This window comes from Erinaceus europaeus, chromosome 9 (genome assembly GCF_950295315.1).
Source record: "Erinaceus europaeus chromosome 9, mEriEur2.1, whole genome shotgun sequence".
Taxonomy (NCBI): Eukaryota; Metazoa; Chordata; class Mammalia; order Eulipotyphla; family Erinaceidae; genus Erinaceus; species Erinaceus europaeus.
In genome coordinates, this window is record NC_080170.1 from 19,590,849 (window position 1) to 19,735,027 (window position 144,179).

The window sequence follows — 144,179 nt, forward strand, 5'->3', positions numbered from 1 at the left end:
CTAGCAAAATGTAGACATATAAATCAGGAGCTAATTAATATGAGGGGGAAATCAATTGTATGTCTTAAAGTTTCTCAAAAGACAAACTGAATCTTTTTAATATATAGGCTATGTATTTGATATGCGGACTCTCTCAAAAGCCTAGACCCAGTAGATTAGAAGCTTCCAATAGTACAGCTATATACAAGATACTGGGTACTATCCAGCAAACCATAACAAAGGGACTTTTCAAAGTTAACCCAATTAACAAATAATGTGATGATAATATTAACTATTGATTGTCTTTTTGAACCCTAAGACAGCAGGAACCTCACATCTTCACTATAGTGCCCCTACTTCCCCCAGTCCTGGAACCCTTGGATAGGGCCCACTTTCCCATATGCATCTCCCAATCCAAACCAAATAATATTGCATCCGCCGATCACAACCTAACCAAAGCAACGATTGCCACCTCAACATGCTTCACCTCAGACTGTATCCAGAGACTTCACGTGTGGAATGACAACCCTTCAGCTTCATTACTCGGGTGAGACCTTTCCTTTTATAGTACACTCTAATTTCATCTCAGGTAGTTCACTTTCCAACAAAGTCCCATAACCTAGATATACACCAGTTTCTGTGAGAGAGAGCTTATGTGCACACGTATCCATAAACTACTGCAAAATATATACCTGAAAGCAGGACTAAACTAGGGTTTGCAGTGAGTACCTCCCTAACACTTCCTCTCCACTATTCCAAGCTTGGGATCCATGATTGCTCAACAAATTGTTTGGCTTCATATGTTAACTCTCTTTTCAATCACCAGGTTCCAGATGCCACCAGGATGCTGGCTAGGCTTCCGTGGATTGAAGACCCCACCAATGTGTCCTGGAGCTCAGCTTCCCCAGAGTCACACCCTACTAGGGAAAGAGAGAGGCAGACTGGGGGTATGGACCGACCAGTCAACACCCATGTTCAGCGGGGAAGCAATTACAGAAGCCAGACCCTCTACCTTCTGCAACCTTCAACGACCCTGGCTGGGTCCATGCTCCCAGAGGGATAGAGAATGGGAAAGCTACCATGGGAGGGGGTGGGTTATGGGGATTGGGTGTTGGGAATTGTGTGGAGTTGTACCCCTCCTACCTTATGCTTTTGTTCACTAATCCTTTCTTAAATAAAAAATTAAAAAAAAAAAGATCCCAATTGGGATCTATATAACAGAGCAGAGTCATTTCAGAACCCCTCCCACATCAGAAGGGGGATGTCTGGGAACCTGTGTCTGTCTTGCAGAATCAAGAGAGCATCTCTAGTGAGATGAACAGCAGCTCAATCTGACCCTGAGTTCTTAATAATAAATTTATCTTTTTCTCTAGTTTCAGGTTCACTACAAATAGAACATGGTGAGTTGCATTAGGCCTGAGAATCATGCCAATTCTTGGTTACTGACCCACGTTCTATTTATGCTAAATGAACATGAATCTATTAGGAAAGATTTCAGAGGAGCAGGGTGCTGGTGTACTTGGCTCAGCAGGTATAGTTCTGTGCATAAGCACCTGCATAAGGACTGGAATTTGAGCCCCTTCTCCCTACCTGGTGGAGTATTTTCACAGGTAATAAGCAGGCCCTCCTCTCTCTCTCTCTCTCCCTCTCTCTCTCTCTTCTCTTCTCCTCTCATCTCGTCTTCTCTCCCCTCTCCTCTCCTCTCCTCTGATCTCTGTTTCTATGTCCCTCTCTTTCTCCTCTCTTATCTCCCTGTATCTTTCCTTTCCCCTCTCAATTTCTCTCTGTCCTGTCATATAAAATAGAACACAAGAAAAAGCAGAAAAATAGTGTCTAGGGCAGTGTGTTGGTAATGCCAGAACCATGGAGCTTAATAGTATTCCATTGTGTATATAGCACACACATTATTCAGCCAATACTTGATGTTGGATACCTTAGATGCTTCTAGGTTTAGATTGTTATAAATTGTGCTGCTATAAACTAAGATATACACAGATCTTTTGTAGGGTGTGTTTGATTCCCAGAAGAGGAATTGTGGGGTCATAGGGTAGGTCCATTTCCAGCCTTTGAGTGTTCTCCAGACTGCTTTCCACAGGAGCTGGACCAATTTTCACTCGTACCAGCAGTGCAGGAAGGTTCTTCTGTCCCCATATCCTCTCCACCATTTAGTGTTGCTGTGGTTTCTGATGTAGACCATTCTCACAGGAGTGAAGTGCTAACTCATAGTTGTCTCTATTTGCATTTTTCTGATATATATGACTGGGAGCACTTTTTCAAGTTTCGTTACCTTTAGAATATTTTTTTAAATGTTTTGTTCAGATCCTCTCCCCATTTTTGGATGGGGTCAATTGTTTTCTTTATTTAATTTTTTTGTATTTATTTATTTTCTCTTTTGTTCTCCTTATTGTATTATTGTACATATTGTTTTTACGATGTATTCAGACAGAGAGAAATGGAGAGAGGAGAAAACAGAGGGGGACAGAAAGACAGATATCTGCAGACCCATCTCCCAGTCATTTATTTTCTTGTTGCTGAGTTTGGTGAATTCTTTATAAGTTTTGGTTATTATCCTGTTGTCTAATGAATGGCATACAAATATCTTCTACCACTGTGTAAGTGGTCTCTATGTTTGTGAGGTGGTTATTTTTGCTATAGTAAATCTTTTTAACTTGTTGTAGTCCCATTGGTTTATTTTTTATTTAGTCTTCTTAGTTAAATTTCTATCATTAAAGATGTCTTTCAAGAGTTCTGCCAATATTTTACTCTAAATTTTTGATAGTTTATGGCCTAACATTCAAGTCTTTAATCCAATTAAAATTTACTTTTGTGTTTGGTGAAATCTAGTGGTTCAGTTTCATTCTTCTGCATGTTTCAATCCAATGTTTCAACACTACTTGTTGAAAAGACCCTCTTTTCCCCATTCCATAGTCTGGGCAGCTTTGTCAAAGATGAGATGTCCATGGTATAGTGTCAGTGATGAACTCATTTAGAGTAGGAGTTTTTTTGTTTCTTTTAGTGTAGGACACCATTCAAGAATTCTTGTAAGGCTGGACTGGTGGTGGTGAATTCCTCAGGATTCTGTATGTTTGAGAAGGTTTTAACTTATCATACATACATGAAAGATGGTTTAGCAGTAGAGAGAATTTGTGGCTGATATTCTGTTCCTTTAGTATAGTGAATATTTCATTCCATTCTCTACTGGTTTTCAGTGTCTGTGATGAGAACTCTTCAGATAGTCTGATGGTTCTTGCTTCATATTTCAAATTCTCTTTCCCCTGTGTCATGCCTATCCAAGGACACAAAAATTGAAATAATAGTAATAATAATAATTTAAAAACCAGCCACAGCGTCACTTTTGGCTGACAAGCAGATAGCATATTATGAAAGCTAAAAGCAGAAAATGGCTAACATCAGGTAATTGATTAGAAATATCACTCTTAGTTTTACCCTTTAGCCATAACATCGCTGCTGGGCTGAGTGGTCTCTAGATTGGGATCTATATTACAGAGCAGAGTCATTTCAGAACCCCTCCCATATCAGAAGAGGGATGTCTGGGAACCTGTGTCTGTCTTGCAACATCAAGAGAGCATCTCTGGTGAGATGAACAGCAGTTTAAACTTACCCTGAATTCCTAATAATTAATTTATCTTTTTCTCTATTTTCAGGTTCTCTACAAATAGAATATGGTGAGTTCATTAGACCTGAGAATCATGCCAATTCTTGGTTACTGACCCACATTGTAGTTATGCTAAATAAACATGAATCTAGTAGGAAAGACTTCAGGGGACCCGGGTGGTGGTGCACTTGGTTCAGCACATGTAGTTCTGTGCATAAGCACCTGCATAAGGACTGGAATTTGAGCTTTTTCTCCCTACCTGGTGGAGTGTTTTCAAAGGTAGTTTGCAATCTCTCTCTCTCTCTCTCCCTCCCTATCTCTCTCTCCCTATCTCTATCTCTATCTCTTCCTGCTTTCTCTCTCTCTCTTTCCCTTCCCCTCCCAATTTCTCTCTGTCCTGTCATATAAAATAGAACAGAAGAAAAAGGAGAAAAATAGTGTCTGGAGTAGTGTGTTGGTAATTCCTGCACCACGGAGCTTAATAGTATTCCATTGTGTAGTCTTAGTAGTATTCCATACCTTGCTCAGCTACTTGTTAATTTTGGACACCTCAGTTGCTTCCAGGTTTAGACTATTACAAATTGAGCTGCTATAATCTAATATATACACAGATCTTTTGGGATGGGTGTGTTTGATTCCTTACCATATATCCCCAGAAGGGAAATTGTGGGGTCATAGGGTAGGTCTACTTCTAGCCTTTGAGAGTTCTCCAGACTGCTCTCCACAGGGGCTGCACCAATTTCTACTCCCACCAGCAGAGGAGGAAGGTTCTTCTGTCCCAACAACCTCTCCAGGATTTAGTGATGCTTTGGTTTCTGATGTAGACGATTTTCACAGGTGTTGTTAAAATTTGGAGGCTCCAGCTGGCCGGCTAGCTTCACGGGAGGGTAACAGAGATGACCAGATACATACGGCTTGGCAGGGAAGCTGTATTTCTTTATTTAGGAACAACGATTCATAAACTAACCCAAACTAATCACCAAACAGAACTCTGTTGCCTCTTTCCTCCGCAGCGGCTCCAAACACTCTTGAACTCTGGAACTCTGGAACTCTGGAACTCTCCCAGGGTTCCTTGGGGCGGGGACAAGCGGGCCTGGGAAACTAGCAGGACTGAACCAATTTTCTTGGCAGGGGGAGAGCTAGAACAACCCAATGTAAAGCATACAACACACAGGAGTGAAGTGCTATCTCGTAGTTACCTCTATTTGCATTTTTCTGATAATCAATGACTTGGAGCATTTTTTCATATGTTTCTTGACGTTTAGAATATTTTTGTTTAATATTTTGTTCATATCCTCTCCCCATTTTTTGATGGGGTCATTTCTTTTCTTTCTTTAAAGTTTTTTATATTCATTTATTTTCCCTTTTGTTGTCCTTGTTGTTTCATTGTTGTAGTTATTGTTTTTATTGAATTATTCATTGTTGGATATGGCAGAGAGAAATGGAGAGAGGAGAAGACAGAGAGGGGAACAGAATGATATACACCTGCAGACAGACCTGTTTCACTGCCTATGAAGCTACTCCCATGCAGGTGTGGAGCCGGGGGCTCCCATCGGGATCCTTATGGTCCTTGCACTTGGTACCATGTGAGCTTAACCCACTATGTTACATCATTTACTCTCTTGTTGCTGAGTTTGTCCCAATCATTTATTCTCTTGTTGCTGAGTTTGGTAAATTCTTATATGTTTTGGTTTTCATCTGTTGTCTAATGAATGGCATACAAATATCTTCTTCCACTGTGTAAGCGGTCTCTATGTTTGTGAGGTGGTTATTTTTGCTATAGTAAATCTTTTTAATTTGTTGTAGTCCCATTGGTTTATTTTTTATTTAGTCTTCTTAGTTAAATTTCTATCATTAAAGATGTCTTTAAGGAGTTCTGCCAATATTTTACTCTAAGTGTTTCATAGTCTATGGCCTAACATCGAAGTGTTTGATACAATTAAAATTTACTTTTCTGTTTGGTGAAATTTAGTGGTTCAGTTTCATTCTTCTGCATGTTTCAACCCAATGTTTCAACACCACTTGTTGAAAAGATTCTCCTTTCCCCATTCCATAGTCTGGGCAGCTTTGTCAATGATTGATGTCCATGGTATGGTGTCACTGATGAACTCATTTAAAGTAGGAGTTTGTTTGTTTCTTTTAGTATATGACTCCTGACAAGAATTCTTGCAAGGCTGGACTGTTGGTGGTGAATTCTGTTGGATTCTGTATGTTTGAAAAACTTTTAAGTTATCCTACATCATGAACGATGGTGTAGCTTAGAGAGAATTTGTGGCTGGTATTCTATTCCTTTATTATACTGAATGTCTCATTCCATTCTCTTCTGGTTTCCAGTGTCTGTGATGAGATCTCAGCAGATACACTGATGGTTCTTGCTTTGTATTTCAAATTCTTTTTCCCCTGTGTCATGCATAACCAAGGATACAAAAATTGAAATAATAATAATAATAATTTTAAAATCAGACTCAGAGTCTCTTTTGGCTGACAAGCAGATACCATATTATGAAAGCTAAAAGCAGAAATGGCTAGCATCAGTCAATTGATTAGAAATATAACTCTTACTTTTACCCTTCAACCATAACATCCCTGCCTAGTTGAGTTGTCTCTAGATTGGGGTCTATATTACAGAGCAGAGTCATTTCAGAAGCCCTCCCACATCAGAAGGGGGATGTCTGGGAACCTGTGTCTGTCTTGCAGAATCAAGAGAGCATCTCTGGTGAGATGAACAGCAGCTCAATCTGACCCTGAGTTCTTAATAATAAATTTATCTTTTTGTCTAATTTCAGGTTCACTACAAATAGAACATGGTGAGTTGCATTAGATCTGAGAATCATGCCAATTCTTGGTTACTGACCCACATTCTAGTTATGCTAAATAAACACGAATCTATTAGGAAAAACTTCAGAGGAACAGGGTGGTGGTGCACTTGGCTCAGCACATGTAGTTCTGTGCATAAGCACCTGCATAAGGACTGGAATTTGAGCCCCTTATCCCTACCTGGTGGAGTGTTTTCACAGGTAGTAAGCAGACCCTCTTCTCTCTCTCTCTCTCTCTCTCTCCTCTCCTCTCCTCTCCTCTCCTCTCCTCTCCTCTCCTCTCCTCTCCTCTCCTCTCCTCTCTGTCTCTATCTCTTTCTCTTTCCCTTCTCTTATCTCCCTGTATCTTTCCTTTCCCCTCTCAATTTCTCTCTGTCCTGTCATATAAAATAGAACACAAGAAAAAGGAGAAAAATAGTGTCTGGAGTAGTGTGTTGGTAATGCCAGGACACGGAGATTAATACTATTCCATTGTGTATATAGCCCACACATTACTCCCCTAATACTTAATGTTGGATACCTCAGTTGCTTCCAGGTTTAGACTGTTATAAATTGTGCTGCTATAAACTAAGATATACACAGATCTTTTATATGGGTGTGTTTGATTCCCAGAAGAGGAATTGTGGGGTCATAGGGTAAGTCCATTTCCAGCCTTTGAGTGTTCTCCAGACTGCTTTCCACAGGAGATGGACCAATTTTCACTCGTACCAGCAATACAGGAAGGTTCTTCTGTCCCCATAACCTCTCCACCATTTAGTGTTGCTGTGGTTTCTGATGTAGACCATTCTCACAGGAGTGAAGTGCTAACTCATAGTTGTCTCTATTTGCATTTTTCTGATATATATGACTGGGAGCACTTTTTCAAGTTTCGTTACCTTTAGAATATTTTTTTAAATGTTTTGTTCAGATCCTCTCCCCATTTTTGGATGGGGTCAATTGTTTTCTTTATTTAATTTTTTTGTATTTATTTATTTTCTCTTTTGTTCTCCTTGTTGTACTGTTGTACTTATTGTTTTTATGATGTATTCAGACAGAGAGAAATGAGAGAGGAGAAAACAGAGAGGGGGACAGAAAGATAGATACCTGCAGACTTGCTTCACGGCCTGTGAAGCAACTCCCCTACAGGTGAGGAGCTGGGGGGACCAATCGGGATGCCTATGGTCCTTGCGCTTGGTGCCGCGTGCGCTTTACCAGCTGTATTACCAACCATCTCCCAATCATTATTTTCTTTTTGCTGAGTTTGGTGAATTCTTTATATGTTTTGGTTAATATCCTGTTGTCTAATGAATGGCATACAAATATCTTCTACCACTGTGTAAGCCGTCTCTATGTTTGTGTGGTGCTTATTTTTGCTATACTAAAGCTTTTTAATTTGTTGTAGTCCCATTGGTTTATTTTTTATTTAGTCTTCGTAGTTAAATTTCTATCACTAAAGATGTCTTTCAAGAGTTCTGCCAATATTTTACTCTAAATGTTTGATAGTTTATGGCCTAACATCCAAGTGTTTGATACAATTAAAATTTACTTTTGTGTTTGGTGAAATCTAGTGGTTCAGTTTCATTCTTCTGCATGTTTCAATCCAATGTTTCAACAACACTTGTTGAAAAGACCCACCTTTCCCCATTCTATAGTCTGGGCAGCGTTGTCAAAGTGTATAGTGGTATAGTGTCAGCGATGAACTCATTTAAAGCAGGAGTTTGTTTGTTTCTTTTAGTGTAGGAAACCATTCAAGAATTCTTGCAAGGCTGGACTGGTGGTGGTGAATTCCTCAGGATTCTGTATGTTTGAGAAGGTTTTAAGTTATCATACATACATGAAAGATGGTGTAGCTTAGAGAGAATTTGTTGCTGGTAATCTATTCCTTTATTATAGTGGATGTCTCATTCATTCCATTCTCTTCTGGTTTCCAGTCTCTATGATGAGAACTCAGCAGATACACTGATGGTTCTTGCTTTGTATTTCATATTCTTTTTCCCCTGTGTCATGCATAACCAAGGATACAAAAATGAAATAATAATAATAATAATTTTAAAATCAGACTCAGAGTCTCTTTTGGCTGACAAGCAGATACCATATTATGAAAGCTAAAAGCAGAAATGGCTAGCATCAGTCAATTCATTAGAAATATAACTCTTAGTTTTATCCTTCAACCATAACATCCCTGCCTGGTCGAGTTGTCTCTATATATGATTTATATTACAGAACAGAGTCATTTCAGAACCCCTCCCACATCAGAAGGGGGATGTTTGGGAACCTGTGTCTGTCTTGCAGTATCAAGAGAGCATCTCTGGTGAGATGAACAGCAGTTCAAACTGACCCTGGATTCCTAATAATTAATTTATCTTTTTTATCTATTGTCAGGTTCACTACAAAGAGAATATGGTGAGTTGCATTAAACCTGAGAATCATGCCAATTCTTGGTTACTGACCGACACTCTAGTTATGCTAAATAAACATGAATTTAGTAGGAAAGACTTCAGAGGAGCAGGGTGGTGGTGCACTTGGTTCAGCAGGTGTAGTTCTGTGCATAAGCACCTACATAACGACTGGAATTTGAGCTCCTTCTCCCTACCTGGTGGAATGTTTTCACAAGTAGTATGCAGTCTCTCTCTCTCTCTCTCTCTCTCTCTCTCTCTCTCTCTCTCTCTCTCTCTCTCTCTCCTCTGCCTGCTCTCTCTCCCTCTCTCTTTCCTTTCCCCTCCTAATTTCTCTCTGTCCTGTCATATAAAATAGAACAGAAGAAAAAGGAGAAAAATAGTGTCGTAAGCAGTGTGTTGGTAATGCTTGCACCACGGAGCTTAATACTATTCCATTGTGTGTATAGCCCCCACCTTACTCAGCTACTTGTTGATGTTGAACACGTCAGTTGCTTCCAGGTTTAGACTATTATAAATTATGATGCTATAAACTACGATATACACAGATCTTTATGGATGGGTGTGTTTGTTTCATTACCATATATCCCCAGAAGGGGAATTGTGGGGTCATAGGGTTGGTCCACTTCTCGCTTTTGAGAGTTCTCAGTCTACTCTCCACAGGAGCTGGAACAATTTCTACTCCCACCAGCAGTATAGGAAGGTTCTTCTGTCCCTACAACCTATCCAACATCTAGTGTTGTTGTGATTTCTGATGTAGAACATTCCACAGGATTTATTTGATATCTCATAGTTGTCTCTATTTGCATTTCTCTAATAATCAATGACTTGGAGTATTTTTTCAAGTTTCTTGATCTTTAGAATATTTTTTTAATTAATATATGTTCATATTCTCTCCCCATCTTTGGATGGGGTCTCTTTTTCATTTTTTATATTTATTTATTTTCCCTTTTGTTGTCCTTGTTGTTTTATTGTTATAGTTATTATTGTATTTGTTTTTGGATTGGAAAAGAGAAATGGAGAGAGGGGAAGACAGAGAGGGGGACAGAAAGATAGACACCAGCAGACCTACTTCATTGCCTGTGAAGCAACTCCCCTGCAGATGGGGAGGCGGTTCATTAGACCTGAAAATCATGCCAATTCTTGGTTACTGACCCACATTGTAGTTATGCTAAATAAACATGAATCTAGTAGGAAAGACTTCAGGGGACCCGGGTGGTGGTGCACTTGGTTCAGCACATGTAGTTCTGTGCATAAGCACCTGCATAAGGACTGGAATTTGAGCTTTTTCTCCCTACCTGGTGGAGTGTTTTCAAAGGTAGTTTGCAATCTCTCTCTCTCTCTCTCTCTCTCTCTCTCTCTCCCTATCTCTATCTCTTCCTGCTTTCTCTCTCTCTCTTTCCCTTCCCCTCCCAATTTCTCTCTGTCCTGTCATATAAAATAGAATAGAAGAAAAAGGAGAAAAATAGTGTCGGGAGCAGTGTGTTGGTAATGCCAGCACCACGGAGCTTAATAGTATTCCATTGTGTATATAGCCCACACCTTACTCTGCTACTTGTTGATGTTGTACACCTTGGTTGCTTCCGGGTTTAGATTACTATAAATTGTAATTCTATAAACTAAGATATACACAGATCTTTATGGATGGGTGTGTTTGATTCCTTACCATATATCCCCAGAAGAGGAATTGTTGGGTCATAGGGTAGTTCCACTTCTAGCCTTTGAGAGTTCTCCAGACAGCTCTCCACAGGGGCTGCACCAATTTCTACTCCCACCAGCATAGCAGAGGTAGTCCCCACTACCTCTCCAGCATTTAGTATTGCTGAGTTTTCTGATGTAGAACATTCTCACAGGAATGAATTGCTATCTCATAGTTGCCTCTGTTTGCATTTTTCTGTTAATCAATGACTTGGAGCGTTTTTTCGTATGCTTCTTGACATTCAGAATATTTTTTGTTTAATGTTTTGTTCATATCCTCTCTCCATTTTTGATGGGGTTATCTGTTTACTTTTTTAAGTTTTTTATATTTACTTATTTTCCTTTATTTTGCCCTTTTTGTTTTATTGTTGTAATTATTGCTGTTATTGAAGTATTCATTATTGGATAGGACAGACAGAAATGGAGAGAGGGGGTGACAGAGAGGGGGACAGAAAGAAAGACATCTGCTGATATATTTCACCACCTGTGAAGTGACTCTCCTGCCTGTGGGGAGCCAGTGGCTGGAATGGTGTCTTTATTGACCTTCTTCTTGTCACCATGTGAGCTTTACCCGCTGTGTTACCACCCGTCTCCCAGTCATTTATTTTCTTGTTGCTGAGTTTGGTGTACTCTTTATATGTTCAAAAGACACTCCTTTCCCCATTCCATAGTCTGGGAAGCTTTGTAAAAGATGAGATGTCCATGGTATGGTGTCACTGATGAACTCATTTAAAGTAGGAGCTTGTTTGTTTCTTTTAGTGTGGGACTCCTTTCAGGAATTCTTGCCAGGATGGACTGGTTGTGGTTAATTCCTTTTTTTTCTGTATGTTTGGTTATGTTATCCTGCATACATGAAACATGGTTTAGCAGTAGAGAAAATTTGTGCCTGTAATCTATTCCTTTAGTATAGTGAATAATTCATTCCATTTTCTTCTACAATCTAGTGTCTGTGATGAGAACTCTGCAGATAGTCTGATTGTTCTTGCTTTGTATTTCAAATTATTTGCCCCCTGTTTCATGCATTAGCCAAGGATACAAAAATTAATATAATAATAATAATTTTAAAACCAGACACAGTGCCACATTTGGCTGACAAGCAGATACCATATTACAAATGCTGTAAAATAATAAGATAAATTTTTAGACTTCAACTTCAGAATACTTCTTAGAAAGGTAATTCAAGGCTCCAGATCCATAACTTTCAAACACAAATTTACAATCCTAAATATTATTTCTCCAAAGAACTACAAAATTCACAAAAAAAAAACTTCAGATGCAATTTCAGGAAATTAAGGATGCTGGGGAGAGAATTAGAGCTAGTATTAGATGCCTTGTAAATGGAATATTTCAGCTCTAGGACTGCCTAGCAGGGCAAGGAGAGAACACCACCACTTTCTCTTAGTCTGAAGCTGCTGAACAGCAAGGATTTCTGAACAATGGAGTAATTCTGGGTGAAATAGCAGGTGCCATGAGAGTAACTGGAATTCCAAAAGTTGAGGAAATGGAGAGGGAGCAGAGTTGATATTTGAATATGTCATAGAGGAAACCTGTCACACACCTGGGAATTATGAAAGTATAAGCATTAAGAAAGCCAAAAGAACAACCAGAATTTATAAGTCAAAATGGCCCACACCACAACACATCACTGTATAACTTTGGAAAAAGAAAGACAAAAAAATCTATTTTAGGTCAATAGAGGATATGTGTTTTAATTTTAAATGCTATTTAGATTAATATTACATGTTTTCTAAATATATTAATAATTCACATTAATAAGATGCCCAGGACAAGAGAGACAACTCCCCAGGTAGGTTTCTTGCATTGGTTTAGGAATAGAGTCTGAAGCCTGTTAACAGTGGGAAGTGCCAATGCGACTAAGGATGTTCTGTGCTCTGGGTTCCCCCTTTGTCACTTGCGGAGTCAGCGGCACACATAAAAAAGGAGGTTTGAAGCAGAAAGGGAACACAATCCTTTATTTGCGCTGGCACCTCAGAGTTGGGTGAGAGAGCAGCAGTTTGGGCCACGTGGAGGTAGCAAAATGGCCGCCTCTCACAGCAACCTTCCCTGTGGCTAATCACTGAAGTGAAAGGCAGGCAAGAGAGCAAGGGGCATAAGAAGAAGGGCTATTATGGGAATAGCTCTCATGAGAATGAGAAAAGGGAGGAGTAACCATAGCACTCCAGGGTAGGATAATAACTCTCACAGTAATGGGAAGGGGAAGGAGTAACCAAAGCACTCCAACTATCGCTGGTAATTGACAATGCCCTGAGGGCATAACATGGCAGAACAGGCGCTCTGAGAATATCCCAACTCTCCTGGGAACTAGAAATGACCTGAGAGGACAACATGGCAGATGTGACTGCATCTGCACAATTTCTCAGCACTCCTTGGTCTAGCTCACTCTTTCTCTCTGACCTTGTTTCTGAGTGAAAAATAGACTAGACTATGAATTTTCACATTTGAAAATACTGTCTCTCCTCCTCATGCTCAATTGAGAACACAGCCAGTGTCCCTTCAGCATGCTGATCTCTCTCTTTCTCTGTTTGCTTGCAGCCCAAAGCAAAGCCCTGAGAGCAGAGGGTGAGTGAAGTTTGAATTCTCTACTTTGACATCCACATGGCATTATTCATACCAATCCCTACCTTGCTGTCTTTTCAACTAACTTCACATTTTCCTTTTTGTTTGTAGGCCTAAGGGTCATGAGAAGATTTTCAGGTAAGTACAAATGTGATGAGTACTAAGTGTTATTTATGACTGCCATTAACTATTATGCAAATAGATAGACTCATGCCTGAGGCTCAAAGTCCCAGACCCAATGCTGCAGATCACCATAAGCCAGAGCTTAGCAGTGCTTTGGTAAAATATAAATACATAAAAATAGAGAATCACTTTAAAATCCTCTATTTGGGCTGGAAATAGCTCATGATTATGGTGCACTGCTTCTGCCTTGTTTGCAACCCAGGTTCAAGCCCGGCCCCCATTGCATTAAGGAAAACTTTGGTGCCATGATCTCTTTTTTTCCCTCTCTCTGTCTTTCTGGAACTCTTTTTTAGAATAGAGACTTTGTCCAAGTAAACTATATAATATTCTGTACTGCCAGGCTAGCTTCACAGGCAGGAGAGAGGATCCAGAAAACAAGCTTGGGGTGATAGAAATACAAATCTTTATTCGTGCAGGTACCCCAGAGTCAGGTTAGAATGCTGTGGGTTAAGCCACTTCGTAGCAAACTGCAATGGTCACCTCCCACTCTGCACATCAGCCCTTATCCAGGTCTGGACATGGGAGAGAAAAGAGAGGAAGAGAAGAAGAGAAGAGAGCAAAATCAGAAAAATAAGTAGGCTTTATAGGGCAAAATCAGTATTGGAAAGTTGGGAAATTAGATGGCTGAAAAGGGGGTGGAGAAATGAATGAGTGGGAAGGTAGAAAGCTTCCGTAGCAACGGTTTTAGGGTTGTTTTTTTTTTTTTAACTGGTGGAGTTAATGTACCCTGCAGGTAGGGCCGTCAAGAGGTAGAAAGAAGATACATCAGGGAAAACAATGATTATGTAAATAGGCCATAGTATCTCCCACTTTCTTTTTATCTAATGGCCATAGTATCAGGAATGTGGGGTGCTTTGTGAGTCAGGGAGTCTGAAAATACAAGGCACACATTTGTGGTTACTACTGTCACTCCTTGCTCAACCTCTTGGTAGAGAGACTGACAGGATAGACACACCCCTGAGGTTCAAGCCCTGCCAAGCTCTACCACGTCTTCATAGTTTCCCAACATCTCCCTCCTTCTCAATGGCCATAGTAGAGAATCCAATGCCAATGACCAGGGGAAGAAATGCTGCATGTCTATCTAGATGAGGGAGTACAGCCACTGGAAATTTGCTTCTCTGTAGAGAGTGAGCTTAAACCACCAAAATGTGACAGGTGAAGCAGAAGCAAGAAGGGCAGTGAATGCTGTTGTTAATTTACATCAGTTGTATATGGAGAAACTTCTTATATAGTTTAATATTTTACCATATGAGCAGATGATTTTTCATGTGAAGACTTGACATCTGTAATTCACTTATTTGTGAAAACTAAAACTTGTAACAAGTTAGAAGTTTACTATAATAACTCAATGATTATAATTGGTTTAAGTATCTTTATAATTTTGGGAGGCCTTTCTAGTATGATTTTAATGCTGTTTAAACAATTTAAGCACAATAAAATGTGGTCAGTTAAAGAGAAATAACTTTGTTAGAAGCCTCAAGCATGAGGATCATTAGCATAACTATTGTGTGACCTATCATTCACCTGGGCTGGTGCTACCAGTTTAATTGAGAAGGTATATGAGAGCTTTACATATCAATAGCATCTCTTTTATACCTTTTGTTACACCCATTTAAGATAGAGACACACCCCAGATGTGCACAGGATCTTCAGACCAGATTTAGTTAAAATATATTCATTTTTAACTAATTTTTACCTTAGACTTTAAACAAACTCAGATTACTTAGAGAGTTAACAAATGTTTGTGACAATGTTTTTTCTTTGTGTGTTTGTTTTAGAACACTTACAATGTCAGATTAATGCCAGATTTGTTGTGGATTAATTTCCACAAGATAGCTCACAGGGCACTTTTGGGGGCCCTCCAAAAGTGTCCTTTATACAGAATTTGTATTTTAATTTGGAGATGATGAATTGTATGATAAATATTATACTTTTACCTTAAACACTCAATTACTTTAGCAAATTAATTTTACCTTTATAAGAATCATGTTGAAAAGTCCTTCATTTAACTTTGCCTGGTAAGAATGTAGCCAAAGTTAGACTTTTAATCTAAAAGTTAATGTTTACCAAACTTCAAACACACACATAAACATGTAGTCTTTAACACACAGGAGGAGAAAAACTTTTGTTACAAAGACATATCATGTCCAACAAAATTTAGATCTGTACTGTCTTAGTTGAACCTTTTTGCTTACACAGTTTAAGACTAAATGTTTCACATTTATACCAAGACTTAAAAAAAATCAAAAGAGAAAAAAATATTTTTTTAGGATTGTTTCTGGACATCTCCAGAAATCATGAGTGCACCCAGCATTTTTATGTAAAGTAAATTATGTTTCAGAGTACTCTGAGCAAAATGGGTGGTACAAAACTGTCAGTCGTTCAAATCACTCTCTCACAAAACACAGCTGGCCAGTCATAGCATAAGATATTCAGAGAGGTGGGGGGAGAGAGTGCTCTATGAATCAGATTTTTCAGATTCTGCCATGTGGATTTATGGGTCCTGGGGTGCATCCTGCAACCAGTCCTCTTGCAGTGTTTCTTGTTCCTCAGGGATAGCAGCTCCATCATGTGGGTATTGATGGATATGGTGGGCAGAAAGCCAGACAGGTTTTGAGTAATCCTGTGGAAACACTCATACAAACAAACCTATCCTATGGTCAATAGGGGGTTAGGCCATTTCCAAATTTTATCTCTAAAATCTGTTAATTCTGCATACATGTACCTGAAGTCAAAAAGAACCAAGTCATGAAATACAAAATGTTGTTTCAGAAAAAAACAAGTTTTAAATGAATGTTAAAGCCTTGTATAACAGTGATAAAATTGAGTCATTTGCGTGAAATGTAATTGTAAATCATTGGGGAAGAAAGAAAGCTATCACTTAAATCCATTTTGTAAGATTACTTTATTGGGATATGTGTTAATTTAGAAAACTGACTTTTGTGGGGCTGGGTGGTGACATACTCAGTTGAGTGTACAGGTTGTTGTAGGCAGTGTCCCAGGTTCGAGTCCCCAGTCTCCACCTGCATGAGAGACTGCTTCCTCTGTGCTAAAGCAGTGCTGCAGGTTGTCGGGCTGAGCTTCACTGATGGGAGACAGACGACCAGGGACTCATGGTTGAGCTGTACGCAGTATCTCTTTCTTCATGCAGGATGCAGCACAATCTATACCAAGCTAGACTAAACTAACAACCAACTAAAACGAACAATGTTGTCTTTATGTATACTTCCCAAGTAGGGTGTGAACAGGATGTGACGCAGAGAGGGTGGAGAGAAAAGTGACTGGTGAAAATCAGAGTGTGACAAGGAGAGGATCAGGGTGTGACAAGGAGAGGGGGTGGAGCAGGTGAGAATTCTACCACTAAACCACCAACTTCCCTGGAGGGAAGGTGGTGCTTTATGTAAATGTAAAAGTGATTTATGTAAATAGACAGCAGTGGTTATTTAAATAGAATGCAGTGTTAAGCAGGGGGGATTTAAACCAAATGAAACGGAAGGGGTTTTTAAAAGCAGAATTAGAAGATACCAACAGCAGGTGTCTCTCTTTCTCTCCCTCTACCCTCCTTTCACTCTCAATTTCTGTCTCTATATAAAAAAAAACATACTGCCAGGAGTGGTGAATTTAAGATGCAGATACTAAACTCAGCAATTTTCCTGGTGGCAATAAAAAAGGAAAAAATTATTTTTTTAAGTAGACAGTCACGAAGGCAGTATTGCCCATCCCTGAGAGAAGTGCCAGTACATCTCACCCTCCACCAAACTATTCTTCATCCACGAGAGGAAACTGAGTCCCACTCTAAGCCCCATTCCACTCCTGGACTCCTGGTACGGCTGCAAAGGAACAAAGTTTATTGGAAGTCTCACCCTATCGATATCCTGCTTCTTTTCCTTAATTCCCACTTGTGACCTCAGTCTACACTAATCCCACATTCACAGTAACAGTACTTCAGAGACTAAACAGACTGGTAAAATATGAGATTTGTTATCAATTCTCTTGCCCTCATAATCAATTTGCTCACATCTTTCTGTTGTTACCATCATCTGCACATATGCTGTCAAATCTCCCTCCTGGAAAAAAAAAAAAGATCTCTATAGCAGCCACACTTAATCTGTGATTATAATATTATTTTCTTTTATACTCAGAATTCTGTGAACTACTTTATAATAGTCTTTCCCTACTGCCCTGTCTGTCCATCTGCCCAGAGAAAGGGAAGAATCCCCAGTGGTCTCAGAGGCTCAGTGACCCCGCCTTCTTCCCCTGGGCTTCCTTGTCCCTGCCCCATCCCCTCCTCCTCTCCTCAGGCTACACTAACACTGTCCTCTCCTGGAGCACCTGGGGTGCTTCAGCCTCTGTGTCTACAGATGGGGGTCACCTGGCAGCGCTGCATTCTGCTCTGCTTCATGGCAGACACAGTGCTGTAAGCTCCTGCTGAAGTATTTGCAATGTTAAAGGAGGCAGAAAGGCAGAGAGAGACAAAAGAGCAGAGAGAGAGAGAATGGCCCAAGATTTGGATGGTTGCTGAGGAGGAGGTGGAGGACATGTCATTCTCAGGAGGAGGTGGTGACATGTCATTCTCCCCTTATCAGTGTTCCCTCTAGACCCTCTGATGTGATGTGTCCATTACACAGATGAGATGGTTTAATGAATTCTACAAATACATTCTTCAGATTTGCAAATGTAATTGCTGTGTGGGAAGGGGTGTGGAATGATAATTGCTTTGATCTCTCTCAGTTTTTGAAAAGTATGGAGGAGTATTCAGTTTTTTTTCTTTCTCTCTAAATATTTCTCATATGAAATATTTCACAGCTCTGGGCCATCTATATTTTCATTGTAATTCAAAGACTCACAGAGAGATGATGAACAGGGAAGCCCTGCCTCCAGCTCTTGCTTTTTCTAGTGACACAGCACCTCCCCAGTGGGGCTGGGGCTGTAGCCTGGGCCAAGTGCTTGTCCAGGCATCACCCACCCAGTGAGCTCTCTTTTTCTCTGGCCCCTCATTTGTTTCTCACTCTTGTTTCTATCCTTCACTTACAGACCCTGATAGATAGGCATCGAAGACCTAATGTAAAGCCTCTGAGCACTAAAGTAGGACTTACTTTCAGTCCTACAGTTAATGGATGTACTTCTTCTTCTGCAGCCAACATAACCATGGATCAGGACACTGCTCACCCTTACCTGAAGGTGTCAGAGGACAGAAAACATGTGAGACCTGTTTTGGAAAAGCAAGTTGTTCCTGACAGTCCTGAGTGGTTTGACACTCTCATGGCTGTTCTGGGGGAGAACAGCTTCTCTGCTGGTGACCATTACTGGGAGTTGGATGTGGCTTGGAACACCAAGTGGGCAATAGGACTGTGTGTGGAGTCAGTCAAGCAGAAAGGAGACATCACTGTTTGTCCTGAAAATGGGTTCTGGGTACTTTTTCTAATGTATTATGAGTTCATGGCACTTACCACTCCCCCTTCCATTCTTAAGGTTTTAAAAGACATTCAAATTGTGGGTATTTTTCTGCAGTATGAGAAAGGTCTAGTTTCTTTCTACAATGTGACAGAGTGCAGCCTCCTTTATATTTTCAAAAGCACCTTTAAAGAACCCCTGAAGCCATATTTCTACCCTGGATATACTATGTGGGGAAAAAACTCGGGCCTCCAACTCCCCAGCTGTCAGTGAGCGATCCTTTCATCACTGTGGGGACACAGCTGAGACACCACAGGCGTCCGCATAGGCCATGAGAGCATCAGACACCCCACCTATGAAACTGCAGTCAGCGGAGCCAGGATCTGCCTCAGGTCCAGACTCCTCCAGTTTTTGGGAAAACTCAGAGTGACCCTTGTAGTGTCCACTATGTGCATCCCATATCTACTCACTATTCTCCTAGAATCTAATATCTTGTTACTCTTTAGTTTAGGGGGAAAAAGCAAAATTATGTAAAAACAAAATAATAATTATTATCATTATTATTATTATTATTGTTATTATTATACATTCCCAGATGTCAGTTGATAGTTGAAACAACTTACCTACTTTCTTTTTTTTTATTTAAGAAAAGATTAATTAACAAAACCATAGGGTAGGAGGGGTACAAATCCACACAATTCCCACCACCCAATTTCCATATCCCACCCCCTCCCAATAGCTTTCCCATTCTCTATCCCTCTGGGAGCATGGACCCAGGGTCATTGTGGGTTGCAGAAGGTAGAAGGTCAGGCTTCTGTAATTGCTTCCCCGCTGAACATGGGCGTTGACTGGTCGGTCCGTACTCCCAGTCTGCCTCTCTCTTTCCCTAGTAGGGTGGGTCTCAGGGGAAGCTGAGCTCCAGGACACATTGGTGGGGTCTTCAATCCAGGGAAGCCTGGCCAGCATCCTGATGGCATCTGGAACCTGGTGACTGATAAGAGAGTTAGCATACGAAGCCAAACAAATTGTTGAGCAATCATGGACCCTAAGCTTAGAGTAGTGGAGAGGAAGTGTTAGGGAGGTACTCACTGCAAACTCTAGCGTACTTCTGCTCAGGTATATATTTTGCAGTAGTTTATGGATACGTGTGAACATATGCTCTCTCTCACAGAAACTGGTGTATATCTAGGTTTGGGGACTTTGTTAGAAAGTGAACCACCTGAGATGAAATTAGAGTATACTATGAAAGGAAAGGTCTCACCCGAGTAATGAAGCTGAAGGGTTGTCATTCCACACATGAAGTCTCTGGACACAGTCTGAAGTGAAGCATGTCAAGGTGACAATCGTTGCATTGATTAGGTTGTGATCTGTGGATGCAATATTATTTGATATGGATTGGGAGAGGCATGCAGGAAAGTGGGCCCTATCCAAGGGTTCCAGAACTGGGGGAAGTAGGGGCTCTGTAGTGGAGATGTGAGGTTCCTGCTGTCTTAGGGTTCAAAAAGACAATTGATAGTTAATGTTATCATCACATTATTTGTTAATTGGGTTAACTTTGAAAAGTCCTTTTGTTAGGGTTTGCTGTAGAAACCCAATATCTTGTATATAGCTGTGCTATTGTATGCTTCTAATCTACTTGGTCTAGGCTTTTGAGAGAGTCTGCATATCAAATACACAGCCTATATATTAAAAAGATTCAGTTTGTGTTTTGAACAACTTTGAGACATACAATTGATTTTCCCCCTCTCATATTAATTAACTACTGATTTATATGTCTACATTTTGCTAGGAGTGTACATAAACACCATTCCCACCACGAAAAGACTGTGACCCATCCCTCCCACCCACTCCCATCCCCCACTGGCCCAGGAAGCTGCATGTCTACCCCTCACCACAGGGTTTTTACTTTGGTGCCCTACTTACAATTTGGTCAGGTCCTGCTTTTAGTTTCCCTTTCAGATCTTCTTACTCAACTTCTGTTGATGAGTGGGATCATCCCATACTCATCTTTATCTTTCTAACTTAGATGACTTAACATAATTCCTTCTAGCTCTGTCCAAGATGGGTCAGAGAAGGTGGGTTCATTGTTCTTGATAGCTGCATAGTATTCCATTGTGTATATATACCACAGCTTTCTCAGCCACTCATCTGTTGTTGGGCACCTGGGTTGCTTCCTGGTTTTAGCTATTATGAATTGTGCTGCTATGACCATAGAAGTACACACCTATTTTTGGTTGGGTATTATGGAGTCCTTGGGGTATATCCCAAAATTATGTAAAAATTATATAAAAGCAAAATTATGTAAAAACAAAATAATTATTATAATTATTGTTATTGTTATTATTATACATTCCCAGATGTCAGTTAATAGTCTGAAACATCTTATCTACTTTCTTCAAAATACAGTTTGGGGGCTGGGCTCTGACAAACCGCTTGGGTGCCCATGTTACCAAGCACAAATACAGGGTTTAAGACACTAGTCTCCACCTACAGAAGGGAGCTTCACAAGTGCTGATGCAGTACTGCTGGTGTCTTCTTCCTCTCTATCCCACCTTCTTCTCAGATTTTTCTATCTGCATTCAACTCTCTATTTCTGCTTCACAAAAAGCTGGGGTTCCTCAAGGGTAGAGGCTATATGCTGTTCATTTCACTGACCATTTGTGTCGAGATCAATGCCTTGTATTCAATATAATATTGACTGACACAAACTCAGTGAAATTGAATCCAGTCACTAACTAGACTGACTCACACCTTGAAGGACTCATGCTTTCAATGCAGCTTCTATCACTGTCCATGGTCTTATTGTCAGGTCCTGTGAGTCTCCTGGCTAAATCAGATGGCTCTATACTGGATTATAATCCTACAGTGAAATATTACTTGGCAAGAAAATATGAATGCATCATATGTGAAGATAATTTATATTACTACATGGTATATCTAGAATTGCCATATATGCTAGAGTCTCCTGTATACTGCAGCATCTAATACACATTACAGGGTACTCACAGTTGATTAATTTTCTGAGATTTGATGCTGAATTCAGAAAATGAATTTAGAAATGCAGTGTTAAATAAGACAGAAGGGAATAAAGGAAGTAATGAAGTACAGATAAAGAAAGAATGGAAGGAAGGAAGGAAGGATGGAAGAAAGGCAATATTGCTGCCAGAAATTGTTACAGTGTGTAAAGCTTTGAACCCTAAAGCATGAGGTCTTGATTTCAATCTCCGCCCTTATGTATGTCAGTGTTGTCACTTCTTCTTTTTCACCCTTCTGTTCTTTCACTTTCATAAACAAGTAGAAAAGAAATACCACATTATAGGTGGGGTGGATAGTAGAGTGGCAGGTTAAGGGCAGGTGGCACAAAGTACTTGGGTCAGCGTAAGGATCTGGGTTCGAGCCCCCCATTCCCCACCTGCATGGAGGTCACCTCACAAGCGGTAAAGCAGGCCTGCAGGTGTCTATCTTTCTCTCCCCCTTTCTGTCTTCTGCTGCGCTATTGATTTCTCTCTGTCCTATTGTACAACAACAGCAACATAAAATAACAGTAATAATAACAACAAGTGCAACAAAAGAGGAAAAAAATGGCCTCCAGGAGCAGTGTATTCATAGTGCAGGCACAAAATCCCAGAGATATCCCTGGGGGAAAAAAAGGAAATACCATATTATATATGAAGATTATGAAGAGGCAAAATAAGCATATAATTAAACAATCAGGTGATTCATTGATTTAAAGTTAGTTTTTTTATGAAAGAACAGAGTAATGTTTCTTCCTGTGTTATATTTTTGCATTTAATAATTATTACATATCTATGAGAGACAGAGAAGTAGATGAGAGAAAGAGAAGGCAGGGCAGAGAGGGAGAGAAAGATCAGCACATGACTCCAGCATAGATCATGCCAAGGACCAAGCTCAGGCCCTCATACTTGAGAGTTGAATGTCTTGTCCACCACAATAATTCCCAGACCACACAGGGTATATTCCTAAGTGAAAGATGTGTTCTATGTTTTGTAATGGGTATCAAGATTTCATGGGCAACAGACATGTAAGCTCAAGTCCATTGGCTGTGCACTGAAAATTGCTGATTCACTAGTGACTGTCTTTTTCAGAGGCTGTCCCATGTGCTTACCTCAAGTTACTGAAGCCCTGTTCTAGACACTCCTCAGGGAATGAGAGTCACCTATGTAGCCAGCAGAATAAGTGGAGTTAGAAGCCCCAAGGCAGTTCCTAAAGGCACTGCAGCTTCCACTTTCCCTCTTACATCACTCATTCTGGGAGAAGTCAGACTGTGGAGAGTTCTAGGAAACAAGATCTAAGACTGCCTGCCAGTAGTCTTATGGACAAGTCACCTTGAAGTGCATGACCCAGCCCAGTCTAGACGCCTTTGCCTGCAACTTCCTGAGAGCCACAGTCACAGTAATGTGACCCAGCTCCTGACATTCCGACTACAGACACCCTGAGAGAACAGTCACAGTCGTTATCAGTGCTGGTCCACGAATCTGAGATTTGAGAGGATCTGCAGCATGGCACTGAGAAATAAAACACTGTGCTTACATATTTATGTCACAGCCGATGAACTGCCTATAATTATATTTCTGCTTAATAAATGCTATTCTTTGTGTTTGGGAATATTTTGTGTTTTGCCTGTAACATGAGGAAGGCTGGGGCATGTGGGTGTGGCTAGCAAACATCATTAGTACAGGGTAGATGTCATACACGATGTAACTGAAGTGATTTAAAGAGAGTTTGGCAGAAATAATTCCCCTTTTTTGCCTTTTACCTTTTCTTCATTCCCTTTTTCTTGCCCTTGGTTCCTGGTCATTTGACATGGTTTCTCCTGGGACCCATACGTGATGGAAGCTAAATGCTGGAGAATGTTTAGAAACTCATGACTCAGGCGATGTGGCTGACTAGCCTCTTCTTTTGCTTATTTTGCCACCATGGTGTTTAAGTACCTAATAAATCTGTCACATTTATCAACCAACACAAAAGAGACTTTTCCATAGAAGATAATATCTGTCACCCAATGTGGGACACAAAGCCAACACCCTGAGATTCAGAGTCTCATGCTCTACCAACTGAGCTGCCTTTTAGCATTATTCACTCCCTTATTATGGTCACTGGTTCATTGGAGGGTCCAGGTACCCACACAATTTTGAGTAGCAGGAATTTTAGAACCATAGACCTTAGTATTTTATAAACACATAGATCATTATTAATCACAAATAATTTTTTTAAAAACTAAGAGCCCTTCACATGAGTGTGACTTACACCAGGAGTGGGCACCATGAGGAGCCAGCACGTTGCCCAGTGGCTGTGCCCTGACTGGAGGCCTGCACACACAGTGTGTTATGCTCTTTCACACAGATGCCAGTTACAACTTTGAATGAATGGGCACTGCAAAGGTATTTGAAAACTGTACTGTGTTTACTATTTGGCTTATATTAACATACAACACAAAAATTATAATGCATCTTTAAGAAATAAAAAAAAACTTTCAGAATAGAAGAACAATCAGAGTAGTTGAAATATGCTGAGATAAAAAGTAGAAAGAGATTTTTTTTAATGAGCCTATGCTGGGGCCTTAAGACTATGATTCTACTGCTCTTGGTGAACTTTTTTGTTTGTTTGTTTGTTTGTTTGTTTTTAACAGTAATCAACAAGACCATCTGATAAGAGTGGTCAATTTCACACAATTCCCACCACTAGAGTTCTGTATCCCATCCCCTCCAATGGAAGCTTTCCTACTCATTATTATACCTCTGGGTATATGGAGCCAGGATGATTATAGGGTGCAGAAGGTTGAAAGTATGACTTCTGTAATTGCTTCTCCGTTGGACATGGGCATTGACAGGTGGATCCATACTCCTAGCTTGTTTCTGTATTTCCCTACTGGGGCAGGGCTCTAGAGAGCTGGTGCTCCAGGACACATTGGTGAGGTCATCTGCCCAGGCAAGTCAGATTGGTGTCATGGTAGCATCTACAACTTGGTGGCTAAAAAGCATTAAGATATAAAACAGAGCAATTTTTTTTTTATCATCAGGAACATGAAGGTCATAATATAGTGGATGAGATTTGGGGTCTCCCTTTTTGGAAACAGCTACTAAGTGAACTGGTTTTTATTTTTTCCCTTTTTTCCCTCTAAAATATGTGAGACAGATAGATAGAGAGACAGAAAGAAGGAGAGATACCACAGCAATGTTCCATTACTAGTGAAGTATCCTCTTTGCATGGTGTCATTGTGTGGTGGCTTGGAAATTACTACTTATTGTCATGCATGGTATAATAGTGTGTAGTGTACAGTCATCCAACTTCCAGCTTCTCAAGTGATAGTTATTAATAAGGTAACAACCAAGACTTTAATGGTGTTGGTTTTCTCAATTTCTCTGTCAAATTCTGTTTTTCAAATTTTGCAAGACAAAATAACACATTTAACTACTTTGTCCCTAAGGCATTAGGGTATAAGGAGCTGATACATTTTCCTTTAGCTCATATGAAAAAACACAGAAATCAGCAACCAGTGGCTAGAGTGCAAGACTTGAAAGCGTGAGGTGATAAATTCAATACACCCCCAGTGTCACCTGTGACTGAGTGATTCACTGTTTCTTTTTGCTGGATAGCCTGAGGGTGCTTCTTCCTGAGCACGTGCTCTCTGGGTTGGAGAGAACTCGACCAGAGCAAACCTTGGCTGCTGCGCAGGAAAGGGATCAGGAACCCTTGCCAGGCTGGCATCGCAGCAGAGAGACTCTGGGACTCGTGGAGCAGAAACGCAATCCAGTGTTTTTAATCAGAAAAGAAGATTTTTCTATACTTGCCAAGAAGGAAGTGGTAGAGTGCAAAACAGGATGTGACTAGGAGAGGGGGCAGAGCAAAAAAAGAAAGTGTGAATCAGTGGGGATTAACAAACTTGGATCTAACCAATGGGGATTAAACCAATGCCCTGCAGGCAGGGTGGGTCTCAGGTAAAACAGTGATTATGTAAATAGACCAGTGCATTAAACAATGCAGGGGAACAGAAGCAGAATTAAACAAAGGAGAAATGATGACCAACATCTTTTGATAATAAATAATCAATGCTGTGCTCAGGGGGTGGCATATCTGTTTATGTGCACAGTGGACAAAGCAAAAGGACCTAGGTTCAAGCCCCAGGTACCCACCTACAGGATGAAAGCTTCACAAGTGATAAAGCAGAGCTTCAGATATATCTCTGTCTCTTTTCCTCTCTAACTCCCCCTTAATCTCAATTTTCAGCTGTCTGTGTCCAATAAATAAAGATAAAACAAAATAAATAAATAAATAAATAATATGAATAATGAAAAACTACATTGTATCAAAATGAAAAGGCAAATTTGGATTTGAAATCAAGGTACGATTTTTCATATCTTAGGGAAATGATCCATGGTTAATTAAAATTTGTGCATCTGAATGTTGTAGGGTTTTTAAAAAACTGTTGAGGTACTGTAAGACTGGAAATTACAAAACAAAAATGAAATGACCACAGCAACCCTGGTCTTGGAATTTCTGCTGTGACACTAAGGCAGGGGAAAGGCTGGTTACAGGACAGGAAGGGCTTTTCCAGCCCCAGATCCCACAAGGCCTTCCTTTTGATGGACTGGGAGAAGGAGTTGAGAGAGGCAGGAATATATGGGGGCTCTCACTCCTCCTTGCTCACCTGATACCCAAGTCCTGGCTCCTTGCCTCTCCCCACTCCCAGCTGTGTGAAAGGCAGCCCCTCCTGAAGGGGGAGGTTGGTGTGAGCACTGCTCCAGCCTCTGCTGTCCCCCTGCCCTGTGCTGAGGGGAAGCAGCTGGGCTGGAAGGGGAGTGAGTAGGAGAAAAGAGCATAAACTCCTCCATTGGGAGAGACTCTCTTTTTGAGAACCTGAAAATGAAGATAGAAAAAGACCGCCAAAAAGGAGCCTGTGGTGAATGCCCAAAGTGATTAGGGCCTTCTGTGCCCATGTCCCTGACCCTGCAGGTGGTTATCTACAACTTCTAAATGTCATGGAATGCTGGAATTTTGCCCAGCCATAGGAAGGTTGGTGATGGGGAAATAGTGTAAGACATTGACTGTCTGAGCATCACTACATACAGCCTGCTGCTCTTCAAGGAGCAGAGGCTGCACTGGCTCCCAGGCCCCAGGTCTCAGGCTGGCATCTGAGGCCCAGCAGGGCTCTGTGCTCTCTGGCTCCTGCCTTCTGCCTCTGCAGCCCCTGAACCAGTGGCTGAGACCAGAGCTGCCAGCCCTGCTGGGACCCAGGGCTCTGCCCCCTGCAGCTGCGCTGAGCCCACAGCCCTGCTCTGAGCCTCTGCTCTCCAGAGAGACCCTCCTGCTGGACCTCTCCCTCCTGCTTCTGTGCCTGTGCTCTGCTGCCTGTGAGTCACTCATTTGCCTTCCTCTGCAGGACCTGACACGGAGTGAGTAATGCCACTGACTGTGCAAAGACACAGGTTACTGCTCAGGGGACTGTACTAATGACAGAGAGCCACCTCCCTCCTTCAGGTCACTCAGGGGTTGGTAGACCCCTTTTGTTATGCTTTGCTAAGTGTTTCTCTTGGCTCTAAGCCTTTCAGAAAGGATATTTCAGAGTAAGCACTTTCTGGCTCCCCTTCTTATTCTTTGAGGAGGAGAGATGTCCCAATCTCCATTAAGTATCCATAAGAATTAGGATTCTTTTACTGCACATGGCACAAAGCACAAGGACCTGTGTAAGGAACCCGGTTCAAGCCCCCAGCTCCCCACCTGCAGGGAAGTCCCTTCAGAAGCGATGAAACAGGTCTGCAGGTGTCTACCCCTTTCTCTCCCCCTCTCTGTATTCCCCTTCTCTCTCCATTTTTCTCTGTCCTATCCAACAATGAGGACAACAAGAATAACTACAACAATAAAACAACAAGGGCAACAAAAGGGAATAAATCAATAAATAAATAAATAAAAGAATTTGGATTCTGTGATGTCTGTGCATTCTACATTTTTATAAAAAATCTTTAATCTTAATTTTAATATTGGACATATAGAGAAAAAAAATGAGACAGCAAGGGAGATAGAGAAAACTCTTCAGCACTTGCGAATTTTTCCCCCTGCAGGCAGAGATCAGGGATTTGAGGCCGGGTCCTTGCGCAGTGTAGTGTGTGCGCTTAATCGCCTAGCTCCCTCTGTGGGTCTATTAAGCAAGTTCACTGGAGAGTTTCTGATGCTCAGGCTCATCCCACTCACCTTCCAGTAACTCACCCATTACATTGTAAGGTTTTTCTCAAAAGAGATCCAATGTGTAGAATATCCCTTGCTCTATCATTGTATTTTACTGTTCACCTTTCTGAACACAATAAAATGATGTTACCATCTAACCAATACCAACCACTTATCTTTCATCGAATTTTGGTCTTTAAAGTACTATGGGAAGTGTAGAGTGGTGGTGTACCTGGCTGAGCTCAAGTGTTGCAATGTGCAAGGTCCCTAGTTTGGTTCCCTGGTCTCCACGTGCAGTGGGAAAGCTTTGTGAATGTGGAAGCAGTATGGTAGGTGTCTCTCCCTCTTCTATCACCCCTTTCCCTCCCGATTTCTGGCTGTATCTCTCCAATAAATAAAGTTTTTTTTTTAAGTATTATGTTAGTAGATCATAGAGTAAGCAGTATTAGTACAGACATTGTTTCTGTCTGATGAAATACTGGGATACAGGAGCCACAGACTCCTTTATGCAGTACAATCCCAGTCAAATCCATCCACATTGTTCTGTGTGTAATTCCATCCAGTTAGCTGATGTGTGGACTCTGTAAATGGATGCATCGTGTTTGTTCACTGCTCACCCACTGAGGGGGTCCTGACTCTGGTCCTGAACAGGCAGCTTTCTCCTCAGGACTCCTGGTCCCAGAGCTCCAGGAAGAGTGTGGAGGGAGTGAGCAGCCCCCAGGCCTGTGAGCACCTGACCCTGCACACTGAGAGGAGCCCTGAGCTGAGATGCAGCCCTGGTGCATGGGCATCAGCACCCTCCTGCTCTCAGCCCTGCTTCCCTGGCCAGGCGCAGGTGAGTGGGAAGGGCTGTCACTGCCTGCTAATTCTGGGGCCTGGCTGGGGGTGGGTGGGGAGACTGTGTTACATTGGATGGTCTCAGGGCTTTGCCTCTCTTCCTGAAGGCTTTAAGGTGGTTCTCATTCAAGCTATGCTTTTATTTTGCATTGCCCAGTCTTATTCCATTTTATATTTTCTGAATTGAATTTGTAAGTAGAAAACCAGCCAATTAAACCAAATCTTGTTTATAATGACTAAATAACTTTCAATTATGTCCTAATTAACTCTGTTGCTCATTTTGCTGAGTGTCCCATGTCCCCTCCTACAGCTGCACTAGGAAAGGCCAGTGTGTGTGCTGCCCACTGCTCTCAGCACCTGGACTCAGCAGCCCTGGGCCCCAGTCACCCTGAGAGTCTCAGTGCCATCCTGCTGAGCTAGGAGCTGTGTCCTGTGTCCCTGTCTTGACTTGCCCTTCCTCCCCCTGGAGCTGGACTTGAACTTCAGCTTCTCACCTGCATGTTTTCATTGCATCTCCTTCACATAGGTCACTGTTTTGTCTTTTCTCAGAAATAACCTACCCTTCAACAGTAGCTGGGTCTTCATCCATTTCATTTAACCCAATCCTGATGAGAACTACTCAGAGTGCAGACATGAGTCTGCAGGGGCTGAGGGCTTTGTCTCCCCAAATTTTCTTTATTTCACGGCCAACTGCAGATGGGTTCTCAGCCCGCCTGCACTTCTGCCTGTCTCACTACAGACTCTGAGGTCCAATAAACTCTACTCATTGAAATGACTGACAGAATTCATAAAAGTGCTATAGTGAGAATTCAACTTTATCATAAGGAATACAATTTAGGAACCGACAAGAGAAGAGACAAGAGGGAAGGAGATGGGAGTGGGAGACAGTCTGTAAGCTCCCTGTGGAATCTGGAGGAATCTTTCGTCCTGACACACTGGTCACATTTCTTAAAAAATGAAATCATTCAAAATGGAAAAGATGCATTGAGATTAGTTAAAATATGCTAAGCATCAGTAAGATATAAAACAAACATGTAAATTAAATTTCAAAAGTAGCCAAGCTGACTAAGACTTTGTAAGAATAATAGTTGTTCAAGTATGTGTGGGGGTGGCATAGAACTTTTGTGGTGGGCTCAGTGTGTAATTTTTCCTTGTAAACTGTAATTCAATTGCCAATGAAAGTGCATGCCCCTGCCACCTCACTGCAGTGTCGGGCTGGCTTCGCAAGAGGAGACAGATGATCAGGGACTCATGGCTGAGCTGTACGCAGTATCTCTTTATTCATGTAGAACACAGCACAATCTAAGCCTAGCTAAGCTAAACTAACACTAAAACGAATAATGTTGTCTTTATATATACTTCCCAAGTAGGGTGTGAACAGGATGTGACATAGAGAGGGTGGAGAGAAAAGTGACTGGTGAAAATCAGGGTGTGACAAGGAAAGGGGGCAGAGCAGGAGAGAATTCTACCACTGAACCACCAATGCCCTGGAGGGAGGGTGGTGCTTTATGTAAATATAAAAGTGATTTATGTAAATAGACCTCAGTTTTGAGTGGGATCAAACCAATCCCTATACAGGCATACCGGTGCTTGGTTAAGCAGAAGCCAGGGGGAGGTGGCATACTACCCAACACTGCTGCAGAGTTTTAATGAAAGTTTCCAATTCAATTGATGGGCGCCATGAGCTGACTCATTAATATTTGATGACTGCAAGTCTCCAACCTCCCTGCATGTCCCAGAGACTGTGGGGGTGAAGGAAAAGGTTCAAATCTTTTCTCACTTGGCTGTTTATCTGGAGACTCTCTCTCCTCCAGTCACTCTAGAGGCCCCACTCTGAGTTAACTCAATAGTGCCAATTCAAGTCTGGGTCTGAGAAGCTCTCAGCAGCTGGGAAGAAGGTTCAGCTAGTAAGGCACTGCACTCACCTGCCTGAGGTTCCTGGTTCAATTCCCAACACTGCACGTACCAGAGTCATGTCCTGGTTTCTCTCCACACACCTACCCTTTCTCTCCCATCTCTTGTGAAAGTCTATCATAGAAATAAATAACTCTTTAAACAAACCTGCTATAAAATTAGAAAATATTCCTATCACTCAGGAAATTTTCAATGTTTGAGGACATTTGGGATCAAACACTAGTGGATATGATTTTCTTATATGACAACTGTTTTTGTAAAACCGAAATAAGTTAGTATCTTGGGAAGTAGCTCAGTGGTGGTGTATTGCTCTATACAATAGAAGTCCTGAGTTTGATCCCAACTGTATGTGTGAGAGTGCTGTTCTGGCCTCTCTCTCTCTTCCCTCTGTTTTTCTCGTGAAATGAATAAATGAATCTTTTTAAAATAGCAACTAAATCTGGACTTGCTCACTCAGTAGAGGATACACATTACCAAGGATAAGAACCAAATACAAGTTCTATGAGATGAGCTCCTTCCTGAATTGTGCCTCCTCCTGAGGCACAGTCAGTTCAGTTAAGGCATTGGGAGGCAATGGCGTGGGGTGGGGGGCATTCTTTTATCCCTGATAAGCTGTCATGTGCAAGGAGCAGGAATCTTTCTCCTAGTGGATTCTTTTTTTCTTAAGTCCCTTTTGTTGCCTTTACTTTTTACTGTTGTTGTTATTGATGTCATCGTTGTTGGATAGGACAGAGAGAAATGGACAAAGGAGGGAAAGACAGAGAGGGGGAGAAACAGAGAGACACCTATAGATGTGGGAGTACTTACAAAGCAGAGGTTTCAGGAGCACTGATGAGGTGTTCTCTCCTCTCAGCCTTTATTTCCCTCACTGCCTCTCTCCCTCTACAGGAATATATATAAAGTTTACTAAGACAGTAAATCTCAAAAGTGCTCATACTTTGAAAAAAAAAATAATAGCTGGATGTGATGATGAATGTTAAGAAGATTTAGAATGGTAATAATTTTGCTGTCTATACAAGTACGGAATCATTATGTTGTATGTATGAATAATAATAATAGAAAACATGAGTTAATTCCCCCTTAAAAATCACAAAAGGGTCTTCTGCAACCTGTGGATTAAGTCAGGCACATAGCCCCAGTGAGGTCCACAATCAAACATAACAGTAGTAATAATAATTAGTAAGGTTGATTACTGCTATTCTAAAGAACAATTCTGTGATTATAAATAAGTGCTGAACTATCTAGATATTACAGAAATCTTGTCTGGTGACTCATTAAAGCACCCTGGATTAGGAGGAGGGAGGGAGGCTAGAATCACAGATGAGAACCGGCAGAGTCCTCATGGCTCAGACACTGCCAAGTGATGGGACAGTGTGATTAGCTGAGGAAAATTCTAACTGAATATCTTGCTTTTCTATGTACATGCATGAACACACCAGCAGTAGTGGAATGCATTTTTAAAAATGCATTTCCCTATTTCATTAGAGTGAATGGGAGAAGGAGAGAGGGAGAGAGAGACCAGAGCTCTGCTCAGCCTGTGCAGTGTCAGACTCTTCCCCAAGGCCTCAAGCACTCAGGTCCTGTGCTCCACAGCTGAGTCCCCTCTCAGGACACAAAGAAGCTTAAGAAATCACTTTGCCATGTACTCTGGGAAAATAAGCTGTCCTTTAAAGGTTGCCTAATATATTGATTTTTCAATTTAATAGTCACATTCTGAAAAGCCCCACAGAACACAGTCCTGGCAATAGTTTCAATATTTCCTTCATTATCTCCAGGTGAATTCAGTGTGTTAGGCCCAGGAGCACCTGTCATTGCCCCAGTCGGGAAAGAAGCTGTGCTGCCCTGTCACCTCAGACCAGAGACAAACGCTGAGGACATGGATGTGACCTGGTACCGAGTCAGCCCTCCAGCTCTGGTGCATCGTTATGCTTCTTACCTGGATCATCGGAAGGATCAGAGCCCAGAGTACCAAGGGAGGATAGAGTTCCTGAACCAGAACATCACCACAGGGCAGGTGGCCATGAGGATCCGTCCTATCCTTCCTTCAGATGACGGAGAGTACATGTGTAACTTTGCAAGCTCCACATTTGAAAATGAAGCACAATTCAAGGTGTTGGTCACAGGTTAGTCTCTGCAATGAAAACTCTCAAATAACTTCTAGAATTTTTAAAATGATATTTTGACACCTAGTTAGTAACCTACAGTGTTGGAATCTAATCTGGTGACTGGACAGTAAAGAAATAATCATCAGAGGCCAGAATGTTAAAGAATGTTTCTCCAAACTGTCTATCCTGACTCTTCAGGCTGCAGGAGAGATCTGTGCATCTCTTTATTTGTCAACAAAGATGCCTAAAGGAAAGAGACAAGAGAGTTTCTAGTATGTTCTGCTCTGAACAGGAACAGAAATACATCCTGGTCTACTTTCCAATCCCAGAAGGATCTAGACAGAGGCAGGAAGAATCTGATCTCTGCATTGTGAGGCCAGGTGCCTGCACCTTCCTCCTGCCCACAGGTGACACCTGATTGCCCAGTCAGGTGTGGTCTTGTTTACTCTGGCTTTGTTCTGCCACCATATCTACTCTGATCCCTGTATAAAATCTGAGGTTGCCCAGAAATCAGTAAAGAGTAGAAAAGTTTTAATATCTTCTTTTCGTTTCCCCTCTCCTTCTACTTCTTCTCCTCCTTCTCCTTCTCCTCCTTCTCCTTCTCCTCCTTCTCCTTCTCCTCCTTCTCCTTCTCCTCCTTCTCCTTCTCCTCCTTCTCCTTCTCCCTTCCCCTTCCCCTTCTTCTTTTTATTTTTCTTCTCCTTCTTTCTTCTCTCTCCTTCTTCATCTTCTTCTTCTTCTTCTTCTTCTTCTATTTTTTCTTTTTTTTATTCTTCTTCTTTCTCTTTCTCACCCTGTCTTCCTCCCTCCCTCTCCCTCTCCCCCCTTTTCTGTCTCTTCCTCTCTCTTTCACTCTGGCACATGTCCTGGTAGGACTTGAACTTAGAACTTTATACTTGGAAATTGAACCATTTAACCATTGTGTCACCTCCTGAATTACATGTTTTTAATTTCTTCCTTTTTAGTGGCTTATATTTATTTATTTGATAGAAATAGAGAGAACTCAAGGAGGAAGGGATTACAGAGAAGAAGAGGAGAGAAAAAGAGCCACTTGAAGCACTGATTCCACTTCATGTAGGTGGGGACTGGGGGTTTTAAGTCTGTACCTTGTGTGATCAGTCAGGTGCACCTGGATGAGGACCTCTCAAGTTCTAGTTCCAAACAGACACTGGGCTTGAATCAGTCTTTTCTCTAAAAACATGATAAAAATTGTTCTGAAATCTGGACAATATAAGTCACCCTTCATAAAATAGAGCTTAAGAGAAATCACCACATTCTTTCCAAGAGAGTTTAATAGTATTGACCTCACAAAGATGGCAAGAATCCAGCAGGAGTCCCTGACCATTATGGCAAGTAAACACCCCAAACTCCTACTCAGTGACAGTCTGGAATGTTCCCCTTGAGAGCACTTGCGTGATAAAAGGATGGATAGATGTGATAGGTTAGAGGAGCCCTCACTAGTCACTTTGCCATCTTTCGGGTTTAGACATTCATTCAACACCAATGACAGTATATGAAACTTCTCCTCTGTGAGTGGTGAATGGAGGAACTTGACATTAGAGACTTGAATCTGGGTTCTCTCTCACTGTGGTGTGTGTGATCAACCAGGTGCATCACCACCTGTCCCCTTAATTCATTTTCATAGATGACTCACTGACCCAGAGCTCCAGCCCTTAACAAAAGAGAAAGAGGAAGGAATGACGTCCCTCTTTTTTTTAGGAAATACTCTAGGAGACACACATATTCTCACCATTTCCCATCACTTCCAACAACACTTCCACAGTGCAGAACAGGTTGGAGCACAAAGTCTTTACCTGACAGGCAGGCCCACTGTTAACACTGTCTCCTTAGAAACTGCACCAGCCAGCAAGGTGATGACTAGCCTCAGGCTCCACCTCTATCGAATTGATGTTAGTGACAGTTGAAAGTCAGTTTCTCCACTGACCAGACCAATATGTCAGGGACCCCTAGCTGCCTGTGGCTGTGCATCTGAGCCACGTGATGGTGAGAACATGCTCAGCCTGCCAGGGAGGCCACACTGGAATGCGTCAAACAAAGGGGAAATAGGTATTTATGGAACAACAAATAACTTGTCTCAGAAACCAGTGACTACTCTTCTCCCTTAGCTCCCCAGACTGCACATGGATTTTCACAGTGTTGTGTTACCCATATTAAGAATCTCCAGTTAGGGTAGTGGGGTAACTCACCTCACAGTGTATCTGCTTCTCCACGTGCTGACCCTGCGTTGAGCCCAGCTCCCATGGTTTTGGAGAATGGTTTGGTGCACTTCTTCTCTTTCTGTTGTTGTACAGCATCTGAAAGAATGAACAATAATAGTCATCAGATAAATGAGTAATAATCTTTTGAGCCAGAAACATTTTTCTGATTTCCTCTTATTTTTAATACATGATTTAATAGTTATCTACAAGATTAAAGACAGTAGGGGTTTAAATCAACATCAAAGTTCTGTGTTCCCATACATAGTGGTCAGTGTTTTTATGTATGTTTCTTTGTTTCTGTTTTGTCATTTTTTTATTTGTATTGATAGTTAAAAGAATGTAAGATGGCAGTATATATGTAGTTCCACACCATACCCACCACCAAAAGTCTGGGTTCCCAACCACTGTGGTCAGTGTTTTTATATTTTCACTTTTATAAATAAGAGAATTTAGATCCATAGAGGTTAATTAGGAAACATAAGTTGAGTATCAAAAATAAATGACAATAAACCTATGATTGCTGCATTTTCACCCCCCCCCTCAATTTTCCCAGCTTCAGGCACAGCTCCTCAGATTCACATTGAGCCTGGAGGCACTGGGGAGGTGAAATTGACCTGCACATCCAGGGGCTGGTACCCAGAGCCTGACGTGCAATGGAGGGACCTGCAAGGTTGGCGTTTGACACCAGCCTCTGAGACCAAGACAGCAGCAGACAATGGCCTGTTTCATGTGCAACCATCTGTCACTGTAGACACCAGGTCAAGAGATTTGTCCTGTGCCATAAGGAACCAGTCCTCAGAGAGGAGAAGGAAGCACACATTTCTGTGGCAGGTCAGTGCCCTCCAGTGTGAGAATCCTGAGAGATCTCTGCTGAGCAAGGAGGGGACAGCATCCAACATCTGAGGCTGAGGGGCCTGGAGGATGCTCTACTCCACCCACCGTAGTTGTTATTGGAGAGCTTGTGGAAAATTGATCTTATGTCTGTTTTACATTTTCCTGAGATTGACAAAACCTGTCAATACCTGATTTTATTGTAATGCTTACATGGCTGTACAAGGTTTCATAGGATGGTTAAGTATTTTCAGTATTCTGTTTAAGTTATTTCTAAACTTCTTTTACTCCTGCTGACAGGGGAAATAGTCTATTTGAACAATTTGGTCAAATTAACTCACTCTCGTTATTTTGACCAACCACCTCTGTGCCCTCCAGCAACTACTGACCTTCCTGACCTAGATTTTGTAGCACATTTTGCTAACTGTCCTGCATCTCCCAGAACCTCACAATAGTCTGTCCTGCCTATTGCTTGCTTGTCAGGCCCACATACTGGTGTGTGGAAGGTAACTGAGTAGAAAGGACATTAACAAAGTCTGATGGATGAAGTTGAAAAAGGAGGGAGGAGAGTATAGTTACCAGTGTCCATTTATCAAGGTTTGACACTCTTCATGGAGAACACATTGGTATCTGATGCATTATTATTAAGTTTTGGATATGTTGAAACTAATTCATTGTAAATTGTCTTTATCTCTTTCCCTTTATAAGTATAGGGGAGCACTAGCCTCTCCAGGAATCCTGTGTTTCTTTGAATTGTAAGGAGGGAGTCTGAGGCTTAGAATCTCTGTCCTGCTCACATTTCTCCCAGGAGAAAACCCTTGGGGTTTGTTCAGGGAAGCCAGGACACTGATGTCAAGCTCAGTCTCAAGGATGATAATTCCTGTGTTTCAGATTCCGTGTTCCCCAGGCTCTGGCCCTGGATTGTGGGATTTGCTGTGCCCCTGTGTCTCCTGGCTGTTGCCACAGCCTTTGGTGTTCTCTTTGTACAAACTAGAAAAAAACTAGGTATGTTCGAAATTAATATCAGTCTTATCCTCATGATAAAGGTTAGTAACTTTCACTGTAAATGTGCTTCATAGCTCATCTTTGATGGGTGCACTGAATGCTGAAATATTTCACTCCAGACTATTGTTTTGAAGTCTAACTTTAAGTTTACCTTCTTCTCCATAACATCCCTGCTTTGCTGGGTTGTCTCTACAATGGGATGTATATAAGAAAGAAGTGTTATTTCTAGGAGCCTGTTGGTGGTGCCCCTGGTTGAGTGCACATGTTACTATGCTCAAAGACCTGGGTTAACGTCCCTGGTCCCCAGTTGTAGGGGGAAAGCTTTGCAAGTGTTGAAGCTGGCTGGGCTGCAGGTGTCTCTCTGTGTAATTCCATCTCTATCTCCCCTTCCTTCTTGATATCTGACTGTGTCTATACAATAAATAATTAAATATAATTAAAAAATTGAAAGGTTCATTTCAGAACCCACCTCACATCAGAAAGGGGTGTCTGGAATAGTGTGTCTGTCTCACAGCCTCAATAGAGCAACTCTGGCAAGATGAACAGCAAGTCAATCAGAGCCTGAAGTCCTAATAATTAATTTTTTTTCTTTATTTCAGGTTCACTCCCAACAGAATATGGTGAGTTGCGTTAGATCTTAGAATCTCATTTTTATAGGTTTTTTTAATTTATTTATTGGGAACTAATGGAAAATGTCACTTTTAAAATTCAAGGATAAGGACCTACATTTCAGCCATGCTTCACACACATGGATCCAGTAGAAAAGACTGCACGGACTTTGTATGTTCTCACAGAACTATGCATCTTTGTTTTATAGAAATACAATGGGAATTGAATGGGAGCTAGTAGCTTCCCATTCCTTGCACATGTGCACAGTTCTAGAAATGCCCCAAGGAATATCTGTGTTCAGTCAGTGTCAGAAGTCTGGGCAGACACTCTATAGTATTCTGCACAGTGAAGAAGTTAAAAACCAGGGGCCAGGCTGTAGCACAGCAGGTTGAAAACACATTATATGAAGCATAAGGACCTGTGAAAGGTTCCTGGTTTGAGTCCCCGGGTCTCTACCTGCAGGGGAGTCTTTTCTCAAATGGTGAAACAGGTCAGCAGGTGTCTATCTTTCTCTCCCTTCTTTATTTTCTCCTCCCCTCTCCATTTCTCTCTGTTATGTCAGATAAAATGGGGAAAAATAAATAGGCCCCCAAGAGCAGTGGATTCGCAATACAGGCACAATAATGCTGGAGGCAAAAAAAAAGTTATAAAGACTTTATAAGTGATAAAAGACTTTACAAGTGATCTTTATTCTTAAATGGGAGCATAATCAGAAGCACCTGGAGAGCTTGTAGTAACAAGCTTACAACTGCCCAACTTTTTACTGGCCCAGTTGTTCACAGTTGGGCCTGTGCACAGGCATTTATAGATATTTCCACATGTTGCTGAAGCTGAAAAACCAGGTACCCAGGTTGAGGAAGGCTGTGTGGTGTGGTCTTCCTGGGGTTGTTGAGATAGCTTACCTGAGTAGGCATCTGCTTTGCCATGTTCCCAGCCCAGGTTTGAACACCAGAGCAACCACAGGGGTACTAAAGCCAGGGGGGAAGCTTGGCTGCTATGCTGACTCTAATAATGAATGTGTTATATTTTATCATTGTTTTTGTTAATCTGATGGATTACATTGATTGACTTGTGGATTACATTAGTATGGTGAGTGCTGAACCACCCCTGTTTCCCAGGGATGAAGCCCACTTGGTCTTATTGAATTATTCTCTTGTTATATTATTGGATTGGATTTGACAATTTTTGTATCAGTTTTCTTCAAGGATACAGGTTTACAGTTATCTTATTTTTTTAGTCCTTTTCTTATGCACATTATTTCTGGAACTTTCTATTGTGATTTCCAGACAATGAGTCCCAGAATTATAGGAGGAGGTTTTGTCCTTGAAATGATGACTCTCCCCTAATGAAGTCATTTGAAGGCTCTGAGAAACAATCCAGTTGAATCAATGAGAACAAATTATAGCGCTTTTTCCCCTCTCTCATTTTTTAAATATGATTTTAATCTGTTTAGTTTTTATTATTAAATAGAAACAGAGAGTAACTGAGAAAGGCAGGAAGATAAAGAGGGAGAGAGACAGAAAGACACCTGCAACCTTGCTTTACCACTCGTGAATTTTCTCCCTACAGATGTGGACCAAGAACTTGAACCCAGGTCGTTGGGCACTGTACTGTGTACTTAACCAGGGACTCCACCACCTGGCTCCTTTTTTACCTCTCACTATCTTTCATTGTAACCTATTTGATTCCTTCTATTTTATCAAGTGATAGCTTGAGAGATTTTTACCTAGTACTTCTTAGTAACATCTCTCAGATATGTTGAGGAGAATGGTTTAGTGTTCATTACTTATCTCTTTGTTTTTATAAGTTATCTTTATTTATTTGAGAGACAGCCAGAAATTGAGAGGAAGGGGGAGATAAAGGGGGAGAGATATAGGTAGACACCCACAGCACTGATTCACCACTTGTGGAGTTTTCCCCCTGCAGATGGGTGACCAGGGGCTTGAAACCAGATCCTTGTGCCTTGTAACTTTCTGCTTAACCAGGTACTCCAGGACTCTTACCTGTTTAGCTGTTTTTAATTGGTAATTTGAATAAAGAGAATCATGAGCTGTATTTATTCTTTTTTTCTTTTTTATATTTATTTATTTATTCCCTTTTGTTGTTCTTTTTATTTTATTGTTGTAGTTATTATTGATGCTGTTGTTGGATAGGACAGAGAGAAATGGAAAGAGGAGTGGAAGACAGAGAGGAGGAGAGAAAGATAGACACCTGCAGCCCTGCTTCACCACCTGTGAAGCCACTCACCTGCAGGTGGGGAGCTGGGAGCTCGAACTGGGATCCTTGCGCTTTGCGCCACGTGCGCTTAACCCGCTGCGCTACCACCCAACTCCCGCAGTATTTATTCTTATTTGGAAGCAAAATTAGCACTTGATAACTAAAGTATACTAACTGTTCACAGTGAAAGGTTAGTCTTGATTTGCACATGTAAATATTTAATACAAAACTGAAATGATACAAATTGCAGTATTTTGAGTGATATACTGGTTGATAATTTTTGTTTGTGTCACTGGTGTGTTGAAAAAATTCCTTGTAAAATTAGTGAAAATTGTCATATAAACTTGTGTTTTGATTTTTTAAATCAATTTAGAATATTTGGATATTCCTACACACTTCCTAAATATTTCTTTGAGATAGAAATCAGCAAACAAATTTAGTTTTTCTAGCATTTGCTTTACCTGCATTATGTGTACACTTTTTCCACTATGAAATATATGTACTTCAATAACTGTCCATATATTTGGTCCTTAATACTCAACAGTGTTTATTGAGAAGTGGTTTTCTAGTAGTTTCCCACTGTGTCTTTGCACATATTTATCTCAAGTCTCAGAATCTCTTTTACTATTTCCTGATTTACTTTTGTGAATCCTTGGGAGCCTGGTGAACCCTCACCAGTTCAGGGAAAATCTGAGTGTTTTCTGTGTCCCACCACCAGGCTTCCCCTCATAACCTTGTCAGATGCTACATGTCAATCCCCAGGGTATTAATTGGCATTGATTTTACATTAGACTCATCTCTCAATAAAGAGCTCAACAAAAGCGTCTATTTTAACAATGTCCTGGATCTCTGTGTCTGGGCCGTGAATGCTCCTTAGATGGTTCCAGAGACTCTAAATTGTCTTTAGACTTCCCATCCCTGACTACAGTCTCACTGACCCTGCTCCTGAGTCTCAGTGCTAAGTCCCTGTGGAGAACTGGAATGTATCTTCTTGGATCATCCCCACATGAGCTCCAGACAATTAGCAGAAGGGTCTGTAGGTTGATTCTGTCTTTGAAGTGATCACACTCCAGCTAATGGAGTTTACTTGGCATCTCTTAGAGGATCCAGGTGAATCTTGAAAGACAAATCCTACTTCCTCTAGTCTCAAGCCCACCCCCTCATGTTCCTTCGATCAGGGTTACCTCCTTGGGTAAGACTAATCTAGTGAAGCACGAATGAGTTTTCCAAGATCACTTCGAAAATTCCCTCCTGGGGGCCAGGCGGTAGTACAGCTGGTTAAGAACACATGGTGCAAAGCTGAAGGACTGAATCAAGGATCCCAGTTCGAGCCCCCTGTTCCCCAAATATAGGGGGAGTCACTTCACAAGTGGCGAAGCAGGTCTGCAGGTGTCTGTCTTTCACCTCCTCTCTGTATTCCCCTCCTCTCTCAATTTCTCTCTGTCCTATCCAACAATGGCATAATAATAACAATAACAAAAAGCAACAAGCACAACAAAGGGAAAAATAGCTTCCAGGGGCAGTGGATTCATAGTGCAAGTACAGAGCCATAGCAATAACCCTGGAGGCAGAAAAAAAAAAGAAAGAAAAAGGAAAATAAAAGAGAAGAAAAATTCCCTCCTAATATGTTGATAATTGCAGATTTATCTTTATTATTTTTCTTGTTTTTTACGGGACTTTTAGTGAACAAAAATGGTGAGTCATATCTCTTTCTACTTAAATACACAATTTTATTGAATAGTATATTTAATGCATCAAATATATTAGAAATTTGCATAAAAATTATATTCAGGACCAGAGGACAACTCTCCAGGTAAGCTTCCTGCACTGCTGTGAGGGCCTCAGGTCTGAGCCCAGGCAGCACAGGGGTGATGCTGTGGCAAGTGAGGAAACTTCTGTGCTCTGTGGGGTTTCCACCTTCATCTGTCACAATCTTCTTGCTCTCTGTCCTTGTATCTGAATGAAACATTGGCAGGCTGCATGGTGGCGCACATGTTAAGCTCACATATCATCAAGTGCAGGGGCATGGGTTGGAGCCCGCACCATCCCCCTAGTCCCCACCAGCAAGGGATCCTCTTTATGAGCATGGAACCAGGTCTGGAAGTACCTTTTTTTCCTGCTCTCTGTATCACCACTCCTCTCTCAATTTCTTTCTGTCCTATGGAATAAGAATGAGCTAGAATGTATACTTCCCCACATTAAAAATAAAAGATCATGGACAGGGGTAGATAGCATAATGGTTATGTAAAGAGACTGCCTCAGGCTCCAAACACCCAAGTTGAAACTCCCCCCCACACACACACACAGAGCCATGAATCAGAGCTAAGTAGTTCTCTGTTAAAAAAAAAATCAGTATGACAAAAATTTAAAAAGGCAATAAAAGGGAAAATTAATAATAAAAAATTTAAAAGAAAAAAAATCACTGTTTCTTTTCGTTTTGTTGTCTTTGGCAATGTGCTTAAAACCCACACTGTACTGGGCTGACCTCTCTCATTCATTGAATTTTGTGCTTTTCATTCCTTGTTTTTTTTCCTAAAAACCTGTATTGCCCTTGGAAAGTCTGCAGAACTTTCACTAGTTCAAGGGAGATTGATGGGCCTTGGCCCCACAACCAGGCACCCACTCATTATATATTTCATGTCACTGCTTCATGGACAATGAAGATCCATATAATTAAGGATGACAGAAAAAAAAAAAAAACATTCAGAGTCACTCCGACCCCTCCTATGGTCAAGAAAAAAAGTACTAGAATATTAAATGGGCAATTTAACAGAGAGCTTTAGTAATGAAAATGTCTGCACAAATAAATGCATGTCAATATAACTGGACTAGGCATTTCTTCTGTTTCTGTTTTCCTCAATTGTCCTATCTTCTGATAGTTTCTCTGAATTTTGTTGGATCATTTCCCTAAAACTTCTCTGGCTTGTAAACAGAACTCTGATTTCTGAAAGAAGAGGAACTGGACAATCACAGAACTGAATGTCCAACTAAGAGCCATCAGGACACCAGGAAAGGCACCTGGTGCTGCTGCATTGAAATGTGGGACATAACCTGCTCCCAGTCACGGGCTCCACTGATTTCTTGATCATAGCATCACTGATCTTTAAATCTATTATCATTATTCAGAATGGGAAGATAAACCTGTGTAAAAGACACTTGTAGGGTTCTGTCTATGTCACTGAAGACAGGAGGATCCTTCTAACAAACCAGGATCCCTCATATTTTGAATCCTTGACTATGCAACACATCAGTTTCCAGAGGATCTCCTTAGATCTGTATTATCTTAAATTCAAATGCTCTATAAAGTGTTTCAGGGGAAGCTTCTCTCTTTCTGTGCCCAGGATGTATTCTTGGTGTATTCAGCATTTGATGATAATTGTCAGTTACTCCTAATTCTTTAATCACCTTAAACACACACACACACATACACACACACACACACACATACGCATTCTAAATAAAATCTTACTGGCCCTTCTCCAGCCACTTGGAAAACATACACTGTAAATGACATTGAATGCATTGTCTCTCTATTTTTTTTCAACTCCTGTGTCAATTATTGAAGGTGTCTTAATTTATAGAGTTGTTGTCAGGAGGGTGCACTCCATGATATACCCAATAGAGTTGACAGCACATCTCAGCCTTCACCTGGCCCACATTATTTCTGGAACACCCTATAGAGAGCACCAGACACCAGCAGAAGGACCTGCAGGAGTAGATTCTGCCCTTAAGGTGATTACTTTCCATTGAGTTTATTGGGAGGTTCTAACAAGCCATCAGCTGATTCTGTGAGAATGAAATCCTCGTCTCTCTTCAGTGACATCCCTCATTGACATATACTTGGTTCATAGTTTATTAAGTGGTAACTTCAAATATTCTAGTCAAGACTAATTTTTATAAATTCTGTCAGATAAACCTTTGTAATAATAGCTTTGTGTTCATTATTTACTTTTTTTTTTACAGTGGTATTGAATGAAGACATTCGTGAGTAGTATTTATTGTCACTCTAAAGGCACAAATAGCAGAGAAAAGTGCACTTGGTCAACTAAAGTACTTTCATTATTCAATACATAGTGGAAGATCAGTCTTTGAATTTTGCATATAAATATTTTTTAAAAACTGAAATGTTGTATAAATTGACTATTTTGAATTATATATTATCTGGGCATTTTTTTGGTTTAATAGTAACACTATGGTATGTTGGAAAAAAATTTCCCATGAAATTATTGAAAGTTTTCATATAGACCCTTATGTTAATTTTAGCACTATTTAGAATATTTAGATATTCCTACATACTTCCTAGCTTTTGTTGAGACAGAAATCAGCATGTAAATAGAGACTTTTATCTTTTCTTCAGTGCTCTGTTATTGGGTGCTAGTGAGTGGAAATGTACTTTATATATGAGATGCTAAATACATACTTCAGCCACTGCTGTTGGCCTTCTCCATGCTGTGTGGGGACTCTTACATGCTCAAGACTACTCCAAACACCATTGCTGAATAATGTTCTTTACTTTTTTTAAAGAGAGAGAGAGGGAGTACAGAGAGAAGAAAAAGGGAAGAAAGACAAAAAGAGAACAGCCAACCCAGCACCACTCCTCTATCCATGCAGCTCCCCAGATCCCATTTGCTGCTCCTAGGAAGTCCTGGACTGGTCAACAGGGCATTTCCCACAGGAAGGCACAGGCTCTGCCTGATGAGCTGTCTTCTGACCTCCACACTGGCTGTCTCAAGGTTCTGAATATTTCTGCAGGATCAGCATTCTAATTATGTCATCCATAGACAGTATATGTATATCAAAGATTTTTCCATCTATATTTTTTTATTTTAGATTTATCTTTATTATTTTTTATTGTTTCTTATTTTCTTTCTCTCTTTAGGTCATTTAATGGAAGAAATGGTAAGTCATATCTATTTCTACTTTATAGAGTTGCCCTATCATTGAATAGTAGGCTTAATGTACTAAATATATTAACAATTCACATAAAAAGATATTGAGGACCAGAGCAACAGCTCTCCAGTTGGTTTCTCGCACTGGTGAGGGACTCAGCTGTGAGCCCTGGTAGCATAGGGAGGGGCTGTGGCAAGTGAGGAAGCATCTCTGTTCTGGGTTTCCCCATTCTTCTTCTTCTAGCGTTTGCCCTTCTTCCATAGCCAGTCAACAGCATCATGTTGAGCCTAATGTAAAGTTTCGAGACCTCCTTTAATCTGGAGAGGTGGCAGTCGTTGACTATGTGGGTCATAGTCTGTCTGTAGCTGCAGGGGCAGTTCAGGTCGTCTTTGTCTCCCCAGCGATGTAACATAGCAGTGCACCGGCCATGGCCTGTTTGGTAACGATTGAGGAGAGCCCAATCATAACGTGCTAGATCAAAGCCGGGTTGCAGGGGTCTGTGATGAGGTGTTTGTTCTTGACCTCAGCTGACTGCCAGCTCTGTTTCCAAGAGACGGGAACAGAGAAGTTCAGTGTAGGCATAGGGGACCAGATTGGGTGACGAGACGTCAAGCGTTGGACAGGGTGGGCATAGATATCCGCATATATTGGCAGGTCCGGGCGAGCGTAGACGTGGGAAATGAACTTAGATGATGCCGCATCCCGACGAATATCTGGCGGGGCGATGTTGCTAAGAACTGGCAGCCATGGAACCGGGGTGGAACGGGTGGTTCCAGAAATTATCCTCATGGAGGAATATAGTTTGGAATCGACCAAGTGGACATTGGGGGCTTCGGAACCATACTGGGGCACAGTATTCTGCAGTGGAATAGCATAATGCCAGAGATGATGATCGTAGTGTGGAAGCGCTCACGCCTCATGAGGAGCTGGCCAGTCTTGCAATGAATGATGTGATTCCTCGCACCCACCTTTGCTGCAGTTTTTATGAGATGTTCGTGAAATGACAGAGTGCGATCGAGAGTAACGCCAAGATAGACTGGCTGGGCTTCATGCCGGATTCTCGTATCGCCACGCTGCACATTAAGCTCACGCGAGGCTGAGGCATGGTGTAGATGGAAAACAGATGATACCGTTTTTGCAGTGCTAGGGATTAGTCACCATTTTTTACAGTAATCAGATATCAGAGACATGTCTTTCGTGAGTGTTTCCTCGAGGATGTCGAACTTGGATGCCTGAGTTGCACAGCAGATGTCATCGGCGTAGATGAACTTCCTTGAAGAAGTTTCTGGGAGCTCATTGATGTAAATATTAAATAGCATAGGAGCCAGAACAGAGCCCTGGGGGAGGCCACTTGAGACAAGTCTCCATCTGCTAGACTTGTCACCCAGATGTACCCGGAATCTTCTGTTTTGGAGAAGAAACGATATAGTGTTGGCCACCCATGGAGGCAGGCATCTTGAGATCTTGACTAGGAGACCACGGTGCCAGACCGTGTCATAGGCTGCTGTGAGATCAACAAAGACAGCACCCGTCTTTAAATTCTTCTGGAATCCATTTTCAATGTAAGTTGAGAGGGCCAGGGCTTGTTCGCAGGTAGATCTTCCTGGGCGGAAACCAGCCTGGGCGGGTGATAGGAATTTCTCTGTAAGATGAGAAATACATGACAGAAGCAGCCTCTCAAGGAGTTTGTAACACACGGAGAGGAGAGACATTGGTCTATAGCTGGCGGCCAGTGTTGGGTCTTTCTTTGGTTTCAAAACAGCTATAATCTTTGCATGACGCCTAACTTTTTTAGACTCAGATTCCAAGATGTGGGACAGGAATGAAGGGAGCCACTTCTTTGCTGTGGGACCCAGGTTAAGAATGAGTTCTGGGGTGATGTTATCATAGCCAGCAGCTGTTCCCGGTTTAACCCTCTTCAAAGCGTTTTCCAGTTCAGACAGTGTAAAGGGAGAGATTTTTGGAGATGGACAAGATAATCGGAAGTGGGATGACCACTCATGGGAAATTTCTCTTTTCCAGACTGGGTCGATCTTAGCACGTCCAACTTGAGTTAGGTGACTGGCCACTGAGTTTGGAGATACGGGAGGATGGGAGACGGGAGGGGGTTGGCTACCAGCACCCAGTCTGTGAAGAAGCTTCCAGGCCTTCCTACTTGAGTGGGTGAAGTTCAGACTTTCCGTGAGTTGTTGCCAGCGGGCTTGGCGTGCTGCATCCAGGGAGGCAATGAGATGGTCAGCCACATCTGGGTCGCCCGACTCATCATACTGCTTTAGTAATTGCTCACATTCAGCATCAAGACAAGGCGTATAGTTAGCACGTCTCCCAAGAGGAATGGCTTGGGAAGCTGCTTTGAAGATGGCTTGGCGGAAGCGCCTGTAGGAATCTTCAGGTTCCCCATTATGTCTACCTCACTCTTTCTTTCTCTGTGTGTCCTTCTAACTGAATAAAAAAAAAATGGCTTAGAAGGTGGATTCACACATTTAATTCAGGGAAGACCGTCCTCATCGACCTAGCGTGCAGCTTCAGGAGGGACGCACATGGAGCAGTGAGGGAGGAAGCGACACCCTCCTAGGCAGCCAGATTAGCCGAATCAACCCTGGTGATCAATGGAGTGACATATGTCGCAGCCAAATTGGCCTCACATCCTGGCTTCACACATTGAAAAAGACAATTTCCACATTTTAAAAATCATCAATTTTCTTTATTCTTTTTCTTTCTTTCTTTCTTTCTTTCTTTCTTTTTCTTCTGGTAGTGAAGTAGCTACAGGATTCAGCTACTATGAATAGATTTCCTGTTCCTTCACTTTCAGTTAGAATGAGACAGAGGGAGAACATGACAGAAAGAGAAAGAAAGAGACTTAAAGAAATAAAATCAGAAGACTGCTTGACCCTTTGCAGCCTCCTCTGGGTGCTGTGTGTGGAGCTCTCCTGTTTCACTGAGCTGGTCCAGGTTCTTACACAAGAAAAGTGTGTGCTCTCCTAATCAGCTGTCCACTAACCCAACAGATGTTCTTTATTATTTTATTTATTTTGTGGCCACCAGGGATATAGCTGGACATTTGTGCTGGCACTGTGAATTCAAATCTTTCAGTGTTCATTTGTTCTTTTTAATTTTTTATCTCTATTTTATCAGGTGGGACGCAGGCAAACTGTGAGGGGGAGATAGGAATGGAGAGAGAGAGAAATAGACACTTGTAGACATAGTTCATTACTTGTGAAGATTCCCCACCTATGAGTGGGAATGACGTCCCAAACCTGGGTCCTGGCACATGGTAACATGTATTTTGTAGCAAACAAACAGTTTTTATGATTAAATCAATGTAATCATCTTTGCCAGAAGCAGCTGCAGGAGTGCGGGTGCTGCCCTATGTCTGTGCTCAGGAGCACAGGGCTCCCAGCACGGAGCCACACTGACAGGCTGCTTGTGAGGCCCCTGGAGTGACACACTGGCTCATGCTGCTCACACTGTCCCCAGAGCAGAAGAAAACCTCTCAGGACAAACTAGACTTTGCACAGACATTTCCCTGGTGAGATGACAGAGACTGAACTCAGGCATGTTGTGGTGGAGACTGAAGCAGGACAGCAGTTGCTGAAAAGCAGGCAGAGAGCTGCTGTGAGAACAGGAAGCAGCAGCCTGTCCCTGACAGCCCTGCAGTGTGTCTGCACAGGCTGCTGCTGCCCCAGCTCAGTGTCTGGGCCATGTGGTCCTGTCAGCCTATGAGTCTCACATGACAGAGTCTGAAAAGAAATTTCCCTGATGAACTAGAGTTTATGAAGAAGCAAAATCTGATAACCAATTTCTTATAGTAAAAATATAAATATTTTACTTCTTTTCCTTTTCTTCTTTTCTCTTTTAGCTATAGTCACTGGGCAACTTGGTAAGTCTTGTCTTTCTCTCTCATGATACAAAATTGGAATCTCAGCCAGTGTCCCCTCATAACACTGACCTCTCTCTCTTTCTTTCTCTCTCTCTCTCTGGTTGTTTATTTTATTTTATTTTATTTTGCCACCAGGGATATAACTGGATCTCAGTGCTGGCACTATGAGTCCAAACCTTTTTCAGTGTTCATTTGTTCTTTTTAATTCTTTTAACTCTATTTTATCAGGTGGGCCACAGACAAATTGGAAGGTGTAAATAGGAATGGAGAAAGAGAGAAAAAAAGACATAAGCAGATATGGTTCATTACTTGTGAAAGTTCACAAGTAATGAATGAGGTCTCAAACCTGGGTCCTAGCACATGGTAACATGCATTTTGTAGTAAAAAAAAAACAGTTTTTATGATTAAAACAATGGAAACATCTTTGCCAGAAGCAGCTGCAGGAGTGCGGGTGCTGCCCTATGTCTGTGCTCAGGAGCACAGGGCTCCCAGCAAGGAGCCACACTGACAGGCTGCTTGTAATGCTCCTGAGGTGACACAGTGGCTCATGCTGCTCACACTGTCCCCAGAGAGAAGAAAACTTCTCAGGTCAAACTAGACTTTGCACAGACATTTCCCTGGTGAGATGACAGAGACTGAACTCAGGCATGTTGTGGGTGGAGACTGAAGCAGGACAGCAGTTGCTGAAAAGCAGGCAGAGAGCTGCTGTGAGAACAGGAAGCAGCAGCCTGTCCCTGACAACCCTGCAGTGTGTCTGCACAGGCTGCTGCTGCCCCAGCTCAGTGCCTGGGCCACGTGGTCCTGTCAGCCTGTGAGACTCACATGACAGAGTTTGGCACAGATATTCATTGATAATCTAGAGTTTATGAAGAATCAAAATCTGATATCTAATTTCTTACATTAAAAATATCAATATTTTACCTCTTTTTCTTTATTCTTCTGTTCTGTTTTATTTAGCAACACTCACTGAGCAACTTGGTAAGTCTTGTCTCTCCTCCTCATGTTACTAAATTGGAATCACAGCCAGTGTCCCCTCAGAACACTGATATCTCTCTCTCTCTCTCTCTCTCTCTCTCTTTCTCTCTCTCTCTCATTGGTTTCAGCCGAAGAAAAGCCCTGGGAGAGGAAGGTAAGTGAAGTCTGAATTCTCCACTTCAATGCCCACATGTCATTACTCACACAGCTAATTAGTCAGCTAACTGTGAATATTCCTTTCTGTCTGTAGGTCTGGTAAATCTCCAGAGACATGCAGGTAAATTTCAGTTTTTATAAGGTGTATGAAGTGTGACCTGTGATTACAAGTTAATCTTTCTTCAAGTCTTTTGTAGAATGGTTTGGCCCAAGTAGTCTATATGTATTTTGAATTCTGACAATTATTTTAGTTGAAATATGTGCACCTTGAATTCAATAAGCACTAAGGCACTAAGTATAAAAAAATTGCTTCAGAATAAAACTCCTTTAAATGAATGTGAAAGCCTTGAAAATCAGTAATAAAATTGAGTCACTTGGCTTAAATGTAATTGTAGGCCAGTGAGAAACAAGCCATCACTGCATCCTTTTTAAAGACCCTTATTAGGGAATGTAGGTTTAGAAGGCACACTGTGTGGATCATCTGGGTGAATGCACACTTTTCTACATGCAGTGACCCTGGTTGAAGTTTCTAGTCCCCTACTGCCAGGAGAAGTAGTGCTGCGGGTGTCACTTTCCTCTTCCTCTCTACCTCATTCTTCCCTCTCAATTCCTTTCTGTATCAAAAAAAAAAAAAAAAGTTGTTGACAGTATTGAATTAATAGTGGAGACACTGATTTCCAACAATAACCCTGTGGCAATAAAAGTGAAAGGAGGAACGAAAGAAAGAAAGGAAGGAAGGAAGAAACTGTCCTTGCCATAAAGGTACAGTGTCACATCCCCCAAGCTGGGAGCACACCTCCCCATCCACCAGGCTATTCTACCTGCACCTTGAGACTCAAGGTCCCACCCTAGATCCCTCCACTCCCTTTAAAGTCCTTGACTCCACAACAATGGATCAAAGTTTATAAAAGTCTCCCCCTGTTGTTTTTTAAATTCACACCTATAACATGATTCTATAAAAATAATTACACATTCACAAACACCAGTATTCCCCAAGCATAAAAGAACGATTAGATATGAGATTTATTTTTCATTTTCTCTCACTCGCACTCAATTCTTTCACAGCCCTCTGTGTAACCTTCAGCCTGCACGTAGGCTGTAAAGTCTCCATCGGGGAGAAGATAGATTCAAATAGCAGCAAACACTTGATCTGATTGTGTTCGCTACCTTATTTCACTTTCTTTGCAGTCAAAACTCTATTGAGAAATTGTTAATAGTCCTCCACAGCTTTAGTGGAGGAAGCTTCACAACTGGTAAAATATTATTACAGGACTCTCTCTGTTTCTCTCCCTATCTCATCTCTCGATTTCTCTCTGTCCTATATATAAAATAAATAAATAAATAAATAAATAAATAAATAAATAAATAAATAAATAAATAAAAGAGTGTTTAAAAAATAGTCCTTCCCCATTTCCACACACATATCCCCTCACCCCACCCCCACCCCCTTCATCTATCCATTCTCCATCTACCCAGAGAAGGGCAAAAGCCCCAGTGGTCTCAGGGGCTCAGTGACCCCGCCCTCTTCCCCTGGGCTTCCCTGGTCCCGCCCCTTCCCCTCCTCCTCTCCTCTGGCTGCACTGGACACTGTCCTCTCCTGGAGCACCTGGGGCTCTTCAACCTCTGTGTCTGTAGATGGGGCTCCCCTGGCCTTGCTGAGCTAGCTCTGCTATTTAAATTTCTTGTTGATGTTTCTAGAAGGCATTTCATTAATGTCACATGAGTCAGAGAAGCAGACAGAGAGAGAAAGAGAGAGAGGGAAATCAATGTTACAAGACTAGGACACTTGTTGAGGCCTTTCAGGAGCTTGTGACATGTCATTCTCCCCTCATCAGTGTTTCCTCTGGACCCTCTGGGTTTGTCCTTTCCACAGATGAATTAGTTTAGTAATTTCGCCAAAAACTTTGTTTAAATATAGAGATGGAATATTCTTTGGGTAGGGATATAGAGTGGTAATTTCTCTGAGTTTTTGAAAAGTACTCAGGTTTTCCTTCCTTCCTTCCTTCTTTCCTTCCTTCCTTCCTCTCTTTTTTTTCTTCCAGAGGTAGGGTGTCACACACAAAATTTCACTGCTCTGGGAAACCATTTTTTGTTTGTTTGTTTGTTTGTTTGTTTGTTATTCAGACACTCAGGGAGAAATGTTAAGAGGTGAAGCCCCCCTGCTCCTGCTTTTCCTGGTCACACAGCACCTCCCCAGTGGGACTGGAGCTGATGCTTCGGCCAACTGTCTGACAAGGCATCTCCTTACCCAGTGAGCATGAGCTCTCTCTCTCTCTCTCTCTCTCTCTCCTTTGAATTTTTTCTCAATCCTGTTTACGCCAACCTTACAGAGGCCATATTAGATCTCATCTAAGTAAGACCTTTATCTAAAGCCGCTGAAGCCTAAAGTAGGAATTATCTTGAGTCTTACAATTAATTGATGTACTCTTCTTCCTGCAGAAGATATAACACTGGATGAGGACACTGCTCATCCTCATCTAGAAATAACAGAGAACAGAAAATATGTGAGGGCTACTGTGGAAAAACGAGATGTTCCTGACAATCCTCAGCGGTTTGACACTCACATGGCTGTTCTGGGGGAGAACAGCTTCTCGGCTGGTGACCATTACTGGGAGGTGGATGTGGGTTGTAAAGACAGGTGGGAAATAGGACTGTGTGTGGACTCAGTTACACGGAAAGGAGACATCTCTGTTTGTCCTGAAAATGGGTTCTGGGTACTTTCCCTGGAGAAAGATGAGTACAAGGCACTTTCCACACCCACTTCCATTCTCAATGTCCCAGAACCCCTCTTGGTAGTGGGTATTTTTCTGCAGTATGAGAAAGGACTGATCTCTTTCTACAATGTGCCAGATTGTAGCTTTCTTTATACTTTCAAAAACACTTTCAACAAACCTCTGAAGCCTTATTTCTACCCTGGCCCTGTTAGTACCGAAAACATGGGGGCCCTCATTATTCCCAAGTGTCAGTGAGAGATCTTGTCATCTCTGTGGGGACACAGCTGAGACACCACAGGGTGTCCTCAGGGGCCATGAGAACATCAGACACCCACCAGGAGGCTGCAGTCAGGGCAGCCAGGATCTGCCTCAGGCCCAGACTCCTCCAGCCTTTGGGGAAACTCAGAGTGACCCCTTCCACTGTCCCCTCTGTGCTGCCCTCATCCACACCCCAACTCCAAGAATGCAATTTCCTTACTGCTTTAACTTCAGAAAAAAATGAAAATTTCTCCATAAAAATCCTTCTGGCATATAAGGTTAACATTCTGAAACAACTTAGCTACTTTCCTCAAAATGTCATTTAAGAGCTGGGGAATAGCAACACTCTGCCACCCTCTCTACCCACCCTCCCACACACACATACACACAGGCACAGTAAGTTAAGTCCACAGGCTACAGTTGCCAAGGACCTGGGTTCAAGCCCCTGTTCTCCACCCACCTAATCTCCATCCAAAAAAATAAACACACGCACACATAAATATATATTTAATTATTTTTTTAAAAAGACACAGTTTTACTTTACTCAGCAGGCATCTTGCCAAATGGACTCTGTATGTTTTTGGCTCACAAAAAGCTGTGGAATCTTTAAGGGCTGAGAGCACAGGCTGTTTATGTCTGTGCCACTCTGTGTTAAAAACAGCTCCTTGTGTTCTGACATTATACTTGTCAACTGGGTAAAGTTGAATCCATTCATTAACCAAACTGATACTTTGAAGGACCCACACTTTCACTCAGCCTCTCTCACTGTACCTGGTCTTATTCTCAGGGCCTGTGAGTCTCCTGTCTCAGTCAGATGGCTCTGAGCTTCAACACAATCTTACAATAGAATATAACTTAACAAGAAAAATGAATGTATTAAACATGGAAATTATATATATATATTTATGTATTTATATATTACCATATGTGTTATATGCCACTATATATTACTCATAAATGAATAGTTTTCTTAAATGTGATATTGAACTGAAAAAATGTACTTAGAAATACAACTAAAATTTGCCACAGTGGGCAAAGCTTTGAACTCTAAAGCATGAGGCCTTGATTTCAATACCCATATGCCAGAGTTCTCCCTCTTCCTATTTCTCCCTCCTTCTCTTTCTCCCTCATACATAAATGAATAAAAAATACCTTGTTATGTTTCAATTACATATGAAGTTGTTGAAGTGAAAAAAAGTGGGGAAAATGTTAATTTTTCAAATAAAAAAATCATTGATTTGGGATGGGATTTTTATGAAAAAGCAGAAGATACCTTTCATCTTATTTTGTATTTCTGCATTTAATAATTTTTACATGTTTCTTTATGAGAAACACAGTGGGGAGGTGAGGAGAGTTACCATGAGAGCCTTTAAGAGATCCAAAGCATCATCCAGCACAGGCAATGCCCAGGAATCAGGCTCAGGCCCTCACATTTGAAAGCCGAGTGCCTTCTCCACCATGACACACAACCACACCGAGGCCACAGAAGCAAGTTTCCTCCATGTCAAATTTTCTGGCTTCAGGTGCCAACATCAAATTAAAGTGGAAACACTCACACACTCAGTGCTGTCAGCAAGTGAGCCCAGAGGGGCTGTCTCCAGGGAATCTCCACACAGACAGGGAAATCCTGAAATGCAGCCCCAGACCAAGCTTTGGGCTCCTTTGAGGGTACTCAGTACAGTGACATCAGAGAAAGCAGACACTCAAAGCAGGTTAGCCAAGTACACACAGTTCAAGGAGAATGCCTGCACTCATCCCAGAACCCTGCTGTACAGACTTTCTCTTGTCAGTCCTACACATTTATCATCCACACAGCTATCTTGAGCCTTTGCTTAGCAAGGTGTGGTTATCCACCTTACTCTGGGGCATGAGAAATAGAATGGATTCATATTTCTGGTGCATAATTGCAGGCTCATAGCCATTCTCTGTGCATAGACATTCCTAGGGCGCTTTCATTCCTTGTTCCCAACTAAATATGTGTCTGTATTTGATGGGATGAGGGTTTTAGGGATGGACACAAGGGTTACCTTTAACTGATTAGTATTAAGATTATGGTGTTTCACTGGTGACTGTCGTTCTCCACGGTGGCCTCACGTCCTTGCCTCAAGCTACTGACAGCCTTTTGTAGACACCCCTCAGTGAATAAGAGCTACCTGTGCACCAGAAGAATCAGTGGCATTGAGAGACACCAAAGTCAGGTCCTAAAAGCATTGTAGATTCTACTCTCACCTCTTGTTTCAATGACTCTGGGGGAAGCCAGACACCTGCTGTCTCATGGAGATTCCAGGGGACAAATTCCAACACTGCCTACAAACAGTCCTGTGGACAAGTCACTCTGGAGTGGGTCACCCAGTCCAGTCCAGTCAGCTGTGCCTGCAGCATCCTGAGAGTGAGAGTCTCAGTCACAGGACCAGCTCCTGAGGCTTCAGCTGTGAGACCCTGAGAAAGCCTCACAGTCCTATCAGTGCTGGCTTCATGACCTAGGGGTGAGAGGAGGTGTCACTGGGATTTGAAGAAATATTGTGCATGTAGATTTTTATCAAAATAAGTATTACCGTTAATAAATTTTTTCACACATTTTAATTTGTTTGCTGTGTTATCCCTTAGTAGTTCTGAAATCTTTTAAATTTTGGTTGAAAATAAGTGCCGAATTTAAAACTGCAGGCCATGAAAATAATATACAAATTTAAAAAAATCACATTCAACTGGAATGACAAAAAAAAAAAAGCATTTTAGAGACTCAAATAATAAGAAATTTTCATCCCAAAGACACTGAGTACAGACATGGACACAGGATGGAAGCAGAGGCCCCACACAGTGGGAGCTGCCCTGTGACTGGGCACCATGAGGAGCCAGCAAGGTCCCCAGTGGCTGTGCCATGACTGGAGCCCTGCACTCACGGAGCCTGGTGCTCACTCACACAGAGGCCAGCTCCCATTGTGAGTGAGTGAGCACTGCAGGGACCTGTGACAACTGTACTGTTATTACTCTCTGGCTCCTAGTAACACAGAACACAAATATTCTAATCCATTCCTAAAAAGCAATTATATTTCAAAATTGAAAAATGCAGTTAAAGTAGATAAAATATGCTTAGTCAGGACCAGGTGGTGTTGTACCTTGTTAAGCACATACATTACAGTGCCAAAGACCCAGTTTCAACCACCTGGTTCCACCTGCAGAGAAAGGCTTCATGAATGGTGAAGGAGTACTACAGGTGTGTCTCTGTCTCGCTCGATCTCTATCTCCCATCAATTTCTCTCTGTCTCTATCCAATGATATATAAAAATATTTAAAAAACAAATATTCTGAAAATCAGTGAGATATTAGACAAACATATGGATTAGATCTTTAGAAAGTTGACAACCTGTCTCTAAGACTTTGAAGAACTTGGTGGTGATTGTGATGAGGGTGGGCGCACAGAATTTTGGTGGTGGTTTTATTGTGAAACTATTTCCCTGTGATTTACTACTTTTGAAAATCGTTAAGTGACACATAAAAATACTTAAAGTAAGATAGAAAATTTATACCAAATTACCTACTTCTAAGAAACTATTTGAAAATTAAATAATTACTGTTTTTTAGAATGCATTTGTATATTTTTATTGGCAACATATTTATTTAAAATTAGACAGTAGAGTTTTACATGTATTATTGATAAATTTACCTCACTCAGGAAACTATTATCAGCAAAAAATCATTAAGCTAAAAATTCAGATATCAATGACAACTGATTCAAGTTAACACTATGAGGCAGAGTAAGTAATAATTGCTTTAGATAAATACTAGAGAGTTTCTTGTTATCCTGAGCATTTTTATTTTCTTTGTGTATCCATGTCCCTTTCTATCTATTGAAGCTTAACTCACTCTCTCCTTTGACCATCTCCTTGTCTTCTCACACTCTCTCATGAATTTTCCCTTTTCAATCCCAGTTAGTATTTGACGTAGTAAAAGTATACTGATAAATAAGTATATTTTCTTCTGTGAGAACTCTCAGGGCTTATTTGGCACCCCGAACTATAACGACAGGGAGGTCCCTTTCTACTTGAAAAATTAAACAAGAACATTTTATTTTCCTGGCCTGGTATATTCAGAATGCCTTTTTTCCCCTTTCTCAGAAAAATGTTCCAATTCTATACTTATGCAAAGTGTGTTTTATTAGCCTAGTGAAATCTTTGCTAGCTCATGAGACAAAACAAGAAGAAAAAAAAACATATCAATTTATTTATAAATGATTCATCAGCTATCAGGTGAGAAATTCAAGTATAATGTATTCCTTCTATATGGAGTCTACATGAGTGAGACCTTTACATATCTCCATGGGTTCCTGACCACTGAGCAGATGTAGAAACTTAGGTACTTATGATAGCGACACTGGAGTCTCGTACAGCAATGCGCAGGGTGCCTAGTTGAATGTGAATTTCAGACACCAGCAAGAAATGTTTAATATAAAGCATGTCCCTACAATATCTTTTTCTAACAGTTTTTCCGTTATTGGGAGATTCATGTTTTACAGTTCCCAGTAAATACAATAGTTTGTACATGCATAACATTTCTCAGTTTTCCATATGGAATGAATTTAGATTCACAAACCAATTACTTTAGTGGATGTGAGCTTTATATCTTACAAAACATGGAGATTTGAGCATGTGGCCTCAGAAGTTTTTTTTTTTTAATATTTATTTTATTTTTCCCTTTTGTTGCCCTTGTTGTTTTATTGTTGTTGTCGTTGTTGGATAGGACAGAGAGAAATGGAGACAGGAGCAGAAGACAGAGAGGAGGAGAGAAAGATAGACACCTGAAGACCTACTTCACCGCCTGTGAAGCGACTCCCCTGCAGGTGGGGAGCTGGGGTTCGAACCGGGATCCTTATGAGAAGTTTTATATTTTAAAAAAATGAATAGAACAAAGCAAAAGTAAAACTGTAGGTCCTCAGCTGAAGATGCTTCATACAAAACCTGATGAAATGATAACCTGATAGTTGTGAAGAATTTAAATAACAATGAGGAATAGACTTTATGATGAACATCACTAAACTAAACACTTTTATACAGGACCCCCACTAATGCTGTATAAAAAATGCATGAAACATGGGCACAGGGAATCATAGCATAAATTAGAACCTCACACCGCAGGTGATTCTCACATGTAAATGAAAGAGAGTGAAACAAGAGGTGTTCCAGCAAGCTTCATGTTACACAATATGAACAAACAAAATGAGCTTTTTAGTTTAAGAGAGCCGCATGCTAGGGTCTGAGACTGTGATTGCATGGCATCTGGTGAACTAGATTTCATTTTCTCCTTTTTTATCCCTATAATGGGGAGAAAGAGAGAGGGACATAGAAGACAGAGAAGGAGGAGGAGGAGGAGGAGGAGGAGGAGGAGGAGGAGGAGGGAGAGGAAAAAGAAGAGGAGGAGAGAAACTATAGCATTGGCCCATTACTGGTGAAGTTTTCTTCCCTTTGTAGGGTGTCCTCATGTGGTGGCTTGTGGGCTTTAACCCTGGTCTTCATGAATGGTATAATAGCGTATACTGTGCAGGGTGATGAACTACCAGACCCTAAATGATAATTATCAATATGGTAACGATGGGGATTTCAGTGTGGGTGGTGATTTTCTTGATTTATTTTAGTTTTTTTCACATTTTGAAGGTAGATTGACACAATAAATTATTTATCCTTTGAGAAATTAAGCCAAAGAAAGCTGAAAAATATTCCCATCAGCTCAAAGAACAAAATGTAATCAGCAGCCCTGTTAGTGACACTGTGGTTAGATTGCAGGGCCTGCAAAGGCACTTTGGAATATAACTAAAATATGCCTACTAGCTGTCTACAAAACAGAGACCACCCCCCCACACACTTAATGTGCACTATTCCAGCCTTTAGGTTCATGATTAGTCAACAATTCGTTTAGCTTTATATGGTAACTCTCTTATCAGTCACCTTGCTCCAGATCCTAGTATAATGCCAATGAGACTTTTATAGACAACCCCACCAATGTGTCCTGGAGCTCAGCTTCCCCAGAGCCCCACCCCACTAGGAAAGAGGGAGACAGGCTGAGAGTATGGCTCAAACTGTCAACACTCATGTTCTGCAGAGAAGCCATTACAGAAACCAGACCTTCCACCTTCTGCATCCCACATGACCTTGGGTTCATATTCCCAGAGGTTTAAAGAATAGGAAAGCTATCAGGGGAGGGGATGGGACACAGAGTTCTGGTGGTGGGAATTGTGTGGAGTTGTACCCCACTTTCCTATGATTTTGTCAATTTTTCCTTTTTACAAATAAAATTTAAAAAGAATAAAGATTTCAGGGCTTGAAAGCATGAGGTGATATGTTCAATCCATCTCCAACATCACATGTGCCTGAGTGACATTCTCATTCTCTTCCTCATTAATAAATACTACTTTTAAATTAAATTACAATTTTAAAAGTTATTACAGTTTTATTTATGGGGAAATATTTCTTGTCAAATAAAGAAGGAATTTCTCTTGTCTTAAAGAAATGATCCTAGCTGTTTAATTTGTTGACTCTCAATCTTCTAGAATTTTGTTATTTGTTTTCTAAAACCCTCTTAAAGTCTCTGGAAGACTAGAAATTACAAAAAAAAATAATAAAATGAAATGGATCTAGAAATAGACCTACCCTATGAACAAGCAATCCCTCTCCTAGCAATTTATCCAAAGGGAACCAAATACATCCATCCAAAAAGATCTGTGCTATGTTCACAGCAGCACAATTTACAATACCCAAAACCTAGCAGCAACATCATAAGTGTCCAACAACAAAGGAGTGACTGAGTTGTGATACATATACACAATGGAATATGACTCAACCATTAAAAATCATGAATTCATTGTCTTCATCTCATCTTGAACTAAGCTTGAAGTGAGATAAGCCAGTAAGAGAAGAGTGAATATGGGATGATCTCATTCAGAGACAGAAGTTGAAAATAGAAACAGAAACAGGAAACACAGAGCCGAACATTGGACTTAGTTCATGTATTTCACCAAAGTAAAGGACATTAGAGAGGGCTTATAGAGGTCCTAGTGCATGACGGAAGAAGATCTATGTGGAGAATCAGAGTGTGTCTCAGAAAACAGAAGTTTTACACATGTCCCAACAAAGGTATTTACTGTCCATTGTAAACCATTAGTTTTGCTAATTCAAAAAGAAAAAAAATTAAATGATTACAGTTGTCTTGAGCTTAGAATCTCTGCTGTGGCCCTGAGGCAAGGGACAGGGCTTTTAGAAGACACAGAAAGGGTTTCAGCATCCCCAGGTTCTACAAGCCCTGCCTTTTGATGGACTGGGAGAAAGAGCTGGGTGAGGCAGGAAGATGTGGTGGCTCTCAACACCCCTTGATCTCCTCAAACCCAGCTCTTGGCTTCCTGCCTCCCCCCACTCCCAGCTATGGAGCTGGTGTGAGGCTGGGGAAGGTTGGTGTGAGCAATGCTTCAGTTTCTACTGTCCCCCTGCCCTGTGCTGAGGGGAGGCAGCTGGGCTGGAAGGGAGTGACTTGGAGCACAGGGCATACACTCCTCCATTGGGAGAACTTCTCTTTCTGAAAACCTGGAAATGAAGATAGAAGAAGACCGCCAAAAAGAAGCCTGTGGTGAATGCCCAAAGTGATTAGGGCCTTCTGTGCCCATGTCCCCGACCCTGCAGGTGGTTATCTACAACTTCTAAATGTCTGTTGGAATTGAAATTTTGCCCAGCCAAGGGAGGGTTGGTGATGGGGAAATAATGTAAGACACTGACTATCTGAGCACCACTCCATACAGCCTGCTGCTCTCCAAGGAGCAGAGGCTGCACTGGCTCTCAGGCCCCAGGTCTCAGGCTGGCATCTGAGGCCCAGCAGGACTCTGTGCCCTCAGGCTCCTGCCTTCTGCCTCTGCAGCCCCTGAGCCAGTGGATAAGACCAGAACTGCCAGCTTGGCTGGGACCCAGGGCTCTGCCCCCTGCAGCTGAGCTGAGCCCACAGCCCTGCTCTGAGCCTCTGCTCTCCAGAGAGACCCTCCTGCTGGACTTCTCCCTCCTGTTTCTGTGCCTGTGCTCTGCTGCCTGTGAGTCACTCATTTGCCTTCCTCTGGGGGACCTGACAAGGAGTGAGTAATGTCACTGACTCTGCAAAGACACAGGTTACTGCTCAGGGATCAGTGCTAATGAAAGAGAGCCACCTCCCTCCTTCAAGTCACTCAGGGGTTGGTAGACCCCTTTTGTTATGCTTTCCTAAGTGTTTTCTAAGCCTTTCAGAAAGGATACTTCAGAGTAACTACTTTCTGGCTCCCCTTCTTACTCTTTGAGGAGGAGAAATTTCCCTATATCCACTGAGAACCTGTAAGAATTTGGATTCTGTGATGTCTGTGAGTTCTACATGTTTATAAAAAAATTAGTCTTAATTTTAATATTGGGCATATAGAGAAAAAGTTGAGACAGCAAGGGAGATAAAGAAAATTCTTCAGCACTCGTGAATTTTTCCCTCTGCAGGCAGGGATCAGGGGCTTGAGGCCTGGTCTCTGTGCACTGTATTGTATGCGCTTCACCAGGTGAGCCACTGCCTGGCCCCCTGCGTCTATTAAGCAAGTTCGCTGGAGAGTTTCTGATGCTCAGGCTCATCCCACTCACCTTCCAGTAACTCACCCACTACAATGCAAGATTTTTTCAGGAAATATCCAATGTGTAGAATATCCCTTGCTCTATCATTGTATGTTACTGTTCACCTTTCTGAACACAATAAAATGATGTTACCATCTAACCAATACCAACCACTTATCTTTCATCAAATTTTGGTCTTTAAAGTACTATGTGAAGGGTAGAGTGGTGGTGCACCTGGTTGAGTTCATATGTTACAGTGTGCAAGGTCCGGAGTTTGGGTCCCTGGTGCCCACCAGCAGTGGGAAACCTTTGCGAATGGGGAGGCGGTATGGCAGGTGTCTCTCTCCCTCTTCTATCACCCCTTTACCTCTCGATTTCTGGCTGTCTCTCTCTAATAAATAATTTTTAAGTGTTCTGTGAGTAGATCATAGAGTAAGCAATATTAGTATAGACATTGTTTCTGTCTGATGAAATACTGGGATACAGGAGCCACAGACTCCTTCTTGCAGTACAATTCCAGTGAAATCCATCCACATTGCTTTGTGTGTAATTCCATCCCATTAGCTGATATAATGACTCTGTAGTTGTATGCACCATGTTTGTTCACTGCTCACCCACTGAGGGGGTCCAGACGCTGGTCCTGACCAAGCAGCTTTCTCCTCAGGACTCCTGGTCCCAGAGCTCCAGGAAGCGTGTGGAGGGAGTGAGCAGCCCCAAGGCCTGTGAGCACCTGACCCTGTACATTGAGAGGAGCCCTGAGCTGAGATGCAGCCCTGGTGCGTGGGCGTCAGCACCCTCCTGCTCTCAGCCCTGCTTCCCTGGCCAGGCGCAGGTGAGTGGGAAGGGCTATCACTGTCTGCTCACACTGGTGCCAGGCCTGGGATGGGGTGGGGGGACTCTGTTACAGGGGATGATCCCAGGGCTTTGCTTCTTTTCCTGAAGGCTTTAGGCTGGTTCTCATTCAGGCTAGGCTTTTCCTTTGCATTTCTCAGTCTTGTTACATTATATTTTCTGACTTGGATTTGTAAGTAGAAAACCAGCCAATTAAAGCAAATCTTGTTTATAATGACTAAATAACTTACAATTAAGTCCTAATTCACTCTGTTGCTCATTTTGCTGAGTGTCCCATGTCCCCTCCTACAGCTGCACTAGGAAAGGCCAGTGTGTGTGCTGCCCACTGCTCTCAGCACCTGGACTCAGCAGCCCTGGGCCCCTGTCACCCTGAGAGTCTCAGTACCATCCCTGCTGAGCTAGGAGCTGTGTCCTATGTCCCTCTCTTGACTTGCCCTTCCTCCCCCTGGAGCTGGACTTGACCTTCAGCTTCTCACCTGCATGTTTTCATTGCATCTCCTTCACTGAGGTCTCTCCTCTTGGCCCCATTTTCAATAGCATCTTCCCACAACATCTTTCACATCCCTGGTTTATTTTTTTCCTGAAGCTGAACTTCCACCATCTCTCCATCAGCCTCATACAGATTCCCTGTCCTTTGTGTGTTTCTCAGCACTGCTCTAGGGTTTCACTCCAGCATGTTTGCCTTTAAGAAAATACTTACAGAGATGGTGATATTTTTAGTTGAAATTATAAATTTTCTTTTATTATTTTCAATTCCACTCTAGTGAAAATATATATTTCAAATATACTGAGGGCTACAGCCTGAAAAAATGCACATTATTGTATATAAATCTAACCCTCACTGAGGGAAAATCTCAGCCCAGCCTTAGAGCCCTTCCTGGGAAATATGTAATGTTTCAGCCAAAACACATGCTCCTAGAGGGAGCTCAAACCCGGCTTCTTAAGCAGTGTGAGGTGTTGGTAGCTACTCAGACAGCCTTGGTTCAATACATACACCTCATGTAATACGAATGGTGACAGTGCTAAGCACATACAGCTGTTCTATTTTTTGATTTTGGAAATAACCTTTTGGAGCTTGTTGAGTACAATCCCTCATATGAATCAATTTAGGAAACCTTTTCATCTTATCTTTTCCTCCACGCTGATGCATTTTTTTAACAGGTGATACTCGGTTCCTTGACAAACGAAATCAATGTCACAGAAATTAACTACAATTCTTCTGTATTTTAAGTTGGTAGTGGGGCACTGTTTGTCGTTTCTCAAAAATAATCTACCCTCCAACAACAGCTGGGTCTCCATCCATTTCATTTAACCCAGCCCTGAGTCTGCAGGAGCTGAGGGCTCAGTCTCCCCAAATTTTCTTTATTTCAGAGCCAACTGCAGATGGGTTCTCAGCCCGCCTGCACTTCTGCCTGGCTCACCACAGACTCTGGGGCCCCAATAAACTCTACTCATTGAAATAACTGACAGAATTCATAAAAGTGCTATAGTGAGAATTGCAACTTTATCATAAGGAATACAATTTAGGAACCGACAAGAGAAGAGACAAGGAGGAAAGGAGATGGGAGTGGGAGACAGTTTGTGACCTCCCTGTGGAATCTGGAGGAATCTTCCATCCTGACACACTGGTCACATTTCTTAAAAAAAATGAAATCATTCGAAATGGAAAAAATGCATTGAGATCAGTTAAAATATGCTAAGCATCAGTAAGATATAAAACAAACATGTAAATTAAATTTCAAAAGTAGCCAAGCTGACTAAGACTTTGTAAGAATTTTAGTTGTTCAAGTATGTGGGGGGGCATAGAACTTTTGTGGTGGGCTCAGTGTGGAATTTTTCCCTGTAAACTGTAATTCAATTGCCAATGAAAGTGCATGCCCCTGCCACCTCACTGCTGCAGAGTTTTTATGAAAGTTTCCAATTCAATTGATGGGCGCCATGAGCTGACTCATTAATATTTGATGACTGCAAGTCTCCAACCTCCGTGCATGTCCCAGAGACTGTGGGGGTGAAGGAAAAGGTTCAAATCTTCTCTCACTTGGCTGTTTATCTGGAGACTCTCTCTCCTCCAGTCACTCTAGAGGCCCCACTCTGAGTTAACTCAATAGTGCCAATTCAAGTCTGGGTCAGAGAAGCTCTCAGCAGTTGGGAAGAAGGTTCAGCTAGTAAGGCACTGCACTCACCTGCCTGAGATTCCTGGTTCAATTCCCAACACTGCATATACTCAAGGCATGCCCTGGCTTCTCTCCACACACCTGCCCTTTCTCCCCCATCTCTTGTGAAAGTCTATCATAGAAATAAATAACTCTTTAAACAAACCTGCTATAAAATTAGAAAATATTCCTATCACTCAGGAAATTTTCAAATGTTTGAGGACATTTGGGATCAAACACTAGTGGATATGATTTTCTTATATGACAACTGTTTTTGTAAAACAGAAATAAATTAGTATCTTGGGAAGTAGCTCAGTGGTGGTGTATTGCTCTACACAATAGAAGTCCTGAGTTTGATCATGACTGCATGTGTGAGAGTGCTGTTTTGGCCTCTTTCTCTTCCCTCTATTTTTCTCATGAAATGAGTAAAATGACTTTTTTTAAAATGGCAAATAAATTTGGACTTGCTTACTCGGTAGAGGTAGCATATTACCAAGTATAAGAACCCAATTCAAGCTCTATGAGATGTGGGAGCAGATACAAAGGGGAGGCTTCAGGAGCACTAAGGAGATGTTCTCTCCTCTCAGCCTTTCTTTCCTTCACTTCCATTCTCCCTCCACTGGAATTTATATAAAATTTACTAAGATAGTGAATCTAAAAACTGCTCATAGATACAGAAAAAAAATAGTAGCTGGATGTGATAATAGAGGTTAACAAGATTTAGAATGGTAGTAATTTTGCTGTCTATACAAATATGGAATCATTATGTTATGTGTATGAATAATAATAATATTAAACATGACTTTAGGACCCCCTTAAAATCACAAAGGGTCTTCTACAAGCTGTGGATTAAGTCAGGCACATAGCCCCAGTGAGGCCCACAATCAAACATAACAGTAATAGTAATAATAATAAGTAAGGTTGATTAATAGTATTTTAAAGAACAATTCTGTGATTATAAATAACTGCTAAACTAGCAAGTTATTATGGAAATCTTGCCTGGTGACTTATTAAAGCACCCTGAATTGGGAGGAAGGAGGGAGGCTAGAATCACAGATGAGAACCGGCAGAGTCCTCATGGTTCAGACACTGCCATTCAAGTAATGGGACAGTGTGATTAGCTGAGGAAATTTCTAACAATATTTTGCTTTTCTAGGTACATGCATGATTGTACCACCAACAGTCGAATATATATATATATTAATTATTTATTTAAGAAAGGATTAATGAACAAAAACATAAGGTAGGAGGGGTACAGCTCCACACAATTCCCACCACCCAATCTCCATAACCCACCCGCTCCCATGTTAGCTTTCCCATTCTCTAGCCCTCTGGGAGCATGGACCCAGGGTCGTTGAGGGTTGCAGAAGGTAGAAGGTCTGGCTTCTGTCATTGCTTCCCCGCTGAACATGGGCGTTGACTGGTCAGTCCATACTCCCAGGCTGCCTCTCTCTTTCCCTAGTAAGGTGTGTCTCTGGGGAAGCTGAGCTCCAGGACACATTGGTGGGGTCTTCAATCCAGGGAAGCCTGGCCAGCATCCTGGTGGCATCTGGAACAATTTGATCAGGTCCTGCTTTTAGTTTCCCTTTCAGATCTTCTTAATCAACTTCTGTTAATGAGTGGGATCATCCCATACTCATCTTTATCTTTCTGACTTAGTTCACTTAACATGATTCCTTCTAGCTCTGTCCAAGATGGGTCAGATAAGGTGGGTTCATTGTTCTTGATAGCTGCATAGTATTCCATTGTGTATATATACCACAGCTTTCTCAGCCACTCATCTGTTGTTGGGCACCTGGGTTGCTTCCAGGTTTTAGCTATTATGAATTGTGCTGCTATGAACATAGGAGTACACACCTCTTTTTGGTTGGGTGTTATGGAGTCCTTGGGGTATAACCCCAAGAGAGGAATTACTGTATTATATGGAAGGTCCATGTCTAGCCTTCTGAGAGTTTTCCAGACTGCTCTCCACAGAGGCTGTACCAATTTACATTCCCACCAGCAATGTAAAAGGGTTCCTCTGTCCCCACATCCTCTCCAGCATTTGTTGCTGCTGTCCTTTTTGTTGTATGCCATTCTTACAGGAGTGAGGTGGTATCTTAGTGTTGTCTTAATTTGCATTTCTCTGACAATCAGTGACCTAGAGCAGTTTTTCATATGTTTGTTAGCCTTTTGGATCTCCTCTGAGGTGAATGTTTTGTTCATATCCTCTGCCCATTTTTGGAGGGGGTCATTTGCTTTTTTGGTGCTAAGTTTGCTGAGCTCTTTATATATTTTGGTGATTAGTTTCTTGTCTGATGTCTGGCATGTGAAGATCTTCTCCCATTCTGTGAGGGGTCTCTCTGTTTGTTTAATAGTTTCTTTGGATGTACAGAAGCTTTTCAATTTGATGTAGTCACATTGGTTTGTTTCTGCTTTAGTCTTCCTTGCAATTGGGTTTGATTCATCAAAGATGTCCTTGAGGTGTAGGTGGGAAAGTGTTTTACCAATGTTTTCCTCTAAGTATTTGATTGTTTCTGGTCTGACATCTAGGTGTTTGATCCATTTGGAGTTAGTCGAATATATTTTTAAAGATGCATTTTCCTATTTCATTAGAGTGAATGTGAGAAAGAAAGAGGGAGAGAGAGAGCAGGACTCGGCTCAGCTTGTGCAGTGTCAGGCTCTTCCCAAGGCCTTAAGCACTCAGGTCCTGTGCTCCACAGCTGAGTCCCCTCTCAGGACACAAAGAAGTTTAAGAAATCACTCTGGGAAAATAAGCTGTCCTTTAAAGGTTGCCTAATATATTGATTTTTCAATTTAATAGTCACATTCTGAAAAGCCCCACAGAACACAGTCCTGGCAATAGTTTCAATATTTCCTTCATTGCCTCTAGGTGAATTCAGTGTGCAAGGCCCAGGAGCAACTGTCATTGCCCCAGTCGGGAAAGAAGCTGTGCTGCCCTGTCACCTCAGCCCAGAGACAAACGTTGAGGGCATGGACGTGACCTGGTACCGAGTCAGACCTCCAGCTCTGGTGCATCGTTATGCTTCTTACCTGGATCATCTGAAGGATCAGAGCCCAGAGTACCAAGGGAGGACAGAGTTCCTGAAACAGAAAATCACCACAGGGCAAGTGGCCCTGAGTATCCATCCCATCCTCCCTTCAGATGATGGAGAGTACTGGTGTAAATTTGCAAGCTCCACATTTGAAAATGAAGCACAATTCAAGGTGTTGGTCACAGGTTAGTTTCTGCAATGAAAACTCTCAAATAACTTCTAGAATTTTTTAATGATATTTTGACACCTAGTTAGTAACCTACAGTGTTGGAATCTAAACTGGTGACTGGACAGTAAAGAAATAATCATCAGAGGCCTGAATGTTAAAGAGTGTTTCTCCAAACTGTCTATCCTGACTCTTCAGGCTGCAGGAGAGATCTGTGCATCTCTTTATTTGTCAACAAAGATGCCTAAGGGAAAGAGAGAAGAGAGTTTCTAGTATATTCTGCTCTGAATAGGAACAGAAATGTATCTGTCCACCTTCTGAATTACAGAAGGATCTAAATAGAGGCAGGAAGAATCTGGTCTCTGCATTGTGAGGCCAGGTGCCTGCACCTTCCTCCTGCCCACAGGTGACACCTGATTGCCCAGTCAGGTGCGGTCTTGTTTATTCTGGCTTTGTTCTGCCACCATGTCTACTCTGATCCCTGTATAAAATCTGAGGTTGCCCCAGAAATCAGGAAACGGTAGGAAAGTTTTAATATCTTCTTTTCATTTCCTCTCTCCTTCTACTTCTTCTCCTCCTCCTTTTTCTACTTCTTCTTTTTCTCTCTCCTATCTGTCTCTCTCTCACCCTCTCTCTCCCCCTATCCCTCTCTCTCTCTTCACCCTCTCTTTTTCTCTATCTCTCCCTCTTTCTTTCTCTCTGGCACATGTTCTGGTAGGACTTGAACTTTGAACCTCATACTTGGGAGTTCACTTAACCATTGTGAAACCTCCTGAATTACATGTTTTTAGTTTTTTTAGTAGTTTTTATTTATCATTTGATAAAAAATAGAGAGAACTCAAGAAGGAAGGGATTACAGAGAAGAAGAAATAAAAAGAGCCACTTGATGCACTGCTTCCAGTCCATGTAGTTGGGGGTTGGGGGTTTAAACTCTGTACCTTGTATGTTCAGCCAGGTGCACCTGGATGAGGACCTCTCAAGTTGTAGTTCCAAACAGACACTGGGCTTGAATCATCCTTTTCTCTAAAAACATGATAAACATTGTTTTGAAATCTTGGCAATATAAGTCACCCCTCTTAAAATAGAGCTTAAGAGAAATCACCACATTCTTTCTAAGAGAGTTTAATAGCATTGACCTCACAAAGATGGCAAGAATCCTGCAGGAGTCCCTGACCATTATGGCAAGTAAACTCCAAACTCCTACTCAGTGACAGTCTGGAATGTTCCCGTTGAGAGCACTTGCATGATAAAAGGATGGATAGACATGATGGGCTAGAGGAGCCCTCACTAGTCACTTTGCCATCTTTCGGGTCTAGACATTCACCATGACAATATATGAAACTTCTCCTCTGTGAGTGGTGAATGGAGGAACTTGACCTTAGAGACTTGAACCTGGGACCTCTCTCACTGTGGTGTGTGTGCTCAACCAGGTACACCACAGCCTGCCCCCTTAATTCATTTTCACAGATGACTCACTGACCCAGACCTCCAGCCCTTAACAATAGAGAAAGAGGAAGGAATGATGTCCCTCTTTCTTTTAGGAAATACTCTAGGAGACACACAGCATTCCCACCATTTCCCATCATTTCCAGCAACACCTCCTCAGTGCAGAGCAGGTTGGAGCACAAAGTCTTTACCTGACAGGCAGGCCCACTGTTAACACTGTCTCCTTAGAAACTACACCAGCCAGCAAGGTGATGACTAGCCTCAGGCTCCACCTCTATTGAATTGATGTTAGTGACAATGTAAAACTCAGTTTGTCCACTGACCAGACCAATATGTCAGGGACCCCTTAGCTTCCTGTGGCTGTGTTCTCACCATCTGAGCCACATGATGGTGAGAACATGCCCAGCCTGCCAGGGAGGCCGTACTGGAAAGCGTCAAATAAAGGGGAAATGGGTATTTACGCAACAATGAATAACTTAACACAGAAACCAGTGACAACTCTTCTCCCTTAGCTCCCCAGAATGCACATGGATTTTCAGAGTGTTGTGCTACCCATAATAATAATCTCCAGTAAGGGTAGTGGGGTAACACACCTCACAGTGTATCTTCTCCATGTGCTGATCCTGAGTTGAGCCCAGCTCCCAAGGTGCTGGGGGAAGGTTTAGTGCACTTCTTCTCTTTTTGCTTCTGTCACAACATATGAAAGAGTGAACAATAGTAGTCATCACATCTGTGAGTGATGATCTTTTAAGGCAGAAACATTTTTCTGATTTCCTCTTATTTTTAATACATGATTTAATAGTTATCTAAAAGATTAAAGACAGTAGGGGTTTAAATCCACATCAAAGTTCTGTGTTCCCACACATGGTGATCAGTGTTTTTGTGTCTGTTTCTTTGTTTCTGTTTTGTCATTTTTTAAAATTTGTATTGATAGTTAAAAGAATGTAAGATGGCAGTACATATGTAGTTCCACACCATACCCACCACCAAAAGTCTGGGTTCCCAACCATTGTGGTCAGTGTTTTTTTTTAATTTTCACTTTTATAAACAGGAGAATTTAGATCCATAGAGGTTAATTAGGAAGCACAATTTGAAAATCAAAAATAAATGACAATAAACATATGAACCACTGAATTTTAAACCCCCCTCTATTTTCAAAGCCTCAGGCACAGCTCCTCAGATTCACATTGAGCCTGGAGGCACTGGGGAGGTGAAGCTGACCTGCACATCCAGGGGCTGGTACCCAGAGCCTGAGGTGCAATGGAGGGACCTGCAAGGTCAGCGTTTGACACCAGCCTCTGAGACCAAGACAGCTGCAGGAGATGGCCTGTTTCATGTGCAAACATCTGTCACTGTAGACACCAGGTCAAGAGATGTGTCCTGTGCCATAAGGAACCCAGTCCTCAGAGAGGAGAAGGAAGCACACGTTTCTGTGGCAGGTCAGTGCCCTCCAGTGTGAGAATACTTGTCGGGCTGAGCTTCATTGATGGGAGACAGACGACCCGGGACTCATGGCTGGGTTGTATGCAGTATCTCTTTATTCATGCAGGACGCAGCACAATCTATACCAAGCTAAGCTAAACTAAAGTACTGTAAAACTCACAATGCTGTCTTTATATGTACTTGCCAAGTAGGGTGGAAACAGGATGTGACATAGAGAGGGTGGAGAGAAAAGTGACTGGTGAAAATCAGGGTATGACAAGGAGAGGGGGCAGAGCAGGCAAGAATTCTATCACTGAACCACCAATGCCCTGGAGGGAGGGTGGTGCTTGTTAAAAGAGGTTATGTAAATAGAATGAAGTGGTTATGTAAATAGAATAGTGTTAAGCAGGGGGGATTAAACTAATGAAACAGAAGGGGGTTTTAGAAGCATACCAACAATTTCCCCTTTCTTTTTAACTAATAGCCATAGTATCAGGATTGTGGGGTGAACAGAAACCTATATCATACGGGCGTTTTCAAAAGAACTGGCATAAGACATGGAAAACAAAATAGGCGAGCAGCAATAACCAATGTGATGCCAAGGGGAACGTTTTTTGCCTCAAAGGGCAAGGCCTAGCAGGCAAAAGGGCATTTCTTGCCTCTGGGAGCACTTCATGCCTCTGTGGGCATAGCCTAATAAGAAGAGGGAGTTTTTTGCCTCTGGAAACAGAGCCTGCAGGCGAGGTGACATGGTCTGTAAAGTCTCATGGCAATTGGCTGAAGTTAGTCTTTGAGAAACACCAGTAAGTCCAATGGAGGTGTCAGTCCAAAGTAGCTGACCACAGAAGAAAATGCGAAGGGATGAAACGCTGCATGTATGTCTGGATGGGGAATGTCGGCCACCAGAATTCTGTTTTTCTGTAGAGAGTGATCTTTGGAGTCTGTGAATCTGTTTCTTCAGGTCGTGCCAGGTCACCTCATTGGTTTCCGGGGGTGTGTTGTAGTCATTCCATCTTGTGGGCGATGTCAGAGAACAGGATCCAAATGGATTTCCAGGAATTCCATTTGAGTAGATGCTTTTTCATGCAAAGACTTGACAGCTGAAATTCACTTACTTGTCAAACAAAACTTGTAGCAGATTAGAAGTTTACTATAATTGATAACTCCATTATAATTCGAAGTCCTCTCTAGTATGATTTTAAGGTTGTTTAAATAGTTTAAACTCAATAAAATGTGGAAAGGTAAACAGAAGGACCACAATAGAGGCCTCAGGCATGAGAATAATTAACATAATCATTGCGCTATCTGCCCCACCCATAACTCATACAGTTTCAGGATTAAACATTTCAGATTTCTGCCAAGACGTAAAAAAGAAATCAAAGGAGGGAAAAAACAATTTTTTGGATTGTTTCTGGATGTCTCTAGAAATCATGGCTGAGTCCAGCATTTTTTTAAGTCAATGTCATACAAAAATTCAGTCATTCAAATCACTTTCTTATGAAACAGATCTCACCATGTAGCATCATGAGTCCCTGGAGGGCGTCCTAGTCCAAAAAGCTCCTCGAAATTCCGTTTAGGGTGCTTCTGACTATTCTTGCTGGATTGTTTCAGGCACCCATTTTTAAAAGTGTCTTCTCATCGAAGAAAGAATCCAATCAGGAGAGTAGAACTAATCACGTGTCTCCATTCTTGGGGACTGCCAGGGTACTGGAGAACACTCCTCAAATTATAGTAGTCCTTCTCAGTGGGAAACATGTGAGAATAAGTCCATAAAGTCCCAGTGGAAATCCCCATGCATATCCCAAGGTCTACCATCACGGTCATAAACAACCAAATTGTGGCCCAGAGCAAAATGCAGTCCTTCTCCTTGGGAAACATGGGCGAGGGAATCCAGAAAGTCCAAGGAGAAATCTCCGTGCATCTCCCAAGTTCTATGATCCCGGTCATAAGAAACCAAAGTTCCCAGTCAGGGAACCAAAGTGTGGCCCAGAGCAAAATGTTCCAGAGACAGAGTAACTGTCTCATGATGAAATAGTAGAGGCTTTGGCAAACCTCTTCATAAGTAGAAAGGCAACCCATGGCAGATGGGTAGCCAAGTTTACTTATCTGGGCGATGGGCTGGTTAGGTCCCACGTTGGTGCCAGTCCCTGTTTCAGGGCTTATGTCAGTCCCTGTTCTGGCACCATATGTCGGGCTTAGCTTCATTGACAGGAGACAGAATGACCCGGGACTCATGGATGGGTTGTATGCAGTATCTCTTTATTCATGCAGGATGCAGCGCAATCTATACCAAGCTAAGCCAAACTAAAGTAAAGTACCGTAAAACTCACAATGCTGTCTTTATATGTACTTGCCAAATAGGGTGGAAACAGGATGTGACATAGAGAGGGTGGAGAGAAAAGTGACTGGTGAAAATCAGGGTGTGACAAGGAGAGGGGGCGGAGCAGGCAAGAATTCTATCACTGAACCACCAATGCCCTGGAGGGAGGGTGGTGGTTGTTAATAGAGGTTATGTAAATAGAATGAAGTGGTTATGTAAATAGAATAGTGTTAAGCAGGGGGGATTAAACTAATGAAACAGAAGGGGGTTTTAGAAGCATACCAACAAATCCTGAGAGATCTCTGCTGATCAAGGACGGGACAGCATCCAAAACCTGAGCGTGAAGGGCCTAGAGGATAATCTACCCCACCCACTGTAGTTGTTATTGGAGAGCTTGTGGAAAATTCATCTTTTGTCTGTTTTACATTTTTTGAGACTGAAAGAATATGTCAATACTTGATTTTTTGGTAATGCTTGCATAGCTGTACAAAGTTTCATAGGATGGTTAAGTATTTTGAGTAATCTGTTTAAGTTATTTCTAAACTACTTTTACTCCTGCTGCCTGGGGAAATAGTCTATTTGAACAATTTGGTCAGTTTGACCAACCACCTCTGTGCCCTCTGGCAACTACTTACCTTCCTGACCTAGATTTTCTAGCACGTTTTGCTAACTGTCCTGCATCTCCCAGAACCTCACTGAGTCTCACTTAGCCTGTCCTGCCTATTGCTTGCTTGTCAGGCCCACATACTGCTGTGTGGAAGGTAACTGAGTAGAATGGACATTAACAAAGTCTGATTGATGAAGTTGAAAAAGGAGGGAGGAGAGTCTGATATAATAAGACTCCTAATAACATTTGCAGTATTTTATGTATTATAAGAGAAGTATAGTTACCAGTGTCCATTTATCAAGTTTTGACACTCTTCATGGAGAATACATTGACATCTGATGCATTATTGTTAAGTTTGGGATTCATTGAAACAAAGTCATTGTAAATTGTCTTTATCTCTTTCCCTTTCTAAGTATAGGGGAGCACTAGCCTCTCCAGGATTCCTGTGTTTCTGTGAATTGTAGGGAGGGAGTCTGAGTCTTAGAATCTCTGTCCTGCTCACATGCCTCCCAGGAGAAAACCCTTGGGGTTTGTTCAGGGAAGCCAGGACACTGATGTCAAGCTCAGTCTCAAGGATGATAATTCCTGTGTTTCAGATACCATGTTCCCCAGGCTCTGGCCCTGGATTGTGGGATTTGCTGTGACCCTGTGTCTCCTGGCTATTATCACAACCTTTGGTGTTCTCTTTGCACAAACTAGAAGAATTCTAGGTATGTACGAAATTGATATCAGTACTTGTCCACATGGTAAAGGTAGCTTTCACTGTAAATGTGCTTCTCAGCTCATCTTTGATGGGTGCACTGAATGCTGAAATATTTCACTCCAAACTATTGTTTTGAAGTCTAACTTTTAAGTTTACCTTCTTCTCCATAACATCCCTGCTTTGCTGGGTTGTCTCTACAATCGGATGTATATTAGAAAGAAGTATTATTTCTAGGAGCCTGTTGGTGGTGCTCCTGGTTGAGTGCACATGTTACTATGCTTAAAGACCTGGGTTAAAGTCCCTGGTCCCCAGTTGTAGGGGGAAAGCTCTGCAAGTTGAAGCAGGGCTTCAGGTGTCTCTCTGTGTCATTCCCTCTCTATCTCCCCTTCCCTCTTGATTTCTGACTGTCTCTATCCAATAAATAAATAAATATAATAAAAAATTTTAAAGGTTCATTTCAGAACCCACCTCACATCAGAAAGGGGTCTCAGGGGAAGTGTGTGTATCTCACAGCATCAATAGAGCAACTCTGGTAAGATGAACAGCAAGTCAATCAGAGCCTGAAGTCCTAATAATTAATTTTTTTCTTTATTTCAGTTTCACTCCCAACAGAATATGGTGAGTTGCATTAGATCTTGGAATCTCATTTTTATAGGTTTTTTTTAAATTTCTTTATTGGGGACTAATGGAAAATGTCACTTTTAAAATTCAAGGATAAGGACCTATATTTCATGCTTCACACACATGGATCCAGTAGAAAAGACTGCAGGGACTTTGTATGTTCTCACAGAACTATGCATCTTTGTTTTATAGAAATACAATGGGAATTGAATGGGAGCTAGTAGCTTCCCATTCCTTGCACATGTGCACAGTTCTAGAAATGCCCTGAGGAATATCTGTGTTCGGTCAGTGTGAGAAGTCTGCACAGACACTCTATAGCATTCTGCACAGTGAAGAAGTTAAAAACCAGGGGCCAGGCTATATTGCAGCAGGTTGAAAACACATAATATGAAGCACAAGGTCCTGTGAAAGGTTCCTGGTTTGAGTCCCCAGGTCCCCGCCTACAAGGGAGTCGCTTCACAAATGGTGAAACAGGTCAGCAGGTGTCTATCTTTCTCTTCCTTCTCTATTTTCTCCTCCCCTCTCAATTTCTCTGTTATGTCAAATAAAATGGGAAAAAATAAATAGGCCCCCAAGAGCAGTGGATTCACAATACAGGCACAAAACCCCAGCAAAAATGCAGCAGGCAAAAAAAAAAGTTACAAAGACCCAAGTGATCTTTATTGTCATAATCAGAAGCACCTGGAGAGCTTGTAGTAACAAGCTTACAACTGCCCAACTTTATACTGACCAGTTGTTCAGTAAAGTTGGGCCTGTGCACAGGCATTTATAGATATTTCCACATGTTGATGAAGCTGAAAAACCAGGTCCCCAGGTTGAGGAAGGCTGTGTGGTGTGGTCTTCCTGGGGTTGTTGAGATAGCTCACCTGAGTAGGCATCTGCTTTGCCATGTTCCCAGCCCAGGTTTGAACACCAGAGCAACCACGGGGGTACTAAAGCCAGGGGGGAAGCTTGGCTGCTATGCTGACTCTAATAATGAATGTGCTATATTTTATCATTGTTTCTGTTAATATGATGGATTACATTGATTGACTTGTGGATTACATTAGTATGGTGAGTGCTGAACCACCCCTGTTTCCCAGGGATGAAGCCCACTTGGTCTTGTTGAATTATTCTCTTGTTATATTATTGGATTCAATTTGACAATTTTTGTATCAGGATATAGGTTTACAGTTTCCTTTTTGTTTTTTGAGTCTTTTCCTGCTTCACATTATTTCTGGAACTTTCTATTGTGATTTCCAGACATTGAGCCCTAGAATTATAGGTTTTGTCCTTGAAATGATGACTCCTTGAAATGTCCTTGAAATGATGTCCTTGAAATGATGACTCTCCTCTGAGCAACAATCCAGTTGAATCAATGAGAACAAACTATAGCACTTTTTCCCTCTCTCTGTATTTAAATATGATTTTAATCTGTTTAGTTTTTATTATTAAATAGAAACTGAGAATAATTGAGAAAGGCAGGAAGATAGAGAGGGAGAGAGACATAAAGATACCTACAACCTTGCTTCACCACTTGTGAAGTTTTCCTGTACAGGTGGGGACCAAGGGCTTGAACCCAGGTCTTTGGGCACTGTAGTGTTTACTTAACCAGGGACTCCACCACCTGGCTCCTTTTTTACCTCTCTTTATCTCTCATTGTAACCTATTTGATTCCTTCTATTTTATAAAGTGATAGCTTGAGAGGTTTTTACCAATTACTTCTTAGTAAATTCTCTCAGATATGTTGTGGAGAATGGTTTAGTGTTCATTACTTAACTCTCTTTTTTAATTTTTATTTATTTATTTCCTTTTATTGTCCTTGTTGTTTTACTGTTGTTGTTATTTCTGACATTGTTGTTGAATATGACAGAAATAAATTGAGAGAGAAGGGAAATATAGGGGAAGAGAAAGACACCTGCAGACCTGCTTCACCTCTTGTAAAGCGACTCCCCTGCAGGAAGGAAGCCGGGGGCTTGAACCAGGATCTTTACTACAGTCCTTCTTCGCGCCACTGACGCTTAACCCACTGCGCTACTGCCTGACTCCCCATCTCTCACTTTTTTTAATAGTTATCTTTATTTATTTGATAGACAGACAGAATTTGAAAAGAAGGAGAAGATAGAGGGAGAGAGATATAGAGAGATATCCACAGCACTGATTCACCACTTAGGGAGTTTTCCCCCTGCAGATGGATGGCCAGGGGCTTGAACCCAGATCCTTGTACCTTGTAACATTTGTGCTCAAAAAACTGCTCCATGAATCAGCCCTGTTTATCTGTTTTTAATTGGGGATTTGAATAAAGAGAATCATGAGCAGTATTTATTCTTATTTGGAAGCACAAATAGTACCTGATAACTAAATTATACTAATTATTCTCAGTTAAAGGCTAGTCTTGATTTGCATATATAAATATTTAACATAAAGCTGAAATGTTACAAATTGTAGTATTTTGAGTGATAAATTGGTTGTGAAATTATGTTTTCTGCCACTGGTATGTTTAAAACATTCCTTGTAAAATTAGTGAAAATTTTCATATAAACTTGTGTTTTAATTTTTAATCAATTTAGAATACTTGGATATTCCTACACGCTTCCTACATATTTCTTTGAGATAGAAATCTGCAAACAAATATAGCCTTTCTAGCATGGGCTTTAGCTGCATTATCTGTAGACTTTTCCCCCCCACGAAATATATGTACTTCAATAACTGTCCATATGTTGGATCTTAATGCTCAACAGTGTTTATTGAGAAGTGGTTTTCTAGTAGTTTCCCACTGTATCTTTCCACATATTTATCTCCAGTCTCAGAATCTCTTTTACTATTTCCTGATTTGCTTTTGTGAATCCTTGGGAGCCTGGTGAGCCCTCACCAGTTCAGGGAAAATCTGAATGTTCTCTGTGTCCCACCACCAGGCTTCCCCTCATAACCTTGTCAGATGCTACATGTCAATCCCCAGGGTATTAATTAGCATTGATTTTACATTAGACTCATCTCTCAATAAAGAGTTCAACAAAAGCATGTACTTTAACAATGTCCTGGATCTCTATGTCTGGGCCGTGAATGCTCCTTACATGGTTCCAGAGACTCTACATTCCAGGCCTAACTAGAGTCACACAGACCCTGCTCCTGAGTCTCAGTGCTGAGTCCCTGTGGAGAACTGGAATGTATCCTCTTGGATCATCCCCCATGAGCTTCAGACAATTAGCAGAAGGGTCTGTAGGCTGACTCTGTCCTTGAAGTGATGACACTCCAGCTATTGGAGTTTACTTGGCATCTCTTAGAGCATCCAGTTGAATCTAGAAAGACAGATCCTACTTCCTCTAGTCTCAAGCCCACCTCCTCATGTTCCTTGGATCAGGGTTACCTCCTTGGGTAAGCCTGATCTAGTGAAGCTTGAATAAGTTGACCACTTTGAAAATACCCTCCTGGGGGACCAGGTGTTAGCGCAGCTGGTTATGGTGCAAAGCGGATGGACTGACTCAAAGATCCTTGTTCGAGGCCCAGGTTCACCACCTGCAGGGGGAGTTGCTTCACAAGTAGTGAAGCAGGTCTGTAGGTGTCTGTGTTTCTCCTCTTCTCTGTATTCCCCTCCTCTCTCAATTTCTGTCCTATCCAACAAAGACATAATAATAACAGTAACAAAAAGCAGCAAGGGCAACAAAAGGGAAAAATAGCCTCCAGGGGCAGTGGCTTCATAGTGCAAGCACCGAGCACCAGCAATAACCCAGGAGGCAAAAAGAAAAGAGGAAAAAAAAAAAAGAAAAGGAAAAAAAAAGTAAGGAAACAAAAAGAAAAGAAAAAATCCTACTAATATGTTGATAATTACAGATTTATCTTTTTTGTTTGTTTGTTTTTTACAGGACTTTTAGCAGAAGAAAATGGTGAGTCATACCTTTCTCTACTTATATACACAATTTTATTGAATAGTATGTTTAATGCATGAAACATATTAGCAATTTGCATAAAAATGATATTCAGGACCAGAAAGACAGCTCTCCAGGTAAGCTTCCTGCACTTCTGTGAGGGCCTCAGGTATGAACCCAGGCAGCACAGGGGTGATGCTGTCGCAAGTGAGGAAGCTTCTGTGCTCTGTGGGGTTTCCACCTCCATCTGTCACAATCTTTTTTCTCTCTCTGTCCTCGTATCTGAATAAAACATTGGTGCACTCAGTGCTGGTGCACATGGTTAAGCTCACATATTACCAAGTGAAGGGATATGGGTGGAGCTCGCACCATCCCCCCTACTCCCCACCAGCAAGGGACCCACTTCCTGAGCATCGAACCAGGTCTGCAAGTATCTTTTTTTCCTTCTCTCTGTATCTCCCCTCCTCTCCCAATTTCTTTCTGTCCTATGGAATAAGAATAAGAATAAGAATAAGAATAAGAATAAGAATAAGAATAAGAATAAGAATAAGAATAAGAATAAGAATAAGAATAAGAATAAGAATGAGAGGAATAAGCTAGAATGTATATTTTCACACATTAAAAATAAAAGATCAGGAACAGGGGTAGATAGAATAATGGTTATGCAAATAGACTGTCTGAGGCTCCAATGACCAAAGGAAAAGTTCCCCCTCACCCCCATGTCCTACCCCCCACACAGGCACAGAACCATGAATCAGAGCTAAGCAGTTCTCTGGTTAAAAATACATACATATATATTGATCACTACAACAACAATAAAAAGGCAACAAAAGGGAAATTTAATAACAATTTAAAATTTTAAAAATTTAAAAAGAAAAAAATCACTTTTCCTTTTCTTTTTGTTGTCTTTGGCACTGGGCTTGCAACCGACACCCGTGGGCTGACCTCTCTTGTTCATTGAATTTCATGCTTTTCATTCCCTGTTTTTTTTTTTTTTCCGAAAAATGTATGTTGCCCCTGGAAAGTATGCAGAATTCTCCCTAGTTCAGGGGAGATTGATTGGTCTTGGCCCCACAACAGGCACCCACTCATTATATATTTCATGTCACTGCTTCATGGACAATGAAGATCCATATAGTTAAGGATGATAGAAAAAAAAACACTCAAAGTCATTCAGCCCCCTCCTATGGTCAAGAAAAAAACAACACTAGAATATTAAATGGGCAATTTAACACAGAGCTTTAGTAATGAAAATATCTGCATGTCAATATAACTGGACTTGGGATCCTGCTGTTTCTGTTTTCCTCTCTTGTCCTATTGTCTGATAGCTTCTCTGAATTTTGTTGAATCATTACCCTAAAACTTCTCCAGCTTGCAAAGAGAACTCTATTCTGAAAGAAGAGGAAATGGACAATCACAGAGCTAAATGCCCAACTAAGAGCCATCAGGACACCAGGAAAGGCACCTGGTGCTGCTGCATTGAAATGTGGGACATAACCTGCTCCCAGTCTCGGGCTCCACTCATTTCTTGCTCGTAGCATCACTGATATTTTTAATCTATTACCCTCATTCAGAATGGGAAGATAAACCTGTGTAAAATACACTTGGAGGACTTTGTCCACCTCACTGAAGGCTGGAGGATCCTTCTAACAAACCGGGATCCCTCATATTTTGAATCCTTGACTATGCTACACATCAGTTTTATTTAACATAAAACTGAAATGTTACAAATTGTAGTATTCTGAGAGATAGATTGGTTGAGAAGTTTCGTTTTGTGTCACTGATGTGTTGAAAAAAATTCTTCATAAAATTAGTGAAAATTGTCATATAAACTTGTGTTTTAATTTTTAATCGATTTAGAATACTTGGATATTCCTACACGCTTTCTAAATATTTCTTTGAGATAGAAATCAGCAAACAAATTTAGTTTTTCTAGAATTTGCTTTACCTGCATTATGTGTACACTTTTTCCCCTATGAAATATATGTACTTCAATAACTGTCCATATATTTGGTCCTTAATGTTCAACAGTGTTTATTGAGAAGCGGTTTTCTAGTAGTTTCCCACTGTGTCTTTCCACATATTTATCTCCAGTCTCAGAATCTCTTTTACTATTTCCTGATTTACTTTTGTGAATCCTTGGGAGCCTGGTGAGCCCTCACCAGTTCAGGGAAAATCTGAATGTTCTCTGTGTCCCACCACCAGGCTTCCCCTCATAACCTTGTCAGATGCTACATGTCAATCCCCAGGGTATTAATTAGCATTGATTTTACATTAGACTCATCTCTCAATAAAGAGTTCAACAAAAGCATGTACTTTAACAATGTCCTGGATCTCTATGTCTGGGCCGTGAATGCTCCTTACATGGTTCCAGAGACTCTACATTCCAGGCCTAACTAGAGTCACACAGACCCTGCTCCTGAGTCTCAGTGCTGAGTCCCTGTGGAGAACTGGAATGTATCCTCTTGGATCATCCCCCATGAGCTTCAGACAATTAGCAGAAGGGTCTGTAGGCTGACTCTGTCCTTGAAGTGATGACACTCCAGCTATTGGAGTTTACTTGGCATCTCTTAGAGCATCCAGTTGAATCTAGAAAGACAGATCCTACTTCCTCTAGTCTCAAGCCCACCTCCTCATGTTCCTTGGATCAGGGTTACCTCCTTGGGTAAGCCTGATCTAGTGAAGCTTGAATGAGTTGACCAAGACCACTTTGAAAATACCCTCTTGGGGTGCCAGGTGTTAGCACAGCTGGTTATGCACACATGGTGCAAAGAGGAAGGACTGACTCAAGGATCTTTGTTCAAGCCCCAGGTTTACCACCTGCAGGAGGAGTCACTTCACAAGTGGTTAAGCAGGTCTTCAGGTGTCTGTCTTTCTCCTCCTTTCTGTATTCCTCTCTTCTATCAATTTCTCTCTGTCCTATCCAACAATGACATAATAATAACAGTAACAAAAAGCAACAATGGCAACAAAAGGGAAAATAGCCTCCAGGGGCAGTGGCTTCATAGTGCAAGCACCAAATCCTGGCAATAAGCTTGGAATAAAAAAAGAAAGAAAAAAAAAGAAAGAAAGAAAAGATAAATAAAAAAATAAAAGAATTGAAAAGAGAATAAAAATTCTCTCCTCATATGTTGATAATTGCAGATTTATCTTTATTATTTTTCTTTTTTACAGGACTATTGGTGGATGCAAATGGTGAGTCATGCCTCTTCCTACGTAAATGCACAATTTTATTTAATAGTATGTTAATGCATTAAATATATTAGCAATTTGCATAAAATGATATTCAGGACCAGAGAGACAGCTCTCCAGGTAAGCTTCCTGTACTGCTCTTATAGACTAAGTTCTGAGCCCAGGCAGCACAGAGGTTATGCTGTGGCAAGTGAGGAATCTTCTGTGCTCTGTGGGGTTTCCACCTCTATCTCTGGCACTCCTCTTGCTCTCTCTGTCCTTGTATCTGAATGAAACATTGGCGGGCTGCGTGCTGGCACACACAGTTAAGCCACATATTATCAAGTACAGTGACATGGGTTGGAGCCCGTGCCATTCCCCTACTCCCCACCAGCAAGGGACCCACTCAAGAGCATCGAAACAGTTCTGCAAGTATTTTTTTGTCCTTCTCTCTGTATCTCCCCGCCTCTCTCAATTTCTTCCTGTCTGTCCTGTGGAATAAGAATAAGAGTAAGAGTAAGAGTAAGAGTAAGAGTAAGAGTAAGAGTAAGAGTAAGAATAAGCTAGTGCCGGGCTAGTATGAGAGTGCCTCTTCCCGGGCATGTATTCTCTGGGTTGGAGAGAACTCAACCTGAGCCAGCCTGGGCTGCTACTCACTCAGTGACCTGAGAGAGATGAGGCAGGAATATACTCATGACGGTGAGGCAATGCAATATATTTATTAATCACAAAGGTAAGGCTTTTAAAGGTCAGACCCAGAAGTGGCAAGTTGAAAACAGAAATGGTTAGTAAAGGGGTGGAGAAAGGCAAAGGGAGCTGGAAAGGTAAGAACTCACTTAGCAACTGCTGTGAGTATTTTAACTGGTAGGATTAATAATCCCCTGCAGGTAGGGAAGATCTTAATGGTAGAAAGAAGATAGATCAAAGGAATGGAATGGGTGGGAATCTTTCAGGTAAAACACTAATTATGTAGATATTCCATAGTATCAGGAATGCAGGGTGTAGCAGGGGAAGCTGGCTTAATGTTTTAAGGAATGTACAGCTCCCCACATTATCCTGACATCTACCCCTTTCTTTTTATCTAATGGCTATAGTATCAGGAATGTGGGGTGCTTTTTGAGGCAAGGAGTCTGATAAGACAGAGCAAAACTTTGGTTACTCCTGCCCATCCTTTCTCAACCTCTCTGTAGAGAGAGAGACTGACAGGGTAGACGAACTTCTCAGGTTGACCCCTGCTAAGCTCAACCTCATCCTCACAATATCCTGACATCTATCTCTTTCTTTTTATCTAATGGCCATAGTTAAATGGGTCAATGTCTGTAAAAGACTCCATTTCTGTCAGGTGAACAGCAATGTAGGGGTGAACAGAAATGTTTTGGGCAGAAAACTGAATGATATCATGCAGGCATTTTTAAAAGAACTGGAATAAGACAGGGAGCGAGTGATAAGTAAGAGTAGCAAGGGCCAAAATGAGGCTGAGAGAAGGCCTGGTGGCCTGAGAGGGGGTGCTGCCTGATGGGTAGACTGGGGCACTGCCTGATAGGCAGAGGAGCAAGAGGGGTGATCTGGCATTGCAGAGTCCCAAGACAGTTGGCTACGAAGTCCATGGACTGCTACAGTCAGTCCTAGAGAAGTCCAGCAGTGTAAAGGGAGTGTCCAAGAGCTCCACCAAGTCAGATAGAAGTGTGAGTCCAATGCCAGCGACCAGGGGTAGAAACACCACACATTTTATCTTGATGGGGAAGGACAGCCACTGGAATTTTGCTTTTCTGTAGAGAGTGAGTTGAAACTGCCAAAGGTGACAGGTGAAGCAAAAGCAGGAAGGGAAGACAGTGATGGTCAAGAGAAGGGCAATAGGAAAATTTTGTCCTTGAACTCTGTGAATCAGGTTCTTCAGATTGTGCCAGGTGACATCATGGATTTCGGGGGGCATTATATTCATGCCGTCTTGTTGGCGATGATAGAGGGTAGGAGTCCATATGGTTTCGGGGATTCCATATCAGCAATTGATTCTTCATGTGAAAGCTTGACATAGCTGTAATCAATTACTTGATTACATGAGAAGAGAAAAACTTTTGTTACAAAGACATATCATGTCAAACACAAATTTAGGTCTGTACTGTCTTAGTTGAACCATTTTTACTCATACAGTTTTCAAGACTAAACGTTTAACATTTATGCAAAGATTTTTTTTAAACTTAAAATTTTTAGACTGTTTCTGGATATCTCCAGAGACCTCTGCCACGTCCAGTGTTTCCATATAAGGTCAATTAAGTTTCAGAGTACTCTGAGCAAAATGGGTCATATGTAATATTTTCAGTCATTTAAATTGCTCTTTTACAAAACACAACTGGAAGCAGAGGGGGCAGACAGCAAGATTAAGATATTCAGAGAGAATGAGGGGGGAGAGAGAAGAGGTAGGGAGGTTTTGTTTTGGGGCTCTGTGAACCAGGTTTTTCAGATCCTGCCATATTGCATTGTGTTCTGGAGGGTGGCCTGCACCTAATCCTCCTGCAGTGTTTATTTTTCTTCAGGGATAGCAACACCATCTTGCAGGCATTACCGGACTTGGTGGGCAGGAAGCCAGCCAGGTTTTGAATAATCCTGAGGAAACACCCATGCAAAACCCCTCCCCATGGTTAATAGGGGGTCATGTTCTTTCCTAATTTTATCAAGTGGGTCTTTCCATTTGACCTTCATAGCTGGGAGAGTGGATGGTGTTTGCCAATGAAGAATAATAGGAAGTTGGTCCGAGTTTCTGTAAATATTAAAGAGGTTTAATGTAGTTAAGGCCAGCTGGATATTGGAGGAGTATATTCCCCCCTTTTCTTTATTTAATTGAGCCTTAAATGTTTGATGGGCCCTGTCAACAATGCCTTGTCCCTGAGGGTTATAGGGAATTCCTGTAGTTTGAGTAGTGTTCCAGAGGGAACAAATCTTTAAATTGTTTACTGGTAAAAATCAGGGCCATTGTCAGTTTTAAGTTGAAGTTTTATGCCCATTACAACAAAACAGGAGAGCATATGGCTTATGAGCTTTTTTGAGCTTTCTCCTCTCTGAGCTGTAGCCCACATGAACTTAAAGAAGCTATCAATTGAGACAAACACATATTTTTATTTGCCAAAGTTGGGTAAGTGCGTGACATAAATTTGCCAAAGAGCATTGGCTTTTAGGCCACAGGGGTTAACCCCAAGAGTTTGAACAGCATATGTCTTGATTAGACCTGCACAGGTGGAGCAGGTGGCAAGAATGTGCTTTAGTTTAGATGGGGGCATTAGGGAATCAGACCGTAAGACCCTTAAGGTTGACATGGGTCAGGGAATGGAAGTCAGCAGGATCAGAGGCAGAAGTTAAGAAAATTCCTGTGGAGGCAAGGTGGTCTACTGCAGCATTGCCTTCAGACAGGAGGCCAGGGACAGGACTGTCAGAGCAGAGATGTTGGATGTATAGTGATTGGGTGCAAGAGCAGAGGATAGAGGCAATTTGTATGAAGAGAGGGGAGAGTCGGTTGTTATCCAGTTTAACATAAGAGTGGGCGAGCCAAGGGAGGAGGTTGACGGTGTAGATACTGTCAGAAAATAGATTATAGGGTCCAGGAACAGCCTTTAAAGCTAGAAAAACAGTGTAGAGTTCTTTATACTGTGGGAGTGGGTGGGGAGTTCAGTGAAAAGAGGTGTGGGGCGTGATTTATCTGGGTAATATATTCGGACAGCAGCTCCTTTCTTGCCACCATCTGTGAAAATTGTGGGGGCAGAAGAATAGGAATGCAGGAGGAAAGTCTAGGCACCAATAAAGGCAACAGGGGCAGCAAAGCTACCCATTTTGGGTAGGGTAATGATTATCTAGTTGTTCTGAGAACCCAATTAAGCTTATAGGAAAGTGGGAATGATGACATAGGAGTCATTTTGTAAATGACAGGGAAAAAGGTATGACAATGGTGTCTGGTTCTCTCCCAGAAACCTTCGTGGACCTGTCTCTGTCCTGATGGACCATGTACACCAGGGAATCTATTTCAGTAAGAGGGTGAGGGGCTCCACCTATAGTGGTGTGAAGCCACTTAAGCACACCATGGCTCTGGTAGAGAGCCCCAACAAGTGTCGGGGAAGAGTTGACGATTAAGAGGTTTACAGGGCGGGGGGGAGAACCTTGCTAGACACATGTCTTGGAGTGCTCAATTAATCTTATCTAGGGCTAAGGAAGCTGTGGGGGTTACTGTAGGTTTGGAAGATAGACATTTGTCTCCCTTTAATAAATAAAACAATGGCTGAAGGGTACTAGAGGAAAGATTCAGCCACAGCCTGAGCCAATTAAGGTTACCAAGGAAACTCTGTAGAGAGGCAAGAATGAGGTCAGAAAAGAACACAATACAGGGCTTTAGGAGGTTAACCTGGGTCAGAGAAAGCTTAGAGCCTAAGAAGGTTATTTGAGGAACTAGTTTTACCTTTTCAGGGGCTATACTGAGGCCAGCCTGCTTTAAGGCGGGGATGATAAGGTCACACAGGGCTGACAGATCTCTGTCTGGTTTATCTCATATTAAAGTATCATCTACGTAATGGTAAATACTAAGACCTTCATGAATATATGGAATAATGGCAGCTTTAACGGCTTCTAGGCATATGGTGGGACTGTTGGCCATCCTCTGGGGAAGTACCGTCCATTCATAGTGGTCTTCTGGCCCCAAGTTATTGATAGACAGGACAGAGAATGCAAAGTATTTGGAATCACACGGATGGAGGGGAATGGAGAAGAATCAGTCCTGTAAGTCTATAGCAACAATGGGGACCCCTGAAGGGATGGCAGAGACAAGAGGCAAGCCTCTCAGAGGAGAGCCCAAAACCTGCATGGTTTTAATTGCTCTGAGCTCCTGGAGAAACCGCCACTTGCCAGAGCACTTTTTGATTACAAAAACAGGGGTGTTCCATGGACTGCAGGAATGTCAGGTGTAACTGAGAGATAATTGTTCCTGGACAAGGTCTTTTAGACTTTTTAATTTTTTCCTGGGTAAGGGCCACTGCTCCACACAGACAGGCATATTAGAAAGCCAGTCGAGGCAGGGAGTTTTATAACGAGCAGTGGATAAAAGAATTGGGGTTGTTGCCTAGGTAACTGCCAGGAGGGACAAGTCTCTATCTCATTGGTATTAAAGTGGCAATATGCTGTGAGATCGCTAGGGGGGTTACAAAATCAGAGTGACCCTGTGGATGCACAGTATGAGAGGAAATGACAGCATCAAAAGCTTCCAACAAATCCCTTCCCAGCAGGTTGGTACTGGACTCCAGCACGAGGGGACGGATGCATCCTTTAACACCATCAGAATTTTCACAGACATAAGATTCTCTTGTTATGAAAGCCTGGGAACACCCTCCCACACTAGCAAGGTACGGGCTAGGGAGGCAGGGCCAGGTAGGCAGCACTTCCGATCATTTCAAAACAGTCCTATCAGGTCCTGTGTCAATCAAACACTTAAAGGAGAAACCATCAATTTTAATAGTAATCATAGGATGGCTCTTTTCCAAGACAGGGGTGGTCCATAAAGCACAAGTGCTGTGTCTGGGGTTCCTTTTGGACGCTGGACAGAGAGCTGTCCTGCTTCCGGTAACAGCAGCAGGTGGCTACCATTTTTGTGAAACTTAGACCAACAATATTTCCTTGAATGAAAACCTTTCTGGCATCTAGGACAAGGTGTTCAGGGCTTATGGGAATCTCTGGTCAGATTCAGCCGACCAGGAACAGTAGTACCTGGAGAGGAGGCTAGGATTGAGAAAAGAAAGAAGACAGTGCAATGGGATCGGGAAGGCCCCAGTACATTAACTGAATGCCTGGATTTATTTTTCTCAAAACCTTTTATAGCACTTACAGCATGCATCTAGCAACTTTGTAAATTTTTCAAGGCATAAAACAAGGTACAGAACAAGATACAGTAGGAATAAAAGTACATGCAGTTATGGGTGTGAAAGTATATAACTAACTATTTTTTCCAGGGAGTTTGCAAAACCTTTATCATTTTCCCATGGAGTCTGTAAAGTCTTTCGCTTTTTCTCAGCTTTCTCTAATCATTCTAAGAGAAAGGTCAGCGGCTTGCAGAAGGCCTAATTTACCAGCCTTTTGCTCACAGGCCCAGGGGGCTGTGCCTTTCAAGGGCCTGATACTCCCGACAGAATCCAACGAGGGACGGAAGTTATGCCTAGGATTGGGGCACTCATTCCACCAATGGCCAGAACTGCTGCACTTAAAACAGTCCCCTTTTTTCTTCTCTAAAGTGGCAGCAAAGGCTTGTGCCATGGCTAAAGCTGGTAGGTTTTAGAATTTATCTCTTGAGTTGCCACAATCCATCTTTCAAGATGTTAATTTTTAATTCTGCGGCATGGTTGATGGAAATCAGGAAGCATCTCATCCCAGACTATAGAGTTCAGGAGAAGGAAGCAGGCATCAGGATCAGCAATCTTTCTCTCAGGAGTTGGGCGGTAGTGCAGTGGGTTAAGCTCACGTGGTGCAAAGCACAAGGATCCTGGTTCGAGTTGCCTCACAGATGGTAAAGCAGGTCTTCAGGTGTCTATCTTTCTTTCCCCCTCTCTGTTTTTCCCCTCCTCGCTCCATTTCTCTCTGTCCTATTTAACAATGATGACATGATCAACAACAACAATAACTACAATAATAAAGAAAGGGCAACTAAAGGGAATAAATAAATAAATAAATATTTTTTAAAAAGGAATCTTTCCAAACCTGATTGGACCCTGGTAATAAATTTAGCTAGGGATTCATCACATTATTGGTTAAGGGAGAAAATGGGAGCTGAGGCCACTTCTATGGAGGTGGGGGGTGTTAACTGCTCCCACGTTTGTAATGCACAGAGACATACCTGATCAAAATAGCTGGGGGGATATTTCGCTTCCTACTGCTGGAGACCTGTCTCCCAACATCCTATTCCAAAAAGAGTCAAAATCCCAGTTAGGCTGGTTCTAACTGTTCCTGCAGGATTTCTGTAGGCATTCATCCCTGAAAAATGCTTCCCATTAAAGGAAAAGTGGGCCCAGAAGCATAGCGCGAGCTATGTCTCTCCAGTCATGGGGGTGTTAAGGTTTGGAGAAGGCTTTATAAAATAGATCTGGTCCATGAAGCATGAACTTCACCCTCTTTAACCACCTGATGAAGTTCCTTAAGATCTGTGGAGGAATACGGGTAGCACGCTGAGGTCTCTGTCTATTGGGGGTAACATTTACCTGGAATGTGTGGACTTGCTCTGGAGGAAAAGTTCTGTCACAAAGCCAGCAATGGTATTCTGTGTCCAATAGCAGCGTAGCAGTAGGGGGTGGAGCCAAGGTAGGAGGAGCTTCAGAAGCTGTGAGGGCAGCCAGAGATGTGTCTGCCAAAATGGGAGCCACAGGGCAAAGTGCAGAGAGTTTACTGTGGGTTAGGATCGGGGCAGGAGGAGGGACAGGATCGGGAGGTTTTACATTCTCTAGAAGACATGTAAGGTGCTGGGCAAGCAGAATGACCTTCTCCTTTAATCTTGGATCACAGCCTCAAAGTCCCTTAGACTGGAGCCGTTTTCCAAGGTAGAGTTGTGAGCCAGGGAAGTCTTTGATGGAACTTCCTTGGTCTTTCTGGGAGGGGGGTCCTGCATATCTCCTGAAAGCTGCAATGATGGTCAAGAGGAACCAAGGTGTGGCCCAGAGCAAATGTCCCAGAGACAGAGAACCTGTATAGCAAAAAAGGAGTAGAGGATTTGGAAATCCTCTTGATAAGGAAGAAGGTTGCCCATGACAGAGGGGTCTCATAAAAATAAGAATAGGGAGAAAAAGAACATCAGTGCCTTCATTAAACATGAGGCTCCAGAGAGTCAAGTGGCTGTATATTTATCTGGGCTGGGGCATCTTCGTATGTCTGCTACTTGTGTGGAGCTGTGGCGGGGGAGGGGGGTAAGTCCTGTCATGCTGCGACAGAAGAGAGAGAGAGGAGATCCAGAGCAGAGAAGGAACACAGTTCTTTATTCGCGCAGACACCTCAGAGTTGGGTGAGAGCACAGTGGTTCGGGCCACGTGGAGATAGCCAAAGTGACCGCCTCATGCAGCAACCTTTGCTGCGTCTAATCACCGAAGTGAAAGGCTGGCAAAAAAGTGAGGGGCAGAAGAAGAAAGGCTTTACAGGGCAAAAACCGGGAGTGATGAGCCGGGACAGGATTGGTTGGGAAAGACACTCCGAGAATGTCCCAACTCTCACGGGAACTTGCAATAGCCTGAGGGGACAACATGGCAGATGTGACTGCATCTGCACAATTTCCCATCAAGGTCCCACTTTCAGGCACCAGACACTGGGGTAGCTAGCGTGGGGATGCCTTTTCCTGCATGTGTACCCTCTGGGTTGGAAAGAACTCAACCAGAACCAGCCTGGGCTGCTCCTCACTCAGCAACTCAAGGGAGATAGATGACTCAGGAACCAAACATGTGGTAGCAAGAAAATACAGTATCTTTATTGATCAGAGAGTGAAGGCTTTTATAGCTCAGAGCTGGAAGTAGCAAGTCGGAAACAGAAATAGCTAGGAAAGGCACAGAGAAAAGCAAAAGGGGGTAGGGAAGGTAGAAACTTCCTTAGCAACTATTGCAAGGGTTTTAACTGGTGGGATTAACACTGCCTTGGAGGCAGGGAGGGTAGAAAGAAGATAGATCAAAGGAATGGAATGGGTGAGGATCTTTCAGGCAAAACAATGATTATGTAGATAGGCCATAGTATCAGGAATGCAGGGTGAAACAGTGGGAGGTGGCTTAAGGTTATAAGGAATGTGAGACTACTCAAAATATCCCATCAAGCTAGAATGTGTACTTTCACACATTAAAAGATAAAACAGCGTTGACTGGGCTAGATAGCATAATGATTATGCAAAGAGATTATCTGAGGCTCCAAAGACTCAAGCTCAAACTCCCCCACCCACACAGAGCCATGAATCAGAACTAGCAGTTCTCTGGTTAAAAAAAAATCACTACAACAATTTAAAAAGGCAAAAATAGGGAAATTAATAATAATAAAATTTTTTTTTAAAAAACCACTTTTCCTTATCTTTCTGTTTTCTTTGGCAATGTGCTTGCAACTCCCACTATATTGGGCTGACCTCTCTTGTTCATTGAATTTCATGCTTTTCATTCCCTGTTTTTTTGTTTGTTTGTTTGTTTTTTCCGAAAAACCTATGTTGCCCTTGGAAAGTCTGCAGAACTCTCACTAGATGACAAGAGATTGGTTGGTCTTGGCACCACAAGCAGGCACCCACTCATTATATATTTCATGTCACTCTTTCATGAACAATGAGGATCCATACATTAAGGATGACAGAAAAAAAAAAACATTCAGAGTCACCCTGCCCTCTCCTATGGTCAAGAAAAAAAATTCTAGAATATTAAATGGGAAATTTAATGCAGAGCTTTAGTAATAAAAATATCTGCACAAATAAAGGCATGTCAATATAACTGGACTTGGGATCCTGCTGTTTCTGTTTTCCTCAATTGTCCTATCTTCTGAGAGCTTCTCTGAATTTTGTTGGATCATTAGTTTCCCTAAAACTACTCCAGCTTGCAAACAGAACTTTAATACTGAAAGAAGAGGAACTGGACAATCACAGAGCTAAATGCCCAACTAAGAGCCATCAGGACACCAGGAAAGGCACCTGGTGCTGCTGCATTGAAATGTGGGACATAGGAGGTGGAGCTACGAGCAGCAGATTGCTTTCTCTCCTCTCCTCTCCTCTCCTCTCCCGGATCAACTAGGAATACCAAAGGAGACCACCCGGACCGAAACAAGACAGGACTAGAATGACCACAGAAACCCAGTAAATCACCCGTGAGTACAAACACGCGTGGCTGGTGACAGAGAGGAGAGAGGGGCCTAAGGAGAGATTAAGTGACTGCTAACAGTTCGACAGTTTGTCAGTGGAGACACCACCTTCAGTCTGCTCCACCGACAAGGGGACAGCTGAAGGGAGGAAAGGACTCCCCAGAGACTCACCAAGTGCAACTCTGAGTCTCCATTGCTACTACCCTCAGAATCTGGAGCAGCAACAGGGAGGGACACCAGGGTACAGAGATCTAACCGGGAAACTCAGAAGACCTATACCTCGGTGGCATAGCTGAGGGGCTGTGAAAGTCTCTTTGCATAACCACTGGATTATCTCTGCCACACCCTGCTTTATCTCTTGGTCAGGAGTCAGTGATTAAGCTAAGAAGCCTATTGATAGTTTAAAAGCCCTCAGGCTCCCATAGCCTACAGGGGAAAAGAAAAAGGCTTTTACACCACTGAACTCCAACTCAGGGATTGAAAAAACTGTTAACTTATTTAAAATGGTTAAAACAACAAGAAAAAATATTGGAGACTCGAACCAGGACAAGAGTCCAGCTAAAAGTCCTCCAGAGGGTGAAGCACAAAACAACGAGTTCAACATCCAAACATTAGCTAAGGAAATAATAACAGGAGTGAGTAAAGAATTTGAAAAAATTGTAATCAGAAATGCAGGAACAACAAATGAGAATATGGAAGAAAATTCTAATTATCTCATGGTTATTAGAGAGCTGAAAGCTGAAATCGCTGAGCTAAGAAGGCAACTAGCTGAACAAGCTAAAACAGTATCACAGCAGGGCAACAAAATAGATGAACTCCAGAAAGCAGTAGAGGGCAGAGAGAATAGAATCAATGAGGCTGAAGACAGAATTAGCAAGATTGAGGATGAATTAGAGACAACTAAAAAAGAAGTAAGAGATCTCAAAAAGAGATTAAGAGATGCTGAAAACAACAACAGAGTCCTATGGGATGACTTCAAAAGAAACAATATACGCATTATTGGCTTACCAGAGGAAGAAAGAGAAGGGGAGGAAGAAAGCGTTCTCCAGGCCATAATAGCTGAAAATTTCTCTAGTCTAGACAACACCAAAGACATAAAGATTCAAGAAGCCCAGAGGGTCCCAAACAGAATTAACCCAGACCTAAAGACACCAAGACATGTCATACTTAGAATGGAAAGGAATAAGGATAAAGAAAGGATCCTCAAGGCTGCAAGAGAAAAACAAAGAGTCACCTACAAAGGAAAACCCATAAGATTAGCAGCAGACTTCTCCATACAAACACTACAGGCCAGAAGAGAATGGCAAGATATCTATCGAGTGCTCAATGAGAAAGGCTTTCAGCCAAGAATACTATATCCTGCTAGATTGTCATTCAGACTAGATGGAAGCATCAAAACCTTCTCAGACAAGCAACAGTTGAAGGAAGCAACCATCACCAAGCCTGCCCTGAAAGAAGTTCTGAAAGGTCTCCTATAAACAGTCAGACCACCACAAATAAGACATATATCAAAACACTCTAAAACTCTACAAGAATGGCGTTAAAATATCTTCAATCTTTGATATCAATAAATGTCAATGGCCTGAATTCACCTATTAAAAGACACAGAGTAGGAAGATGGATCAGAAAACACAACCCAACAATATGTTGTCTACAGGAAACTCACCTAACTCAACAAGACAAACACAGACTTAAAGTGAAAGGATGGAAAACTATCATTCAAGCCAATGGCCCACAAAAAAAGGGCAGGAACAGCTATTCTCATATCTGACATGATAGACTTTAAAATAGATAAGATTAAAAAAGATAGGAATGGACACTACTTAATGCTCAGAGGATCAGTCAATTAATATCTATGCACCCAATGAGAAGCCATCTAAATACATCAAACTTCTACTGAAAGAACTACAACAATATATTAACAGTAACACAATCATAGTAGGGGACTTCAACACCCCACTATCTCAACTTGACAGATCATCCAGGCAGAAAATCAGTAAAGACATAAGGGAGCTAAATGAAGAGATAGATAAACTAGAACTATTGGACATTTTCAGAGTCATTCATCCCAAGAAACTGGAATACACATTTTACTCAAATCCACATGGATCATTCTCAAGGATAGACCACACGTTAGGCCACAAAGACAGCATCAGCCTATTCAAGAGCACTGAAATCATCCCAAGCATCTTCTCAGACCACAGTGGAATTAAACTAACATTTAACAATCAACAAAAGATTAGTAACAGAGCCAAAATGTGGAAGCTCAACAGTACACTTCTTAACAACTTCTGGGTCAAAGAGGAAATCAAGGAAGAAATCAAAATGTTTTGAGAGTTCAATGAAAATGAAGACACAAGCTATCAAAATATTTGGGACACAGCTAAAGCAGTCCTAAGAGGGAAGTTCATAGCTATACAAGCACACATTAGGAAACAAGAAAAGGCACAAATAAACAACCTGATTGCACATCTCAAAGACCTAGAAGAAGAACAACAAAGGAATCCTAAAGCAACCAGAAGGACAGAAATTACTAAAGTTAGGGCAGAAATAAATAACATTGAGAATAGGAAAACCATACAAAAGATCAATGAAAGTAAATGTTGGTTCTTCGAAAGAGTAAACAAAATCGACAAACCTTTGGCCAGACTCACAAAACAAAAAAGGGAGAAGACCCAAATAAATCGGATAGTAAATGAAAGAGGAGAAATCACAACAGACACTGCAGAAATTCAACATATCATGCGAGGCTTCTATGAACAACTATATGCCACCAAGCTAGAGAACCTGGAAGAAATGAATGATTTCCTAAATACCTACCAACTTCCAAAACTAAGTAAAGAGGAAGTGGATAACATGAACAGGCCCATCACAGCTAATGAAATTGAAACAGTTATCAAAAATCTTCCCAAAAATAAAAGTCCTGGACCAGATGGTTTTACAAATGAATTCTACAAAACTTTCAAAGAAGAACTAATACCTCTACTTTTAAAAGTCTTCCAGAAGATTGAAGACACTGGAATACTCCCTGCCAGCTTCTATGAAGCCAACATCACCCTGATACCAAAAGCAGACAGGGACACAACCAAAAAAGAAAACTACAGACCAATATCTCTGATGAACATAGATGCAAAAATATTGAACAAAATTCTAGCCAACCGGATACAGCAGTATATCAAAAAAATTGTTAATCATGACCAAGTGGGGTTTATCCCAGGCATGCAAGGTTGGTTTAATATACGTAAGTCAATCAATGTGATCCACCACATCAACAAAAGCAAGACCAAAAACCACATGGTCATATCAATAGATGCAGAGAAAGCCTTTGACAAAATACAACATCCCTTTATGATCAAAACACTACAAAAAATAGGAATAGATGGAAAATTCCTGAAGATAGTGGAGTCTATATATAGCAAACCTACAGCCAACATCATACTCAATGGTGAAAAATTGGAAGCATTTCCCCTCAGATCAGGTACTAGACAGGGCTGCCCACTATCACCATTACTATTCAACATAGTGTTGGAAGTTCTTGCCATAGCAATCAGGCAGGAGCAAGGAATTAAAGGCATACAGATTGGAAGAGAAGAAGTCAAACTCTCCTTATTTGCAGATGACATGATAGTATACATGGAAAAACCTAAGGAATCCAGCAAGAAGCTTTTGGAAATCATCAGGCAATACAGTAATGTGTCAGGCTATAAAATTAACATTCAAAAGTCAGTGGCATTCCTCTATGCAAACACTAAGTTAGAAGAAATTGAAATCCAGAAATCAGTTCCTTTTTCTATAGCAACAAAAACTATAAAATATCTAGGAATAAACCTAACCAAAGAAGTTAAAGACTTGTATACTGAAAATTATGAGTCACTACTCAAAGAAATTGAAAAAGACACAAAGAAGTGGAAAGATATTCCATGTTCATGGGTTGGAAGAATTAACATCATCAAAATGAATATATTACCCAGAGCCATCTACAAATTTAATGCTATCCCCATCAAAATCCCAAGCACATTTTTTAGGAGAATAGAAAAAATGCTACAAATGTTTATCTGGAACCAGAAAAGACCTAGAATTGCCAAAACAATCTTGAGAAAAAAGAACAGAACCGGAGGCATCACACTGCCAGATCTCAAACTGTATTATAGGGCCATTGTCATCAAAACTGCTTGGTACTGGAACATGAACAGACACACTGACCAGTGGAATAGAATTGAGAGCCCAGAAATGAGGCCCCACACCTATGGACATCTAATCTTTGACAAAGGGGCCCAGACTATTATATGGGGGAAGCAGAGTCTCTTCAACAAATGGTGTTGGAAACAATGGGTTGAAACATGCAGAAGAATGAAACTGAATCACTGTATTTCACCAAATACAAAAGTAAATTCCAAGTGGATCAAGGACTTGGATGTTAGACCAGAAACTATCAGATACTTAGAGGAAAATATTGGAAGAACTTTTTTCCGCATAAATTTTAAAGACATTTTCAATGAAACGAATCCAATTACAAGGAAGACTAAGGCAAGTATAAACCTATGGGACTACATCAAATTAAAAAGCTTCTTCACAGCAAAAGAAACCACTACCCAAATCAAGAGACCCCTCACAGAATGGGAGAAGATCTTTACATGCCATACATCAGATAAGAGTTTAATAACCAACATATATAAAGAGCTTGCCAGACTCAACAACAAGACAACAAATAACCCCATCCAAAAATGGGGGGAGGACTTGGACAGAATATTCACCACTGAAGAGATCCAAAAGGCCGAGAAACACATGAAAAAATGCTCCAAGTCTCTGATTGTCAGAGAAATGCAAATCAAGACAACAATGAGATATCACTTCACTCCTGTGAGAATGTCATACATCAGAAAAGGTAACAGCAGCAAATGCTGGAAAGGGTGTGGGGTCAAAGGAACCCTCCTGCACTGCTGGTGGGAATGTCAATTGGTCCAACCTCTGTGGAGAACAGTCTGGAGAACTCTTAGAAGGCTAGAAATGGACCTACCCTATGACCCTGCAATTCCCCTCCTGGGGATATATCCTAAGGAACCCAAAACAGCCATCCAAAAAGATCTGTGTACACGTATGTTCTTGGCAGCACAATTTGTAATAGCCAAAACCTGGAAGCAACCCAGGTGTCCAACAACAGATGAGTGGCTGAGCAAGTTGTGGTATATATACACAATGGAATACTACTCAGCTGTAAAAAATGGTGACTTCACCGTTTTCAGCCGATCTTGGATGGACCTTGAAAAAATCGTGTTGAGTGAAATAAGTCAGAAACACAAGGATGAATACGGGATGATCTCACTCTCAGGCCAAAGTTGAAAAACAAGATTAGAAAAGAAAACACAAGTCGAAGCTGAAATGGAATTGGAGTATTACACCAAAGTAAAAGACTCTGGGGTGGGTGGGTGGGTGGGTGGGGAGAATACAGGTCCATGAAAAATGATGAATGAAATAGTGGGGGTTGTATTGTTAAATGGGAATCTGGGGAAAAAAAAAAAAAAGATATGTGGGACATAACCTGCTCCCAGTCACGGGCTCCACTGATTTCTTGCTCATAGCATCACTGATTTTTTAATCTATTACCCTCATTCAGAATTTGAAGTGAAACCTGTGTAAAATACACTTGGAGGGCTTTGTCCACGTCACTGAAGACTGGAGGATCCTTCTAACAATCGAGGATCCCTCATATTTTGAATCGCTGACTATGCTACACATCAGTTTCCAAGGATCTCCTTAGATATGTATTATCTTAAATTTAAACACTCTATAAAGTATTTCAAGGGAAGCACTCTCTTTCTGTGCCCAGGATGTATTCTTGGTGTATTCAGCATTTGATGATAATTGTCAGTTACTCCTGATTCTTTAATCACTATACACACACACACACACACACACACACACACACACACACACACACACACACACACTTTCTAAATAAAATCTTACTGGCCCTGCTCCAGATACTTGGAAAACATACACTGTAAATAACATTGAATGTATTGTCTCTCTATTTTTTTTCAACTTCTGTGTTACTTATTGAAGGTGTCTTGATTTATAGAGGTGGTGTCAGGAGGGTACACTCCATGATATACCCAATAAAGTTGTCAGCACATCTCAGACTTACCTGACCCACATTATTTCTGGAACTCCCTATAGAGAGCACCAGACACCAGCAGAAGTACCTGCAGGAGTATACTCTTCCCTTAAGGTGATGACTTTCCATTGAGTTTATTGGGATGTTCTAAGAAGCCATCAGCTGAATCTGTGAGAATGAAATCGTCTCTCTTCAGTGACATCCCTCATTGACATATACTTGGTTCATAGTTTATTAAGTGGTAACTTCAAATATTCTACTCAAGACTAATTTTTATAAATTCTGTCAGATAAACCTTTGTAATAATAGCTTTGCATTCATTATTTACTTTTTTTTTACAGTGGAATTGAATGAAGACATTCGTGAGTAGTATTTATTGTCACTCTAAAGGCACAAATAGAGAAAAGTGCACTTGGTTAACTAAAGTATTTTCATTATTCAATACATCGTGTAAGATCTGTCTTTGAATTTTGCACATAAATATTTTTTAAAAACTGAAATGTTGTATAAATTGACTATTTTGAATTATATTTTATCTGGGCATTTTTTTGGTTTAATAGTAACACTATGGTATGTTGGAAAAAAATTTCCCTTGAAATTATTGAAAGTTTTCATATAGACCCTTATGTTAATTTTAGCACTATTTAGAATATTTAGATATTCCTACATACTTCCTACCTTTTGTTGAGACAGAAATCAGCACATAAATAGAGACTTTTATCTTTTTCTTCAGTGGTCTGTTATTAGGTGCTAATCAGTGGAAATGTACTTTATATGATGAGATGCTAAATACATACTTCAGCCACTGCTTTTGGCTTTCTCCATGCTATGTGGGGACTCTTACATGCTCAAGACTACTCCAAACACCATTGCTGAATAATGTTCTTTACTTTTTTTAAAGTGAGAGAGGGAGTATAGAGAAGAAAATGGAAGAAAAACAAAAAGAGAATAGTCACCCCCAGCACCACTCCTCCATCTATACAGCTCTCCAGATCCCATTCGCTGCTCCCAGGAAGTCCTGGACTGGTCACCAGGGCATTTCCCACAGGAAGGCACAGGCTTTGCCTGATGAGCTGTCTTCTGACCTCCTCACGGGCTGTCTCAAGGGTTCTGAATATTTCTGCAGGATCAGCATTCTAATTATGTCATCCATAGGCAGTATATGTATATCAAAGATTTTTCTATCTGTATTTTTTATTTTTTAGATCTATCTTTATTATTTTTCATGGTTTCTTATTTTCTATCTCTCTTTAGGTCAGTTTGTGGAAGAAAATGGTGAGTCATATCTATTTCTATTTTATAGAGTTGCCCTATCATTGAATAGTAGGCTTAATGTACTAAATATATTAACAATTCATATAAAAAGATATTCAGGACCAGAGCAACAGATCTCCAGTTGGTTTCCCGCACTGGTGAGGGACAAAGGTCTGAGCCCTGGCAGCACAGGGCGGGGTTGTGGCAAATAAGGAAGACTCTGTGATGTGGGCTTTCCCTTTGTCTACCTCACTATTTCTTTCTCTTTGTACCCTTCTAGCTGAATGTAAAAATGGCTTAGAAGGTGGATTCTCACATTTAAAAAGACAATTTTCACATTTTAAAAATCATCAATTTTCTTTATTCTTTTTCCTTTTTGCCTTTTTCCTTTCTCTCTTTCTTTCTTTCTTTCTTTCTTTTCCTTCTGGTAGTGAAGTAGCTATAGGATTCAGGTGCTCTGAATAGATTTCCTGTTCCTTCAATTTCAGTTAGAATGAGACAGATGGAAGAAGTGACAGAAATAGAAAGAGAGAGACTTAAAGAAGAAAAATCAGAGCACTGCTCAACCCTTCGCAGCCTCTCTGGGTGCTATGCATGGTGCCCTCCTGTTTCACTGGGCTGGTCCAGGTTCTCACACAAGAAAGTGTGTGCTAACCCAACAGAAGTTCAGTCTCTCTTTATTAGTTTATTTATTTTTTTGCCACCAGGGATATAGCTGGATCTCAGTGCTGGCACTATGAATCCAAATCTTTCAGTGTTCATTTGTTCTTTTTAATTTTTTATCTCTATTTTATCAGGTGGGATGCAGAAAAACTGTGAGGCGGAGATGGGAATGGAGAGAGAGAGAAAAAGACACTTGTAGACATGGTTCATTACTTGTGAATATTCCCACCTATGGGTGGGAATGATGTCTCAAACCTGGATCCTGGCACATGGGAGCATGTATTTTGTAGCAAACAAACAGTTTTTATGATTAAAACAATATAAACATCTTTGCCAGAAGCAGCTGCAGGAGTGTTTCTGCTGCCCTCTGTCTGTGCTCAGGAGCACAGGGCTCCCAGCACTGAGCCACATTGACAGGCTGCTTGTGATGCCCCTGGAATGACACACTGGCTCATGCTGCTCACACTGACCCCAGAGCAGAAGAAAACCTCTCAGGACAAACTAGACTTTGCACAGACATTTCCCTGGTGAGATGACAGAGACTGAACTCAGGCATGTTGAGGGTGGAGACTGAAGCAGGACAGCAGTTGCTGAAAAGCAGGCAGAGAGCTGCTGTGAGAACAGGAAGCAGCAGCCTGTCCCTGACAGCCCTGCAGTGTGTCTGCACAGGCTGCTGCTGCCCCAGCTCAGTGTCTGGGCCACGTGGTCCTGTCAGCCTGTGAGCCTCACATGACAGAATCTGTCACAGATACTCACTGATAATCTAGAGTTTATGAAGAAGCAAAACCTGGTATCTAATTTTTTAGAGTAAAAAATTTTTTTTACTTCTTTTTCTTTTCTTCTTTTCTTTTTTAGCTACACTCACTGAACAACTTGGTAAGTCTTGTCTTTCCTCCTTATGATACTAAATTGGAATCACAGCCAGTGTCCCCTCATAACACTGACCTCTCTTTCTTTCTCTCTCTCTCTCTGGTTATTTATTTCATTTTATTTTATTTTGCCACTGGGGATATAGCTGGATCTCTGTGCTGGCACTTTGAATTCAAATATTTCAGTGTTCATTTGCTCTTTTTAATTTTTTTATCTCTATTTTATCAGGTGGGACGCTGGCAAATTGGGAGGGGGAGATAGGAATGGAGAGAAATAGACATGTGCAGACATGGTTCATTTTTTGTGAAGATTCAGAAGTAATGAATGAGGTCTCAAACCTGGGTGCTAGCACATAGTGACATGTATTTTGTTGTAAACAGTTTTTATGATTAAAACAATATGAACATCTTTTCCAAAAGCAGTTGCAGGAGTGTTTCTGCTGCCCTGTGTCTGTGCTCAGGAGCACAGGGCTCCCAGCATGGATCCACACTGAGAGGCTGCTCACACTGTCCCCAGAGCAGAAAACCTCTCAGGATAAACTAGACTTTGCACAGACATTTCCCTGGTGAGATGACAGAGACTGAACTCAGGCATGTTGTGGTGAAGACTGAAGCATGACAGCAGTTGCTGAAAAGCAGGCAGAGAGCTGCTGTGAGAACAGGAAGCAGCAGCCTGTCCCTGACAGCCCTGCAGTGTGTCTGCACAGTCTGCTGCTGCCCCAGCTCAGTGTCTGGGCCACGTGGTCCTGTCAGCCTGTGAGCCTCACATGACAGAGTCTGACACAGATATTCACTGATAATCTAGAGTTTATGAAGAAGCAAAATCTGATATGCAATTTCTTAGAGTAAAACTATAAATATTTTTAGCTCTTTTTCTTTTCTTCTTTTCTTTTTTAGCTACAATCACTGGGAAACTTGGTAAGTCTTGTCTTTCCTCCTTATGATACTAAATTGGAATCACAGCCAGTGTCCCCTCAGAACAATGATCTATCTCTCCCCCCCCCCCCCCCGCTCTGGTTTGTTATAGCCCGAAGAAAAGCCCTGGGAGAGGAAGGTAAGTGAAGTCTGAATTCTCCACTTTAATGCCCACATGTCATTATTCATACAACCTATGCCTTACTAGTTAGTCAACTAAACTTAAATATTCCTTTCTGTCTGTAGGACTGGAAAATCTCCGAAGATATGCAGGTAAATTTCAGTTTTTATAAGGTGTATGAAGTGTGACCTGTGATTACAAGTTAAACTTCTTCAAGTCTTTTGTAGAATGGTTTGGCCCAAGTAGTCTATATGTATTTTGAACTCTGACAATCATTTTAGTTGAAATATGTGTTGAAATTCAATAAGCACTAGGGAACTAAATATAAGAAATTTGTTTCAGAATAAAATTCCTTTAAATGAATGTGAAAGCCTTGAAAATCAGTAATAAAATTGAGTCACTTGCTAAAATGTATGTAGGCCAGTGGGAAACAAGCCATCACTGCATCCTTTTTAAAGACCCTTATTGGGGAATGTAGGTTTAGAAGGCACACTGTGTGGATCATCTGGGTGAATGTACATTTTGTTATGTGCAGTGACCCTGGTTGAAGTTTCTAGTCCCCTACTGCCAAGGGAAATAGTGTTGTAGGTGTAACTTTTCTCTCCCTCTCTACCTCCTTCTTCCTTCTCAATTCCTTTCTCTATCCAAAAAAAAAATTGTTGGCCATGGTTAATTAATAGTGGAGACACTGATTCCCAATAAAAAGCCTGTGGCAATAAAATGAGAGGAGGAAGGAAAGAAAAATGAAAGAGTGAAAGAAATAAAGGAAGGAAGGAAGGAAGGAAAGAAGGAAAGAAGAAGTAAGAAGAGAAGGAAGCAAGCAACTGTCCTTGCCACAAAGGTACAGTTTCACATCCCCAAAGCTGGGAGCACACCTCCCCATCCACCAAGCTATTCTTCCTGTACCTTGAGACTCAAGGTCCCACCCTAGATCCCTCCACTCCCTTTAAAATCCTTGGCTCCACAACAACGGATCAGAGTTTATAAGAGAGAGAGAGAGAGAGAGAGAGAGAGAGAGAGAGAGAGAGAGGATGCGAGTTCAATGTTACAAGACTAGGATGCTTGTTGAGGCCTTTCAGGAGCTTGTGACATGTCATTCTCCCTTCATCAGTGTTTCTTCTGGACCCTCTGGGTTTGTCCTTTACACAGATGAATTGGTTTAGTAATTTCACTAAAAACCTTGTTTAGATATAGAGATGAAATATTCCTTTGGTAGGAATGTAGAGTGGTCATTTCTTTGATCTCTGAGTTTTTGAAAAGTACCCAGAAGCACTCAGGTTTTCCTTCCTTCCTTCGTCCCTTGCTTCCTTCCTTCTTTCCTTCCTTCCTTTCTTTTTCTCTTACTGAGACAGGGTGTCACACACAAAATTATACTGCTCTGGGAAACCAGTGTTTGTTTGTTTGTTTGTAATTCAGACACTCAGGGAGCCATGGAGAGAGGTGAAGCCCCCCAGCTCCGGCTATTCCTGGTCACACAGCACCTCCCCAGTGGGGCTGGAGCTGATGCTTGGGACAGTGCCTGACAAGGCATCTCCTTACCCAGTGAGCGCTCTCTCTCTCTCTCTCTCCTTTGAATTTTTTCTCACCCCTGTTTTCACTCACCTTACAGAAGCCATATGAGATGTCATCTAAGTAAGACCTTTACCTAAAGCCTCTGAAACCTAAAGTAGGAATTATCTTCAGTCTTACAATTAATTGATCTGCTCTTCTTCCTGCAGAAGACATAACACTGGATGAGGACACTGCTCATCCTCATCTAGAAATAACAGAGAACAGAAAATATGTGAGGACTACTGTGGAAAAACAAGATGTTCCTGACAATCCTCAGCGGTTTGACACTCACATGGCTGTTCTGGGGGAGAATAGCTTCTCGGCTGGTGACCATTACTGGGAGGTGGATGTGGCATGGAAAGACAGGTGGGAAATAGGACTGTGTGAGGACTCAGTTACACGGAAAGGAGACATCTCTGTTTGTCCTGAAAATGGGTTCTGGGCACTTTCCCTGGAGAAAGATGAGTACAAGGCACTTTCCACACCCACTTCCATTCTCAATGTCCCAGAACCCCTCTTGGTAGTGGGTGTTTTTCTGCAGTATGAGAAAGGACTGATCTCTTTCTACAATGTGAGAGATTGTAGCTTTCTTTGTACTTTCAAAACCACTTTCATCAAACCTCTGAAGCCTTATTTCTACCCTGGGCATGTTACTACTGGAAACATGGAGGGTCTCCATATTCCCAAGTATCAGTGAGAGATCTTGTCATCGCTGTGGGGACACAGCTGAGACACCACAGGGTGTCCTCAGGGGCCATGAGAGCATCAGACACCCCATGCAGGAGGCTGCAGTCAGGGGAGCCAAGATATGCCTCAGGCCCAGACTCCTCCAGCCTTTGGGGAAACTCAGAGTGACCCCTTCCACTGTCCTCTCTGTGCTGCCTTCATCCACACCCCAACTCCCAGAATGAAATTTCCTTACTGCTTTGACTTTAGAAAAAATGAAAAATTCTCCATAAAAATCCTTCTGGGATATAAGGTTGACATTATGAAATATCTTAGGTACTTTCCTCAAAATGCCATTTAAGCTGGGCAATGACAACACTCCACCAGCCTCTCCATCCAACGCCCACCTACCCCACCCTCCCTGCACACACACACAATCAGTTGAGTCCACACCACATGCTAAAATTGCCAAGGACCTGGGTTCAAGCCCCTGATATCCACCAACTCATCTCTATTCAAAAAAGCAAACACACTAACATACATACATATTTAAATTTTAAAAAAGACACAGTTTGACTTTACTCAGCAGGCATCTTGCCAAATGGACTCTCAAATGTTTCTGGCTCACAAAAGCTGTGGTCTCTTCAAGGGCAGAGAGCACAGGCTGTTCATGTCTGTGCCTCTGTGTTAAAAACAGCTCCTTGTGTTCTGACATTATACTTGTTAACTCAGTAAAATTGAGTTCATTCATTAACCAGACTGACTGATACTTTGAAGGACCCACACTTTCACTCAGCCTCTCTCACTGTACCTGGTCTTATTCTCAGGGTCTGTGAGTCTCCTGTCTCAATCAGATGGCTCTGAGCTTCAACACAATCTTACAATAGAATATTACTTAACAAGAAAAATGAATGTATAATATATGTGTGTTTATATATTACCATATGTGTTATATGCCATTATATATTATTCATATATGAATAGTTTTCCAAGATGTGATGTTGAACTGAAAAAATGGACTTAGCAATACAACTGGGAGTTGTCACAGTGGGTAATGCTTTGAAATCTAAAGCATGAGGTCTTGAGGTCTTGATTTCAATCCCCAGTATCACATATGCCAGAGTTCTCCCTCTTCCTATTTCTCCCTCCTCCTCTTTCTCTCTCATACATAAATAAATAAAAATACCTTGTTATGTTTCAATTACATATGAAGATGTTGAAGTGACAAAAAAGTGGAAAAAAGTTAATTTTTCAAATTAAAAAAAAATTAATTGATTTGGGATGGGCTTTTTATGAAAGAGCAGAGGAAGCAGAGAAGCTTTGGGCTCCTTTGAGGGTGCTCAGTACAGTGACATCAGAGAAAGCAGAAACTCAAAGTATGTTTGCCAAGTACAAACAATTCAAGGAGAATGTCTGCACTCATCCTAGGACACTGCTGTACAGACTTTATCTTGTCAGTCCTACACATTTATCATCCACACAGCTATCTTGAGCCTTTGCTTAGCAAGGCATGGTTATCCACCTTACTCTGGGGCATGAGAAATAGAGTGGAGTCGTATTTCTGGTGCATAATGGCAAGCTCATAGCCATTCTCTGAGCATAGACATTCCTAGGGCCTTTCATTCCTTGTTCCAAACTAAACATGTGTCTGTATTTGATGGAATGAGGGTTTCATGGATGGACACAAGGGTCACCATTAACGGATCACTATTAAGATTATGATATTTCATTGGTTACTGTCATTCTCCAAGGTGGCCCCACATCCTTGTCTCAAACTACTGATGCCCTTTTATAGACACCCTTCAGTGAATAAGAGCTGTCTGTGTAACCAGCAGAATCAGTGGAGTTGAGAGACCCCAAAGTCAGGTTCTGAAAGCACTGCAGCTTCTACTCTCACCTCTTGTGTCACTGAATCTGGGGGAAGCCAGCCACCCGCTGTCTCATGGAGATTCCAGGGGACAAACCCCAGCACTGCCTGCAAACAGTCCTGTGGACAAGTCACCCTGCAGTGGGTCACCCAGTGCAGTCCAGTCAGCTGTGCCTGCAGCATCCTGAGTGTCAGCGTCTCTGCCACAGGACCAGCTCCTGAGGCTTCAGCTGTGAGACCCTGAGAAAGCTTCACAGTCCTGTCAGTGCTGGCTTCATGACCTAGGGGTTAGAGGAGGTGTCACTGGGATTTGAATAAATATAGTTTTGTTAATATATCCTTTCTTAAATAAAAAATAAATTAAAAAAGAAAAAATATTGTGTATGTAGATTTTTATCAAAATGAGTATTACCTTTAATAAATTTTTTCACACATTTTAATTTGTTTGCTGTGTTATCCCTTAGTAGTTCTGAAATCTTTTAAATTTTAGTTGAAAATGAGTGCCGAATTTAAAACTGCAGGCCATGGAAATAATATACACATTTTAAAAATTCACATTCAACTGGAATGACAAAAAAAAAGCATTTTAGAGACTCAAATAATAAGAAAGTTTCACCCCAAATTCACTGAGTACAGATATGGACACAGGATGGAAGCAGAGGCCCCACACAGTGGGAGCTGCCCTGTGATTGGGCGCCATGAGGAGCCAGCAAGGTCCCCAGTGACTGTGCCCTGACTGGAGCCCTGTACTCACAGAGCCTGTGTTCACTCACACAGAGGCCAGCTCCCACTGTGAGTGAGAGGACACTGCAGGGACCTGTGAAAACTGTACTGTTATTATTATCTGGCTCCTAGTAACACAGAACACAAATATTCTAATCCATTCCTAAAATCAATTATATTTCAAAATTGAAAAATGCAGTTAAAATACGCTTAGTTGGGACCAGGAGGCAGTATAGCTTGTTAAGCACATACATTACAGTGCCAAGGACCCAGTTTCAAGCCCTTGGTCCCCACCTGCAGAGGAAAGGCTTCATGAGTGGTGAAGCAGTACTGCAGGTGTCTCTCTGTATCTCTCGATCTCTATTTCCCGTCAATTTCTCTCGGTCTCTATCCAATGATAATTAAAAATATTAAAAATCAAATATGCTGTGGATCAGTGAGATATTAGAAAAGCATATGGATTTAATTTTTAGAAAATTGCCAACCTGTCTCTAAGACTTTGAAGAACTTGGTGGTGATTGTAGTGAGGGTGGGGTAGGTGGGCACACAGATTTTGGTGGTGGTTTTATTGTGAAACTATTTTCCTGTAACTTACTACTTTTGAAAATCATTATTAAGTGACACATAAAAATACTTAAAGTAAGATAGAAAATTTATACCAAATTACCTACTTCTAAGAAACTATTTGAAAATCAAATAATTACTGTTTTATGGAATGAATTTATTTTTTTATTGGCAACATATTTATTTAAAACTAGACAGTAGAGTTTTACTTGTATTATTGATAAATTTACCTCACTCAGGAAACTATTATCAGCAAAAAATCATTAAGCTAAAAATTCAGATATCAATGACAACTGATTCAAGTTAACACTACGAGGCAGAGTAAGTAATAATTGCTTTAGATAAATACTAGAGAGTGTCCTGTTATCCTGAGCATTTTTATTTTCTTTCTGTATCCATGGCCCTTTCTGTCTATTGAAACTTAACTCACTCTCTCCTTTGACCATCTCCTTGTCTTCTCACACTCTCTGATGAATTTTCCCTTTTCAATCCCAGTTAGTATTTGATGTAGTAAAAGTATGCTGATAAATAAGTATATTTTCTTCTTGTGAAAACTCTCAGGGTTTATTTGTACAATTAAGAGGGGAGGTCCCTTTCTGTTGGTATGCTTCAAAATTCTGCTTAAAAGACCTTCTGTTTTGATCATCACATTAGGTTCACTTGTATTACTTACGATGTGATCTATTTATATAATCTCTGTTTTACCTGAGCCCCGCCCTGCCTGCAGGGTATTGGTTTAATCCCCACTGGTTAGATGGAAGCGTTCTATGTTCTGTTCGAGCTCTTTTTTTGCTCTGCCCTCTCTCCTAGTCATTTCCTTTCCCTTGTCACTTCTGGTGAAGGGATGCACAAAAGGCAATGTATCTGAGTAATAAAGGATATACTGCTTCCCAGCTCAGCCATGAGTCCCTGGTCATCTGGCTCCCACCACGAAGCTAGCCCAGACTGGCATAATGGCGCCTGAACAAGGACCAGCACTGATGTGGGACGTAACCCACCCATCCACCAGATAAGTAAAGCCGTTTGGCTACCTATCCACTATGGCCTGCAGTTCGCGAGGCGGGTGTAGCACACGGTCCCGCTGCTCTTTGGCTCTCCGTGTCTCTTCTCTCCCAGATTTTGGCATAGCAGCTGGAGCTGCCATCTGATCCGCAGGCTGCTGCAGGCTGCAGAATCCATGAGAATGCGATACCGCCACTACCTTAGCAGTGTCACTCTGGGCCACACTTTGGTTCCCTGACCGGGAAACTTTGGTTCCTTATGACCTTGATTGTAGGGCTTGGGAGATGCACAGAGATTTCCCCTGGAACTTTCTGGACTTCCTCTAGCACGTTTCCCATGAAGAAGGACTACTCTAACTTGAAGAGCATTCTCCATTACACTGGCAGTCCCCAAGAATGGAGACATATAGTTAGTTCTACTCTCCTGATTTGATAATTTCTTAGATGGGAAGACGTTTTTAAAAATGGGTGCCTGCAGCAACCCAGCAGAAATCATCAGAAGCACCCTAAATGGAATTGTGAGGAGCTTTTTGGACTAGGACGCCCTCCGGAGACTCATGATGCTACATGGTGAGATCTGGATAATCTGGTTCAAGTTAAAAAAAAAAAAAGCCAAAACTGCCTACCACTTTTCTCTTGATTTCCCCCTTGTTGTTCTGTCTGACTTAAGTTTGCTATCTGCTTTCAGTTGCATTTCTTAAAAGAGTGATTTAAATGACTAAATTTTTGTATGACATTGACTTTACAAAAAAAATTCTAGATGCAACCATGATTTCTAGAGACAACCAAAAACAGTCCAAAAATTGGTTTTTTCTCTTTTGACGTTTTACGTCTTAAAAATATTTAATCCTAAAAACTGTATGAGTGTGGGCAGGGTAGATTGCACAATGGTTATGCTAATGATTCTCATGACTGAGGCTTTTAACCATGGTTCTTCTGTTTACCTTCCACATTTTATTGAGTTTAAACTGTTTAAACAACCTTAAAATCATACTGGAAAAGACTTCCAATTATAATAGAGTTATCAATTATAGTAAATTTCTAATCTGCTGCAAGTTTTGTTATACAAGTAAGTGAATTACAGCTGTCAAATCTTCACCTAAAAAAGCATCTGCTCAAATGGAATACCTGGAAATCCATTTGTACCCCTGTTCTCTGACATCACCCACAAGATGGCAGGACTACGGATTCACAGACTCCAAAGCTCACTCTCTACAGAAAAGCAAACTTCTGGTGGCTGACTTTCCCCATCAAGACAGACATGCAGCATTTCATCCCCTGGCATTTCTTCCATGTTCATCTACTTTGGACTGACACTTCTATCAAACTTACACCTCTTGGACACTTTACACAACTTTACAGCAGCTTCCCTTTATGCTACTGGGATTCTCAAAAACTGACTGCAGCCTGCTATCTTGGGACTCTATAGGACTCCCCCCTCCTTTCTAGGTGCTGCCCACAGAGGCATGAAACGCCCTTTGAGACATGAAATGCCCACAGAGGCAAGAGATGCCCACAGAGGCAGGAAACTTCCTTTCGCCTGATAGGCCTTGCCCTTAGAGGTAGAAAACACCCCCTCAGGCCTCCCCTTGGCATCACACTGGTTCTTGCTGCTCTCTTAATTGTTCCTCTATGTCTTCTGCCAGTTCTTTTAAAGATGCCTGTACGATATAGGTTTCTGTTCACCCCACACTCCTGATACTATGGCCATTAGCTAAAAAGAAAGGGGGAGTTGTTGGTATGCTTCTAAATTCTGCTTCTAAGACCCCTTCTGTTACATTGCTTGAGGCTGTAGTCTATTTACATAATCATTGTTCTCATTGGTTTAATCCCCACTGGTTCTAGTGCTATCCTCCTTCTCCATACCTCCCTATCCTACGTACTTCCTGTTCCTGAAACTTCCACCTCAGGAGATAGATAGGACAGAAATTTGATTAGAGTTTAAGTTGTTGAACTGCATCCCCACTCATGAATAAAGATTAAACTGCGTTTCCAGTTCAGCCATGAGTCCCTAGTCTTCTGCCTCGCGCCCATGAAGCTAGCTCAGCCCGGTACCTTTCTACTTGAAAAATTACACAAAAAAATTTTATTTTCATGGCCTGGAATATTCAGAATGCCTATCTTTCCTTCCTCAGAAAAATATTACAATTCTGTATTTATGCAAAGTGTGTTTTATTATCCCAGTAAAACTTTGCTAGCTTATGAGACAAAACAAGAAGCAAAAACATATTGATTTATTTGTAAATAATTCACCAGCTATCAGGTGAGAAATTCAAGTATAATGTATTCTATATGGAGTCTACATGAGTGAGACATTTGCATATCTTCATGGGATCCACTGTGTAAATGTAGGAACTTTGGGACTTATGATAGCGACACTGGAGTCTGGGACAGCAAAGCACAGGGTGCCCAGTTGAATATGAATTTCAGACACAAGCAAGAAATGTTTAATATAAAGCATGTCCCTACATTATCTTTTTCTAACATTTTTCCTTTATTGGGGGATTCATGTTTTACAGTTCCCAGTAAATACAGTAGTTTGTACATGCATAACATTTCTCAGTTTTCCATATGGAACAAATTTAGATTCACAGATTAATTACTTTAATAGATGTAAGCTTTATATCTTACAAAACATGTAGATTTGAGCATGTGGTCTCAGAAGTTTTATACTTAAAAAATGAATAGAGCAAAAAGTAAAACTGTAGGTCTTCCACCAAAGAAGCTTCATACAAAACCTGATGAAATGATAAGCTGATAGTTGTGAAGAATTTAAGTAACAATCAGGAACAGACTTTATGATGAACATCACTAACTAAACACTGTTGTATACAGGACCCCAACTAATGCTGTATAAAGCATGTATGAAACATGGGCAAAGGGGCACATAGCAGAAATTAGAACCTCACACCATAGGTGATTCTCACATGAAAATGAGAAGTGAGTGAAAACAAGAGTTGCTCCAGCTAGCTTCATGCTACATAATATGAACAAAGAAAACAAGCTTTTTATTTCAAGAGAGCCACATGCTGGGGTTGGAGACTGTGATTGTATGGCACCTGGTGAACTAGATTTCACTTTCTCTTTTTTCTCGCTATAAGGAGGAGAGAGAGAGGGACAGAGAGAGAAGATAGAGAAGAAGAAGAAGGAGGAGGAGGAGGAGGAGGAGGAGGAGGAGGAGGAGGAGGGAGAGGAGAGGAGAAAGAGGAGGAGGAGAGAAACTATAGCATTGTCCCATTACTGTCGAAGTTTCCCTTTGTAGGGTGTCCTCATGTGGTTGCTTGGGGGCTTGAACCCTAGTCTTCATGAATGGTATAATAGTATATAATGTGCAGGGTGATCAACTCCCAGAACCTAAATGATAACTATCAATAAGGTAACAATGGAGACTTCTGTGTGGGTGGTGATTTTCCTGATTTATTTATAGATATTTTTTCAAGTTTTGAAAGATAGATTGACAGAATAAATTATTTTATCCTTTGAGAAATTAGGGCAAAGAAAGCTGAAAAATATTCCCATTAGCTCAAAGAAACAAAAGACAATCAGCAGCCCTGTTGGTGACACTGTGGTTAGATTGCAGGGCTTGCACAGGCACTTTGGAATATAACTAAAATATGCCTACTAGCTATCTACAAAACAGAGACACCCCCCCACACTATTAATCTGCACTATTCCAGCTTTTAGGTTCATGATTAGTCAACTACTCGTTTGGCTCTATATGTTAACTCTCTTTTCAGTCACCTTGTTCCAGATCCTAGCATGATGCCAAAAAGACTTCCCTTGACAGAAAACCCCACCAATGTGTCCTGAAGATACGCTTCTCTTTCCTACCCAACTAGGAAAGAGAGAGACAGTCTGGGAATATGGATCGAACTGTCAATGCCCATGTTCAGCAGAGAAGCCATTACAGAAGCCAGACCTTCCACATTCTGCATCCTACAATGACCTTGGGTCCATACTCCCAGAGGTTTAAAGAATAGGAAAGCTATTAGGGGAAGGGATGGGATACAGAGTTCCTGTGGTGGGAATTGTGTGGATTTGTACCCCATTTTCCTATGATTTTGTCAATGTTTCCTTTTTACAAATAAAACTAAAAAAGAATAAAGATTGCTGGGCTTGAAAGCATGAGGTGATATGTTCAATCCAACCCCAACATCACATGTGCCTGAGTGACATTCTCATTCTCTTCCTCATTAATAAATACTACTTTTAAAGTAAATTACAAATTTAAAAGTTATTACAATTTTATTTAAGGGGAAACATTTCTTGTCAAATAAAAAAGAAATTTCTCTTGTCTTAAAGAAATGATCACGTTTAATTTGTTGACTCTGAATGTTATAGAGTTTTGTTGCTTGTTTGTTTTCAAAAACCTTCTTAACGTCTCTGGAAGACTAGAAATAAAAAAAAAAAGAAATGGACCTACAAATAGACCTACCCTATGAACAAGCAATCCCTCTCCTAGCAGTTTATCCAAAGGGAACCAAACACAACACGTCCATTCAAAAAGATTTGTGCTATGTTCACAGCAGCACAACTTACAATACCCAAAACCTAGCAGCAACGTAGGTGTCCAACAACAAATGAGTGACTGAGTCATGGTAAATATACACAATGGAATATGACTCAACCATTAAGAATTATGAATTCATCATCTTTATCTCATCTTGGACTAAGCTTAATGCTGGGAAATTGTACAGATGCAGTCACATCTGCCATGTTGTCCCCTCAGGCTACTACTAGTTCCCACTAGAGTTGGGACATTCTCCGAGTGCCTGTTCCACCATGTTGTGCCCTCAGAGCATTGTCTATTTCCCCGACATAGTTGAAGTGCTTTGGTTACTCCTCCCCCTTCCCATTCTCATGAGAGTTATTATCCTACCCTGGAATGCTATGGTTACTCCCCCCACTTCCCATTCTCACGAAAACTACTCCTATAGAAGCCCTTCTTCTTCTGCACCTCACTCTCTTGCCAGTGCTTCACTTTGGTGTTTAGGCACCGGAAAGGTTACTGCATGAGGCAGCCATTTTCGCTACCTCCAGGTGGCCCAACCTGCTTCTCTTGCACCCAACTCTGAGGTGCCAGCACAAATAAAGTTTTGTGTTCCCTCTTCGCTCCGGACCTCCTCTCTCTCTTCTCCATGGCGCAGAATGTGTCCCACACTCATGCCCTGCTGGGTGGCCCGGCCTGAGGTCCAGAAAAGCCACCCAGACACAGGTAAGTGGCAGCTGCCTGACTCCATGGCCCTGAGTTTCCCCCATGGGATTTTTTCCTTTTTACAAGGAGGTGTCCCAGACATTATATCTTTCTCTCCTGGGACAGGCTTTCAATCTCAGAGACACTTTAATTTTCACTACTCCATGGGTTCTCATGGCTATATTTACTACTTTTAAGATATGTACAAGGCGTTCTGCCAAATGGTTAAGTGATCTTGAGGCTGAGATACGAGAGTTAAAGGGTATGTGCTTAAGACTTAAATGCCCTAAGCGATCTGTAGTCAGCCCCAAAACTTCTGACCCCACAGACACGTGTTTGGCTGCTTCTTCGACCCCTCTCACCACTGATACCTCATCATTAAGAGACCTTGTGGCTGAAATACAAGAGCTAAAGGATATGTTTTTAATGCTTAGAGACTTTCAACCTTTTGCAGTCTGCCCCGAGAGCTCTGTCCCCATAGATACGTGTTCAGTTTCGCCTGTGGCGACTATGGCAGCTTCCACTTCTGTGACTCTTTCCCCTGCATCATCAAACCATGTCCACACCTTCCCAGTAAATGTGGCCACCAATAGACAAAACCTTCAGGTTTGGCATCCATACTCCTCCAAAGATTTGAGAGAAATCAGACAGGCCATGAAGGAGGAAGGCATCCATGCCCCATGGACCAAGTCCATTTTATGGAGTTTTTTCCAGCACCTTAACACCCTCCAAGACTGGAAAGACTTAGCTTGTGCTGCACCCCCAGACCCCCTCTACCTGAAATGGAAGGCATGCTTCCGTGATGAATGCTCTAAACAATCTCACGAAAATAGTAACAAACAGATAGCATGGAATTTTGATGCACTATTTGGAGTAGGAGAGTTTGAAACTGGAACTCAGCAGGCAGAAGCCAAGTTTCCAACCGGTTATTTTGAACAGGTACGCATCTGCATAACACAAGCATGGGAAAGGTTAAACCCATCCACAGTAGAAGCCTCAATCCCCATTAACTCTCTTCGCCAAAACGCTGATGAATCCTTAGTGAACTTCATCTCCAGGGTTCGGTCAACCTTAGAGATAAAGATTTATAATCCTGAAGTCCATTCTCTCCTCCTGCGTTCTATAGTCTGGGATGGCATGATACCACAATTCCATCAGGCATGCCTTAATCTTAAACACCTACAGCCAGATAATTGGATTTTAGCGACACAGGAACTTACATCAGGCTCTTATGAGGCACCAATTACGACACAGGTTTATGCAGTTACCCCACGTAATCAAAACGGAGCCTTCTTACAGTGCGGTCATCAAGGGCATTGGCGTAACCAATGTCCAGATAAGCTCCAGTAAGGGCAACCACGCCTCCTGTAAGGGCAACCATGCCTCCAGTCAGGGCAACCCCGCCTTCAGTCAGGGAGCCAGAGGCCACGTACTGTTTGTCCCATATGTCGGAAAGGTTTTTATTGGAAGAGAGATTGTTGGTCCAACTTTCATGAAGATGGCATGCCAATGAATTGTACAAATTCGGGGCCTGAGATTTTATGGACCACTCCTATTTTAGAACACGGTCACCCTACTATGACAGTAAAGATTGACAATATTCCTTTTAAATTTTTTATTGACACGGGGGCAGAAAAGACGATTTTAAGGCAAGCAGAGGTTCCCCAAAATTGGGAACTCCTTCCGGAACCCCATATACACGGAGTTGGAGGGGTTACCCAATCCTTTCTCACATGAGATTCGCTCATGTGGGAAGACCCGAAAGGTTCTACTGGGCACTTCCACCATTTGGTAGCTGATATTAGCACCAACCTATTGGGCAGGGATCTTCTAGAATGTCTTAATGTTAGGATATCCACAGATGCCTCTGCAGAGCGTAACACCCGCTCCTTCGAGGGCAGATCTAATCAGCACCCCCAATACTAACAGCCACTGTTCATAACCAAACTACCTGCTTAGACTAGCTTAATAATGAGCCTGTCTGGGTGGAACAGTGGCCTTTGCCTAGGGATAAACTAGAAATTTTAAAAGAGCTCGTCTGAGAGCAGTTGTCCTTGGACACATTCATCATTCTCGAAGCCCATGGAATGGTCCTGTCTTTGTGATTAAAAAGCACTCAGGAAAATGGCACCTTCTCCAAGATCTCCATGCGGTAAATAAAACCATGCAGGTCTGAGGCTCTCCCCAAAGGGGTTTGCCTCTTGCTTCTGCAATTACCACAGGAATTCCAATCATAGCTATTGATATACAAGATTGTTGTTTCTCTATTCCCTTGCATCCACAAGATTGTAAACGTTTTGCCTTCTCTTTTCCTTCTATTAATAACACCAGCCCTGCCGATAGATTTGAATGGGTGGTGCTGCCCCAGGGCATGGCCAATAGTCCTACAATTTGTCAAGAGGCTGTTAAATCTTCCCTTGTCCCATATATTCATAAGGGCCTTAATGTTTTTCACTACATGGATGACATATTAATATGGGGAAAATTAGATACAGGTCTCTGTGCTCTACGTGATTTTCTCATTCCTGCATTAAAGAAAAGCGGCCTTAATGGAGCTCCTGAGAAGATACAGCTAATTCCTTCAATATCTTTCTTAGGTTCAGAGATTTCAGTAGGTGGAACTCCAAGACTCCTCACTGAGATAGACATATTAGCATTCATGGTTTGACAAGGAAGAAATAGGTCTGTGCAGGTCTTAGGGAAAGAATCAGATTTAATTTTCCTCCCCTTTTCTCTCACAGATACAGAGTGGCTCATACGCCATCATTCCCGCTTTGCCATAAGCTTCGTGGGGTTTCCAGGACAAATAGATAACCATTTTCCTTCTAATAAATTGATAGCTTCTTTACCTCTTTTGCCTCTACTAGTACCTAAACTTTTCTCTCAATATCCCATCCCCTCTGCTCCTACAGTCTTTACTGATGGTGGAAAAAAGGGAGCTGCTGCCCTTATATATTATCCGGACAAAGAACCCCCTAAACCTCTCTTTACTGAGCTTCCTGAGAATTCCCCTCAGGACAAAGAACTTTATGCTGTTTTCCTCGGATTAAAAACTGTACCAGAAACCTTCAACCTTTTTTCTGACAGTGTGTATACTGTTAACTTACTTCCATGGCTTGCTTATTCTAATGTGAAAAGTAATGACAACCCAGTTTCCCCTCTCTTGATTCAAATCGCCTCTATGCTTTGTTCTTGAACCCAACCACTGTATATTCAACACCTTTGTTCCCACAGCCCTCTTCCTGGTTCCCTGTCTGAAGGGAATGCTGCATCTGACCACCTTGCCTCCACAGGAACTCTCCTAGTCTCCATCTCTGATCTGCTGACTTTCATTCCATAACCCATGTTAATCTTAAAGGCCTTCAAGCTCCATTTCCTGATGTTCCTTTACCACAGTTGAAACATATCCTTGCTACATGTTCTTCCTGTGCAAGTCTCATAAAAACACCTGCTATTCAGACTCTTGGGGTTAACCCCCGAGGCTTAAAAGCTAATGATCTTTGGCAAATCAATGTCACCCACATACCAAACTTTGGCAAACAAAAATATGTGTTTGTCTCAATTGATACCTTTTCTAAATTTATGTGGGCAACAGCTCAGATGGGAGAAAGCCCTAAAAAGCTTATAAGCCATATGCTCTCCTGTTTTTCTGTGATGGGCCTACCTCTTCAACTGAAAACTGACAATAGGCATGCATTTACCAGCAAACAATTTAAAGATTTTTGTTCCCTCTGGAACATTAGTCATACCACAGGCATTCCCTATAATCCACAGGGACAAGGCATTGTCGAGAGGGCCCATCAAACCCTTACAGCTAAATTAAATAAAGATAAAGGAGGAATGTACCTCCCCCCCAATATCCAGCTAGCAAAAGCCTTACCTACATTGAATCTCTTTAATATTTACAATAATTGGGACCTACATCCTATTATTCTTCACTGGCAAACACCATCTACTCTTCCAGCTATGAAGGTCAAATGGAAAGATGCACTCGATAAAATCTGGAAAGGATCTGACCCTCTATTGACCATGGGAAGAGGTTTTGTATGCATTTTCCCACATAATTACTCTAAACCTGTCTGGGTTCCTGCCCACCATGTCCGACAATACCCGCATGATGGCACTGCTATCCCTGAATAACAAGAAATGCTTCAAGAGGACTAGATGCAGGATACATCCCAGGATCCATAATATGACATGGAAGAACCTAGAAAATCTGGCTCACAGAGCCCTCTCTCCTACCCCTCCCCTGAATGTCTTATGTTATGACTGGCCAGTTGTGTTTTCTGAGTGAGTGTGTTGAATGAACAAAAATTTTTGTATGACCCAGCTGCTCAGAGTACCCTAAATGTTAAAACCATTGTCACTAACATGCGTTAACTCTCTAAGTAACCTGAATCTGTTTATAGCCCAAATTTAAAATAGTTAAAAAAACGAAAATATATATTTTAACCAAAATTGATCTGAAGATCATGCTGTAGAGACTGCTACAAGAGGTAACATTAGATGATCTTCAAAAAAAATCATAAAGATATTTAAACCAATTATAATCATTGAGGTATCAATTATAGTAAACCTCTAACTTGTTACAAGTTTTTTTTTTTTCCACAAGTATGTGATTACAGCTATCAAGCCTTCATATGAAGAATCATCTGTTCATATGGTAAGGTATTAAACTGTAGGAAGTTCCTCCTTATTCAACCTATGTGAATTAACAACATTTACATATTCTTGTACACTTAACTGGTGTATCCTGTCTTGCCACCATAGGCCTGCATTTGTCAGCCAACAGTTTAAAGATGTTTCCCTTTATAACATCACCCATGCCACAGACATCCTTTCCTACCCCCAAAGACAAATGGCTGTTCCCCTGGACATCACATCCACTGACTGCTTCCCTTAGACTTGAGATATGATCCCACCTCTTCATATCAATGGATACATTCCCCATTCCTTACTTGTCTACACTTAGTTGTGGGATCCTTGCTTGTTTTACTTCTTCTGCTCACAATATGTCCTATAATTCTTAACAAGCTCATGGCCTTTATGCAACAACAGATTGATGCCATAAAGATGCAACCTATATAAGCTCACTATCATAGGATGGACATGGCAGAATATGGAGTTGCTGTGGAGGATTTGCCCCCCTCCATCAGAACGTCCACCATGTAGAGGACTGGCTAGCCAATGACAGGTAAAGGGGAAACTTGCGCTATCCATTCAACCTAAGACAGGGCATCTGGTACTACTGGGCAAAAATGACCAGGTGTTCCAATGATGGGTAAGATGGAAGGCTGATCCCTAACCTAAGACAGGCACAGTCTACCCTGCCACAAAACAAAGTCTGTCAAGCATCAAAACATGATATAAGAAAGGGGGACTTGTGGGGAGCCACATGTGCCCTCAAGGTTGCTATTGTCATGGCCATAGAGATTATGTTAAAAGATAAGTTCCTAGGAGTCAGGCGGTAGCACAGCAGGTTAAGCACACATGGTGCAAAGTGCAAGGACTGGCATAAAGATCCCAGTTCAGGCCCTTGGCTCGCCACCTGCAGGGGGTTTCTTCACAATCGGTGAAGCAGGTCTGCAGGTTTCTCTCTTTCTCTCCTCCTCTCTGTCTTCTCTTCCTCTCTCCATTTCTCTCTGTCCTATCAAACAACCACAATATCAATAACAACAACAATAATAATTACAACAATAAAACAACAAGGGCAACAAAAGGCAACAAATAAATAAATACTAAAAAAAAAAAGATAAGTTTCCACTTCCCTACACCTTAGAGTCTTTGTTAAAAGATAAGTTCTTCTTCCCCATGTATCACCCAGGACCTTCCCGATAATTACCATGACAAATAAAATAATAATAATAATAAATAAATAGGAAAGATATCCCCCAATACTCAGTTGGCTAAGGCACCAAACCTCTTTTTCTATAAAAAATTCAAATCAGATGCCCTGCTAACCAGGAGAAGCAGATTGTTTGTATTTCTTCCACAGGAATCCCAGAAAATACCATATGGACCCCTGAACACCCTGACATCACCCAATAGATGGCAAGATTACAGTGGCACACCCCCTGAAACCCTAGATGTCACCTGACGCGATCTGAAGAACCTGATTCAAAGACTCCAAGGACAGAACTTTTTTACTGCCTGACTGCCTTTCCTGCTTCTGCTTTGCCTGTCATTGTTTTGGCGATTCCAGCTTACTCTCTACAGAAAAGAAGAATTCCAGAGGCTGACCTTCCTCATGCAGCATTTCATCCCCTGCCATTTCTCTCCCTAGTCGCCTACTTTGGACTGAGACTTCTATCGGACTTGCTGGTATACCCTTTGGACACTTTAGACAATTTTACAGCAGCTTCCTTCCCTTCACATTGCTGTTTTTTCATAGACTGACCCTGAGTAGGTCATAGACTTTACAGACTGTTTCCCTGGCCATTAGATAAATGGAAAGGGGGAGATGCTGGGAAATTGTGCAGATGCGGTCACATCTGCCATGTTGTTCCCTCAGGCTACTGCTAGTTCCCACGAGAGTTGGGATATTCTCGGAGTGCCTGTTCCACCATGTTGTGCCCTCAGGGCATTGTCTATTTCCCCGTCATAGTTGAAGTGCTTTGGTTACTCCTCCTCCTTCCCATTGTCTTGAGAGTTATTATCCTATCCTGGAGTTCTATGGTTACTCCTCCCCCTTCCCATTCTTGTGAAACCTACTCCTATAAAAGCCCTTCTTCTTCCACACCTCGTTCTCTTGCCAGTGCTTCACTTTGGTGTTTCGAGGCAGGAAAGGTTACTACATGAGGCAACCATTTTCGCTACCTCCAGGTGGCCCAACCTGCTTCTCTTGCACCCAACTTTGAGGTGCCAGCACAAATAAAGATTTGTGTTCCCTCTTCACTTCGGACCACCTCTCTCTCTTCTCTGCAGCACAGAACGACAGCTTAAAGTGAGATAAGCCAGTAAGAGAAGAGTGAATATGGGATGATCTCATTCAGAGACAGAAGATGAAAATAGAAACAGAAAGTGGAAACACAAAGCTGAACATGGGACTTAGTTGGTGTATTTCACAAAAAAAAGACTTTGGAGAGGGCCTATAGGTCCTGGTGCATGATGGAAGAGGGTCTATGTGGAGAATCAGAGTGTGTCTTAGAAAACAGAAGTTTTACATATGTCCCAGCAATGGTATTTACTGTCCAATGTAAACCACTAATTTCACCATTTCAAAATGAAAAAGAAAATGAAATGACTACATTTTTCTTGAGCTTGGAATCTCTGCTGTGGCCCTGAGGCAAGGGACAGGGTTTTTTAGGATACAGAAAGGGTTTCAGCACCCCCAGGTTCCACAAGCCCTGCCTTTTGATGGACTGGGAGAAGGAGCTGGGAGAGGCAGGAAGATGTGGGGGCTCTCAACTCTCCTTGATGTCCCCAAACCCAGCTCCTGGCTCCCTGCATCTCCCCTACTCCCAGCTATGGAGCTGGTGTGAGTCTGGTGGAGGTTGGTGTGAGCAATGCTCCAGCTTCTACTGTCCCCCTGCCTGGTGCTGAGGGGAGGCAGCTGGGATGGAAGGGGAGTGACTTGGAGCACAGAACATACACTCCTCCATTGGGATATTCTGTCTTTCTGAGAACATGGAACTGAAGATAGAAGACCACCAAAAGGAGCCTGGGGTGAGTGCCCAAAGTGATTAGGATCTTCTGTGCCCTTGTCCCCCACCCTGCAGGTGGTAATCTACAACTTCTAAATTCTGTTGGAAGCCTGGAATTTTGCCCAGCCAAGAGAGGGTTGGTGATGGGGAAATAGTGTAAGATAGTTACTATCTGAACATCACTCTACACAGCCTGCTGCTCTCCAAGGGGCAGAGGCTGCACTGGCTCTCAGGCCCCAAGTCTCAGGCTGGCATCTGAGGCCCAGCAGGGCTCTGTGCCCTCTGGATCCTGCCTTCTGCCTCTGCAGTCCCTGGGCCAGTGGCTTAGACCAGAGCTGCCAGCCCTGCTGGGACCCAGCTGCCCCCTGCAGCTGAGCTGAGCCCACAGCCCTGATCTGAGCCTCTGCTCTCCAGAGAGACCCTCCTGATAGACCTCTCCCTGCTTCTGTGCCTCTGCTTTGCTGCCTGTGAGTCACTGATTTGCCTTCCTCTGCAGGACCTGACACAAAGTGAGTAATGTCACTGACTGTGCAAAGACACAGGTTACTGCTCAGGGGACTGTACTAATGACAGACAGCCACCTTCCTCCTTCAAGTCACTTGGGTTGGTAGACCTCTGTTGCTATGCTTTGCTAAGTGTTTGTCTTTTCTCTAAGCCTTTCAGAAAGGATACTTCAGAGTGACCACTTTCTGGCTCCAATTCTTACTCTTTGAGGAGGAGAGATTTCCCTATGTCCATTGAGAATACATAAGAATTTGGATTCTGTGATGTCTCTGCCTTATACATTAAAAAAAATTAATCTTAATTTTAATATTGGACATATAGGAAAAATGAGACAGCAAGGGAGATAGAGAAAATTCCTCTGCACTCATGAATTTTCCCCCTGCAGGCAGGGATCAGGGGCTTTAGGCCGGGTCCTTGCGCACTGTAGTCTGTGCACTTAACCAGGTGAGCCACCACCTGGACCCCATTGTGGGTTCTATTAAGCAAGTTCACTTGAGAATTTCTGATACTCAGGCTCATCCCACTGACCTTCCAGTAAATCACCCATTACAATGCAAGATTTTCTCAGGAAATACCCATTGTGTAGAATATCCCTTGCTCTAGCATTGTATGTTACTGTTCACCTTTCTGAACACAATAAAATGGTGTTACCATCTAACCGATACCAACTACTTATCTTTCATTGAATTTTTATCTTCAAAGTACTGTGTGAAGGGTGGAGTGGTGGTGTACTTGGTTGAGTGCACATGTTACAATGTGAAAGGACCCGAGTTTGGGTCCCTGATCCCCACCTGCAGTGGGAAAGCTTTGCAAATAGGGAGGTAGTATGGCAGGTGTCTCTCTCCCTCTTCTATCACCCCTTTCCCTCCTGATTTCTGGCTGTCTCTCTCCAATAAATAATTTTTTTAAAAGTATTCTGTGAGTAGATCATAAAGTAAGCAATATTAGTACAGTCATTGTTTCTGTCTGAGGAAATACTGGGCTACAGGAGCCAAGGACTTCTTCTTGCAGTACAATCCCAGTGAATTCCATCCAAATTGCTCTGTGTGTAATTCCATCCCATTAGCTGATGTGTGAACTCTGTAGTTGGATGCACCATGTTTGTTCACTGCTCACCCACTAAGGGGGGTCCTGACTCTGGTCCTGACCAGGCAGCTTTCTCCTCAGGACTCCAGAGCTCCAGGAAGAGTGTGGAGGGAGTAAGCAGCCCCCAGGCCTGTGAGCACCTGATTCTGCATACTAAGAGGAGCCCTGAGCTGAGATGCAGCCCTGGTGCGTGGGCATCAGGACTCTCCTGCTCTCAGCCCTGCTTCCCTGGCCAGGCACAGGTGAGTGAGAAGGCCCATCATTACCTGTTGATGCTGGGACCTGACTGGGTGTAGGGATTGGGACTCAAACACAGGGCATGGTCCCAGGGCTTTGCTTCTTTTCCAGAAGGTTTTAAACTGTTTCTTCTTCAGCTTGAACTTATTTTCAGCATTTCTGAGTCCCTTTAATTTTTACAGTTTTCTGTCCTGACTGTGTAAGTATAAAATAATGAATGAATTGACTGAAGAACTTGTGTATAACCTGTGAATATTCTGTGGCATTGAACTTATTCCTTTATTCATTCTGCTGAGTGTCCCATGTCCCTTCCTACAGCTGCACTATGAAAGACCATTGTGTGCTGCCCAGTGCTCTCAGCACCTGGACTCAGCAGCCCTGCACACTGTCACCCTGAGAGTCTCAGTGCCGTCTCTGCTGAGCTAGGAGCTGTGTCCTGTGTCCCTGTCTTGACTTGCCCTTCCTCCCCCTGGAGCTGGACTTGACCTTCAGCTTCTCACCTGCATGTTTTCATTGTATCTCCTTCACTGAGGTCCCCTCACAGCCCCATTTTTAATAGCATCTTCCCACCACATCTTCCACATCACTGGTTCAGTTTATTCCTGGAGCTGAACTTCCACCATCTCTCCATCAACTTCAAGTAGATTCCCTGCCTTCCCAAGGAGCTGTTTCTCAGCACTGCTCTAGGGTTTCAAGCATGTTTTCCTTTAGAAGAAAAAAAAAAAAAACAGGGATGATGCCTGAGATGGACATTACCAAGAGTAAGAGTGTCAATCATTCTGCTGGATATACAAATAGCTAACCATTATGTTGTATGCTTGAAACTAATAAAATTTATACCCCAAAGTAAATAATAAATACGCTCAAAATTCAAACGGGTCTTGCAGGAGCTGTGAAGGAATACAAACTCTGGTGACAATGATAACAGTAATATTACTAAACAAGCGTGATTAATGGTATTTTAAAGACAATTCAATGGTTGTGAAATAAGTACTAAATTAGCTGATTACTATTCAAGTCTTTTCTAATAACTGCTCCCTGGGTTGGGAGGAGGGATGAGGAAGGGACTGATAGAACCAGGAATAGAACCCTGCAGAATATTCATTGTTCAGATACTAACATTCAAGTCAAGGGACAGCCTGATTAGTTGAGGAAATGTTAACTTATATTTTGTTTTTTGAGTTAAATATAAGAGTTAAAAAATCAACACTGGGATGCATTTTTATAAGATGTATTTTTAAAGATAAATTTGCCTATTTAAAGAGAGTGACTAGCAGAGGAGGAAATAGAGAGGGAGAGGCCAGAGCTCTGATCCAGCTCAGGTTCTTCCTGTGGAGCTCAGGTTCTTCCTCTTTCCTAAGGCCTCAAGCAGGCAGAGTCTGAGATCCACAGCTGAATCATCACCAAGAACTCAAAAGACCTCCAGATTTATAAAGCAGAGTTGATATTCAGAGAGGTTAACAGGAAACATAAGCTGACAGCCGAAGTTATGTGGCAGTAAACCTCTAGAAGAATCTACTTTTTCAGTCTCTTTTTTCCTTGCCAGCCTCAGGCACAACTCCTCAGATTCACATTGAGCCTGGAGGCACTGGGGAGGTGAAGCTGACCTGCACATCCAGGGGCTGGTACCCAGAGCCTGAGGTGCAATGGAGGGACCTGCAAGGTCTGCGATACTTGGAGCCGGCCTCTGAGACAAAGACAGTGGCAGGAGATGGCCTGTTTCAAGTGCAAGCATCTGTCACTATAGACAGCAGGTCAAGAGATGTGTCCTGTGTCATAAGAAAGCCAGTCCTCGGTGAGGAGAAGGAAGCACACGTTTCTATGGCAGGTCAGTGTCCTCCAATGGGAGAATCCTGAGATCTCTGCTGAGCAAGGAGGGGACAGCATCCAAGACCTGAGGGTGAAGGGCCTTTAGAATGCTCTACCCTATCAACTGTAGTTGTTATTGGAGAGCTTGTTTGAAAACTTCTTATGTCTGTTTTGTACTTCTTTGTGATAGGGGCATCATTACATTATTGTATAGCAATGGTTGCACAAGGTATCAAAGAAGATTTAATTATTTTGAATTATCTTTTAACATTTTTTTCTAAGCCCTCTTATTCCTACTGCCAAGGGAAATAACCCTTTTAGACAATTTGATGTTTCTAGGCTGTCAAATGAAGCCAATCTGGTGAGTTCCGACTACCACCTTTGTGGCCTGCGGCAAATGCTAACTTTCCAAACCTAGACTCTGAAGTCCAGACCTAGACTCTGCGTCTCACAGTCCCTCACAGTCCCTCACAGTCTTAGACTACCCTGCCTTTTGCTTGCTTGTCAGGCTCACATACAGGCATGTGGAAGGTCACTGAGTAGAGAGGACAGTGGCAAAGTCTGATTGAGGAAACTGAGAAAGGAGGGAGGAGAATTAAATATAAAAGGAATCCTTTATACCATTTGTAGCCTTTTAGGATTTATAGGAGAATGATAGTAGAAAGTGACCATACACCAAGGCTTGACATTCCTGAATGAGAATACAATGGTATCTAATGTATCAGATTTACTTGTGGGTCCATAAGAAGTGATTTTCTCTCTCTCCCTTTGGAAGTGCAAGAGAACATGAAGCTCTCAGGGATTACTGGGTCACTGTGAATTTCAGGGAGGGAGGGTGAGGCTTAGAATCACTGTCCCTGTTCTCACGTCTCCCAGGAGAGAGCCCTTGGGTTTGTCCATAGCAGCCAGGTCACTGATGTCAAGCTCCGTCTCAAGGAAGATAATTCCTGTGTTTCAGACGCCATGTTCTCCAGGCTCTGGCCCTGGATAGTGGGATTCGCTGTGCCCCTGTGTCTCCTGGCTGTTGCCACAGCCTTCGGTGTTCTCTTTGTATGAACTAGAAGAAAACTAGGTATGTTTGGGCTTGATATCCTTGTCCTTGTGATAAAAGCTAATAATAGCTTTCAGCATAAATGTACTTCACAGATCATTTGTAATGGTTGCACTGAAAGCAGAAATAGTTAACATCATTTAATTGATTAGAAATATAAGTCTTAGATTTACCATTCAACCATATCATCGCTGCCTGGTTGAGTTGTCTCTAGATTGGGATCCATATTACAGAGCAGAGTCATTGCAGAACCTCTCCCAAATCAGAAGGGGGATGTCTGGGAACCTGTGTCTGTCTTGCAGCATCAAGAGAGCATCTCTGGTGAGAGGAACAACAGCTCAATCTGACCCTGGATTCCTAATAATTCATTTATCTTTTTTCTCTGTTTTCAGGTTCACTACAAATAGAACATGGTGAGTTGCATTACACTTGAGAATCATGCCAATTCTTGGTAACTGAACTACATTCAAGTTATGCTATATCAACATGAATCTAGTAGGAAAGACTTCAGGGGAGCCAGGTGGTGATGCACTTTGTTCAGCAGGTGTAGTTCTGTGCATAAGCACCTGCATGAGGACTGGAATTTCAGCCCCTTCTCCCTACCTGGTGGAGAGAACACTAAGGTAGTACCTCTCTCTCCTTCCCTCTCTCTCTCTGTCTCTCTGGCTGTCTCTCTTTCTTTCTCCCTCACTCCCTCATCTCCCTCTCTCTCTTTCCATTCCCCTCTCAATTTCTCTCTTTCCTGTCATAAAATAGAACAGAAGAAAAAGGAGAAAAATAGTGTCGGGAGCAGTGGTTGGTAATGCCAACACCACGGAGCTTAGTAATATTCCATTGTGTATATAGCCCACACATTACTCAGCTACTTGATATTGCACACCTGGGTGGCTTCCAGCTTTAGACTATTAAAAATTGTGCTGCTATAAACTAAGATATACAGAGATCTTTTTGGATGGGTGTGTTTGTATCCTTACCATATATCCCCTGAAGAGAAATTGTGGGGTCATAGGGTAGGTCCACTTCTAGCCTTTGAGATATTCCAGACTGCTCTCCACAGGAGCTGGACCAATTTATACTATAGCCAGAAGTACCGGAAGGTTCTTCTGTCCCCACAACCTCTGCAGCATTTATTGTTGCTGTGGTTTCTGATGTAGAACATTCTCACAGGAATGAAGTGCTATCTCATAGGTGACTAAATTTGTATTTTTCTAATAATAAATGACTTGGAGCATTTTTTCATGTTGTTTAACTTTTAAATATTTTTTGTTGGACATTCTGTAAATATTCTCTCCCCATTTTTGGATAGGGACATATGTTTTCTTTTTTAAATTTTTTACATTTATTCATTTTCCCTTATGTTGTCCTTGTTTTATTGTGGTAGTTATTGCTGTTATTGATCTATTTGTTGTTGGATAGGACAGAAAGAAATGGAGAGAGGGGAAGACAGAGAGGGGGACAGAAAGATAGACACCTACAGACCTGCTTCACTGCCTGTGAAGCGACTCCCCTGCAGGTGGGGAGCCATGGGCACCAATCGGAATCCTTATGGTCATTGCGCTTTGCACTACTTGTACTTAACCCACTGTGTTACCACCTGTCTCCCAGTCATTTTTGTTCTTGTTGCTGAGTTTGGTGAATTCTTTATATGTTTTGGTTATTATCCTGTTGTCTAATATATGGCATAAAAATATCTTCTCCCACTGTGTAAGTGGTCTCTATGTTTGTGTGGTGGTGATTTTTGTTATACTAAAGCTTTTTAATTTATTGTTATCCCATTGGTTTATTTTTTATTTAATCTTCTTAGTTGAATTTCTAGCAATAAAGATGTCTTTAAAGAGTTCTGCCAATATTGTACTCTAAGTGTTTGATTGTTTATGGACTAACATCCAACTCTTTGATCCTATTAAAATTTACTTTTGTGTTTGGTGAAATGTAGTGGTTCAGTTTCATTCTTCTGCATGTTTCAACCCAATTTTTCAACACTACTTGTTGAAAAGACCCTTCTTTCCCCATTTCATAGTCTGGGCAGCTTTGTCAAAGATTCGGTGTCTATGGTACGGTGTCACTGGTGAACTCATTTAAAGTAGGAGTTTGTTTGTTTCTTTTAGTATAGAACTCATTTCAGAAATTCTTGCCTGACTGGTGGTGAAATACTCTGGAGTCTGTATTGGAGACAATTTTTGGCTGGTAATCAATTCCTTTAGTATAGTGAATGTTTCATTCCATTCTCTTGTGGTTTCTAGTGTCAGTGATGAGAACTCTACAGATAATCTGATGGTTATTGACTTGTATTTCAAATTCTTTTTCCCCTGTGTCATACTATGGATAAAAAATTAAAATATTAATAATAATAATAATTTTTTATATTTATTTATTTATTTATTTCCTTTTGTTGCCCTTGTTGCTTTATTGTTGTAGTTATTATTATTGTTGTCATTGTTGGATAGGACAGAGAGAAATGGAGAGAGGAGGGGAAGACAGAGAGGAGGAGAGAAAGATAGACACCTGCAACCTGCTTCACCGCCATTGAAGCGACTCCCCTGCAGGTGGGGAGCCGGGGTTCGAACCGGGATCCTTATGCTGGTCCTTGTGCTTTGCACCACCTGTGCTTAACCCGCTGTGCTATAGCCCGACTCCCTTTAATAATAATTTTTAAACCAGAAACAGCATCGCTTTTGGCTGACAAGCAGATACCATATTATGAAAGCTGAAAGCAGAAATGCATATCATCAGATTAGAAATATAACTCTTAGTTTTACCCTTCAACCATAACATCCCTGCCTGGTTGAGTAGCCTCTAGATTGGGATCTATATTACAGAGCAGAGTCATTTCAGAACCCCTCCCACATCAGAAGGGGGATGTCTGGGAACCTGTGTCTGTCTTGGAGCATCAATAGAGCATTTCTGGTGAGATGAACAGCAGCTCAATCTGACCCTGAATTCCTAATAATTATTTTATCTTTTTCTCTATTTTCAGATTCACTACAAAGAGATTATGGTAAGTTGCATTAAACAAGAGAATCATGCCAATTCTTGTTTACTGAACCACATTCAAGTTATGCTAAATCAACATGAATCTAGTAGGAAAGACTTCAGGGGAGCCCGGTGGTGGTGCACTTGGAACAGCCGGTGTAGTACTGTGCATAAGCACCTGCATAAGGACTGGAATTTGAGCCGCTTCTCCCTACCTGGTGAGAGTCTTCACAAGTAGTAAGCAGTACCTCTCTGTCTCTCTCTCTCTCTCCTATTCCTTCCCTCTTCCTTTCCATTCCCCTCTCAATTTCTCTCTGTCCTGTCATATAAAAAAGAACAGAAGAAAAAGGAGAAAAATAGTGTCGAGAGCAGTGTGTTGGTAATGCCAGCACCATGGAGCTGAATAGTATTCCAAAGTGTATATAGCCCACACCTTAAGCAGCTACTTGATGTCAGTCACCTGGGTGGCTTCCAGCTTTAGACTATTAAAAATTGTGCTGCTATAATCTAAGATTTACACAGATCTTTTTGGATGGGTGTGTTTGGTTCCTTACCATATATATCCCCAGAAGAGGAATTGTAGGGTCATAGCAAATGTCCACTTCTAGCCTTTGGAACTTCTCCATACTACTCTCCACAGGAGCTGGACCAATTTACACTCCCACCAGTAGTGCAGGAAGGTTCTTCTGTCCCCACAACCTCTCCAGCATTTATTCTTGCTGTGATTTCTGATGTAGAACATTCCACATAATTTATTTGATATCTCATAGTTGTCTCTATTTGCATTTTTAAATTTATTTTTTATTTAAGAAAGGTTAAATTAAAAAAAAAAACATAGGATAGGAGGGGTACAACTCCACACAATTCCTACCACCCAATCTCCATATCCCATTCCCTCCCCTGATAGCTTTCCCATTCTCTATCCCTCTGGGAGCATGGACCCAGGGTCATTGTGGGTTGCAGAAGGTAGAAGGTCTGGCTTCTGTAATTGCTTCCCCGCTGAACATGGACGTTGACTGGTCAGTCCATACTCCCTGTCTGCCTCTCTCTTTCCCTAGTAGGATGGTCTCTGGGGAACCGGAGCTCCAGGACACATTGGTGGGGTCTTCAGTCCAGGGACCCCTGGCTGGCATCCTGATGGCATCTGGAACCTGGTGGCTGAAAAGACAGTTAACATACAAACCAAACAAATTACATTTTTTTAGTAATCAAGGACTTGGAGCATTTTATCATGTTTCTTGACCTTTATAATGTTTTTTGTTTAACATTATGTTTATGTTCTCGACCCATTTTTGGATGGGGTTGTTTTCTTTTTCTAATATTTCATATTTATTTATTGTCCTTTTTGTTGCCCTTCTTGTCTTATTGTTGTAGTTATTGTTGCTATAGATATATTCATTAGATTAGATTAGATTTCCATGGTATGGTGCCAGTCACTGATGAACTCATTTAAAGCAGGAGTTGTTTGTTTCTTTTAGTGTAGGACTCCTTTCAGGAATTCTTGCCAGGCTGGACTTGTGGTGATGAATTCCTCTGGATTCTGTATGTTTGAGAAGCTTTTAAGTTATCCTGCATACATGAAAGATAGTTTAGCAGTAGAGAGAATTTATTGCTGGTAATCTATTCCTTTAGTATAGTGAATGTTTCATTACATTCTCATGTGGTTTCTAATGTCTGTGATGAGAACTCTACAGATAGTCTGATGGTTATTGCTTTATATTTCAAATTCTTTTTCCCCTGTATCATGCATATCCATGGGTACAAAAACTGAAATAATAGTAATAACAATAATAATTTTAAAACCAGACACAATATCACTTTTGGCTGACAAGCAGATACCATATTATCAAAGCTGAAAGCAGAAATGGCTAACATCAGGTAATTCAGTAGAAATATAAAACCTAGTTTTACCCTTCAACTATAACATCACTGCCTGGCTGAATAGTCTCTAGATTTGGATCTATATTACAGAGCAGAGTCATTTCAGAACCCCTCCCACATCAGAAGTGGGATGTCTGGGAAGCTATGTCTGTCTTGCAGCATCAATAGAGCATCTCTGGTGAGATGAAAAGCAGTTCAAATTGACCCTGAATTCTTAACATTTAATTTATCTTTTTCTCTATTTTCAGGTTCACTGCAAAGAGAATATGGTAAGTTGCATTAGACCTGAGAATCATGTCAATTCCTGGTTACTGACCCACATTCAAGTTCTGCTAAATAAACATGAATCTAGTAGGAAAGACTTCTGGGGATCCGGGCTGTGGTGCACTTGGTTCAGCAGGTGTAGTACTGTGCATAAGCACCTGCATAAAGACTGGATTTAAGCCCCTTTTCCCTACCTGGTGAAAGTCTTCACAAGTAGTAAGCAGTTCCTCCCTCTCTGTCTCTCTCGCTGCCACTCTCTCTCTCCTTTTCTCTCCCGCTCCCTTTCCCTTCCCCTTTAATTTCCCTGTCCTGTCATATAAAATAGAACAGAAGAAAAAGGAGAAAATAGTGTCAAGAGCAGTGTGTTGGTAATGCCAGCACCACAGAGCTGAGTAGTATTCCATTGTGAATATAGCCCACACCTTAAGCAACTACTTGATGTTGGTCACCTGGGTGGCTTCCAGCTTTAGACTATTAAAAATTGTGCTGCTATAAACTAAGATATACACAGATCTTTTGGGATGGGTGTGTTTCATTCTTTACCATATATCCCCAGAAGAGGAATTGTGAAGGTCACAGCGAAGGTCCACTTCTAGCCATTGAAACTTCTCCAGACAGCTCTCCACAGGAGCTGGACCAATTTACACTCCCACCAGTAGTGCAGGAAGGTTCTTCTGTCCCCACAACCTCTCCGGCATTTATTCTTGCTGTGATTTCTGATGTACAAAATTCCACAGGAGTTATTTGATATCTCCTTTTTGTCTGCATTTGCATTTTCTTAGTAATCAAAGACTTGGAGCATTTTTCCCTGTTTCTTGACCTTTAGAATATTTTTTGTTTAATATTCTGTTCACATTCCCTCCCCATTTTTGGATGGGGTTATTTGTTTTCTTTTTTTATATTTAATTATTGTCCCTTTTGTTGCCCCTGTTGTTTTATTGTTGAGAGTTATTGTTGCTATTGATATATTCATTATTGGATAGAAAAGAGAGAAATGGAGAGAGGAGAAGACACAGAGAGCGACAGAAAGACAGACATCAGCAGATCTGTTTCACTGCCTGTGAAGTGACTTCCCTGCAGGTGGGGAACCTGGGGCTCCAGTCGAGATTCTTATGGTCATTGTGCTTGGTGCCATGTGCTTAACCTGCTGTGTTGCCATCTGTCTCCCACTCATTTATTTTCTTGTTGTTGACTTTGGTGAATTCTTTATATGTTTTGGTTATTATCCTGTTGTCTAATGAATGGCATACAAATATCCTCTCCCACTGGGTAAGCGGTCTCTATGTTTGTGTGGTGGTGATTTTTGCTATACTAAAGCTTTTTAATTTGTTGTAGTCCCATTGGTTTATTTTTTATTTAGTCGTCTTAGTTAAATTTCTATCAATAAAGATGTCTTTAAAGAGTTCTGCCAATATTGTACTCTAAGGGTTTGATAGTTTATGGCCTAACATCCAAGTCTTTGATCCAATTAAAATTTACTTTTGTGTTTGGTGAAATGTAGTGGTTCAGTTTCGTTCTTCTGCATGTTTCAACCCAATTTTTCAACACCACTTGTTGAAAAGACCCTCCTTTCCCCATTTCATAGTCTGGGCAGCTTTGTCAAAGATTCGATGTCCATGGTATGGTGTCACTGATGAACTCATTTAAAGTAGGAGTTTGATTCATTCTTTTAGTGTAGGACTCCTTTCAGGAATTCTTGCCAGGCTGTACTTGTGGTGCTGAATTCCTCTGGATTCTGTATGTTTGAGAAACTTTTAGGTTATCCTACCTACATGAAAGATGGTTTAGCAGTGGAGAGAATTTGTGGCTGCTAATCTATTCCCTTAGTATAGTGAAGGTTTCATTCCATTCTCTTGTGGTTTCTAATTTCTGTGATGAGAACTTTGCAGATAGACTGATGGTTCTTGGTTTGTATTTCAAATTCTTTTTCTCCTGTGTCGTGCATATCCTTGGATACAAAAATTGAAATAATATTAATAATAATAATTGTAAAACCACACACAGCATCACTTTTGGCTGACAAGCTTTTACCATTTTATAAAAGCTGAAAGCAGAAATGGCTAACATCAGGTAATTCATTAGAAATATAATTCTTAGTTTTACCCTACAACCATAACATCCCTGCCTAGCTGAGTTGTCTCTATATTGGGATCTATATTAAAAAGCAGAGTCATTTCATAACCCCTCCCAGATTAGAAGAGGGAAGTCTGGGAACCTGTGTCTGTCTTGCAGAATCAAGAGAGCATCTCTGGTGAGATGAACAGCAGCTCTATCTGACCCTGAATTACTAATCATTAATTTATCTTTTATCTATTTTCAGGTTCACTGCAAAGAGAATATGGTAAGTTGCATTAGACCTGAGAATCATGCCAATTCCTGGTTATGACCCTCATTCAAGTTCTGCTAAATAAACATGAATCTAGTAGGAAAGACTTCAGGGGAGCTGGGTTGTTGTGCACTTGGTTCAGCAGGTGTAGTACTATGCATAAGCACCTGCATAAGGACTGGATTTAAGTCCCTTTTCCCTACCTGGTGAGAGTCTTCACAAGTAGTAAGCAGTACCTCTTTCTCTCTGTCTCTCTCTCTGTCAGTCTCTCTCTCCTATTGTCTCCCTCTCCTTTTACCTTCCACTCTTAATTTCTCTCTGTCCTGTCATACTATACTAAAGCATTTTAATTTCTTGTATTCCCATTGTTTTATTTTTAGTCTTCTTAGTTAAATTTCTATCATTAAAGATATATTCAAAGAGTTCTGCCAATATTTTACTCTAAGTATCTGATAGTTTATGGCCGAACATCCAAGTTGTTTGTTGGGTAGTATGCCACCTCCCCCGGCTTAAAGCTTCTATCTCTAATCCTGCTTAACTAAGCACCGGCATGCCTGCAGGGCATTGGTTTGATCCCACTTAAAACTGGGGTCTACTTACTTAAACCACTGTTAGCTAAGCACCTCCCTGCCTCCAGGGCACTGGTTTAATCCCCACTGGTTCATGATGTCCTTTTGCTCCACCACCTCATCTAGTACACCCTAATTTCCACCAGTCTTGTTTCGCTCCACCCTTCTATGTCACATCCTGTTTCCACCCTACTTGGCGAGTATATATAAGGACAGGATTGTGATTAGAGATATCTTAGATTGCACTGTGTTCCACATGAATAAAGAGATATTGCTTCTCAGCTCAGCCGTTAGTCCCTGGTTGTCTGTCTCCCGCCTGCAAAGCTAGCCCAGCAGTCTTTGAGCCCATAAAATTTACTTTTGTGTTTGGTGAAATTTTGTGGTTCAGATTCATTCTTCTGTAAGTTTTAACCCAATTTTTCAACACCACTTGTTGAAAAGACCCTCCTTTCCCCTTTCCATAGTCTGGGCAGCTTTGTCAAAGATTAGATGCCCATGGTATGGTATCACTGATGAACTCATTAAAAGTAGGAGTTTGTTTGTTTGTTTTAGTGTAGGACTCCTTTCAGGAATTCTTGCCAGGCTGTACTTGTGGTGGTGAATTCTTCTGGACTCTGTATGTTTGAGAATCTTTTATGTTATCGTACATACATGAAAGATGGTTAGGAGTGGAGAGGATTTGTGGCTGGTAATCTATTTCTTTAGTATAGTGAATGTCTCATTCCATTCTCTTCTGGTTTCTAGTGTCTGTGATGAGAACTCTGCAGATAATCTGAGGATTCTTGCTTTGTATTTCAAATTATTTTTCCCCTGTGTCATGCATATGCAAGGATACAAAAATTGATATAACAGTAATAGTAATTTTAAAACAAGAAACAGTGTCACTTTTGGCTGACAAGCAGATACCATATTATGAAGGCTAAAAACAGAAATGGCTAACATCAGTCAATTCATCAGAAATATAACTCATAGTTTTACCCTTCAACAGTAACATCCCTGCCTGACTGTATTGTCTCTAGATTGGGATCTCTATTACAGAGCAGAGTTATTTCAGAACCCCTCCCACATCAGAAGGGGGTGTCTGGGAAGCTATGTCTGTCTTGCAGCATCAATAGAGCATCTCTGGTGAGATAAAAAGCAGTTCAAATTGACCCTGAATTCTTAACACTTAATTTATCTTTTTCTCTATTTTCAGGTTCACTGCAAAGAGAATATGGTGAGTTGCATTAGACCTTAGAATCATGCCAATTCTTGGTTGCTGATCCACATTCTAGTTATGCTAAATAAGCATGAATCTAGTAGGAAAGACTACAGAGGAGACTGGTGGTGGTGTACTTGGTTCAGCAGGTGTAGTTCTGTGCATAAGCTTACCTGCATAAGGACTGGGATTTGAGCCCCTTCTCCCTACTTGGGAGAGAGGTATCACAGGTAGTACACAGTGTCTCACATCCCCCCCCTCCCTGCACTCCCCTTCTCTCTTTCACTTCCCCTCCCAATTTCTCTCTGTCCTGTGATATAAAATAGAACAGAAGAAAAAGGAGAAAAATAGTGTCGGGAGCAATGTGTTGGTAAAAGCTACACCACGAAGCTTTTATTATTCTATTGTGTATATAGCCCACACCTTACTCAGCTACTTGTTGATGTTGGACATCTCAGTTGCTTTCAGGTTTAGACTATTATAAATTGAGCTGCTATAAACTATGATACACACAGATCTTTTTGGATGGTTGTGTTTGTTTCCTTGCCATATATCCCCAGAAGAGGAATTGTGGGGTCATGTGGTAGGTTTACTTCTAGCCTTTGAGAGTTCTCCAGACTGCTCTCTACAGGAGCTGGAACAATTTCTACTCCCACGAGCAGAGCAGGAAGTTTCTTCTCTAACCACAAACTCTCCAGAATTTATTGCTGTTGTGGTTTCTAATGTAGACCATTCTCACAGGTCTGAAGTGTTTTCTCATAGTTCTCTCTATTTGCATTTTTCTATGAATCAATGACTTGGAGCATTTTTTCATGTTTCATGACCTTTAGACTATTTTTTGTTGAATATTTTGTTCATATCCTCTCCACATTTTTATATGGGATCATTTGTTTATTTTTTTAAGTTTTTTATAATTATTTATTTTATTTTCTGTTCCTCTTGTTATTTTATTGTTGTAATTGTTGTTATTAAAGTATTTGTTGTTGGATAGGACAGAGAGAAATGGAGAGAGAAGAAGACAGAGGGGGGACAGAAAGATAGACATCTGAAGACCTGCTTCACTGCCTGTGAAGTGACTCTTCTGCCTGTGGGGAGCTACTGGCTTGAATGGTGTCTTTATTGTCCTTGTGATTGGCCCCAAATGAGCTTAACCCTTTGTGTTACCACCAGTCTCCCAGTCATTTGTTTTCTTGTTGCTGAGTTTGGTGAATTCTTTATATGTTGAAAAGACCCTCCTTTCCCCATTCCATAGTCTGAGCAGCTTTGTCCAAGAGTTGATGTCCATGTATGGTGTCACTGATGAACTCATTTAAAGTAGGAGTTTGTTTCTTTTAGTGTAGGAATCCTTTCAGGAATTCTTGCCAGTGGACTGGTGGTGGTGAATACCTTTGGTTTCTGTATGTTTTGTTACTTTATGTTTTAAGTTATACTAAATACAAGAATGATGGTTTAGCAGTAGAAAGAATTTGTGCCTGGTAATCTATTCCTTTAGTATAGTGAATATTTCATTCCATTTCCTTCTGATTTCTAGTGTCTGTGATGAGAACTTTCAGATAGTTTGATGGTTCTTGCTTTGTAGTATAAATTCTTTTTCCCCTGTGCCATGCATTAGCCAAGGATATAAAAATTGAAATAATAATAATTTAAAAACCAGATGCCATGCCACGTTTGGCTGACAAGCAGATACCATATTATGAATGCTGTAAAATAATTAGAGAAATTGTTAGACTTTAACTTCAGAAAACTTTTGACAGGCAATTCAAATTCAAAATCCTAAATATTATTTCACCTAAAAACTACAAAATTCACAAAGAAAACTTCAAATGGAAATTCAAGATGTTAAAGAGGCTGGGTAGAGAATTACAGCTATTATTAGAGGCATTGTAAGTAGAATATTTCCGCTTGATGACTGGCTAGCAGGGCTAGGAGAGAAAAGCACCACTTTCTCTTAGTCTGAAGCTCCTTAACAGTGAGGATTCCTGAACAATGGAGTAATTCTGGGTGAAATAGCAGGCACCAGCAGAAAAATATTAACATGAGAGTAACTGGAATTCCAGAAGTTGAGGAGATGGAGAGAGAGCAGAGTTGATATTTGAATATGTCATAGAGTAAACCTGTCACACACATTGGAATTGCTGAAAGTATAAGCATTAAGAAAGCCAAAAGAACAGCTAGAATTTATAATTCAAAATGGCCCACACCACAACACATCACTGTATAACTTTGGAAAAACAAAGACAGACAAAAAATCTATTTTAGGTCACTAGAGGAAATGTGTTTTAATTTTAAAGACTATTTTGATTATTCTTACATGGTTCCTAAATATATAAATAATTCACATTAATAAGATACCCAGGACCACACAGATAACTTCCCAGGCAGGTTTCCTGCATTTTGGGGGGAATCTAGTCTGAAGCCTGGCAGCAGAGGGAGGTGCCAATGCAACTCAAGGAGCTTCTGTGCTCTGGGTTTCCCCCTTGGTCTAGCTCACTCTTCCTCTCTGACCTTGTATCTGAGTGGAAAATAGGCTAGACAATGAATTTTCACATTTGAAAGTTCTGTCTCTCCTCCTCATGCTCAATTGAAAACACAGCCAGTGTCCCCTCAGAATGATGATTTCTCTCTTTCTGTTTGCTTGCAGCCCAAAGCAAAGCCCTGGGAGCAGAGGGTGAGTGAAATCCGTATTCCCTACTTTGACATCTGTCATCAATGTTCAGGGTGCCAGTATGCCAGGCTAGCTTCATGGCAGTAGACAGAGACCCGGGGACACACGGCTGAGCGGAGAACGCAGTTTAATCTTTATTCACAAGTGACAGTTCAAAAACTAATCTAATCTAATCACTGCACATTCTGTCCTGCATCTTTCTCCTCTGGCAGCAGAGTCAGGAACTCCGAAGTACATAGGGTAGGGGCGGGGAGAAGGAAGAAGCATGAAACTAGCAAGGGCTAAACCAAATCTCCCGGAGGTGGGGGTAGTGAGACCAAACCAATGTAACAGAAAAGACCATGTAAATAGACCACAATGTCAAGCAATGTAACAGAAGCAGAACTGGATCCCAGAAGCAGAACTAGAAACATACCAACAGACATCCACATGTCATTATTCATACCTAAACCTGTCCTGCTAGCTTTTCAACTAACTTTACATTTTCTTTGTTTGTAGGACTGTCATCAGAAGATTTGCAGGTAAGTATAAATGTGATGAGTATTAAGTGTGATTTATAACTACCAATATTATGCAAATAGATTGACTCATGCCTGAGGTTCAAAATCCCAGGTCCAATGCTGCAGATCACCATAAACCAGAACTGAGCAGTGCTTTGGTAAAATATATAAATAAAGAAATGTAGAGGAATAAAAGATGTCTGGTGTCAGACACAGTTTCATATAAATGCTCAGAGAGCTTCCATTTTCTCACCCCCTGGTAATTCAGTAAGAATCACTTTAAAATCCTCTATTTGGGTTGGGAAATAGCTCACGTGGATGGTGCACTGCTTCTGCCTTTTGTGCAACCCAGGTTTAAGCCTGACCCCCATTGCATTAAAGAAACTTTGGTGCCATGGTCTCATTTTTCCCCCTTCTGTCTCTCTGGAACTCTTTTTTAGAATAAAGGCTTTTCCTGAGTAATCTATATAGTATTCTGTGCTGCCACAGTAGCTTTGCGGGCAGGAGAGAGGATTCAGGAACCAAGCTCATGGTGATAGCAATACAAATCTTTATTCATGCAGACACCCCAGAGTCGGGCGTGAGTGCAGCAGGTTAAGCCATGTGATACCAAACCACAATGGTCACCTCCCAGTCTGCACACCAGCCCTTCTCCAGATCTGGACATGGGAGAGAAAAGAGAGGAAGAGAAGAAGAGAGAAAAACCAGGAAAATAAGTAGGCTTTATAGGGCAAAACCAGTAGTGGCAAGTTGGGAAAGGAGATGGCTGGAAAAGGGGGTGGAGAAAAGAATGAGTGGGAAGGTAGAAAGTTTCCGTGGCAATGGTTGCCAGGGTTTTTTTTTTCAAGTGGCAGGATTAATGTACCCTGCAGGTAGGGCGGTCTCAAGGTAGAAAGAAGATACATCAGGCAAAATAATGATTATGTAAATAGGCCATAGTTTCTCCACTTTCGTTTTATCTAATGGCCATAGTATCAGGAATGTGGGGTGCTTTGTGAGGCAGAGAGTCTGATAGGACAAGGCACCTTTGGGTTACTACAGTCCCTCCTTGCTCAACCTCTTGGTAGAGAGAGAGACTGACTGGATAGATGCAGCCCTCAGGCTCAAGCCCTGCCAAGCTCAACTACATGCTCACAGTTTCCAAACATCTCCCTCTTTGAGTGGCCATATATAAATGGGTGAATGTGTGTAAAAGACTCCATTTCTGTCAGAGGAATAGCAATGTAGGAATGAATAGAAACTATTTGGACAGAAACCTGAATGATATCATGCAGGCGTTTTTAAGAGAACTGGAATAAGACAGGGAGCGATATGTAAAAGTAGCGAGGGACAGCGTGAGACTGAAAAGGGGCCTGGTAGGTGGAGATGGGGTGCCTGATGTGTGGAAGGGGTACTGCCTGATATGCAGAGGAGTGGGGGCCTGATAGGCCAAGGTGCAAGAGGGGTGATCTGGCATTGCAGAGTCCTGAGACAGCTGGATGTAAAATCCATGGACCGCTACAGTTAGTCCTCGAGAAGTCCAGCAGTGTAAAAGGAGTGTCCACAGAGGTACCAGCAAGTCCAATAGAAACATCAGGCCAATGCGAATGACCAGGGGAAGAAATGCCACACGTCTATCTCGATGGGGGAGTACAGCCACTGAAAATTTGCTTCTCTGTAGAGAGTGAGCTGAAGTCGCCAAAATGTGACAGTTGAGGCAGAATCAAGAAGGGCAGACAACAATTGGTGAGAGAAAGGCAGTAAGAAAATTTTGTCCTTGGAATCTGTGAATCAGGTTGTGTAGATCATGTCAGGACACATCATTGGTTGGGTGAGCACTGTATTCATGCTGTCTAGTGGGCAATGTCAGAATGTGCATGGGTCCAGATGGCTTTCCGGGAATTCCTGTGAAAGAAACACAAACAAATCTGCTTACAGTGATTAGCAGGACATCTGGATCAAATTTTTAAAAGAGGTTTAATGTAATTAGTACCTTAGTCAGCTGAATATTGGGGGGATGTATCCCCATTTTTTCTTTACTTAACTGCCTAGGTGTTTGGTGGGCCTTCTCAACAACCATTTGTCTTTGGGAGTTGATAAGGGGTTTCTGTGATATGGGTGACATTATAAATGAAAAACATCTTTAAATTGTTGGCTGACAAAGACTTTAAATTGTTTGAAACCATAGGCAGGTCTATAGTGGCAAAATGAGATATACCAATTAAGTGTAGAAGAATATGTGAATGCTGTTGTTAATTTGCATAAGTTGTATATGGGGGAACTTCTTATATACTTTAATATCTTACCATATGAGCAGATGCTTTTTCATGTGAAGACTTGACAGCTGTAATTCACTTATTTGTGAAAAATAAAACTTGTAATAAGTTAGAAGTTTACTATAATATCTAGATGATTATAATTGGTTTAAGTATCTTTATAATTTTGGAAGGCCTTTCTAGTATGATTTTAAGGCTGTTTAAACAATTCAAGCACAATAAAATGTGGTCAGTTAAAGAGAAGAACCATTGTTAGAAGCCTCAAGCATGAGGATCATTAGCATATCCATTTTGTGACCTATCATTGACCCAGGCTGGTGCTACCTTTGTAATTGAGAAGGTATATGAGAGCTTTACATATCCATAGCATCTTCTAACTTTTGGTACATCCATTTAAGATGGAGACACACCCCAGATGTGCACAGGAATTTCAGACCAGATTTAGTTAAAATATATTCATTTTTAACTTAGACTTTAAACAAACTCAGGTTATTTAGAGAGTTAACACATGTTAGTGACAATGTTTTCTGGTTTGTTTTTTTTTAGAACATTTGCAATATCAGATTGATGCCAGATTTGTTGTGGATTAATTTCCACAAGATAGCTCACATAGCACTTTTGGGGGCCCTCCAAAAATGTCCTGTATAGAGAAAATGTATTTTAATTTTAGAGATGTTAAATTCTCACATTAAATATTTAGACTTTTACCTTAAATACTCAGTTACTTTAGCAAATTAATTTTACGTTTATAAGAATCATGTTGAAAACTCCTTCATTTAATTTTGCCTGGTAAGAATGTAGCTTCAAAGTTACACTTTTAACTTAAGTGTTAATTTTTACCAAACTTCAAACACACACATAAACATGTAGTCTTTAATACACAGAAGGAGAAAAACTTTTATTACGAAGATATATCATGTCAAACACAAATTTAGATCTGTACTGTTTTAGTTGAACCATTTTTACTTACACAGTTTAAGATTAAACATTTCACATTTATACCAAGACTTAAAAAAAATAAAAAGGGGGAAAGAAAAAAATTTGTAGTATTGTTTCTGGAAATCTAAAGAAATCATGGCTGTATCCAGCATTTTTATATAAAGTCAATTAAGTTTCAGAGTACTCTGAGCAAAATGGGTCATACAAAAACGTTAAGTCTTTCAAATCATTTGCTCACAAAACACAACAGGCCAGTCACAGCATAAGATATTCAGAGAAGGTGGGGAAGAGAGGGCTCTGTGAACCAGATTTTTCAGATCCTGCCATGTCGTATTATGGGTCCTGGGGTGCGTCCTGCAACCAGTCCTCTTGCAGTGTTTCTTGTTCCTCAGGGATAGCAGCACTGTCATGTGGGTATTGCTATATATGGTGGCCAGGAAGCCAGACAGGGTTTGAGTAATCCTGTGGAAACTTTCATACAAAAAAAACCTATCACATGGTAAATAGTGGGTTAGGCCATTTCCAAATTTTATCACTAAAAATCAGTTTTTTCTGCATAAATTTACCTGAAGTAAAAAGAATCAAGTCATAAAATATGAAAGTGTTGTTTCAGAAAAAAAAAGTTTTAATGAATGTTAAAGCCTTGGATAACATTGATAAAATTGAGTCATTTACCTGAAATGGAGTTGTAAATCATCAGGGGAAAAAAAGGTATCACTGAATCCATTTTGTAAGATCACTTTATAGGGATATGTGTTAATTCATAAAACTGACTTTTGTGGCACTGGTGGTGAAATACTCAGATGAGTGCACACATTGCTGTATGCAAGGTCCCAGGATTGAGTCCCCAGTCTCCACACGCAGGAGGGAAGCTTCAGCGGAGCTTAAGCAGTGCTGCAGGTGTTTCTCTTTCTCTCCCTCTACCCTCCTCTCACTCTCAATTTCTGCCTCTATAAAAAAATAATAATACTGCCAGGAGTGGTGGATTTAAAATGCAGATACTGAACTCAGGTATTATCCTTGTTGCAATAAAAAGAAGAAAAAAAAACCTTTTTTTTTTAAGTAGAAAGAGTTTGTCACAGAGGCAGAGTTCCCCATCCCCAGGAGAAGTGCCAGTGCACCTCACCCTCCATCAAACCATTCTTTTCCACAAGAGTAAACTGAGACCCTCCCTAAGCCCCATTCCATTCCTGGACTCCTGGTACTGCTGCAAAAGCCTAAAGTTTATTGGAAGTTTCACCCTATGGATTTTCTATTTTGTTTCCTTAATTCCCATTTGTGACCTCAGTCTACACTAATCCCACATTTCCAGTCAACAGCGCTCCAGAGACTAAACAGACTGGTAAAATATGAGATTAGTTATCAATTCTCTCCCCCTCACAATCAGTTTGCTCACATCTTCCTGTTGTTGTCATCAGCCTGCACATATGCTGTCAAATCTCCCTCCTGGACAAGCAGCTCTCCATAGCAGCCACACTTAATCTAAGTGTGATTATAACATTATTTTCTTTTATACTCAGAATTAGTTCATAATAGTCTTTCCCTGCTCCCCTGTCTGTCCATCTGCCCAGAGATAAAGCAGAATCCCCAGTGGTCTCAGGAGCTCAGTGACCCCTCCCTCTTCCCCTGGGCTTCTCTGGCCCCGCCCCTTCCCCTCCTCCTCTCCTCTGGCTGCACTGGACACTGTCCTCTCCTGGAGCACCCAGAGGGCTTCAGCCTGTGTCTGCAGGTGGGGCTTACATGGCCGTACTGCACTCTTCTCTGCTCCATGGCAGGCAAGTTTGTTTCTCACTCTTATTTTCAACCTTCACTTACACACCCTGTTAGGCACTGAAGACCTTTATGTAAAGCCTGTGAGCCCTAAGGTAGGACTTACCTTCAGTCCTACAGTTAATGGATGTACTTCTTCTTCTGCAGCCAACATAACCCTGGATCAGGACACTTCTCACCCTTACCTTAAGGTGTCACAGGACAGAAAACATGTGAGATGTGTCTTGGAAGAACAAGGTGTTCCTGACCATCTTCAGCGGTTTGACACTCTCAGGGCTGTTCTGGGGGAGAACAGCTTCTCTGCTGGTGACCATTACTGGGAGGTGGATGTGGCTTGGAACACCAGATGGGAAACAGGACTGTGTGTGGAGTCAGTTGAGTTGAAAGGAGACATCACTGTTTGTCCTGAAAATGGGTTCTGGGTAATTTCTCTAAGGTATTCTGAACTCAAGGCACTTACCACTCCCCCTTCCATTCTTAAGATTTCAAAAGACATTCTAACTGTGGGTATTTTTCTGCAGTATGAGAAAGGTCTGATTTCTTTCTACAATGTGACAGAGTACAGCCTGCTTTATACTTTCAAAAGCACTTTCATAGAACCCCTGAAGCCGTATTTCTACCATGCATATTTCATTCTGGGAAAAAACAGGGGCCTCTACCTCCCCAACTGTCAGTGAAAGACCCTATCATCACTGTGGGGACACAGCTGAGACACCACAGGGCATCCTCATGGGTCATAAGACCATCAGACACCCCACTCAGGAGGCTGCAGTCAGGGGAGCCAGGATCTGCCTAAGGCCCAGACTCCTCCAGCCTTTGGGGAAACTCAAAATGACTCCTTGTTCTGTCCACCCTTTACTGCCCATATCGATTACCCATTCTTCTAGAATCTGATTTCTTGTTACTCTTAGGCTTTACAAAAAAAAAAAGCAAAATTCTGTAAAAATAAAATAATAATAATAATAATACATTCCCAGATATCAGTTGATAGCCTGTAACAATTTATCTACTTTCTTCGAAATAGAGATCTGGTGGCTGTGCACTGACACACCCGCTTGGGTGCCCATGTTACCAAGAACAAAGACCTGGGTTTAAGACTCTCATCTCCACCTACAGAAGGGAGCTTCACAAGTGGTGATGCAGCACTGCTGGTGTCTTCTTCCTCTCTATCCCACCTTCTTCTCAGATTTCTTTCTATCTGCATCTAATTCTCTGTTTCTGCTTCAACAAAAGCTGGGGCTCCTCAAGGGTAGAGGCTACATGCTGTTCATTTCATTGACCACATTGGTGTCAAGGTCAGTGCCTTGTATTCAATATAATATTGGCTGACACAGACTCAGTGAAATTGAATCTAGTCACTAACTAGACTGACTCACACCTTGAAGGACTCATGCTTTCAATGCAGCTTCTATCACTGTCCATGGTCCTATTATCAGGTCCTGTGAGTCTCCTGGCTAAGTCAGATGGCTCTATACTGGATTATAATCCTACAGGGAAATATGACTTGGCAAGAAAATATGAATGCACCATATGTGGAGATAATTTATATTACTACATGGTATATACAGAATTGCCATATATGCTAGAGTCTCCTGTATACTGCAGCATCTAATACACAGTACAGGGTACTCACACATGATTAATTTTCAGAGATTTGATGCTGAATACAGAGAATGAACATAGAAATGTAGTATTAAATAATACATAAGGGAAGAAAAGAAGGAAGGAAGGAAGGAAGGAAGGAAGGAAGGAAGGAAGGAAGGAAGGCAATATTTCTGCCGGAAATTGTTACAGTGCATAAAGCTTTGAACTCTAAAG

General features: G+C 41.6%; 2 protein-coding genes across 2 annotated transcripts; both read left to right on the forward strand.

Annotated features, from left to right (window-relative positions):
• Window positions 1-32,448: 32,448 nt before the first annotated feature.
• LOC103119631 (butyrophilin subfamily 1 member A1-like) lies at window positions 32,449-52,428 on the forward strand. The gene is made up of 6 exons (XM_007529944.1): window positions 32,449-32,695; window positions 36,619-36,773; window positions 37,332-37,352; window positions 49,554-49,558; window positions 50,648-50,712; window positions 51,899-52,428. Exons 1-6 carry the CDS (start codon window positions 32,449-32,451, stop codon window positions 52,426-52,428), a joined length of 1,023 nt encoding a protein of 340 aa, XP_007530006.1.
• Window positions 52,429-61,620: 9,192 nt separating this feature from the next.
• LOC107522883 (butyrophilin subfamily 1 member A1-like) lies at window positions 61,621-103,373 on the forward strand. Its single transcript, XM_016191225.1, has 10 exons — window positions 61,621-61,801; window positions 66,903-67,250; window positions 73,623-73,772; window positions 78,193-78,213; window positions 81,370-81,390; window positions 98,558-98,578; window positions 100,076-100,096; window positions 100,987-101,007; window positions 101,251-101,277; window positions 102,844-103,373. Exons 1-10 carry the CDS (start codon window positions 61,621-61,623, stop codon window positions 103,371-103,373), a joined length of 1,341 nt encoding a protein of 446 aa, XP_016046711.1.
• Window positions 103,374-144,179: the final 40,806 nt, after the last annotated feature.

Excerpts from the sequence above, each read along its gene's own strand:
- LOC103119631 (XM_007529944.1), top strand. The coding sequence starts at position 32,449 with ATGGATGTGACCTGGTACCGAGTCAGCCCTCCAGCTCTGGTGCATCGT. Across the intron at positions 36,774-37,331 it reads GTCTTATCCTCATGATAAAG|GTTCACTCCCAACAGAATAT; the intron begins GTTAGTAACTTT and ends TCTTTATTTCAG. Across the intron at positions 50,713-51,898 it reads TGGAGGAAGCTTCACAACTG|AAGATATAACACTGGATGAG; the intron begins GTAAAATATTAT and ends TTCTTCCTGCAG.
- LOC107522883 (XM_016191225.1), top strand. The coding sequence starts at position 61,621 with ATGTTTGTTCACTGCTCACCCACTGAGGGGGTCCAGACGCTGGTCCTG. Across the intron at positions 81,391-98,557 it reads ACTATTGGTGGATGCAAATG|GTCAGTTTGTGGAAGAAAAT; the intron begins GTGAGTCATGCC and ends ATCTCTCTTTAG. Across the intron at positions 101,278-102,843 it reads AAATCTCCGAAGATATGCAG|AAGACATAACACTGGATGAG; the intron begins GTAAATTTCAGT and ends TTCTTCCTGCAG.